Here is a 141,824-nt window from a genome sequence, read left to right as displayed (position 1 = left end):
AAACAGAGCAGCAGACACTCCACCAAGCCCGGGAAACTGAGCCACAAGAACAGGTTGGCACATCAGAGCACAGTCCCAGTGGAGCCTCCTGCAGCCCCCCTCAGTATCCCTTCTCCAGTTTTTCCTTCCCGAGGTCATGAGGTGAGCGCCGGCCACGCTCTCCTCTGTCAGTCCTTCTCGGCATCTCCTGGGCCTGGGCTCGGGGGTCTCTGGGGTGGGGTGGTGGGGGAACTGCTCAGATAAGCACACACACGTCTCCACAAGAACAGGCAGCAGTTGGCCTAAATCTACACCGAGAAAGCAGAGTTGAGCTCATGGCACCGGCCGAGAGCGAGCAGGGCTTTGGCTGGTACTGAAGCTCACAGCACATGCTGGGGCCGAGAGGGAGCTATCCCCATAGGCCAGGACAGCCAGCCAGGTTTCACGCATGCCTCACAGTGCTGCACAGAAATGATGGCGTGTGTGTGTGTGGGATGAGAGGTTATTACTTGACATATGGGTCACCATAGGGCCTGCAGAGACACAAGTGGGCTTCACAGAACAGGGAGCAGCCTGCCCCAGGTGTAAGTGAATATGGGTCCCCCTCTCAGGAGGCCCAGGTGGCTGGCACTCTTGAGATGATCCCTAACATCTGCCAGGCCAGTGCAGGTGGCAGACGTCTTCATGTGTCCCTGAACTAGCCCAAACCCACCGCTCAGGGGAGCCACCAGGCTGGCTTCCCTAGTCAGCAGGGTTTGGGGCTGGGGCTGGGCCTGGGTGTGGTCCTGCCATGGGGAGACACCTCTCCCCTCCCCATTTGGGGTCACACATGGTCATCTCGCTCACTTGGAAGGCTGATAGTGGTGGTCAGGGACCCTTGGGGATTGTGGGGGCCCAGGAGCTGGGTTTGGGCTGAGCGGGCCCCTCCTTGGCCCCGCTCCCCATGTGGGGTTACGTGGCTGCCCTGGCCTGGCCTCCCCCTGCCTCCAGGGCTCTGCTGCCCAAGAGGAGAGAGGGCCCTGGGCCTTCTGAGCCTATTAGCCCAAGGAGGACTTGGGGGGGCTCATCTCCCCAGCCCCATCCTTGTTTCCTGGCTCCTCCTGGATGGGCTTGAACTCCTCCTCGGGGGCCTCCTCGGTCTCCTGGTCTCCTGCCGGGGCAATGCCCTCTGGCTCAATGCCAGGACCTCCTGGGCCTGCCCCAGAAGCACAGCCCATCTGGGCCGGGTTGGGGCCCCTGGGGGCCTCTGAGGGTCCCACCTGACCTAGGCTGGCAGGGGCGGGAGCATTTTCATCATCCTGAATGGCAGGGGAGGCCTTGGTGGTCTCCTCACGGTCAGGGGCTGCCTTGGCAGCATCACGGGTGTCAGAAGCAGCCTGTCCAGGGTGGACTGTACCAGGAAATGCCTCATCGGCCTCTTCATTGGCCGGGACGGCCTCTGCAGTGTCTTCCTTGGAAAGGGCAGCTTCGGCGGTATCTTTGTTACCTGAGGAGGCCTTGGCTTCTTCTGCAGTGGCAGGGGTGCACTCGGTGATGACCTCGTTGGCTGAGCCACGCTGGGCAGCATCTTCACTGGCTAGGGCACCCTGGACAGCATCTTCAGTGGCTGGGGCACCCTGGGCAGAATCTTCCCGGCCTGGGGAGACCTCGGCAGCACCTTCACTGACTGGGGCAGCCTGGCCAGCATCTTCGCGGGTGGCCCAGGCAGCACCTTGACTGGGTGGGGCAGCCCGGGCAGCACCTTCGCGGGCCGGGGAAGCCCGGACAGCATCTTCACTGGCTGAGGAGACCGCGGCAACATATTCACAGGCTGGTGCAGCCTGGGAGACGACTAGGTCTCCAATGTCCACATGGGCCCCTTCTTCCACTTGGAACTGCTCACTTATACCTGGGGCGGCCTCCCATGCCTCAGTCTCCCGAATGAGCTGCAGCATCCCCAGGAAGCCAGGCGGTCTCCTCTCCAGGCGCATCCTCCTCAGCTTGTTCTGGAGCGTCTCGTTGGGGCGGGCCCGCATCAGCACCTGCCTGGCACGCAGCTGGTCTGCGATGGTGGCCTGGATGGCCCCCTTCACCATGGCCGCCTGCAGCAGGCCCTCCAGGCGCATCACGTAGTTAAAGAGAGTCTCCTGGGGCCTCTGGGCACAAGTCAGGAACTTCAGCCGTGCGGTCATCCGGGCGTCCTTGTTACCAAATGCTTGCACCAGTGCGGCCAGGCAGTCCTGTGCAGGGATGTCGGGATTTTCTTCCAGGAGGCTGCACATGAAATCCAGCGCGGGGCCACCCAAGCTCTCCACCAGCCTCCTCCTCCTCTCCGGTTCCGATATGTGGCGCCACAGGTACAGCATGTCGTTGGTATGGTCCAGCCAGCTCTCAAAAGAATCTTCTCCACAGCGTGGCTCTTCCGACCCAGAAAAGGGTCTCAGTTCCTGGTAGGCCATGCTGTCGAGCAGAGGCTGCAAGGTCTCCCGCCATTGCTGGGTCCAGCCTCCTGCCTCATCCATGGCTCTTGCCACACCTGCAGCCTCTTCCTCACCTGGAGCCTCTGCCTCACCTGCAGCTCCTGCCACAGTCACAGATCCTGCCACACCTGCAATTCCTGTGTCACCTGCTGCTCCCTCTTCATCTGATGCTCCTGCTTCATATTCAGCTCCTGCCTCCGCCGGGGCTCCTGCCTCCCCTGGGGCTCCTACCTCCCCCTCGGCTTCTTCTTCACCTGAAGCTCCCTCCTCACCTGCAGCTCCCTCCTCACCTGCAGCTCCCTCCTCACCTACAGCTTCTTCCTCACCTGCAGCTCTTGCCACATCAGCAACTTCCTCCTCACCTGAAGCTCCCTCCTCACCTGCACCTTCTTCCTCACCTGCGGCTCCTGCCGCACCTGGAGTTCCTGCCACATCTTCAGCTTCTGCCTCACCTCGGGATTTTGACATACCTGCAGCTCCTGCTGTATCTGCAGCCTCTTCCTCACCTGCAGCTCCCTGTTCACCTGCAGCTCCAGCCTCAACTGTAGCTCCCTCCTCACCTGCAGCTCCAGCCTCAGCTGTTGCTCCTGCCTCACCTGCAGCTCTCTCATCATCTGCAGCTCTCTCATCACCTGCAGCTCTCTCATCACCTGCTGCTCTCTCATCACCTGCGGCTTCTTCCTCACCTGCAGCTCTTGCCACATCAGCAACTTCCTCCTCACCTGCAGCTCCCTCCTCACCTGCAGCTCTCTCATCACCTGCGGGTTCTTCCTCACCTGCAGCTCTTGCCACATCAGCAACTTCCTCCTCACCTGCAGCTCCCTCCTCACCTGCACCTTCTTCCTCACCTGCGGCTCCTGCAGCAGCTGGAGTTCCTGCCACATCTTCAGCTTCTGCCTCACCTTGGGATTTTGACATACCTGCAGCTCCTGCTGTATCTGCAGCCTCTTCCTCACCTGCAGCTCCCTGTTCACCTGCATCTCCAGCCTCAACTGTAGCTCCCTCCTCACCTGCAGCTCCAGCCTCAGCTGTGGCTACTGCCTCACCTGCAGCTCTCTCATCACCTGCAGCTCTCTCATCATCTGCAGCTCTCTCATCACCTGTGGCTTCTTCCTCACCTGCAGCTCTTGCCACATCAGCAACTTCCTCCTCACCTGCAGCTCCCTCCTCACCTGCACCTTCTTCCTCACCTGCGGCTCCTACCTCACCTGTAGCTCCCTCCTCACCGGAGGCTCCCACCTCACCTGGGGCTCCCTCCTCACCTGGAGCTCTCTCCTCACCGGCGCCTCCTGCCTCACGTGAGGCTCCCACCTCACCTGGGGCTCCTTCCTCACCTGGGGCTCCTGCCTCACGTGGGGCTCCCTCCTCACCTGCCGCTCCCTCCTCATCTGCAGTTCCTTCCTCACCTTCACATCCTGTCTCACCTGCAGATCCTGCCTCACCTTCACATCCTTCCTCACCTTCACATCCTCCCTCACCTTCACATCCTCCCTCACCTGCAGCTCGCTCCTCACCTTCACATCCTGCCTCACCTTCACATCCTCCCTCACCTTCACATCCTCCCTCACCTTCACATCCTCCCTCACCTTCAGAGCCTTCCTCACCAGCATCCCCCTCCTCACCTGCAGCTCCCTCCTCACCTTCACATCCTGTCTCACCTGCAGATCCTGCCTCACATGGAGCTCCTTCCTCACCGGCAGCTCCTTCCTCACCTGGAGCTCCTGCCACATCTGCAGCTGCTGCGTCACCTGCCCTGCCAGGCACTGCTTGCCTCTGGGGCTGTGCAGGGACATTGAGTCTATCTTGTGACTCAGAATCAGGGGCCTGGGGCAGGAAGACCACATCCCAGGGTCCCCCCTTGCCCGGTATTTGTTGGGGGATCAAACTTCGATTTAAATACTCAGCAAACTCCACCAGGGCCACGCTGGTCCCCAGCTCCTTTCTGAAGACCTGGCCCAGCACTCGGTACCTGCCCAGGGGCCACAGGGCAGCCTGCACGGCCTCCTGGAATTCCTGGTCCTCGCAGTCGTCCGGGATGCCCAGGATGAGCAGGGAGCGCTGTGCGTTCATGCCTCTCCACTTGCACCAGTCCCGCAGGATCGCCAGTGCCATTGCCATTGCCATTGCTGAGGTCCTGCGGGTGGGGAGAAGCGACTGGACGGGAGTACACAGACTGTCGCAGTGTGGGCCTCGGCCTGTGGGTGCAACGGGGAGAGAGGCGTGTTTGTGCCACACAACGCACCCCACAGCCCCAGCCAGAGCCTCGTGCCCCTCACAGCGTGGCCTGCAGCACCTCCTCTCCCTGTTTGCTCTGTTTGACTTTAGGAAGCTTTTGTGATAATAAATTACATTTATTCACAAGATATAGGGCTAGTAGTATTTTTTATTTTTCTAGCAGCAGTTTTAGGGAAGTCGTCTGGTTCCCCAAGGAATTTGTCACCTTTTCCAATTTGGGGCACAAATTTTCCCATGATATTCCCTCCCTCTCTTCTGGATGTCCGTCTGATCTGCAGTGACAGCCCTCGTTCCCTCCCAACACGACCCAGGTGATTCGTGTCATCCCTGTCTTGTGCATCGCTCTTGCCGGGGCTCCATCCCTAGTTCTGTGCTGGGTAAGAGGAGCCTGGGGAGAGCTGTCTCTGTCCCTCTGCCCCGCTGTCTCTCACTGACCTCCTCTCTGGGCGCTGTCGTCTCTTCAGTGGGCCACTTTGGGTTCCCTCTGCTCTTCTCTTTCTAGCTTCCTTCAATGAGCCATCAGGGCACTGATTTCACCTCCTTCTCCTTTCCTAAGGTGAGCATGTAGAGCAGCACGTTTTCCTCCGATCGCTTCTTGAGCTGCCTCCCACTACTTTGGGGAAGTTGTACTTTTTTATTATGCACTTTGAAATCTTTTCTAAGTTCCTTTGTGATTTCTTCTTTGATCTATGGGTTTCCAAATATTTAGAGATGAGTTATCGTTATTAACATCAAATAAAATTCCCCTGTGATCAGAGAACTGATTCTGTAAAAGTGCAATCCTTTTAAATGGATGGAAACCTTCTTAAGGCCTGAAGTATGGTGTATCCCGCTGACGGTACAGAGCAGCCTTGGAGAGAAGCTATAGCTTCCGTGGAGGCCAAGGCCCTGCCCAGCCACATCTGCGATCCCTAGGCCACCCTCCACAGAGGCCACCTGGAACCTCTCAGATGCCACGTGCAGGGCGCCAGAGCCCCTCCCCGAACCCTCCCCCACTCCACTGGCCAGGGTGACACCTCCTGCAGATCACAGCTGCCCCAGCGCCCCCCAAACCATCATCTGCACCCCACGCAGCCAGGCTGCTCCTCTCCCGCACCCCCCACACCCTCAGCCGGCGGCCCTACCTTCCAGCCCACCCCCCGCCCCGCACCCGGGTGCCATCCTCCCCCGCCCTGCCGAGTGCCCTCCCATACTGCGACCCCGCTCAGCTGGGAGCACTCTGCTCCAGCCCCTGGAAGCAGGGCGCCCCCACGTGCTTGGACTTTAGCCTTCCTCTCTGGCCTCCCCACACCGGGGAGCCATCCCCTCCCCCGGCCTCCACACCTGCAGCCAGTCACCCTTCCCCGTGACCCCAGAAGCCAGGTGCACTCCGCGGTAGCCCCTCCATCAGCGCGCGTGCCCGCACCGGCTTAGACGGTCGGTGGCGGCCCCTCCGGCCTGCCCACGCTCTGGAGTCCTCCCCCTAGCGCCCACAGCCGGGAGCTCTCCCCTCCCGCGGCCCCCAGATGCAGAGCTGGTAGCCCGCCCTCTCACCTCCCCACACCCCGGGGCGGCGAGGGAGCGGAGCCCCCCTTCCTGCCCTGAGCAGCCAGCGGCGTCCGCCCTGCCCACCCCCTCTCACACGCACAGCGGGTCGCTCCCCTCCCGCCACCCGCACCCGGGAGTCCTCCTCCCATTGCCCCCTCCTCAGGCAGGAGCCCTCTCCCCAGCTGGGCGCCCTCCCCTCCGGCCTCCAGCACCGGGGAGCCCGCCCCTCCCACGCCCCCCACACACGCTGAGCCACTAGCCCCACCCTCCGGCCTCCGCACACCACAGCGCCCCCCCACCCGGCCTCCCCTCAGCCCCCACACCGGGGAACCCTGCCCTCAGCCCTCCCTTTGGCCGGGCGCCCTCCGCTCGCGCCCCCTCACTCACACCCCCAGAGTTAGCCCTCCCCTCAGCTCTCCCCTCACCAGGGAGCCCCCCTGCCCCCCGCAGCTGGGAGCCTTCCACTCCCGCAGCCCCCACACCCGCAGCCGGGAGCCCAGCCGCCCACTTCCACCCCCTGCCCGGGCGCTCAGGGGCCCCGACCCAGGACTCCAGGCGACCCCCGAGTCCAGGCCCAGCAAAGCCCTGCCCGTCTGCTCACTTTCGCCGACTCGGTGGACAGTTCCGCGGTCCCACTCAGAAGGGGCTGAAGACCTCGCCTCAGCCGCACAGCCAGGGACTGTGGGGCACGGCTCCCAGGCGCTCTGTGCCGAGGCCACGTGAGCTTCCCGCTTCTCCCAGAAGCCCCCGCCAGGCAGAGCGGACAGAAAGTTCTAGGCGGCTCTGTGCAGGGCAGATGTGCAGGGCAGATGATTGGCTCGGAAGAGCCGGAGGGGAGGGCGCTGAGTGGTAAAGGCTTCACGGCGTCATCGCAAGGCTTGGAGCGTCCGGAAGCAAAAAGCGCGGCTTGTGGACGTGCCACCAATGAAACAGCCTACCAACAAGGCAATGGACTTGCAAGAGTAACCTTGCACGTGGAGCACCCGTTGTGGCAAATTGGGCAAGTTTTCTTTATAGTTTGTTTTCTGTTGTGGCTGGTCATGTCGTAAAGATGTCTATATTTTTACTGATTTCTCATCTAGTTGTACCAGTTGCTGAGGCAGGAGTGTTAAAATCTCCAGCTAGAGTTGTGGAAATGTCTGTTTCTCCCTTTATCCTGTCAAATGTTATTTCATATAATTTAAAGCTCTGTCAGTGGACACAAACACATTTATGAAATCTGGGGGTTCCTGATTCATTGACCCTTACATCATTCTTCCCTTGATTCTCGGGTAATAGCCTTTGTCTTGAACTCTACTTTGTCCACTAGTAATACAGTGGTTCCTACTTCCTTATGCTTGCTCTTTCTATGGTATACCATTTTGCATCCTCTTACTATCAACTCATCTGAGTCTTTATTTTTCAATTGCAGCTCCTGTAGACAGCAAAAGCCTTGCTCTTTTCTTCATTCTGACAATCTCTGCCTTTTAATTGGAGTATTTAACCCATTAACATCAAGTGTGATTTTGGATTATGGCTGGATTTAGGTCTACCCTTTTACCATCTGTCTTAGTCTGTTCAGGCTACTATAAAAAAAAAAAAAACTCCATAGACTGGGTGGTATTTCATAAACAGCAAACATTTATTTCTCACAGTTCTGGAGGCCGAGGAGTCCAAAATCAAGGTACTGGTGGATTCTGTGTCTGGCGAGAGCCTGCTTCCTAGTTCAGAGACAGACATCTTCTCACCATGTCCTCACACGGCAGAAGTGGGCCAGGGAGCTAGCTCTCCAGGGTCTCTTTTATAAGGTCACTAATCCCATTCCTGAGGGCTCCACCCCCATGAACTGATCACCTCAAAGGCTCCACCTCCTAATACCATCACATTGTGGGGTACCACGTAATGTGTGAATTTGGGGGAGCACACAGACATTCAGAGTATAGCACTGTCTGTCCATCTCTTTTTCTTCCTGTGTTCCCCTTTTCCTGCCTGAGATAATCAAAAACGTTTTAAATTCCATTTTAACTTATTAATGCCTTTTTAGGCAATTATCACTTTGAATTGGTTTGTAGTGATTGCTCGAGAGATTATATTTCCTTAACTTTTCACTGTCCACTTGTGGTTAATATTGTACCACTTCACATAAGTGTAAGAACCTTTCCACCATACAGATTCATTCCCCATCTACCCCATCCTTTATGCTGTAGTCGCCATATGTATTACGCCTACAGATGTTACAAAACCTACAACACGCTATTAAAATTTTTATTTTAGAAAATAGTCATGTGTACTGTAAGAAAATTAAGAGCAAATAAGTATTCTTGAATATTTACCCACACATTTACCATTTCTGTGGTTCTTCGTCTCCACGCAAAGATCAAGGCTTCCCTCTACTATCATGTTTCTTCTGATTGAAAGACCTGCTTTGGCATTTCTTTTAGCGTAGGTCTGTTGATGAATTCTCTTAGCTTTCACAAATCTCAAAAGGTCCTTCTCTCCCCTTCATTCTTGAAGGATCTTTTCCCTGGTTAGAGACAGAGAGTTCTGGGTTGAAAGTTGTTTTCACTTATTGTTGTCGTTCAGCACTTTAAAATGCCCTTCCCCTGTCTTCTGGTTTCCATTCTTTCTGATGAGAATTCAGTGACTATTCTTGTCAATGTTCTGCTAGATGTAGTGCTTTGTCTAACTCGGACTGCCTGCAAGATTTTCTCTTTATACTTTGTTCAGTCGTTTGACTACACTGCCCCTACATGTGGCTTTTCTTTGTATTTACCCTCCTTGGGCTTCACAGAACTTCTTGAATCTGTAAATTACGTCTAGCTCCCAATTTTGAAAATGTCAGTCATTATTTCTTGAAGTAGTTTTTCTTCCCCATTCTCTCTTTTCTCCTGGGATCCCGGATACACATGTCTCGGACCTTTCTGTATTGTCACACAGCTCACTGAGGCTCTGTTCTTCTTCTTCTTTACTTTTTTTTAAAGGTTTTTCCTCTCAGTTTCTCAGAATGGATTATTTCTATTGATCTATCTTCCAAGTAATATGAAGCTTCTGAATATTCATAACTCTTAACAAACACCAATGTTAAAGGAAGGATGGAGTAACAGGAGCCAGAATAGGACTGTGTAAAGAGCTGCCAAGTTGCAAGAGCACGTGGCATCCCTGAGCCCCAGGCCAGGAGCACTTAATGCAGTGGGAGATCAGACAGCCACTGCAGAAACCTAGCCCGTCACGGTTCCTAGTTGCACACAGCAGCAGACTGGCCGATGGAAGCAGGAAGGGAATTAGTGAAGGATGGCGGGTGTCTCACGGGCATTTGGGAAGGGCTGGAGAGCCAGGCTTGGAGGCTTTGCAGAGAGGGACAAGGGTCTGAATCGCACCACTGTGCTGGACTGGTGAAGGCACCCCTGTGGCTCCCTCCCACGACTGGGCACAAACACCGTGGTTTGGAACAACAGTGTGGGACGCAAGTGCTGCCGTGAGAACCATGGCTGCCACAGCTCCTCGGAAAGCAGAGCTCACGGCCCCTGCTGCCACCCGCCCACCCAAGTGGAATCTGTGTGGCCCCTGCTTCTTCCCAGCTCTGGCCCCAGATTCAGTTGGCAGCAGGTGCATCTGAATGGTGGGGTAGGTCATCTGCCCACACCCTAGTTGTGAGGGAAGCTTGGAGAGCGCACACCTGGCATTTTCTGGTCTTCTTGTTGGAGGTGGGTTCAGCCTCATAGAGTGGCAGCTTCCCAGGACAGAAGGAATGAGCAGAGTCCGCCGGGCCCGCCTAAAAGGTCCAACACCTTCCCCCTGCCCTTAGCATGAAACTCGACTCCCCTCATCCCTCAACACTACCCCTTCATAGAGCACCACCTCCTCCCCCTCCCCCAGCTCTTGTGGGTCCTCCTTCATCGTGCATCTCACTAGCCTGGTCTTTTTCTTTTGCTTGAGAGCAAGTCTGCAGGTGGAGGTGGCATGGATATCTTTGTGCCCATTCTCCCAGAAACCCCACAAGTGTCTAGAGATTTACAGTTGCTCAGTAAGTGTTGTCATTGTTGTTCCATGGTGATATTTTCACATTTCAAGATACCTCAAATTAAAATACATTTCAGATTTTTTCAAAAACCCTATCAGTCCAATACTGGCTTTCTCATGAAGGATACTAGAGGCCTCTTGGGCATGACAGTTCTTTGTTGCATGGCCCCACTCCATGCATCTTCCACATTTAGCAGTCCTGAATCCTGGGCACTGGATGCCAGTGGTGCCTTCCCCACAGTTAAGGAGAAAACCAAGATCACTCCCACCCATTTTCAAAAGACCAATGGGACAGGACCATCCCAAGATGAGAACCAACAGAACCCCAAAACTTTATAATTCACCTATTAAATGGAAGAAAAGCCCTCATCATGTCCTAGTCTGCCAAAGTGCCTACGCTAGCCTCTCACTGGAGACGTCTCCCATGGGTGCTGAGCAGGAATCCTCTTATGGCCTCCCCACTCGACTCCCAACAGACCCTTCCCTCAATTGCCCACAGCAAAGGTGACGCTCAGCTGAAACATTCAATGAAATTTATTAAAGAGAACCATTTACTGAAACCATTAAAGAGAAGGGAATGACAAAACAGAGAGGAAGTTCTAATGACCACTACAGCCCGTAGGTCTTTGGGCCCCAACCCTCCTCCTGGGGTCCCAAATGAGGTGCCTCAGCTGCCCCCCATGCTGCAGCCCTCCTGCCATAGTCTCCCTTCCTGGGGGCAGCACGATCACCCTCTTGCCAGGATGCTGGATGCTGGCAATGTCCTCTCACTCCAGGCCATGTGGGCCACTACGGGGCCTATAGAGAGAAAAGTAGGGTTCCCAGAACAGGGAGCAGCCTGTCCCAGGGGTCGGTGAATAGGTGTCCCGCTCTCGGGAGGCTCAGGTGGCTGGCAACCTTGAGATGATACCTAACGTCACCCAGGCCAGTGCAGGTGGCAGCCGTTTTCAGGCGTCCCTCACCTAGGCTAGGGCTGCCACTCAGGGGATCTCCCAGGTTGGCTGCCGGAGTTGGCAGGGGTTGGGGCTGGGGCTGGGGCTGGGAGTGGTCCTGCCATGGGGGGACACCTCTCCCCTCCCCATTTGGGGTCACACATGGTCATCTCGCTCACTTGGAAGGGCTGATAGTGGTGGTCAGGGACCCTTGTGGATTGTGGGGGCCCATGAGCTTGGTTTGGGCTGAGCGGGCTACTCCCTTGGCCCTGCTCCCCATGTGGGGTGTGGTGGCTGCCCTGGCCTGGCCTCCCCCTGCCTCCAGGGCTCTGCTGCCCAAGAGGAGAGAGGGCCCTGGGCCTTCTGAGCCTATTAGCCCAAGGAGGACTTGGGGGGGCTCATCTCCCCAGCCCCGTGCTTTTTTCCCGGCTCCTCCTGGATGGGCTTGAGCCCCTCCTCAGGGGGCTCCTTGGCCTCCTGGTCTCCTGCCAGGGCAACGCCCTCTGGCTCACAACCAGGACCTCTGGGCCCACCCCAGAAGCACTGCCCATCTGGGCCGGGGTGGGTCCCTCGGGGGCCTCTGAGTGTCCTGTCTGACCTAGGCCCGCATGGGCAAGAGCATTTTCATCTTCCTGAATGGCAGGGGAGGGCTTGCTGTTCTCCTCACGGGCAGGGGCTGCCCTGGCAGCATCACGGGTGTCAGAAGCAGCCTCTCTAGGGTCGACTGTTCCAGGAACTGCCTCATCGGCCTCTTCATTGGCCGGGACAGTCTCGGCGGTGTCTTCCTTGGAAAGGGCAGCCTCGGCGGTATCTTCATTACCTGGGGAGGCCTTGGATTCTTCTGCAGCGGCAGGGGTGCCCTCGGTGATGACCTCATTGGCTGGGGCAGCCCGGGCAGCACCTTTGCAGGCTGTGGCAGACCGGGCAGTATCTTCATTACCCGTGGAGGCCTTGGGTTCCTGTACAGCGGCAGGGGTACCCTTGTTGATGACCTCGTTCACTGGGTCCGCCTGGGCAGCATCTTCACTGGCTGGGGCAGCCTGGGCATTGTCTTCAGTGGCTGGGGCATTCTGGGTAGCATCTTTGTGGGCTGAGGCACCCTGGGCAGCATCTTCACTGGCTAGGTCAGCCTGGGCAGCACATTCATTGAGTGGGACAGCCCGGGCAGCATCTTCACGTGCTGGGGCAGCCTGGGCAGCACCTTCTCTGGCTGGGGCAGCCCGGGCAGCATCTTCACTGGCTGGGGAGACCTCGGCACCATATTCATGGGCCGGGGCAGCCTGGGAGGCGGCTAGGTCTCCAGTGTCCACATGGGCCCCTTCTTCCACTTGGAACTGCTCACTTATACCTGGGGCGGCCTCCCACGCCTCAGTCTCCCGAATGAGCTGCAGCATCCCCAGGAAGCCAGGTGGTCTCCTCTCCAGATGCATCCTCCTCAGCTTGTTCTGGAGCGTCTCATTGGGGCGGGCCCACATCATCACCTGCCTGGCGCGCAGCTGGTCTGCAATGGCGGCCTAGATGGCCCCCTTCACCATGGCCGCCTGCAGCAGGCCCTCCAGGCGCATCACGTAGGCAAAGAGAGTCTCCTGGGGCCTCTGGGCACAAGTCAGGAACTTCAGCCGTGCCGTCATCCGGGCGTCCTTGTTACCAAACGCTTGCACCAGCACGGCCAGGCAGTCCTGTGCAGGGATGTCGGGATTTTCATCCAGGAGGCCGCACATGATATCCAGCGCGGGGCCACCCAAGCTCTCCACCAGCCTCCTCCTCCTCTCCCGTTCCGATATGTGGCGCCACAGGTACAGCATGTCATTGGCATGGTCCAGCCAGCTCTCAAAAGACTCTCTTCCACAGCGTGGCTCTTCTGACCCAGAAAAGGGTCTCAGTTCCTGGTAGGCCATGCTGTTGAGCAGAGGCTGCAAGGAATCCCGCCGTTGCTAGGTCCAGGCTTCTTCCTCACCTGAAGCTCCTGCCCCATCCTCAGCTCCTTCCTCACCTGCAGCTCTTGCCTCCTGTGGGGCTCCTGCCACACCCATAGGTCCAGACACACCTGCAGCCACCTCCTCACCTGGAGCTTCTGCCACATCTTCAGCTTTTGCCTCACCTGGGGAATTTGCCGTACCTGCAGATCCCGCCTCACCTACACATCCCGCCTTACCTCTAGCTGCTGCGTCGCCTGCCCTGCCAGGCACTGCTTGCCTCTGGGGCTGTGCAGGGAAATTGGGTCTATCTTGTGACTCAGAATCAGAGGCCTGGGCCAGGAAGATCACAGTCCAGGCACCTCTCTTGCTTGGTATTTGTTGGGGGACCAAACTTCGATTTAAATACTCAGCAAACTGGATCAGGGCCACGCTGATCCCCAGCTCCTTTCTGAAGACCTTGCCCAGCATTCGGTACCTGCCCAGGGGCCACAGGCCATCCCGCACGGCCTCCTGGAACTCCTGGTCCTTGCAGTCGTCCGGGATGGCCAGGATGAGCAGGGAGTGCTGTGCATTCAAGCCTTTCCAGCTTCACCAGTCCTGCAGCATCACCAGCGCCATCGCTGGGACCTGGGTGGAGGGAGCGCGATTGGACAGGGGTGCACAGACAGTCGCCATCTCTTCCTTGGTGGCCTGTGAGTGCCAAGCGGAGGGGGACGTTGGTTCCAGACAGCCCACCCCACCGCCCCCCTTGGCCGCTGCTTGGAGCTCTGCTCCCGCCACTTCGCCTCCTCCCACCCCCCACTGCTGCAGCAAGAGCTCCTCACTGCACCCCTCTCCTCTGCAGGGAGGCAACTCCTTTTTGCCTTTGTGGATGCCCCTGTTCTGGCCATAGCAGCCGGAGCCTCTCCCACCGTCATCCGCATCCCGGCAGCCCAGAGCCCTCCTCTCCCCAGACTCCCGCAGCTGGGAGCTCTCCCATCCTCTCTTTCCTAGCACCAGACCTAGAGCGCCGCAGCTCCCTACTCTGACCCCGGCAACCTGGACATCCCCTCTTGTGCCCCACTGAGTCGGGAGCCCCTGCCCCTTCCACTAGCACCTGCGGGTCTGCAGCTGGAGCCAGCCTCCTCGCTCGCAGCCAGGACCCCTCCCCTCCCCAGACCCCTGCAGCAGGGAGTCCCACCTCCCCTCCCCGACAGCACCCGACTGGGACCCCCCTCCCGCCCCCACTGTCTGCCAGGGTAGTGATCGGGCCACTACCCAGGGCACCTGCTGTGATCCTGGGGTCCTGACCGAGCTAAGCCTCTGGTCACCTGCTCACTTTCTCCGACTCTGTGGGCGCTGCCACGTGGGGAAACGCCACCTGCGGGCTGTGGAGCCGACTCTGGATGCCGCTTCAAGGCCCTGGAGCCCAAGATTCAGAAGAACGCACCTCAGCTGCTCAGCCCAGGGCTGCACCGCACAGGGGTCTCCCACGCCCTCTGTCCTAAGGCCACGTGGGGTTCCCAGAAGCCCAAGGTAGATGAGGGAGAAAGGTTGGGGTGTCTCAGTGCAGGGCAAATGGCTGGACCAGGAGAGCTTGTGAGGAGGTGTCAATGTTGCCATAGCAACGGGACCTGCCTGTTAAGGGCTTGATGTGGCAAGGCTTGGAGCCTCCAGAAGCAATAGGCACATCTGTTGGCCCTCCAGCAACAAAATGGCCTAGTGGGGGTGTGGGAAGGTAAGGAGGCTAAGCTAGCAGAGAGAAAACTGATGGTTGATGGTGGGGCTAGAAGATAGGAGTCAGTGGACAGTAGAGTGCTAGTGTTCCTAGTGTCACTCTGTGTTTACAGCTCACCTCATCATGCCAGGAGTCTCAACAACAGACACAGGCTGGCTATTCCCAACTCAGGAGCCTCATCATAGCGCCTTATGCTGCAAAGCCAGCCCTCTCCACTTAGGAAATCATCACATTGCAAAGAGTGTGGGCTTTGGAATCAGGCAAAGCTAGATTCACCTAGCAGCTGGGTGGCACTGCACAAATCGCTGAACATCTCTGTCCCTTATCTGTAAATGAGCAATAAGAACACTCTTCTTGCAGGGTAGTCATGGACATTTACCTTCCACTGGGCACACAGTAAGCCTTCAGTAATGGCCACAAGGGCACAGGAATAGAAAGATGTGGCAAGGCCAGCAGTGGTGTGGGTATTGGAGGCTCATTGTTGCAGCCAGCTCAGTGGTACCAAGCATGAACCTTGAGGAAAATTGGGACATGAAAGGAAACATTGGAACTGTTTTGCTGCGGAACACAAGGATTGACTGAGGTGACAGCATGTAACTCTCTACTTCTACAGGCTTTAGTCAAGAGAGGCTTCTGAGGAACTCAGTCAATCTCTACCATGTCTAGGACTGGGTGCCCATCTGGCCAGCAGCTTTGGAGCTTTCCCAAGAGTAGATCCTTAGCGTATCCTTGAGCACTGCTACACATGCACCACTTACAGTGGCAGTGGTGAGGAGCTGCCCTCACCTAGCTTCCCTAAGCACAGACATGAACAGTGGCGGCAGGAGAAGCAGAGAAAGAATACATCTGATGGTCCGTGTAAAATGTAGGTGAAGGATTTGCTCATGAACTCTTGTAGTAGATTGATTTTTAAAATGTCCCAAATTCTCCACCACTCCCTGTATCAACACCCTTTGCAATGACTTCAGAATTACCCCCATCACTGGGTAGAGTTTATTTCCCCACCTCTGGAATTTAGGCTGGTCTGGTGACTTGCTTTGGAAAACAGAATAAGAGAGAAGTGACAGGGTGCCAATTGCTATTGATCATGGGTCACATTTTCCTATTACTTCACATATTTTGGATTTTTTTTAATTGTATGCCAGGCATAATGTTAAAAAGAGCCATAGGGATTGAAGTACATATTTTCCCCAAAAGAGGGGACACCCTTTCCTCTGTCAGGCACTATAATTTCCCTGAGGGATATAACTTCAGTCCAGATTTGAGCTGGGTCATGGCTTGCGTGCAGTTTTAGTTAGTATCAGTTTAGTTAGTATCTGGTTCCAAATGCCTCCAAGGTGAGATCTGTCCTATGTGTATTACAAGCTGCTTCCTCGACTTGCTAGAGTCAAACAAGACTCTAGCATCTAAACGCCAGAAGACTACAGTGCTCTTGCTCTCTCACTTTCTTTCTCCTCTCTCTCTAGGGCAGAGAGTTTAATCTGCCTTATTACTTCTCTCACTATGTACTCAGAAAAAAAAACCTATTGGGAGAATCCATATTGGGAGAACTAGCTATGCATTTGGTGCTTCTACAGGTTTCAATCCGTCTATCCAGGCCACACAGTCATTACCAGATCCTTATCCCACCAATTTTTTAAACCCATGGCTAGCCCAATCTTCTCACTTCTAAGCCTGTTCTTGCCAGGAAGGACAATGGCCACTGGCATGTGCTTGTTTCTCTCTGGAATTTAGTTACTTTAGATGTCATTGCATCCAAAACTCTCAAATGTCCTTTAAAAATATGTGGCTGTTTTTGACCATCTGATTTTTTGTAGTTGCTAGAGTGGGATCAGTGGTCTGTCATGACCTACATCCTAACCAGAAGCCAGAACAAACCTACTCCAGGCCCATGAAGAAGGTACTTCTTGCTCTTGAGACATTTTAAATATCTCTTTTAACACTAGAACTGCTTAAAGTAGTAGGGGTATCCAGTGCATGTGACTTTTTAACACAAGAGGAAAGGTGACCTTAATGGATTTATAATTTCCCTGAGGTCCATTTCTGTAGAACTAAGGATATTGGTAATAGGGGCTTGCTTTTGCTCCCTGGCTATGCTAGTAAGAACTAGACATAATTATGCACAAGATTTGTCAATGGAAAAAATTGTGTAGACCTGGTCCTCTGGATATTTTTCTGACATTCATATTAGCTTATCACCTATTTGAGTGGTAAAAGTCTTCTTTTTCCCACTCCACCCTTCATATTTTAAATAATCTTCTCAAGTTTTTATGTAGAGTGCTGGAACAATGGGACATTGTGAAGCCAGATTTGGGAAACTTGTGTGTTCAATAACAAATGACTACTTTGTCCTAAAGCAAAAAAGAATTTTGTATCCGTATTTATTATCCTAATTGTTCACAATATATATCAGTCTTTCCTGGAGATACCACATGATGATAGACCTGCAACACTGGAGATATTTATGTTCACAAAAACATTTTGTGTCCTATCCTAGGATCATTTGGAGGAATTTTCTAGGGTGCCATCACAGCTTACATGGGATGCTTTGAGATGGCATATGGGAAAAAGTAACAGAAGCAACTAATAGAAATAGGGGACACAGTGGATAATGATATGATAACAAGTAAGTAGATGGTAGGAACTCAATATAGTGATATGGATGTTCACAGATTACACGTGGCAAATAAAAAATATACGCTCCTGAGAGCTAGGGCTTCACTGCACCAGCCCCCAAGAGGAAATGCCCTGTGGCTCTCTCTCCAGGGTGTGTGAGAAGGCAGCTCATTGGGCTGCTGGTCTTGCCCCTGCTGAGACCCTTGGCAAAAATGAAGCTCCTCCTGGGCTGATCAACGTAGAGCTGTTCCTCCAGGCTTCAGGCTGCCCAAAGAATATCTGCCATTGTACCCCATTGGCTGCTGCCATCAACACATACAGTGCCCTGCCTGGAGGACAGAGGAATTGGACATTTTCCTCCTCGTTCTTGATTGTGCCCTTTGATGCACAAAAGTTTAAAATTTTAAGTCCAATTAATCTATATTTTTTCCTTGGTTGCTTGTGCTTTTGCTGTAATATCTAAGAAACCATTGCCTAATTCAAGGTCACAAAGATTTATACCTATTTTTTTCTTCTGTTTTATAGTTTTAGCTCTTACATTTAGATATTTGATATATTTTGAGTTATTTTTTGTATAGGGTGTGAAATAGGAGTCCAAATTCATTATTTTACATGTGGATATCCAGCTGTCTCAGCACTATTTGTTGAAATGACTATTCTTTCCTCATAGAAGGTCTTGGTGCCATTGTCAAAAATCAAGTGACCGTAGATGGGTTTATTTATGGGTGCTAAATTCTATTCCATTGATCTGCATGCCTACCCTTATGCCAGTACCACACAGTCTTGATTATTACAGATTTGTATTAAGTTTAGAAATCAGAAAGTGTTGAGTTCTCTAACTTTGTTCTTTTATTTTTCAAGATTGTTTGAGCTATAAGAGGCCACTTGCAATTCCATATAAATTTTAGAATTCGCTTCTCCATTTCTGAAAAAAAAAAGACCATAGGGATTTTTATAGGGAATGCATTGAATCTGTTGATCAATTTGATCATATAAGATTATGTCATCTGCAAGTAGAGATAGTTTTATTTCTTCCTTTCCAATATGAATGCCTTTTATTTCGTTCTTGTGGCTAATTTCCCTGGCTAGAACCTCCAGAGCAATGTTGACTAGAGTGGTGAGAGCAAACATCCTTGTCTTATTCATAATATTATGGAAAAAGCTTTCAGTTTTTCACCATTAAGTATGAAGTAAGCTGTAGGTTTTCCCTAGATGCGCCATATCAGGTTGAGGAAGTTGCCTTCCACTTCTAGTTTTATTACAGTTTTTATCATGATGTAATATTGGATTTTGTCGAATGATTTTTCTGCATCTATTAAGATGATCATGAGGGTTTTTTTTTTTTTGCCTTTTTTCTATTTATATGGTGTATTACATTGATTGATTTTTGTATGTTGAACCAACCTTGCATTCCTGGGATAAATCACGGTTGGTCATGTATTATCCTTTTCATATTCTGCTGATTCAGTTTGTTAGTATTTTATTGAGGATACTTTCATCTATATTTATGAGAGGCATTGGCCTGTAGTTTTTTTTTTTAATTCAGATGTCTTTGTCCAGTTTTGGTATCAGGGTAGTAGTGGTCTCATAAAATGAGTTAGGAAGTATTCTCTCCTCTTCTATTTTTTGGAAGAGTTTGAGAAGGTTGTCATTTTAATTCTTCTTAAAGTGTTGTTAGAATTCACCAGCGAGGCCATCTGGTTCTGGGCTTTATTTTTGGGGGAAGTTTTTTGATTAGTCTTTTTATTTGTTATAATTCTATTCATATTTTTTATTTCTTCTTGAAACAGTTTCGGTAGTTTGTGTCTTTCTAGGAGTTTGTCAATTTCATCTAGTTTGTCTAATTTGTTGAAATACAATTGTTCACATATTCCCTGTACTCCTTTTTATTTCTGCAAGGTCAGTAGTAATGTCCCCTCTTCCATTCCTGATATTAGTAATTTGAGACTTCTTTATTTTTTCTTGGTCAGTCTCACTAAAGGGTGTCAATATTGTTGATTTTTTCAAAGAAACAACTTGAGGTTTTTTTGATTTTCTTCATTGGTTTTCTCCTCTCTATTTTATTTTTTTCCCCTCTAATTTTTATTATTTCCTTCTGTCTGGTATATTTGGGTTTAGTTTTCTCTTCTTTTTATAGTTTCTTGGGTGGAAGATCAGGTTATTATTTGAAATCTTTCTTCATTTTTAATGCATGTGTTTAGAGCTATAATTTCCCTCTGATCACTGCTTTGCTGCATCACATAAGTTTTGATATGTTGTGTTTCCATTTTCATTCAACTCACAGAATTTTGTAATTTCTCCATGATTTCTTCTTTGACCCATTTGTTATGTAGGACTGTGTATTTTTTAAAAAAAAATATTGAGAACTCCATTTTCTAGAGATATGGCTACTCATAGGGGCTGTATTTTATTTTATTTTATTTTTTCTGAGGAAGAGTAGCCCTGAGCTAACATCTGTCACCAATCCTCCTCTTTTTTCTGAGGAAGACTGGACCTGTGCTAACACCCGTGCCTATCTCCCTCCACTTTATATGGGACGCAGCCACAGCATGGCTTGACAAGCGGTGCATCGGTGCACGCCCGGGATCTGAACCGGCGAACCCTGGGCCACCACAGCGTAATGTGTGCGCTTAACCGCTGCGCCACCAGGCTGGCCCTAGGAGTGTGTTGTTTAATTTGCACATATTCGTGAATTTTCCACTTTTCCTTCTGTTATTGATTTCTAATTTCATTCCATTGTGGTCAAAGTGCATACTTTGTATGATTACAATACTTTTAAATGTATTGAGATATGTTTTATGACCAAACATATGGCCTATCCTAGAGAATTTTCCATGTGCATTTGAGAAGAATGTGTATTCTGCTCTTGTTGGGTGGAGTGTTTTATAGATGTCTATTAGATCTAGTTGATTTATAATGTTGTTCAAGTCTTCTACTTCCTTGCTGATCTTCTGTCTATTTTTTCTATCCATTATTGAAAGTGAAGTATTGAAGTCTCCATCTATATTTTTGGGAATTATTCCTTTCTTGCTTCAGTTCTGTCAATTTTTGCTTCATGTGTTTTGAGGCTCTGTTGTTAGGTGCATATATGTTTATAATTATGATATCTTCTTGATGGATTTACCCTTTTAGCATTGTAAAATGTCCTTTTTGTCTCTGGTAACAATTATTGTCTTAAAGGCTATTTTGTCTAATATTACTATAGCCATTATAGCTCCCATTTTGGTTAGTTTGCATGGCATATGTTTTTCCATCATTTTACTTTCAACCGATTTTTGTCTTTGTTTCTAAAGTGATTCTCTTATATACTGCATATAGTTGGATCATGTGTTTTTTAATCCATTCTGCCAATCTCTGCATTTTAATTGGAGACTTTAATCCATTTGTGTTTAATGTCATTGCTGATAAGGTAAGATTTACCTCTGTCATTTTGCTGTTTGTTTTCTAAATGTCTTATGTCTTTTTTTTTTTTCTGAGGAAGACTGGCCCTGAGCTAACATCTTCCTCTTTTTGGTGAGGAAGATCAGTCCTGAGCTAATATCTGTGCCCATCTTCCTCTATTTTGTATGTGGGATGCTGCCACAGCATGGCTTGATGAGCAGTGTGTCAGTCCACGCCTGGGATTTGAACCCGCGAACCCTGGGCCACCTAAGCGGAGCATGTGAACTTTACCTCTAGGCCACTGGGCTGGCCCCTCTTTTTTCTTTTTTAATTCCATCATTACTACCTTCTTTTATGTTAAGTAGATATTTTCTAATGTATTATTTTAATTCCTCTGTTGCTTCTTTTACTATATATTTTTGAGTTATTTTCTTTTTGGTTGCCCTGGGAATTGCCATTAACATCTTAATTTATAACAATCTAGTTTGGATTAAAACCAACTTAATTTCAATAGTATACAAAAACTTTGTTCCTATCAAGCTCCTTTACCCCCTCCTTTATGTTGTTATTGTCACAAATTGCATGTTATATATGTGTGCCCATCAACATAGATTTATAATTATTGCTTTATGCAGTTGTCTTTTAAATCAGATGTCATTTTTAAAAGGGCATTACAACCATAAAATACACTTATATTCTCTTATACTTACCTATACAGTTACCTTTACTGGTGCTCTTTATTTCTTTGTGTGGATTTGAGTTACTCTCTATTTCCTTTCATCTCAACCTGAAGGAATAAAAAGAATGCCTTTACTGCTTCTTGTCAGGCAGGTTTACTAGTGATGTACTCTCTTAGTTCTTGTTTATCTAAAAATGGCTTAATTTCTCCTTCATTTTCAAGGCAATACTTTGCTAGTTATAGAACTCTTGGTTGGCAGTGTTTTTCTTTCAGCACTTTGAATATGTTATCTCGCTGCCTTCTTCCCTTCATTGATTCTGATGAGAAAATATCTGTTAATCTTATTGAAGATCCCTTGAATATGATGAGTCCCTGCTCTCTTGCTGCATTCAAAATTCTCTCTTTGTCTTTGGAATTTGACAGTTTGATTATATATCTCAGTGTGGACTTAGTTTATTCTACTTGGAATTCATTGAGTTTCTTCCATGTGTAGATTATTATTTTTCATCATATTTGGGAAGTTTTCAGCCATTATTCCTTTGAATATTCTTTCTGCCTCTTTCTTTCATCTTCTTTGGGGACTCCCACTATGCATATGTTAGTATGCTTGATGGCATTTGCTATGGACTGAACGTTTGTGTCCTCTCAAAATTCATATATGTTGGTACTGGGAGGTAGGCCCTTTGGGAGGTAATTAGATTATGAAGGTGCAGCCTCATGAATGGAATTGGTGCCCTTATAAGAATAGACATGAGAGAGACGATCTCTCTCTTTCTTTCTCTCTGTCTCTGTCTCTCTCTTTGCCATGTGAGGTCACAGCCAGAAGATGGCCATTTGCAAACCAGGAAGAGAGTCCTCACCAGAACCTGACCATGCTGGTACCCTGACCTCAGACTCCCCAGCCTCTGTAACTGTGAGAAATACCTGTGGTTTAAGCCACTAAATCTATGGTATTCTGTTCTAGCAGCCTGGACTGACTGAGACAGCATCCTACAGGTGTCTAAGGCTCTGTTCATTTTTCTGCATTCTTTTTTCTTTTTGTTCATCAAACTTGATAATCTCATTTGACCTATATTCACATTTGCTGATCTTTCTTGCGCCTACTCAAATCTGCTTTTGAGTCCCTCTAGTGAAATTTTCCCTTCAGTTATTGTACTTTCCAACTGCAGAATTTCTATATGGTTCTTTTTTATAACTTTTATCTATTTATTATATTCTCTATTTGATGAAACATTATTCTTGTACTTTACTTTGTTCTCTAGACATGGTTTCCTTTTGCTCTTTGAATATATTTAAAAATAGCTGAGTAAGTCTTTGTCTAATAAGTCTAACATCTGGGGTTCCTCAGGGACAGTTTCTATTGATTCCTTTTTCTTCCTGTTTATGAACCATATTTTCTGTCTTCTTTTCAAGGCTCATAATTTTTATTGAAAACTGGAACTTTTGAATATTGTAATGTGGCAACTATGGAAATCAGATTCTCTTCTCTCACCAGGGTTTGTTGTTGCTGCTACTCATTGTAGTAGTAGTAGTTTGTTTAGTGACTTCTGAAGTAATTGTGTAATGTCTGTGTTCTTTGTCTTGTGTGCCATTGAAGTATCTGCTTAGTTAGCTTAGTGGTCAGCTAATGATTGGACAGAGATTTCCTTCAGTGCCTGGAACCAGTAAATCTCTCAGTCTTTGATCAGGGGTTCTGTATGCATGTTGGGACATGCCTTCAACACTCAGCCAGGCAGTTTACAACTCCACCTTAGCTTTCACTTCCTACTTGTGCAGAGCCTTAAGATCAGCCAGAGGTGAGAGCTTAACGCCTTATAAGGTCTTTCTTGAGCCTGCACTCAGCCCTATCAATGCTTGCGGACTCCTAGGTTCCCATGAATATGTCAGAGCTTTCCAAAGCCCCTACGGAAATCTGTGGTATAATAAGAAATATATATTTAGTCTTTGACCCCAGTTCCTAGAACAGCACTCCTAAAACCCCTGTAATTTCTGGAGTGATAGGAGTGTCTTCTGTTCTAATAAGGTGACTCTTGGTGAGCTTCTAGATAGGTCCAAGATGGGGCTGGTCGCCAGAAAGACCAAGCCTTGATTAGAAGCCTGGAACTTTAATGTTTTATTTTTTTATTTTTATTTTTTTATTGTGGTAACATTGGTTTATAACATATAAATTTCAGGTGTACATCATTATATTTCAATTTCTGTATAGATTACATCATGTTCACCACTAAAAGATTAATTACAGAAGCCTGGAACTTTTAGCCCCATCTCCCAACCTCCAGGGAGGGGAGAGGGGCTGGATATTGAGTTAATAATTGATCATGCCTATGAATGAAACCTCCATAAAAACCCCTAAATGATGGAGTTCAGAGAGATTCTGGGTTGGTGAACACATCCATATCCTAGGAGGGAGGCACTCCACTGAACAGAGGTTCCTGCACTCAGGATCCTTCTGGATCTTGCTCTATGTATCTCATAATCTGGCTGTTCATTTCTATTTTATAATAAACTGATAAATATAAATTAATTGTTTACCTGAGTTTTGTGAGCCATTCAAACAATTTGTCAAACCTGAAGAGGAGGGGTGAAAAATCCTGACTTTTTAGCCAAGTCGAACAGAAATGTGGGTAACCTGAGGTCCCAATACTTGTGACTGGTATCTGATATGCAAGAAGTCTTGTGGGACTGAACCCTTAAACCTGTGAAGTCTGGTGCTAACTGTGGGTAGTTAGTGTCAGAATTTATTTGAACTGTAGGACACTTATTTGGTGTCTAAATTGGTTGGTTTCAGGAGGGAAAAAACTCTCGATATCTTATTCCTCAGCTTTTCCTTTTGAGCTTTTTGGTTGACCTATTGTTTGTCCTAGTTGTTATCTACTGACTCAGGAAGCTATGTTAAAACACTTGCAAGTAAATGTTTTCAACAGACATCCCAATGGAAAGATTTTAGCACTGATGACCTCCAAGTCGGATCAAAAAAGACAAGCCTTTTAAGTGGGATCTTTCGGGGAACCACCAGACCGGTCAAATAATGACAGTTCTTTGGGGCTGAGATTTTAAAGAACTCTAACTCCATTCTTTCCCCTCTGATACCAGCAATATGAGTTGTTATTTTTCAAGGCATCCACTGATGGGGGAGTATAGGGGATGGGGCTAAGGCAAATTAAAACACCACAAAGTTCACTCTTGCTATTGAGATTCAGCCATTATTTTGAATAAATATACTCTTTGTTGGTACAAGCCTTTGGTTAATTTTCAGAGTTCTGAAAAAGTTAATTCTGACAATTTTTTCCAGTTTTCTCATTGCCTTTATGGATGGGCAAATTTTGTAGGTCCTTACTTCACCACTTTAGCTAACATCTTCATGCCATTTTTCTCTCTTTCTGCTGACACCCAAGAGCATGGAAACTGGATGCTTTCCTGCAGTGGCTTTCCAGAGTCCATTCTTCAGCTCTCTGAATACTGAGAGTGATGACTGCTTGGTTTGGCTTTTCTTGTTTCTGGTTCGCAGCTAATTGTCTCCATTCACGAGCCTCGCACAATAATCAGGATCTGAAAAAAGGTTTTTCTCTTACAGGGAGGAGTAAACATGGCTAGAATGAACTGAGTGAGGGAGAATTTGGATGAAAGAGTGGCATGATAGAATAGTAGATCAAAGAATATTTTACCCTGAGGGCAGCCTATTCTAAGGAAGGGTTGTATATTGGCTCAGGCTGAGACTGGAAAAAAAGTTCAGGAGCCTGGGGGGAGGAGAGACACTTAACCAAACTTTGTCTAACAAGCATTTTGTTCTGATCGATCAGTGGGGACAAAACAGTTTAGTGAATAATTTATGAGGCAAAGAATGGGAATTTGGAGAGTCTGTGTCTGGTCATGTCATAGATAAACAAGAGGGGCATCCCTGAGTCTTATCTAAGTCCTATGGGGAAAGGGGGTTCTTTGCAGCAAACCATTTCTCAGAGCACAAAGGGGGGGGGCATATTTCTTAACTTTTGCTGTTTTCCAGAATAACAGTGCTCAGGTAAAATTCAAGAGTTTCTGTCTCCCCTTTTGTTCAAGAAATAGTGTCCTGATGGCTCTTATTGTTGTTGCTTTTGCAAAATCATCTGAACCATCTGCTGAGAGGTGGTGGCAAAGGTCAGTGGTTTTAGGCTCCCACAGATCAGGCACCTTAAAAAAGGGATGACTAAAATGAAAGAGAGAAATATTAATGTAAAGTTTGTGTTAAAGTCTAAGGGGACAGTGGATGAAAATCTTTCAATTATGCAGCACTACTTGTCAAATTTTTTGATGCTTCTTTGTGACATTGTCTGCAGTCTTGGTTATGTCTCATAAGAGACCTGCATGATGCAAGCATTTTGCTAGATTTCCCTAGTGGCCCAGAGAGTGGCTTGGCCAGAGAGAAATCTAGCCCATGTAGGGTCCATTCTGGTGAGAAGTCCGAGATTTATATCAAATCTTCAGGTTTACCTCGCAATGCTTTGGTTTCTGGAAGGAAAGTCCAGCTTCAAGGCAACCTAGAGTCCAGATAAGGATCTGGGCAGTCAGGTTTTAGGTCTCAGTGATGCCAGGTGAAAAAAAGAAGGAAAAACATTGGAAACATTATTTTGAAAGGTCGTAGCCAGATATTGAAGGAAATTGGAAAAACTGAAGGTTTGGTAAGGGTTGACAATTTGTACAAGGTGACAGAATCCAGACCAGTTTATAGGTAGGTAACAAAACCATCAGTTACTTGCAGTTTACAAAGAGGTGCAAAGTAGCTGAAGGATAATGAACAGGAACAGAATTGGACAAACCACAATAGTGTGCTATAGCTTTCTATTGAAACATAAAATTTCTCTCTACAGTCACCCTCCTTTCAATCAAAGGTTATTCTTGATCACAAAATAAGTCTGATTTCATTATATTTGGCCTAACTATTTATATAGGTGAAGCAAGAACAGTAATTTACCATCTAGGCCTTTTTAAAAAACAGTTTATTGAGATATAAATTCACATGCCATACAATTCACCCATTTAAAGTATACAATTCAATGGGTTTTGGTATATTACATTATTAATTTTTAAAATTATGGTAAAATACATATAACATAAAATTTGCAATTTTGACCATTTTAAGTATATGATCCAGTGGCATTAATTACATTCACAGTGTAGTATCAGATAGGATTTTTAAAGTGTTCTTTGCTGGAATATTTATAAGGATTCTCAGATTGGACGTTTAAAAGCCTCTCAAGGCTAGGAAGCTAAGCCAAGAACTCACCACCAGATTTCACTTGCGGTACCTATATATGGGTGAGTCCTCTCTTCTTGAGGTCCTCAAAATATCCTAAGGTTCCTAGCCTTGCCAGGAAGTGACCTTTCTTACCCACTTGTAAGGCTGGGAACCGTGTAAGCTAGTTATCAAGCTGGTTTTCCCAAGAGGGTTTTGTAAGTAAGCATTGGCTCCATAAAGTCAACTTTAGCTGCTTATTAATAAAAGTGTCTGGTCACATATGGCTCTATGGACATCATTATCAAATATGGCATTCCAGTGAAAACCTTGGTTATATCAAATAAAAACAAATCTGGACTTAGGGAGAGACTTTGACTTGAAAGGGAGAATGCTCTCATCTCAGAAATCTGCAAGCATCTCAAAATCAAGCAGAAAAAGGCTTTTCTTTTATAGGGTAAGGAGGAGCAAGAAGAGATGAGCAGACTCTTTTAAGGAAAGATTCTGGAAAAGCAAGGAGAAATGACCACCGGGGCCTGACAGGAAAAGTGTCTATCTTTGGTCAGCCGATTCTCAAAATAAGCTGATGAGGCAAATGTTCTGCATCTTTATGTTGTTCAGGCTGGGGAACAAGCAGAGTTCAGGGGTCAGTAGGAAGGAGAGAAACTTGCCTATGGTTTGGTCAAGGCGAAACAGAAAGCAAGGAATGGGTAATTGTGAACACTTGATCAGTCCCTGTTGTCGTTTAAGACAGACAAAATGCGTCCTTAAACAATATTAGGGATGAGATAAGAGTCACTGCGAGGTTAAGGTTGGTCCAAATATTTTTCATGGGTGGACTGGCCTTCATGTTCTTGTTGTTCATGAAAGACTAGTTGTATCATCTGTTGAGAGTGCTGTTGGACTGACAGCTGTTGGGGGTCTTCAGCATTGAATGACAGATATACCTAGGAAAATAATAAAAAGAGTAGTTATTAAAAGTTTAATAAGGGAGCAAAACCAAGACTTGAGTTCTAGAGGGGATCAGTCAAGAAGATTCCTAGACGTTGGGCCTGAAGCATCTTGATGGTGGAGTGGCAAATTTCTCAGATTGTCAGAATATTTTTGGTGATAGCGTGGGCATCAGAGAGGTTTTGGGGAACAAGTGCACAGCAATCACTTCAGACTACTGCACAAGTGCTCCCTCAAGAAACCAGAATCATCACGGGCCGTTCTGGTGGCATAGTGGTTAAATTCGTGAGCTCTACTTCGGCGGCATGGGATTTGCAGGTTTGGATCCTGGGCGCGGACCTACACACCACTCATCAACCCAGGCTGTGGCGGCGTCCCACATACAAAATAGAGGAAGATGGGCAAGGATGTTAGCTCAGGGCCAATCTTCCTCAGCGAAAAGAGGAATATTGGCAACAGGTGTTAGCTCAAGGCCACTCTTCCTCACACACACACACAAAAAAAGAAACCAGAATCATGTCCAATGCCAGACAATTTTAGAGGACCGTTTGTTGGAGTTTCTGGAATTCTCTGGTGATGATGTTGGCGGTTTCAGTAAGATTGTCAACAGTCACAGTCATTTCCTGGAGCAGAGCCTGTAAAATGGGAGAGTTCTGGCAAACTTCCTGAGTGGCCCACACAGCAGCAGCTCCAAGCACGAAGGTTACCCATAACTTGATTTACTGCAGCAGTCAAGTCTTTTAGATTTCCTCCCAATCTCTTACCTTTTTATTCTAAACCTTATTGACAACCTGGAGAGAAAGGAAGGTCACAGCCTCCTTCTGGGGCTGGAATTCTGTGCCTAGACTTGTAACTATAACACATTTTTGTAGACCTTTGGAATCATCTAGTGCCTGGAAAGACGTAATAGAGTGGTTAAGGTGAGAAAAGAAGGTAGTCTAGGGACTAATAAGGTTATCTTGATAACAGGTTCCAGTCCAAGGAATATGTAGTCTTGCCATCCATGGTAATAGGGTACTTATTTGCATTGGCGGCAAGGTAGATATTATTGCAAATACTTAAGCCCATGAAAAGAACCTTGGTTATGTTACAGTGGAAGCATAGATTGCCCTTTTTGAAATATTTATATTAATAACATTTTACCCATACAAATCTGATCTAGAGAAGGCTAAGCATTTTTAAAAATTTGACAGTACTTCCATTCAATTTATAATATTAAATAAATCTAATTATTTTGGCACTTCTCTTTTTAAGATGAAAGAAAAAAATCCGTTGTAATTTTCCAGGGACGCTCTGGGAGATCCAAACACTTTGAGATCAAGAAGGCACCAATTAGAATTTGATTTTAGGAAGGCAAAATGCCAAAAGTTGTCAGGAAGTTTGAACACTTTGTTAAATAGGATCATGTGTCAGTGAGAAACACTGCTTGGCTATCCATTTAACCAAAGTGACAATAAAATATTTTAAAAGTAAACATGAGATAACATGGTTTTAAAAAACACATGAACTCTTTTGGGAGTAAGAAGACTTGGTTCTCTCAAGTAAATAAGAATATGATAAAGTCAACATAAAGCACAGGTAATTATTCTGATAAAGCACAGAATCTGTGCCTTCTAAGGTAGATTACTCAGAAGGTAAGGAACAATCTTAAAATCTACTATTAAGAGCAGACCATTAATCGAAGAAAATTTTGTCATTTTAACAGAGAGAAAACCAAATTCCAGTTTTGTATCTGTATACTATTTGATGCTAAAGCTGTTTCTTAAAAAAAAATCTTGTAAACAAACTCATCAAATTTTGGCCATGAGTAATAAAATTCCTTTTCCATGAATCTTCTATAACTTCTTGTATCCATTCAGATTTTGTACTATATTTTCCTCATTCTCATTTTTGAACAACCAGTCATTTTACTTTAGGAAAAAATTACTCTCTTTTTCATTAACACAACCATATTTTGGATACCTTACAAACAATGTTATTTCACTTTGCCATTATTGCTTCTAGCAGTTTCATTTACACATATCAATTATAATTTTTAACCACTAGTAACTTTCACTTTACAGAGAAAGCTAGGAAGTAGATAATTGTGAACAATCTGTCATATACCAGCATTTTGTGGCAGACTAGCAAAGATTATGAATATACATTTCATAATATTTATAGATATATACTCCCTTACAATACAATTTCTCAGTGTACCAAAAAAGAACACATTTATTAACAGACTCAAATATATTTTTCCTCTCTGTATCATATAAAAATAATAAAAAAGTATAGAAATTTAAGCTTATGCCTAGTAATTAATGTTTCAACATTTTATCTTACTTAGAGATGATCTAGATATTTAGTGAATATCTGTTACTTAATTTACCATAAGTCTCAGGCTGTAAGTTACCTCAAAAAATTGGAAACTATTTTTAACCATACATGTTATAACATACAATTATCATTGAAATAAAAGTTGTCAGAATAATGACTCAATTTGAATAAATTCAGATTTTTTGTTAATCTGAAATATCTAGTAGATATAATATTAATTTATTTGACTGGTAAACCCATAAAAGTTTAGGAAGAACATATCCAGGTAAAATAAAAATGAATGCTTCTATATGCTTAATACTGATAACTGAGGGACAGCTGGTTTTATTAAACCAACAATATTAAACTCTTCTTCTTTGCCAGAGCATTACCTTAATTATGGAATTTGAATTATTAAAACATTTTGGTTAGGTTCTACATTCCTAGGAGTTTTAAAAATATTTCCTTTATACAAGCACTTATTTACCCCTAAGCCAATTAAAATAGAGCTCCCTAGGAATTTTATAAGTTAATTTGGTAATACTGTCTAGAGGTAGGAAAATATCACATATCCATACATACATACATAAACATACAAACAGATGTAAATAGAGATCTTGTAGGCTTAATTCTAAGATTTTCAGCCATGAGCCAAGTAACAGAAATGCAGAACTCACTGTTTCATATAAAAAAATGATGGCTCTTTTCTATGCCCCACCTTTACATTTTTACCAGGATTATGTTTCTGGCAGATGGGGAAAATTGTGGCTAGCTGCTCAATATGAGGACTAAAGCATGCCACCAATATTTGTAGAGGAGACATTTTCAGATTTTTTAGCCCTGCTGTGTAATCTCATGGAGGCCGTGGACTAAATTTTGGGTGAGGGACAGAAGAAACATCAAGTGGTCATTAGGGTGTCTCCAAAGCTGAGTAAATAAAATATCTGGAGTGTTTCCAATTATTTTTTCAGCCTCAGGTAGTTGCTTTGGGGTTCCTGAGCCCCTGGAGAGCCCCTGATGGGGGCAGGGGCCTAAAGGTCTAGTGACTCTAGGCAGTTGAGGGGCTGGAGTTGGAAGGGAAAGGTCTGGCAGAGGTGGATAAAAAGATGAGGAAAGTAGGGTTTTGGAAGGATCCAGGTGAGCTGAAGGGAAGGTGGAAGGAGGACCAGGGATGAGAGGAAGGGAGAAATCTTAGATGAGCCAGTTTGGGGAGATCCCAAGTTTCCCAAAGAGTTCCATTGAAGTTCTAAATTGCCTTTGGTAATTTTTTTTCAATTTTGGAGATATTTAACTGAATTAGTTTTGCAATATTGAAGCATGTTGTGAGCAGGAAAGAGGAAGGATGTCTGATAGAGTAAATGACCCATGAGATTAACAGATAGTTAAACCACAGAGAAAAAAACTTTTAAAGGACCAGGAAATAGTCCTGATCGTTTAAGTTCCCACACTCTTCTGGTCTGAGAGCCAAGGGAACACCCCACACAATCCCCAGGCACAGAAGCCTAAGGACCCCCACCCACGATCCCTGGAGTCAGAAAGCCAAGGGAACTCTCCCATGGGATCTCTGAGTTTATAGAGCTGAGGGAAACCCCCAACCCCGAGAGAGAGCTGAGGGATAACTTCTATGAAGTCTCTGGATTCAAAGCACCAAGGGAGCCTCCGCCTCCCCTTGAGCCCCCTCCCCAAACTCGGGGTTCAGTGAGCCAAAGGAAACCCCCTTCAACCTCCTGGGAGGGAGATCCAGGGAATCCTCCCCCAACCCATGCAATACCTAGAGTCTGAAAGAGTAAAAGTAACTCCTTACTACCACGTCAGAAAGGACAACAGTCCAGTCACTGGATTAGATGAGGATGTGTTGTTTCCAGACCAAATGTGGGCCCCTTTTTGGCGAGTTAAATCAAACTGCACCAGAAGTAGTTGTCTCACAAAGCAGAAATTTTATTTGCAGCATGTAGCAAAGAAAATGGAGACTATGGGGAATATATTCACAAAGCTGTAGCTTCCCAAGCACAGGGAGGTGGGCATCTTTATTTGGAGTAGGGAGTGAATATTCAAAGGGAAGTTTCATCATCGCATGTAGAGGTGGGCATAAGCTTGCACATGTGTGGTTTGAAATTGTGCTTCTACATACACCGCATGACCTAAAAATGGCTGCTTTGCCCCTCCTAGAGTAGGGGAATTTACAATGTTAATGAGGGCAGGTTATTTTAGTACAACTCTCTGCCTGTCTGTGCAGGTGCCAGTCTTGTGGTTGTGGTCTGGCCCGGTATGGTCCAGTTCAGAGTGGCTGGGTCCAGGGTGGTTGTTGCTTAGAGCTTCTTCCTGGAACATTGCTGAAAACCGCATAAACTCAAGGCCCTAAGGTGTTAGATAAAGGAGCACCTGCACCTTGCAAGAAAACAAGAGAATGAGGTCAAACACAAAGATTAGAGCTTAGACAGGACAAGAGAAGCGGGTTAGGGTCCATGTCTGGTGAGAGTGTGACTCACCACAGTGGATCCCGATTTCCCAGCCAGCAAAGGACACAAAGGGTCCGAGGAAGCCCACATGAACACCTGGTGAAGACAGCCCTCCATCTGAGTCACTGCGCCATTCACTGTCAAATAAAAACAAATCCTGGGGCAGGCCAGGTGGTGCAAGTGGTTAAGTGTGCACACTCCACTGTGGTGGCCCAGGGTTTGCCAGTTCGGATCCCGGGCACACACCAACGCACTGCTTGGCAAGCCATGTTGTGGCGGCGTCCCATATAAAGTGGAGGAAGATGGGCATGGATGTTAGCCCAGGGCCAGTCTTCCTCAGCAAAAAGAGGAGGATTGGCATGGATGTTAGCTCAGGGCTGGTCTTCCCCACACACACACACACAAAAAAACAAAAACCCTGACTTCGTAAAGGGAGACTTTACTTGAAAGGATTATTGCAAAAGAGAGAACACACCAGACAGAGGATCTGTGAGCGTCTCCAGGGCTAGAAAATGAGAGGCTTCCTTTTAAAGGAAGAAGTGAGGATGATGGGAGAGTAGATCAGAGAAGGTTTGACCTGAGGCCAGCCTGTTCTTAGAAGAGCTGTTCATGTTGTCTGCTGGCTCAGGCTGAGGGTGGGCCAAAGTTCAGGGATCCACAGGAAGGAGAGGAGCTAAACCCAACTTTGGTTAACAAGCATCTGGTTCTGATTGATTAGTGGAAATGAGCAGTTCAGCTTATCATTTAGGAGGCAAAGAAGGGGACTTTGAAGGGTCCTTGTTTGGCCTTGTCATAGGTGATCAAGAGGGGCATTTCTGAGTCTTATCTATGTCATATGGGGAAGGGAGGTTGTATTAGTTTGCTAGGGCTGCCATAACAGGGTACCACAGACTGGGTGGCTTAAACAATGGAAATGTATTGTCTCACAATGTTGGAGGCCAGAAGACTGACATCAAGATAGGCTTGGTTCCTTCTAAGGACAATGAGATAAGAATCTGTTCCAGGCCTCTCTCCTTGGCTTGTACATAGTATCTTCTCTCTGTATCTCTTCACATTGTCTTTCCTCTATGCGTGTCTATCTCTGTGCCCAAATTTCCCCTTTTTATAAGAACAACAGTCACATTGGATTAGAGCCTACTAATGACCTCACTTTAACTTGATCATCTCTGTAAAGGCCCTGTCTCCAAATATGATCATATTCTGAGGCACTGGGGGTTAGGAATTCAACATATGAATTTTGATAGGGGTACAATTCAGCCCATAACAGTGGTTCTTTGCAGTGTCATTTTCCGGAACACAAAAGGATGGGGGATTTCTTAACCATTGCTATTTTCCAAGATCATAGGACTCAAGTGCAGTTCAACATTGTCGGCAGGCAACTGGGGCTAGGAACAGGGCAGCCAGAGGTGCTGGCGGCCACAGTGCTCCCAGGAAGGTCTCCCGTGTGGAGGGTCAGCGGGCTCGGGAGGCAGGCCCTGCTCCAGGCTCCACGAGGAAGGGTGGGGTCTAGAAGAGGATGGTGGCCTTGCGAGGGGCTGCACCCCAAATGACGGGGGCTTCGGGCAGGGAAAAGCTCAGAGGGCAGAGCAGGCTTCCTGGCATGGGGCCAGCCAGGCTGGGGAGAAATGTGGGGGGCACAGCTCGGGGGGCCCCAGCAGCAAGAGACCTTGGGCCATCCCCAAGGTCCTGGGGAAGCGGCTGACAGTCACCTGGGCTTTGAACCCTGCCCTACCGGCCCTAGATGAAGGAGCCAGGGGCCTGGGCAGTGGGGAGTCCCCACTGAACAGGCAAAGGAGAAAGGGAGATGAGGCGGCGGGAGGAAAAGCGCACACTTGTCTCTTTTCAAATTTTCTCGCTACGTCGGGGGGAGTGGACAAAAGTCTGGGAAGAGGTGGACTCCAGGGGCCCTTCTCTTCTGTGCCAGCCCCAGAGGGAGGAAGGCTGATTCCCAGGGCCCGTCTTGGGCCAGCCTGCCCGGTGGGCCCTCCCCCGGCTCCCCTCAACGGGTGGGGCGGGAAAGCGGCTGCCCCACACAGTCCCGGGGGGATTCCAAACCCACTGCCACCCAACTCACGCACACACACACCCTCTCACACACGTCCAGCGACACACACTCCCACTCACTCATGCACTCACATGCTCTCACACTCACACACTCTTGCACACTCCCACTCATTCACACACATTCACTTGCACTCACACACACCTTCAACGACACAAACGTACACTCACGCTCCCCCATATGTGCACTCACACCTGCCTGGGGACCCGCACGCACAGGTACACTGAATGAGGGAGAGACAAGGGATCAGTCCCTCTCCCATCCCCTCTCCTCTTGTCCTGCCTCTAAATCGTGAGGGGCTGGTGGAAAGTGGTCAGTTGCCATGGCCCTGCCGAGACACACGGGACAGACAGACGAACCTGGGACATCTGAAGGAGGCAGGGAGAGCAGAGCCCATCTGTGGGCCTCACCCCAATCCTGCAGTACCCCCTGATGGGACATGTGCAATGTCCCTGCAACACGGGGCCAAGCCCATTGGGCCAAAGAGGCTGCAGGCATGGCCCCCATGATCTCCTTCCCGACACTCCCTTGCGACCCCCTCTCCATTGCCCTCTGTGCCCAGCATCTCCAGGGGCCCCTCCATCCCTGCAGCCCCGCTGTCTGCAGCTCTTGCCACACAGCCCAGGGCTCCCCAGATGCTGGGTTCCTGCAGGCTGGTTAGACAGCTTTAGGCCCAGGCCTCAGCTGCCTGCAAGGTCCTCGCCCTGGCTCATCAGCTGCTTTGGGGACTGTGTCCTTCTTCTGTACCGTGTGGGTGGTCAGAGGCTCCGACCCTTCAGAATGGCTGGAGGACGTCAGTGGGCACTGACTGAGCGAGCCCTCGAGGGCCCCTCACCATTTCCGGGTCAACAGTACCATCTCGTCCCCTCTCTGCACATTCGTTCTGTCTCCCAAAGACTCTGAATCGGTTAGACGGCTGGTGGCTGGCTGCCCTCAAATTGTGGTGGGCTCACCAGTCCCCTGAGGTGAGAGAGCAGAGCCCAGGAGGGTTGAGGGAGGTGGTTCCTGGCTCCTCACACCTGATGACAGACCCCTCTGAGCACTGCCCCACCAGCCACGGCACGCAGAGAGGGGGTCTCGACGATCAGCAGTGTCCTCCGTCCTGGGTGGGTGCCCTCCTCCGGTGGCACCCAGGGCTCCGTGGGCGGCAGGGACCCAGAGCCGCCCTCCAGGCAGGAAGGGGCCACTCCCCAGGTCCTGTCTGCAGCCTCCCACTCACGGCCACTGCCTCCTGCCTGCTCCCAGGACACAGCACTGGTGCCCCGAGGAGCTGGATGGAGGGCAGTGGGACAGGGAGGCAGTGCCCGAGACCTTTGGGGGGTCGCCCTGCCCAGGACTCAGAGTGGAGGGCAGCTCTCCCTGCCTTCCCTCCCCTGCACCCAGGGCACGAGGGTTGTGGAAACCCTGCCTGGCCCACCCTGCGTCCCTCGGCCATCACATACCCCCAGGTCCACAAACGTCCCTCAGTGGCTAGACAGAGGCTGGCCACTTGTCGGCTGACAGGGGTAGGCTGATGACAGGTTGGTGGGCAAACACCCCCGACCCCGGAATCCTGCACCCAGTTCCTGGCAGGGGCGTCTGACCTCACGCCCAGGCCCTTCTGTGACCAGCTGGTCTCTGGGATTGCACATGTGACCTCTCTGACCCATCTGGGCGCCCTGAGCCCCTACGGCATTGCCAGGGATGCTGGAGCCTTAGACCCTGCCTGTTGTCCCTCCCCCTCCCTTCAACGTCTGACCTACTTATTCCTGGGGGCACACCGAGTTTCCTAGGGACCCAACCAGCCACTGCCCATGCCCACAAGTTCCTGTCACCCGGCTCCGACCAGCCCAGGGGACCACACAGCACCTCTGGGACCCTGCCTTGATCATATCCCAAGGCCGACTCGGGTACCAGGCCACTGTTGACCCCCCACCCACACCCTCAGCAGACCCTTCCCTCAAATGTCCACAGCAAAGGTGACACTCAGCTGAAACAGTCAATGAAATTTATTAAAGAGAACCATTTACTGAAACCATTGAAGAGAAGTGAATGACAACACAGAGAGGAACTTGTAACAGCCGCTACAGCCCACAGGTCTCGGGCCCCCCACCATCCCGGGGTCCCTAACAGGTGCATCAGCTGCCCCCCAGGCTCCGGCCCTCCCGCCATAGTCTCCCTTCCTGGGGGCGCCAGGATCAGCCTCTTGCCAGGACGATGGATGCTGGCGATGTCCTCTCACTCCAGGGCACACCCTCCGCCTCTGGCTGACATGCTGGGGCAGGGCCCTGCCCTATGGCCCACACAGGACAGTCACAGGACGCTGGAAAACATGGCAGGGGACACTCCACCAAGCCCAGGAAACTGAGCCACAAGAACAACAGGTTGGCACATCAGAGCACAGTCCCAGTGGAGCCTCCCGCAGCCTCCTCCGTGTCCCTGCTCCAGTTCTTCCTTCCCGAGGTCACAGGGTGAGCGCCGGCAGAGCCCTCCTCTGTCCATCCTTCCCGGCATCTCCTGGACCTGGGCTCGGGGGTCTCTGGGGTGGGGTGGTGGGGGAACTGCTCAGATAAGCACACACACATCTCCACAAGAACAAGCAGCGGTTGGCCTGAATCTACACCGAGAAAGCAGAGTTGAGCTCACGGCACTGGACGAGGGCGACCAGGGCCGTGGCTGGCACTGAAGCTCACAGCACGTGCTGGGGCTGAGAGAGGGCTGTCCCGGTAGGCCAGGACACCCAGCCCAGGTTCACGCACGCCTCACAGCGCTGCACAGAAATGATAGCGTGTGTTGGGAGCAGGGTCTGGGAGGGGATTACTTGTCACCTGGCTCACCAGAGGGCCTACAGAGACAAAACTGGGCTTCCCAGAACTGGTTGGTGAATAGGGGTCCCACTCTCAGGAAGCCCGGGTGGCTGGCACTCTGGAGATGACTCCTAATGTTTCTCGGGCCAGTGCGGGTGGCAGACGTCTTCAGGTGCCCCTCACTTCGGCTGGGGTCCACCGCTCTGGTGAGCTCTCAGACTGGCTGCCTGAGTTGGCAGGGGCTGGGGCTGGCCTTAGCATCAGCAGCTGCTGAGTTGTGGTTCGCCAGGCCAGTCTCAGGTTCCGTTGCCTGCTCTCTCCAGGTCTCCAGTGGCCTTGTACAAATACCAGAACAGAACAACACCCCCCCACCAAGTCCTCCATTCTCCTCTTCCTCATCTTCATCTTCCTTCATTTCACCCTCCTCCTCGTCCACCTCTTCCTCCTCCTCCTCTGCCTTTCCCTTCTCCTCTACCTTTCCCTCCTCCTCCTCATCTACCTCCTCCTCCTCCTGCTTTGGACCAAAAGTTTATCTGCACACCCACTCACACCAAAGCCAGCTTTGGGGTACAGGCCCACCAGATACCCAGCACCCCTGCCTGCCAGGCTGAGCCGAAGCTCTCTCCTGGGAATCTTCTCACAGTCTTTGCTCTCCTTGCCCCCATAGCCCTTCCAGGCTGTAGGAGGAGAAGACTGCCTGCAGGCTGGCACCAGGCTCCCAGGGCCTTTGGGTCTCCTGTCCTCACTTGTGCAGGGGCTCAAGGGTGCTGCCTTCCTGGGGGTCCCCTAGAGCAGTGTAGATGATCCTGAAGACCGGCTGGACCCTGCGGCCTCCCCTCTGGGGCATTACGTCCCTGCTGCGCAGCTCTTCCTCACTGGCACTGGCCCCTTCTGTCAGGGGCGGCCCCGGGGAAGGCTCCTCCGGGGCCCATGTGGCTTGGGAGCCGGTTGGCATTCTTAACTCAGAGCCCACAGGGTGGGCGTTTGGGGGTGGCCAGATATCAAGGTCGATGCCAGAACCCCCAACTGCACCTTCGTCAGCCTCTGCCACATTGGGGTCTCCACCAGTGGCTGGAGTGCCCCATGTGCTAGATGCAGTGGATTTTTGCTTACATTGCCGGCACCTGCCTGAGCCGAGTTCGGCTTGGTGGATGGAGTTTCCTCCAGCTGGTGAAGGGCAAGGGAGCTCGGCCTGGGCCTGGCTGCCCTGTCCCTCTGCCCTACTCAAGTTCCCTGCTGTTTGTGTGTGCTGCCTCTTCCCCTTCTTAAAATCTTTCTGCTGCTTGCCAGGGGAAGGGGCGCCTGCATCTCTTGAGCCTATGTTTCCTAGGGCTCTGTGTGGCTCATGGCCCCAGCCCCTGTCTCGTTTCCCGACTCTTCTGCTGCAAGCTGAGGACTCTGCTTTGCTAGAGGCTGGTTCTGGGCCCTAGGACACGCTGCCTGGCTGTGGCCTTCCTGTCCACTACCGTAGCAGCACGGCAGTCGCCTGCGCTTCAATGATGGGACCGCCCCTTCCGGAAAGGTCTGGGCGCTGCTCTCACTAAACGGCCCTGCCTGCACAATGGCCTGAGGCATGGGGACAGTGGCTTCTACTACTACTTGTCTGCCAGAGGCCCTGTGGCCCCTTCCTACTTGCCTCTCCTTCTCCTTCGTCACTGCCATGGTAGTCTCCCACTCCTCTTCATCTCGGATGAGCTTCACTAACTCCAGAAAAGTGGGAGGACATCCTCGCTGATCCAGGAGCTCGAGCTTGCCCCGGAGGGTGGTGGCCATGGAGGCCCGAGCTAGGATGTGTTTCAGGCGGATCATGTCTGTGCTGTGCATCGACATGGAGCTGTGCTGCACAGCTCTCTGCAGCAGGGGCTCCAACCGTAGCAAGAACACAGAAATTTTCTCGCCAGACTTCTGAAAGGTCTGGAGGAACTTAAACTGTGAGGTTCTCCAGTCCTCTTTAGTCCCAAAGATCTCCTTCAGGGCGTCCAGGCACTGCTCCACAGTCATAGAGTCATTGTTGGCCTGGAGCACTCGCATGATTGACAGGGCAGAGCCACGTAAGCTCTCCAGCAAACGCGCCTCTTCTCCACCTCAGACACTTGCAATATCTGCATCATCTCAGTGACCTGTTCCAGCCAGTCTTCAAAGTTCTCTTCACCTGGGCCTGGGAAAGTGCTTCCCGAAAACACTTTCAGTTTTCGGTACCACATGCTTTGTTTCAGAGGCTGCAAGTGTGGTGGTTTGACTTGGGCCAAGCCCTCTGGCTCCATGTTCTCAGTGGGAGTGCTATACCCCAGGGTTCTGGCCACATCTACCATTCTCCGGCCCTCATCTTTCAGGAAGTAGTTCAGTCTACTGATAAATTCGTCATCTGGGTTACGGGATTTTACCACCACTTCCCAGGCACCTCCCTTTCCTAGTATCTGACTAGGTATCATAGCATAATTAACGGTGTCAGCCAATTCGATCAAGACTGCCTTAGCATTGTCTTCTCTTCTGAACATTCTGCCCAGCACCCTGTAAGCGCACAGGGGCTGTAAGCCTGCCTTCACGGTCTCTTTAATTTCAGCCTCAGTACACTCCACAGGGATCCCCACGATCAGCAGGGCCTTCCTGGGGTCCAGGTCCATCCCCTTGCACCAATCCTCTAACAGTGTCACGGCCATTGCTCCCACTTTCTATGGACTAATCTAATACTAGGGGCAGTAATCAGCTCACAGAGTTTGACCAGGACTCAAATAATTCTGAGCTGATGCCAAGTACGAAGGCAGAAGCGTCCCAGGTTTCCACAGGCTGTAATACAAATAGGGTGAGTGCATCATTAATGCCCGCTCCCCACCCCCACCACGAGCCCCTCCTCTGCCCCCATGTCTGCTCACAGGGATTCAGTCCCTGCTTTTTAGGGCTCTCCCTGTCACTTAGTGGAGGGTAGAGTGTGGAGGAGTCTCCCCAGGCCAAACTCCCCCCACCTCATCCCCTCCCTGCTGACCTCCTCTTGCTGTGGGTTCCTCCTCAAAGTCTGAGGACTCTGCTGCGTGTGCTGCAGGTGCCTGTGGTGAAAAGGCCAGCATCAGGAGGCGGGGCCTGACACCTGGGGACACTGACAAAGCCCTCCAAGCAGGGGAGACAGGAGAATGTCACACTCCCCAGATCAGGGCCATCCAGGCCCAGGACACCTGGCACCCTCTTTGCTGGGGCAAAGGCTGGAGGAAGGAGATCCGAAGTTCCCCTCTTTCCTAGAAAATGCTTGACAGATGAGAAAGATGGCTGGAGCTCTGTGCAATGCAATGAAACTAGTGGGTGTGTAATGTATGTGAGGAGCTGCGGTGTTGCCATGGGTACCGAGAATAGCATGAACCATGGGTTTCTTTGGCAGAGAGGTGTCATGTGGTAAGGTTAAGGCCCTTGAGGAGCAACAGGTGATGTCACTGGCCTCCAACCAATGAAATATCCTAGAAATAAGATGGGGAGGAGGGGATGTGGAGGGCGGGCAGTAAGAATCAAGGGCTGGAAAACAAGAGCTTATGGTTTCAAATTGTGTAGAAGCTGGAACCAGGTGCAGAAAAGGGACCCAGAAAGGGTCTCCAGTGCCACACTGCAGGAGACAGAAAACTCTCACCCTAGGTGTGACCCTACCCAGTAGAGCCTGTAAACCTTGGCAGGAAGCCCCTTTCCTCCTTCTCTTTGCCAGGGTTACAGAGGCCCCTCCCAACATAGACCCACCTCGCAACTGCTCACCACGCTGAGGACACCCTGTTGGCAGCGCAGACGCTGGGATTCCACTGACACTCAACGCTTGGCTTGCCCTCTAGCTCTGTCCACAGCCAGGCAGTTCCTGGCCCCAGGGTGATGAGTACTACTCCACTGGATCTGTTCAAGGCAAGGCACAGGTGTTCTGCTATGGTTCTGCCCCACGGGCCCCTGCTTCGGCTGTGCCAATTCTGAGTCTGCACAGGTATCCACAAATACCCTGGTGCAGGGATGGAAGAAACTGCTCAACTGGGGTCCATTGCTACAGCAGAAAGGATCCTACAGTAAGATTGTGTGTGTCTGTCTGTCCCCCACCTGCGCTCAATTCCACCCCCACTCAAGCCCTGCCTCCCACTGCCAAATCCCACCCCTTCCCAAGCCTTGCGCCCACCCAAGCCCCTGTCCCACCCCTCCGAGGCCCTGCCCCCACCAATTATCACTCCTTCCCAAGCCCCGCCCCAACTCAAGCCATACCCCCGCCTAAGCCCAGCCCTTGACGCCAAGCCCCACCTCCACTGGAGCTCAACCCCTGCCCCCATCCAAGTCTTACCGCTGCCACCCAAGCCCACCCCTCCCAAACCCCGCCCCCACCAAAGCCCCCCCCCTCTGAAGCCCTGCCCCCACCAAATCTCACTCCTTCCCAAGCCCCGCCCCCACTCGAGCCCCACCCCCACCTAAACCCAGCGCTTGACACCAAGCCCCACCTCCACTGAAGCTCAACCCCTGCCCCCATCCAAGTACTACCGCTGCCACCCAAGCCCCACCCCTCCCAAACCCCGCCCCCACCAAAGCCCAACCCCTCTGAAGCCCTGCCCCCACCAAATTTCACTCCTTCCCAAGCCCCGCCCCCACTCGAGCCCCACCCCCACCTAAACCCAGCCCCAGACGCCAAGCCCCACCCCCAATGAAGCTCAATCCCTGCCCCCACCCTAGCCCCACTCCACCCAAGCCCCACCCCTCCCAAACCCCGCCCCCACCAAAGCCCCACCCCTATGAAGCCATGCCCCCACCAAATCTCACTCCTTCCCAAGCCCCGCCCCCACTAGAGCCCCGCCCCCACTCGAGCCCCACCCCCACCTAAGCCCAGCCCCAGACGCCAAGCCCCACCCCCACTGAAGCTCAATCCCTGCCCCCACCCCAGCCCCGCTCCACACATGTCCCACCCCTCTGAAGCCCTGCCCCCACCAAATCTCACTCCTTCCCAAGCCCTGCCCCCACCCAAGCCCCATCCCCGCCTAAGCCCAGCCCCTGACTCCAAGCCGCACCCCCCACTGAAGCTCAATCCCTGCCCCCACCCAAATGCTGCCACTGCCACCCATGTCCCACCCCTCCCAAGCCCTGCTCCCATCAAATCCCACCCCTTCCTAAGTACCATCCCCCACTCATACCCCACCCCCACTCAAGCCCTGCCCCCACCGAGGCCCCACCCCCATCTAAGCCCAACCCCTGATGCCAAACCTCACCCCCACCAGAGCACAAGCCCTGCCCCCACTCAAGTCCTACCCCAAGCCCTACCCCCATCCATGCCCAACTGCTGTGTCCAAGCCTACCACCCTCATTGCCCTGTGCTCCCCACTTCCACCCTAAGCCCGCCTTCCTAATGCCCGCACCCTTTCACACACCCCCTACCTCAAACACCTCCCATTCCAGAGCAGGAATACATCTGGTCAGTAGAAGTTGGCAGAGGCCGGAAGAGGAAGGGCTGAGGCCACCTTCCCTACAGGGGAAGGCCCAGAGCCGCTTGTCGTGACTGCAATGGCTCTGGGCAGGGTTAGGTGTGGAATAGTTTCCCCTGCAGTTCCCAATGCCTCAAAATGGCAGGGAGCCGGCGGGGTGCCAGGCCTGATCTAGTGGGATCCCACTTCCAGGGGAAACCTATAGCCACTGGCCCCTGGGACACTAAGGAAGATGGCAAAGGTTTTTGGGGGGATCCTCTTCAGTTTGGGTTGCTCTCTGTGTCCCGGGCCCCATGCAGTACCCGCTGGAGATGCCTCCAGGCCAGAGCGCCCGAGCACCACAGCCACCACGAGTCTGTTGCCGCTGCTGCCGCGGTGCAGACTGGGCCGGGAGCTGGTGGTGGGAAGAGGTTGTCGGGTGACAAACCCCCCGCGGAGCTGCACACGGCCCGCTCACAGCTGCGCCCTGGCAGCGTGGCACCCACCTCCCCCCTCAAAGGGGGCCCCACTCCTTGCCCCTGTCCCTGCTGCACCTAGAGGGACAGAGAGTTCAACTCGACTTGAGGGCAGCTTATATGGCAGAGCTGGACCAAGTCCGGCCTCCGATTAGCTCAAAGGAGACCGCCAGGCCTGCCACGTGCCACACCAGGCCCAGCTGCCATTGCGGCTCCTGTTGTGCGTGTCTCTTCCCCATTGGACAGGACCTGTGTCATGACAATCATCAGTTGCGCTCCCTATTTGAATATTTCTAGCAGTCAGCGCAGGGCCGGGTGCAAAAGTAAAGCCCCAGTGGGGGCTTACTAAAGGAAAGCCCTGATCCCTGTTAATTTTTTATTTGGCTGTGTTCTAGCAGAGGACTGCAAAAATATAGCTGCTTCCTGCATTTCACAAGGGAGTGGAAATTTTTAGCGTTTAGCAAGACACCGAGAACTATCAAAGGATTACATTCTCCCATTATTCTCTTGACTGCATGACCAAGTATTACCCACCTAGTACCCAAACTGCTTCCCGCCCTTTTCCGAAGGAGGTTTCTTCCACAGAGGGAGGACGGGAATGATTGCCCTGGGGCCCTAACCACCCTAAAGCGCTGTTCCAGAAAAAGACATGGATGAGGAACAGGTAGCACCCTGGAAGGTGTGCACAAATCCCCAGGAGATCTTGATAAAAATGCAGGTTCTGAGTCAGGATGACTGGGGTGTGAATCAGATTCAGCGTTTCTCGAAACCCGCGTGACTCCGAAAGCTCTGTGACTCCGATGCTGCAGAGCCCTGACTATGGTTTGAGTACCAGGGCTCTGAAACCTGTAATTACTTTCCAGGACCAGAAATTGTGGGCCTTTGAAGACAGAATAGATTTCTTTTGCTTTATCTGGGATACAAACAACAAGCTTTTCTATAATGTTTTAATAAAAATATTAAAAACATGGTCCCACCCGATGGCGTAGTGGTTAAGTTTGCGTGCTCTGCTTTGGTGGCCGGAGGTTCGTGGGTTCAGATCCTGGCGAGGACCTGTGTACCACTTGTCAAGCTGTGCTGTGGCAGCGTCCCATATGGAAAATAGAGACGGATGGGCACAGATGTTAGCTCAGGGCTAATCTTCCTCAGCAAAAAGAGGAGGATTGGGAATAGATGTTAGCTCAGGGCCAATCTTCCTCACAAAAAAACAAAAATAAAAAACTTAAAAGCAAACAAAATTTTAAATTAAAGGCAGATGATTCCTGTCTGAGAAGGTAAACACAGACCTCGCTACGCCTTACTTAATAAGAATATACTATGGAGAGTCTGTTAAACGGGTCTCCTTCCCGTGCCAAGAAAAAGCGATTACCTGGTGCTGTTTGAGTCACAGACCCCAGGTAGGACATTTTACCTGAGGGCTCTCACAATACCCCTCCACTGTGGCTCCGTGAAGCCACTACTCAGCCTCCTGGTATTACAGGGATCATAAGGTATCACAAAGGGCCATGGAAAGTGGTTTTCTGGCTCTGCGATCCTGGAAAACAGTGAAGGTTAAGAAAGAACCCTGGGGGCCAGCCCCATGGCGTAGCAGTTAAGTGCGCGCGCTCCGCTGCTGGCGGCCCAGGTTCAGATCCCAAGAGCGGACCGATGCACCGCTTGTCAGGCCATGCTGTGGCAGCGTCCCACATAAACTGGAGGAAGATCAGCACGGATGTTAGCCCAGGGCCAGTCTTCCTCAGCAAAAAGAGGAGGATTGGCATGGATGTTAGCTCAGTACTGATCTTCCTCACAAAAAAAAAAAAAAAGAAAGAACCCTGAGGAGCCGGCCAGGTGGCATAGTGGTTGAGTTCACATGCTCTGCCTTGGTGGCCCGGGTTCACAGGTTCGGATCCCGGGCGGCCGTATGCACTGCTCATCAAGCCACGCTGTGACAGGCGTCCCATGTATAAAGTAGAGGGAGATGGGCATAGATGTTAGCCCAGGGCCGATCTTCCTCAGCAAAACGAGGAGGATTGGCAACGGATATTAGCTCAGGGCTAATCTTCCTCACCAAAAACAAACAAACAAAAAAGACCCCTGAAAACATATCACACTATACTAGTTTTAGGTGTACAACATAATGATTCAATATTTGTATATACTGCAAAATGATCATCATGGTAAGTCTAGTTAACATCCATCATCACACATAGTTACAAATTTCTTTTCTTGTGATGAGAACTTTTAAGATCTATTCTCTTAGCAACTTTCAAATATGCAATACAGAATTATTAACTACAGTCTCCATGCTGTACATTACATCCTCAGGACTTATGTGTTTTATATGTATGTTTTTGTGTGTATGTATGTGTATGTAATATTTCCTACCTCTGATGGCATTACCAAATTAGATTATAAAATCCCTTCAAGGAGCACAATTATTATTGGTTTAGAAATAATTAAGTGCTTTTATAAATAGAATACTCAAAATTCTCAGGAATTAATGAAAGTGAACTTATTCTGACAACTTTATTTCAACAGTAATTATGTTTCATATATAATTATGTTTCAGCCCGAAAGATACTTTCCAAGATCTTTTGATAACTTAAAACCTTAGAGTCACACTAAATTAAATATACAAGGTATGCGGGATGTGTTTATGTTAAGGAAAAAGAGTAATTTTGTCCTAAAGTAAAATGACTGGTTGTTCAGAGTGAGAAAGATGAAAGTATAGGACAAAACCTGAATGGATAGTTGGAAAATTGTAAAAGGTTCACAGAAAAGGAATTTTACTTCCTGTGGTCAAAGCTGGCCAAACTTAAATGGGTTTATTTATGAGATTTTTTTAAATGAGCTGTAATATCAAATAGGACACTGATGCAAAACTAGAATTTGTTTTTCTCTGTCAAAATGGAAAAATTTTCTTAGGTTATTGGTCTGCTCTTAATAAGAGGTAGTGAAAAGTTTTTCTTTATTTTTTGAGTAATGTGCCTAGAAAGCAAAGATTTTGTGTCTTCTTAGAATAATTTTCTTTGCTTTATGTTGACTTTATCATGTCCTTAATTACTTGAGAAGCTTTTCTCACTTTTGACAGAACTAAGGTTCTTTACAATTGCATTACCTCCTGTATTAACTTTTAAAATATTTTGTCACTTTGGTGACAAAGCATTCAAACCTCCTGACAACTTTGATATTTTGCCTTCGTAAACTCAAATCCTAAGTGATATAATCTTGATCTAAAATCTTTTTTGAGTTTTCCCGGAGGGAACCTTGGAAAATCACAAAGGATCTTTCACCTTGTAAAAACAGAGGTGCTAGAAATAATTAGGTTTATTTGATATATCGAGTTGCATGGGAGGCTTTGTCAAATCAGAAGAGATGCCTAACCTTCCCTAGGTTAAATTTGTGTGGGTAAAATGTTATTAATATAAATATTTCAGAAACTCTATGGGCCGGCCCAGTGGCGCAGTGGTTAAGTGTGCGTGCTCCGCTTCCACAGCCCGGGGTTCACAGGTTCCAATCCCGGGCATGCACGGACGCACTGCTTGTCAAGCCATGCTGCAGCTGCGTCCCATATAAAGTGGAGGAAGATGGGCACAGATGTTTGCTCAGGGCCAATCTTCCTCAGCAAAAAAGAGGAGGATTGGCATTGGATGTTAGCTCAGGGCTGATCTTCCTCACCAAAAAAAAAAAAAAAATTCTATGAAGATCCTAGAGATGTGCCAGTGCCCTCGCTGTCCATGGTATGTCCTGGTGCCGCTTTGCCTGATTTTAAACAATATAGTATTTTCAGTCATAATTCTAGTTATCTTTTAAAATGTTGCATGCCACAGAAATGACTAAATTTCCTACTCAATTGCATTATTTTTGTAATGAACTCACATCAAATCTTTCACCATGGGCATTTTAAGTCTTTTGCCATGCACAAGTAGTTTTTTGGTTTACACTGAGGCTTTCCTGAAAGCACTTGCAATCAGCTACAGGCCAGAATGATTATCTTAAAGAAAAAGGGACTGACTCAGACCCCCAAGGAAAGGACTACACTGGGTGCTCTGGGGCACAGACTTTTGATGGCATTGCTTCAATAACTTTGAGATCCTACTACTGGACTGAGCCAGAATTACCAGAACTCTAGTGAAGAAGCTGATGGGTTCATGAGACTGTTAACCCAAGACTGAGCAGAACAAGAATCAATTACATAGGAGTGAATGAACTCATGAAGGATGATTATGGGTTTTGTTTACAATATTGCTGATGCTTTACTGTTCTATTTTCTGGATATAAGGAGCTCCTTTCTCATTTCTCTTAAACTATCCATAACTCATAATTTAGTAGACTATATTTTTAATTTTTTTTGAAGATCTAATTGGCTTTATTAAACGATTCATGAATCAGGCAGCATTTCATCTAGCAACTTGAAGGGCATTCCTGACTATACTTTTTTTTTTTTTAAGTGAAGAAATCCCTTTTTTTTTTTTTGCTGGGAAAGATTCGCCCTCAACTAACATCTGTTGCCAATCTTCCTCTCTTTCTTTTTTCCTTCCCCAAAGCCCCAGCACATAGGTTTATATTCTAGCTGTAAGTCCTTCTAGTTCTTCTTTGTGAGCCACCACCACAGCATGGCAACTGACAGATGAGTAGTGTGGTTCTGCAACCGGGAACTGCACCCGAGCTGCCAAAGTGGAGCACCCCAAACTTTAACCGTTAGGCCATCAGGGATGTCTCCAGACTACACTTTTATAAACAGAAATTAAACATTTACCTTTTTCTCCCTGCCCAATCCCTCCAGAATTCAGAAATTCTTTTTGAGCATTCTTATTTTCACGGCAATACTATTATTTGCCTAAGTTCAATAAGAACCTGCCCTCCTTGTTAACAGGGTATAATTGGAAACACTGGTTATACAACCAAGGCTTCAGCTAGAATGTCATCTTTGAGAATGATGCTCATAGAATCAGATATGACCTGACAATTTTAAGTAACTAAGCTTCAGTTTATGAAGCCAATTCTTACAAAACCCTCTTGGGATAAGCCTGATACCTGGCTTACAGAGTTCCCAGCCTTACAAGTGAGTAAGGAAGGTCACTTCCTGGCAGGTCCAGGAAACTTAGGATATTTGGGGGGCCTCAAGAAGAGAGGAATTCACCAAAATATATAGGAACTGTGGGTGAAGTCTGGTGGTGAGTTTTTGGCTTGGCTTCCTAACCTTGAGAGGCTTTTAAAAGTCCAATCTGAAATTCCACATAAAAACTTTCCAAGTGAAGCAAACTTTAAAAGGCCTGTATGATTATTTACCATTCTTGCTGCACCAGTGCAAATAATCAGGCAAAATCTAATGAGGCCAGGTATTTCTGGTCCTGTTCATTGTCTTTGAACTATTTTGCACCTCTTTGTAAACTTCATAGTTTCATCACCTATCTGTAAATTGAAATGAACCCTGTGATCTTGCACACAATGTCAACCCTTAACAAATTTTCAGTTTTGAATTCCTTCAGTGTCTGGAAGGAATTGATATTCCTTCAATATCAGTTTCAGTATTGAATTTCCTTCACTACGTGACTATAACCCTCCAAACTAACATTTCTCAATTTTCTCCCTCTCTCCTGATTTGGCATCACTGAGACCTAAAACCTGACTGCCCAGATCCTTATGGAGACTCTAGATTTCCTTGAAGCTGGCCTTCCCTCCCAGAATCTGAAGAAGCACTGAGAGTTAAAGACCAATGACTTGATCTATACCTCAGAGGACTTATCACCCCAGCACACCATGTAGGAGCCAAAGTTCTCTGGTAAAAGTCACTAACTAGGTTAGTAAGGAAGTTCATGAAGGCCTTTATATGAGAGGCATCCCTCTTTTAAGACGCCTGCCACTAAAATAAATGCCCTGTGCCATCACCTCTCAACAGATGGTTCAGCTGATTTTGCAGGAGTGCTGCCTCTAGGAGTCTTCAGGAGACTATTTCTTAGACCCTGCTTTGTCCCACTCAGATCAATGACCCCTCTAGGCTGTTCAGTGATGAATGAATGCTGTTTGTCTTGAACAAAAGGAGAAACTGACAACGTTGAATTTTACCTGAGCCCTGTGATCCTGGAAAGCAGCAAAGAAACCCCCCACTTTGTGTTCTGGGAAATGGCTTACTGCAAAGAAGCCCCCTTCCCCATAGGACTTAGATCAGACTCAAGGGTGCCTCTGTTGTCTTCCTACGACAAGGCCAGACAGACCCTCCTAATTCCCATCCTTTGCCTCATAAATGATTAGCTAAATTGTTTTGTACCCACTGATAAATTGGAACAAAAGTCTTGTTAATCAAACTTTGGTTCTACTTCTCTCCTTCCTCCAGGACTCAGAACTGTGGCCTACCCCCAGCCTAAGCCAGCAGACAACCACTCCTGAGACTGGGCCAGCCTCAGGGGGAAATATTTGCTGATCTACTGTGTGATCATGCCACCCTTTTACCCCACATCCCCACATTTGATTCTTTCTGGCCTTGCTTACTCCTCTTTATAAAGGAAGAAACTCTTTTTGCCTAACTCTTTTTTGCCTAACTCTTCAGATGCTTGCAGAGCTTATGGTCACAGCATTCTGCCTATTGCAAAAGCCCCCCTCTGCCTATTGCAATAGTCTCTTTTCCCCTTATAATAATTCTTCTGAATAAAAGTCTGTCCTTACTAAGTCTATATTTGTTTTTTATTTGACAATACTTAACATACAATAAAACACACCCATTTTAAGTGTACAGTCTGATGAGTTTTGACAAATGTATATATCTGTATCATCACCATGCCAATCAAAATTCAGAATGTTTCCATTACTCCATCAAAGAGTGCATACTGTGTTATTCCACTTATATAAAGCTCTTAAAAATACAAACTAATCCAAGTGACAATAAGCAGATCAGTGGCTACAGGATAGAAGGATTACAAAGAGACATGAGGAAAGTTTTGAGGGTTATATGTATGTTCACTATCTTAACAGGGTGATGGATTTACAGATGTATGCATGTGTCAAAACTAATAAAAATGTACACTTTAAATATGTTCAGTTTCTTGTGTGTTAAATATATCTCAATAAAGTTGTTAAAAATATGAATGTGCAGACAGTATTCACAGAAAAATGGCCAGTAGCAATCTCTCATAGCCAGAGGAAACTTTAGAGACTCACACATTCCCAAACAGAGAGTAGGTGCAGAAGGCACCCAGAGGAGGAAATCATGCTGATCACATTATGAAGAGTGCAGACAGAAGTTGTTCCTGGGCAGTGGGGAGTGGGGCAGGGATGGGGGGGGTGGTTGTGCATCACAGGCAGCATTCACGGGCAGAGCCTAGTGTTCAGAGGACATTCAGAGGGAAAGAAATCCCACAGATGTCATTAGATAATGGGCCTGGCACACAAGGTGCTCCTTGGGTGACAGTGCTGTGCAGAAGGTGTTTAAAAACAGATGTACGGTGAGTTGGGTCTGGAGAAGGGGTCTTTCACGGTCCAGATGTTATGGTAGGAAACATTCACAGGCAGGGTGGAGACAGCATTCACAGGGGCGCCCATCGGGAAAGCGGTACCACTCTTCCCCAAGCAGGAAGGGTTGAGAACAGGGAATCAGCAGCTTACACAACCAGTAGAAGGCAGAAGCAGTAAAGGTCAGGGCTGCTGCCACTGGTACCCAAGGAGGAAGCCCCCAATGATTCCAGCTGCCTGCAGGACTGTCGTGGATGATTCTCCAGAAGTTTCCCAGAAGCCCCTTGGAAAAAAAACCCACATATACCCTGTTTTTGCCACCCCATAGTGCCCAGTGCTGTTGCCAGAGAATAAGGACTTCTTCTCTTCTGCTTTCCAAATCTAGTACGAGCACCTCTCAGAGTACTCAAGTACCTGGAGAATCAAGCCCAGAAGCACTCTGATGAGGGATTCTGGGACATGTAGTTCTCAGGATTCTCCCTCATATCGAGGAGAGAATGTACAAAAGAGAAGGAATGCTGCCTAGTTGCTAACTGCCAATCCAGCATGGTCCACCTCTTTGACCACTCATCATCCTTAATAGTCTTCTATCCATATTTTTCTTCCAAATGCTAACGATAGTGACACTATGCTTCTGTTTAGCATGATGCAACCATCCCTCATACAGGTGAATACACCCTCACCTTCTTCAAAAAGGGGGGATCGAAAGTCCCATTAGACACACTCCCATTCCCTGGAAGATGCCTATTCCTCTTCTAGTTCTGTCACAATCACACTTTGAAATACTGTAATCTATATACTAAAAGATTAAGCACCACTCACACAATTTAAACACAGGATTAGGAAATGGGAGAAAGAAAAAAATGCTTTAGTAGATTCAAACATATAATAACAAAGCAAGACAAAATATGCATAGCTTCTATAACTCTTATTTCTGCAGCTGGCCATGAGGTTGTATTCGGTATTTCATAACTTGGCTTCTTTCACTAGTATTTCAAGCTCCCTATGATCTCATCCAGTTGGTTGTGGTTGTTTACCTGTAAGGGAGATACAAACCTCATTCATGACCAATCTGAGCCCTTAGTGGTCCTGCCTGCATGAATCGCTATAGTTTTCCATTAACATATTATTGGATGTGGGAACACTAAGAGACACTCCCAGAGGATTGATCTTCTGGGTTCCAGACATGGTCCCTCCTGCCCCCACTGTGTAGCAGCAACCCTATTTCCCCTTGATAATCAGGAGCAATCAGCCAGCCAGCAGAATAACCCTCTTCTTTGTTGGTTCAGTGGCATGAGGGGTCCCAAATGCCCAGGTGGCAGTCTCAACTTCCAATTCAATGGAACCAGTGTTGAGTGCCCTGGTGGAAGCTTTCCTCCCTTGGGACTTTCATGGGGAGATGTGCAGAGAAGTGTCACAAGAGGAATGTGTTCTGTGGAGATTCACAGGTGGAAGATATTCATAAGCACAGTCCTGAGGGGACACTACATGGGGGGGTGTGGGTTGGGGGCCCTCACAGGTGTGGATCTGTGGGGGAGGAGGAGAAAGAATAGAGGAGGCTAAGTACTGGGATCAACCTACTTGGTGGGAACCTGATCTGCTAAGTGACTTTTCAAAATAACACTACCCTATTTTTATTTTAGGTCTTTGTGTCACATACTGTCCCCAACAGAGAGTCCTAGAAATATCTGGTCAGAAGCTACTGCTGCAGTCCTTGTCTTTTGAAGTCGTAAAACCTCTCTGTTCTTTTCCCAACTGTACTCATGTAGCCAAGATAGTGGCTGTGGTTGGGTGAGGACGTAGCTACAGGGACAGTAGCTCAATAGCTCTTGAACACTGGGTCCCAAGGTCCCTGCGCAGTAGTGGAGGGATTTCTCTGTCATATCTTCTATCTTTGGACTGACTTCTTGATCATCCTTTTTTGTCCCTGGGCTGGATCAAGACATAGATGGCATGCGAATTGTATTTTTGGATACAAACTCAGAAGCATGGATCACTGGATAAGCAGAATGACAATTCAACAGGATTCTAACAGCCTGGGGCACTGGCCTTAATAAGCAAGATCAGTCTTGCCTATTGGTACACATCTGGAGGAATGGTTTCAGGTATGTGGGGGGGGCACCTTTGAGGAGGGTGTTTGAGAGAGGTGCATTCAGAATTACTGTTCAAGAAAATTTGATGAGACCAGGAGTGTTTAAATGGGAGAAGAGTTGATGGAGGGAGAATCCAATAAGCATCTTCATCTATTTTAGGTGCTGGTATATAAGAGAGGGATTATAGATTACCAGCGGGCAACACTTAAAGGAAAACAGATTCTAACTCAACTGGAGAATGCATTTTCTAAAACTGGGCCTATCTACAGACAGAATGGGCTTGTATGGGATTGAGCTCCTGGTCACTGCAAGTGTGCAATAAGGACTAGGTGGTCATCTGTCTGCAATGGTAACGAAAGGGAGGACGGACTCAAAAGAATAAAATATTCTTCAAAATATTCTTCATTAAGATCTGACAAATCTAGAATTCCACACTCCCTGTGCATGCATAGTTTCTCGATCTTGCTATTTTTTTCTCTTTAGATTTGATACTTCTGAAAGTATTTATTTGCTTTTGTAGAGAGAATGGCTTCAGGTAATAGGAGAAAATAAATCACACAGCCAGGTACACCAAGTTATTACACTTAAAAAAGGAAACCTTAACACATATAATATCTTAACATTTATTATAATTGTGTACATTAATGTGGGTTAAGCAAGTATGATTAAACACACTAGGCAATTAAAAAGCAAAAGTGTGATGCAACCACCCCTTTTCCTTAAGTCTGCAGAATTCTGTGCCTTTTTAGCCATTGAGAGAGGCTGTTTTGGATTGAAATCAATATTGATCTCGCAAGCTTTCTATCAATATCTTGCATGTTGGTTCTAAAACTCCCTTAAAGGCAGAGTGTATCTTGAAGGTGGGGAAGCCAGCCTATCTTGGACCTTTTTATCCTGCACTCCATCAGCGGGGCCTGTAGTACCAAGACTCACGGATGGCACCTCCTGCCCAAAAAGTGACATTTCTTTTCTTTTCATTCATTCATTCAGCACCTATGTGTCAGTGCCTACCATGGGCCAAGGGCTAGTCTTGAGGAACACCAGCTCACGTTCAGTGTCAGTACACGGCATGTTGTACCACTTTTTCCCTCCAAAGCAAATCTGATGCATCTCTTTGCAAATAAATGGATCCTCCCTGATCATTTGACAAGAAGAACAAGCCTACCAGTCAATGTGCATAGGACTCTGAAATGGGAGAGATGGAGAGATATTTTATAATTAAATCAAGAGAAGAGGCTCTCATTTTTCATCAGGAAAACTCTCAGGTTGTTCCTCCTCTCGGGGAGCCTACACAGCGATGCTGGTCCCAAAGGTAGAGAAGCCCAGTTGAAGTTGAGCAGAGCGTCAGCTGACCACACGAATGGGCCTGCACCTGTCCAGCCAGCAACAGGTTTCCACATTCTGAGTACGTGGGGCCCCAGTAGTTGCTGCTAGCTTGGGACAGAGTCTGGACTGGAATATAGGAGGTCACTGAAGGTGCTGTGCTCAGATTGGCTAGCCCACTAGAGCTTTCCCTGGATTGACAAGCTCCTCTTTGGGAAGGTCTGTGAGTCAAATCTCTTGCCAGCTGTGAGCATCTCAGTTCAGAAGCGGTTTCAGGGAAAGGGGAGGAGAGAGAAGGGGGGCAGTTTGGTCCTTCTGGTACTTCACAGGGCGACCCAGGATGGCCAGACGAGGAGTGATTTCACACCTTCTCCTCTTTGTAAGAGTGTGCCTCAGGAGAGGCCTGAGGGGGTGGTGTTACCTGGTAGGATAGGTAACCTCAGCACAGTGTTTGACACATACTCAGCACTGAATCAGTGCTCGCTGTTGTGGTTACTGTTAGAAGGGAGAGACAGCAATGGTTCTGCACAATGCAATGACCATCTCTCATATATGAGCCTCAATATCCTCATCTGTAAACTGGGGACAAGAATACCCTCTGCACAAGATTAGTATGGGGATTAACATCATCACTTTGTGATAATGCCTGGTATGTAGAAAGGCCTCAAGAAATGTTAGCTGCTTTTCTCCCTTCTTAATCCTGCAGGAGTCTATATACCCTAAAACCTACTTTAGAGGATTTCTGCATAAAGCTTAGGGATCAGGAATTGAGGGCAAAGGTATCAATCACCTACCAAGATTCAGACACAGATGTCCCTTTGGTCAGTAGCCTCCTAAGAATCACATCCTATAGAATTTAAACCTAATTCTGTAAACTTTCTAATACATGACTACATGCCTGTGGGACAAAACTCAACTATAGTGAAAGGTGGGTAGAAAGAGGTAATTAAAATATGCTATAGAACTCAATAAAAAGCAACTAACTACTTTTAAAAGTGTATGGAAAGTTTAAAATATATATATGGCAAATAGACAAGCCAAACATTAGCCTATGCCAATTTCTAGCATTCAATGTCTGCAATTTACCCACCAGGGATCATCAACAGTCTTCAACCTGGCCCTCAGAAGCTTCAGGGGGTCTCCTTCTGCTCTCAAGTCCCAAAGGTACACTCAGAGCTGTAGACCAGAATGGGATGTGCTCTCTGTCCCAAGAGTCACAACACACTGAACCCCATGCTCTTGCCCATGCCTATCATACCAGGAGGCCACCTGTCTTAGGGAAGCCAAGATGGAATTCTTGTTCAATCCTTTCTGCTTGAGCCTGAAATGAGATCATGGATGTGAAGTGATTTCTAAGCTATAAAAAGTTACACACACAAATAAGGAACATAGCATCATTAAGATATACTACTGGCTGTAAGCAAGTTCAACTTGAGAAGGGCAAAAGCATGAAGAAATCAAATGGGGAGGGATGAAGTTAGGAAACTTGGGGCAACTCAGGACAGCCAAATTTGTCCAGGAGTCAGCAGCTTCTTCTCAGCCTGGGGGAGCTAAAAGAAAATAGAAGTAGCCATGAGATTGGAAATACACATCCAATCCAATGACCAGTCAGAGGCGCTTGGGGTGGCTGACCACTCCAGGCATCAGGAGTAACAGTCCAAGTCAATGCATCTTCTGGAGAGGAGTTGGAAGAGGCTTGTAGCTGGTAGAGAACCTTGTTGCTACCCATTCCTATTGCCTTCAAGGGAGGTATTCTCCTCTGTGCTTCTAGCTGAGGAGGTGCTAAGCAGGAGGGACTGCCAGGATCTGGAAAGGCAACGTCCTATTAGCACCGGGCCCCACGCAGCTCAGACAGTGGGGTTAATTCCACCGGCTTTTAGCAGGCAAACCTGTCTTCAGGCAGTGCTGACAATGTGGCCCAGAGGCTACCCAAGCAGCCCTTCCTGGTTGGGCCAGCCCCAGGACAGCACCATCCACTCCCACACATGCCCGCTTATCCTGGCCTTTGCCTGCTGCTGGCCCTCAGCTGTATCTCGTTTAAGTCAACACTTTGGCTGTCGAGTCCTGATCTGGTGCTATATGAGCAATGGTGGAGGTGGTCCAAGGCACTGTAGCAGAGATCCCTGGACCTGAATCCGAAGTCCTAGGTTGAGGTCCTGACTCTGCCATCCACTAGCTAGGGGTTTCCCCAGACTCTTTCCCTTTCTAGGTCTTTACTTCCCTGTCCCCAAATGAGGTTAACAACACAGGCTTGGCTGGCATCCCAGGGCAGCTGGAGGGCTCAGCTGAGGTGCTGCATGGATGGCACTTCTTGAAAGGAAGAGACTATGACCCCTGCAAATTGGAAGTATCCCCAGGGAGAGTCTTTATCTGTGCCACCTGAGACTTCAAAGTATCATAAGGCATAGGGACATGAAGACTTTGAGCCCCCTGAACCTACAGGCTAAGAGAGATAGCAGTGTCCTGATCGAGACTCAGGGAGAGACCAGGGCACATTTCTTTCCCCTAATAAGTTTCCTGGCTGCTTGGCCCTTGGGGTGCCAGCACCCACCTAGAAGAGCTTCTCATAGCATTTCTCACAGTGGATGGTGTCACGGTGAATGAAGATCTGATCCAGGAGTTCACCCATTGGTTTACTGCAAATCCCACACTGAAAGAGAAAGCAAGCTAGAGGTCAACACACAAATAAAGCAACATCAACGAGTGGAGTAGGGAAGGGGTGCCTGACCAAGGTGAGCAGGCAGACAGTGAGCTGGCAGCACATCCTGGACCTTGAAGTAGACAATAAAAAAAATGGCAGAAAATGGAGACAAAACTCAAACGAAAAAAAAAAAAATCACAAAAACTAGCAGGCAGCACGATCACATAGTGGTTAGGAGCCCAGGTTTCAGAACTGGGCTGGAGTTTGAGCCCTAAATCCACACTACTTATTAGCTGTGTGAGGTTGGGCAAGTTACTGAGGCTTTCTGCGCCTCCATTTCCTCAGCTATAAAAGTGGCACACCGGCAGGCCATCAGGAACATTTAGTGAGATAGCCCAAGGTAGAGCCCTCAGCCCTCTATATTATGTTTCTGTCATTTTAGTCACTGTGGACCAGGACTTGAACCTCAACTTAGCCAACTGATGGTGCTGATCCATTTAGGGGGTCACCTCTGTGAACACAGAAAAAAAAATCAACAATCTGGGCTTGCCTCACACTGTGGAGAACAGGGCCCCTCACGGGTTGTTATGATGCTGTGGCCATGGGTGTCCTCTCTTTTTTCCTAAATGTAACCACACAAACTAGTATTTTAAAATGTTATGTCAACTTAATAGAGGTAAGCAAAACCTACAATTAAGGGTATTGACAAACTAGTTTGTACAAATGAAGGAGAGCAAGGGGATGACCTTTCCTGGGAGGCAGCAGAGTGTGGCTGGGATAACATGGGCTCTGATGTCGGAGCCGGGATTGTGACCCTCAGTTCTGAGAAGCTCTGTGATCCTAGAGGAATGACACCCTCTCCACTTCTGTGATCCTGGCCAACCTTCCAAGAATCCCCCAAGAATATCAAGGCCTCACTATTTTGCCACAACTCCAATTTCCAAAGCCCTTATGTGAACCCTGACTGGGCAAGTTTAAGATCTCTGCCCCTCCATGCCTCTTCCTCCCACACCACACCCTCCTGATTTCCTACTCCTATCTCATCTGCATGCACCATGGAGAGCTGCTCCACGGCCAGGTGCAGCTGCCTTTGCTCATGTTTAGCCACCTGGAAAATATCTGTGTGCCCCTCTGCCCCCGACTCGAGGCCCGCCTCCCTCACAAAGCCTTCCTGGGGACTTGGGCCCACTCCAACTGCCCCCTCCCCCAACACCTAGCGTCAAGAGTTGCTTAGGTCTCATGCTCCCGTATTTTTGCTCTATGTTCAACAGCAGTGCCCTGTAATTAAGTATATAACCAAAAGTTGACAAAATCTTCTAGGGGTTTTCATGTAAGTCCAGGAATCAGGAAAACAAAATGTTCTTTGCCAAACCACATGTCATGATCTTTAGGTTGAAAAATATAATCCTACTTGGAATCCATGGAACACAATTGGCCCTCAAATTATCCCTCCTGCCCCCTTCTTTTGTTTTTTTCTTCAGTGAGGAAGATTGGCCCTGAGCTAACATCTGTGCCCATCTTCCTCTATTTTATACGTGGGAGGTTGCCACAGCATGGCTTAATAAGCGGTGCGTAGGTCCGCACCCAGGATCTGAACCTGCGAACCGCGGGCTGCCAAAGCGGAGCACTCGAACCCAACCACTACACCACCAGGCTGGCCCCCATCTCCTGCTCCCTTCTTACTGCAAACTACTGCTGCTCTCCAGGCCAAGCCCCTGTCAATGATTTTCACATCTGGATTATTCTCTCTCCTTCCACCACTACTCCTGTACTATCCTGAATACATTCTGGATCCACACAGATGGAGGAGCTCCCCACCACCTGGTCTTTTGTTCCTTTCCTCCAATGTTCTGGGCCCCCTCTCTACATCAGCCACTGCTCTGGCTAGACTGTACGTGGGGTCCCTGGACCAGCAGCTTCAGTATTGCCTGGGAATTTGTTAGAGAGGCCAATTCTTAGGTCCCACCCAGACCTACTGAGTCAGAAACTTGGCTGGGGCCCAGCGTTCTGTGTCTTAACAAGCCTCCAGGGGATGTTGATGCATGCTCAAGTGTGAGATCTGTTGCCCTAGACCTTGTCACTACCAATAAGTGCACTGCATCCTAAATCTGCAAGTCACATGTCCCACTCTTTGACTCCTACATCCTCCAGCTTACTTGGACAGGTTCCTATCACCACTGGGACCCTCAATACGTGGACCAGCACACCATCTCACTGTTATTGTTCTCTTGCACACAGCCTCAATCTTGCCAACTCACCCAGCAAAATCTCCACCCTGGTAAATGCAACTCCCCCTGCTTCTATCCTGCCAGAGCCTGGCACGGGAACCACACAGGACCACACTGTCTGGACTTGGCAGGAATTCATGAGCCCTCATCTCAAGTGGGCTCTGCACAGCCTGAGAATTGACCATTGAATTTTGCAGCAACCATTGACAGGGGGACCACTGCAGTCTTCTAAGAAACTGTGTCACTTGGGGCACCACACTCTCCATTACTTTTCAGCCGCCTCTGTAGACTCTCTCCTCTTCCCAATCTCTAAATGCCAGAAAGCCACAGGGCTCAGCCCTGGGCCCTCCTATTCACACCCAAGGTGAGTTCGACAGCTCAGGGATGGCTCAGCAAAAATGTATGCCCCGCGGACTCCCAGCCCTGGCCTTTCCCTGGAAGGCAAATTTACACATCCAAATGACTATGTGACCTCCCGCATAGCTCTCCCGGAGGCATCTTCAGTTGTTCCTGGCTCCAGCTTCCCTCTTGAATATCTGCTGGCCTTTAGTCCTTCTCATTGCAGTAAATGGCACCAACATCCTTTCAACTAATGGCTTGGGCCCCAAACTGGAATTTCCTTTGACTCCTCTCACTCTCTCACACTCTACAACCTGCCGGCTCTATTTTCAAACAGCATCCCCAATCCAGCCACCATCTCGTCATCTCCACTGCCAACTCTCTCATCAAGTGACTGTTTTCCCTAGTTTGATCTACTGCAACAGTTTTCTCTGGTCTCTCTTTTTCCATTCCTGCTCTACTAGTCTCTCCTGCATCTAGCAGCCAGAGGGATCCTTTAAAAAGCATGAATCAGACCTTGTCACTTCCCGACCCAAAGCCTGTAGTAGGTTCCAATTGCATTTAGAATAAAATCCAAAGTCTCTCTGTGTCCTCCAAGGCCTACATGATCCAGCCCCCAGCTATCTCTGTGACCTTAACCTTCTACCACCTACCTCTCACTCATGCCATTCCAGCCATGCAAGCTAAAATACTCCATGCTCCTGCCCCAAGCCCTTTTCGCTTGTTGGCCCTATGCTGGGAATAGTTTTTCCCCAGAAGACCACTTCTGTCTCCCCTACAGTACTAAGCGCATAGAATTGCCAGCACTCATTTACTTCCTTGGACTTGGGAGCTCATTCAGCTCCCAGATCTGCAAAGTCTCTGAGATGGAGCATAATCATACAGAGATCAAGTCTTTTCCACACTCTCTGAATCCATAAGACTCTCTAGCTCTGGAAAATGTTCTCAGCAGCACCACCCCTCTTCCTTACCTTAAAGCAATAGTCATGGCAGCAGATGCCAAGATGTTCTAGGGTAATCTTTGGGCAATCTCGGATCTCCCTGTTGCAGTAAGTACAGATCCCTCCAGTTCTGTGAAATGAAAAACAAGAACTTGGCGGTCAGGTTGGCATGCAGACTACTGATGTGATGCAGCCAGGTCCTCTGGTTTGACACAGCCAGGCCTAGGTTTGCTGCCAGGATTCCCAGCCTGCCATCTTTTCCTGTGGTATGCAATTGGCCACATAGCCCTGGACCAGCCCAGGCCTCAGCCCACTATAGACTCTTGCATTGTTTCCAGAAACTGATCATGTATCTTCACCCTACTCACTATCATATGTGAGGAGACTGATGTGATTCTTATTCCAGGCAGCTTACCTCTCCCTGCCCCCCTGCCAGCATATCAGTTTGGGAGACTGCTCCCTTCTAGAACAGGAAGACCCATGTCTTCTCCTACAGGAGACATGTCCTTGTATGCCCTACCTGGCCCCCTGTCTTGATGGCCTTTCTCTTCACGCCTGGGACCACTGAGCCCTGCCTCTCGGACCCTACACTCCTGGACTCACCCTGCCCCTATGGTACTGCAGAAACTTTCACAAAGTTAGTCTGGCTATAGAACCTGCTAGGATCTCAGGTTGAAGTTCTAGATACCAACTTCTCGGTTGAGTATCTCCCCAATTCCAGGATCCCTGCTTTTGCTCCTAAGCCTCCCCTGCTTTTCCTCCTCAGACAGAAATGCTGAAAGTGCCTGCCTGCCCCGACCCTTCAGGCCTAAATTGGGGTTGCCTTCTTCCAGAGATTTGGGTCTGCTTCTGACAGGAGCCAGGAGCAGTGCTACTAACCTAGAGCCACTCTGGCTCATTTCCAGGGCCCAGAATTGCCATGGATGTCTCGAGTTTCGTCCCTCCATCCTGCTGATGGCCCAGAGCTCAGTCTCTTGACACTGTTGCTAAAGACTCCTGCCCTTGTCACAGCCCTGTTCCTCCTGCATGTTTGACCACCACCAGCTCCAGTCCACAGGCAGTAGAAACACCCCTGACCTGGGTTTTAGTCCTGGCTCTGCAATTAACTCACTGTGTGACTTAAGGCACATTATTTATTCCTTCCAGAGCTGTTTCCTTCACTGTGACTTGAATGAACTACAACTCTAAGACTCCTTTCTCTCCTATTCCAAGAATTTAAAAACAGGGCTTCTTTATCATTAAGACCATCCTGTGACTACTGTCATTTAGTGACAGGTTTTGAAACTGCTGAATGAGCCATTCTCTGCACCTGCATTCATTCCAAATGAATGGCTCTTCCTGGCTCTTTTCTGAATTCTCGATGATAGCAACCCACTTTTCTTCATTTTCCACCCACCACTCTCTTTTGTAGTTTTTTCTCCTTCTGGTCAGATTTTCAGGTTCATTAAGTGATCAATTAGGTTCTAATCCCAAGGGTCTCTCCTGCGGACACAAGCCTCCTGGGCTTTCAGACACCACCATCTACCTTCTCAGAGGCCTTTGTGTTTGCCTTCTGATCTTAGCTGGGTTTAAAGGCTTTAGTTGCCACAAGTGTGACATCCCAATAAGGGAAGCACCACCCTACGCAGTGGTGTGACAGATCTGCAAGTGGATCAGCTGCCAGACCACTCCCTGGTAAGGCAGCAAACTTACCTCTCAGAGTATGGGATGCTGTCATATGGGGGTTTCTTCTCCATGTTGAATGAGTCCTCAATTCTGCTGATGCTGCAGGGAGTGTGAGGGGGGAGAAGAGGGCAGAAGATGGGAGCCAGATCACTACCATAGTCATGAGTGGGGAATGCTTTTCTGATTAACACTGTGCCCACAAGCTCTGACACGAATCTGCATGGCCAACCATCATCTGTTATGCTAAATGGCAGAGGAAGCTTTGAACTTGGTGCCAAGGAGGCATAATTCTTTTGGAGCAGAGCCCTTGCATGGGGGGAAAAGAAGATCTGCCATGGTGAGGAAGATGACAAGCGAGGGGTAGGATTCTCAAGGCTGTGTATACCAGGAAGACGCCCAGTTTCACTGACCAATGGGAAAGGAGCAGGGCTTTTCTCCCCACATATGTGTCTGGGTTATAATGTGACAGTCACCAGGAGACCACTCACAGTAGAAATCAGGCACTAGTGATGGGAACAAAAAAAACGAAGGAAACATTCCAACATAATACCTGGGCTTGGGTTACAGGGTAGGATTAGGGTTGAGGTTGTCTCCTTTTTGCATCTTAATTTTTCATAATATGACTTTTTATAATAAAAATTAATATATATATATATATATATATATATATACATATTTTAACTATTGGCAGGGAAGGGCGACTAGCTACAAGCCCTGGGATACACTTTAGTGAAGCTGTCATTCTCACTAGAGCCATGTGGTGACCCCAGGAGGTAGTTAAGAAAACTGTTGCTCAGAGGTGAAGTGATCTGCCTGAGGTCATGCTCAGAGTAAGGGGTGAAATAGAATTTCAGCCCAGGTTCTGATCTCTTCTGAGTATTAAGCTTATCTCTAAGCCTCCTGGAAGGTAAAGCAAAAGGGGAAAACACACTGGACTACACAATTTTCCCTATACAATAAAGAAAGTCTACTGTTTTTTCATAAGATGTAATAGTTTGACTAAATATTAAATTCAATTTTAAAATAAATCTGTCAAAATGTATAAATTAAATTTAACAGAGTGGTGAGACTGGGAGAAGAAAAACCAGGAGATGGACAGAGTTCAGTCAAGTGACACTCAGAGAGGCAAAAGCTAGATGGCAAAGACAGCTCCCTCGGGGTGATGGAAGTTTTTCATACTTTACTTTTAATCTCAAAACCTCCGTGAACAAAGCTATAGAGACAGAAAATAGGTCAGTGGCCAAGGGCTGTGGCTAGCGGAGTGGAGGGCTGTTAATGGGTATGAGGTTTCCTTTTGGGGTGATGAAAATGTTCTGTATTTGGATTGTGGTGATGGCTACACAACACTGTGAATTTACTAAAAACCACTGGATTATATGCTTTAAAGAGTGAATTTTATGACACGTGAATTATATCTCAATAAAGCTGTTGAGAAAAATCACCCTAAGGAATTACAGATGAAGAAACTGAGGCTCAGAAAGGTTGAGCATCCTGTCCAAAATGACCCAATCAATGGGGTCTGAGCTGGGGCTTGAACTTGACCCCTACACCCATGCGCATCATTCCACAGCATCCTCACCCTAGCAGTGGGAATGACATGTCATAAAAAACATTCCCAGGGGGTCACTGTGTCAGTATGGGTTAGTTTTTAACTGAGCTGCCATGGAGGTACCCATCTGTATGGCATCAGGAAGCAAGTAGATGAAGAGCCGATGAATGAAAAGTTATGCTTATCTCAGGACCTGCAGTTAATGTGTTCAAATGAGGCAATGTGGCATGCTGGAAAGAGCGTGAGAGCTGAAGAGAGAAGCCCTGTGTTCTGGAACAGGATGGAATTAACTAAGGGCCCCACCAGCTCTGTAAAGAGTGATGCTCTCAGGATTTCTCAAAAGAAAACTTGTAGTCTACTAAGAAACAAAGGCAGAAAGGGATGAAATAGGGTGCAAGATGAAGTAACAATAAAGGGGGAACGCAAAGGCCCTGAGTTAGGTAGAACAGCTGGAAATGCGTAAACCATGTCCGTGGGCAATCACATCGTTCATCCATTTGATAGATGATTACACAGAAGCTACTCTGGGCCAAACCCTGGATGAGGTACTTGGAGTGCAGGAATGAGGACGACACAGGGCCTGGCAGAATTGGGGACTTGCTCTTACCTGTGTGGGGACACTGGCTTCCCGGAGGATACCTCGCTAGCATTCACGTACTCCTTCATGAAGAGAATCCCTTTGCTGTAGGAGCAGAGTAGAACAGAAAGAGGTATACTGGAAGATTCCAGGGGACTGGGCGTGACCCCAAGGAGGGATCCAGGGCTAGAAGGACCTCCATCTGGTTTGAAGGAAGTGAAGGATCTCCTGGGAAGGCCTGGGGGCACAGGTGCTGGTTAGCTCCAGCCACTTCCAGGCAAAGAAAGCGGCAAAGGGGAGCTGCTGGACAGCTAAGCCCACTGTGGACTCGGGCTGAAATCAAAGCCTGTGGGTTCAGCTTGCTGCATGCGGATCTGAGAGCCCTATAAAGAAGCTCCCTGCAGCCAATGGCAATATGCTGTCCTCCTCCATGTGGATCTCAATACTGTGGGGGGCACGCCCTGCCCCTGCCCCAGACTTCAGTGCAGTGGACTTTGCATCCTCATCTTGGACCGTGTTTTCTTTCCCTTCCACGCAGGGCCAGGAGAGCCTCTAAGCCTCAATCCTACCGTGTCAGTCCTTGCTGCTCTGTGAGAATCTCCATCAGCAATCTAACCTCTCTCTTCTCACTTCTGGAATTCTAGAGCCCTAGAAGTCAACTCACCCCGAACAGGCCCCTGGCAACACTGGAAACAACGTCTGCCTCATGTTGGGCTCACTACAACCCCAAATTTGACCCCATTTCCATGCTGTGCACTGCAGCCTGCTGGCTTGATGTCAGCAGAGGCCCCTCTGATCTCCCCGCCACACATACACACCCCTCACTCAGCCTCCCTACAACGGCTCCCTTCCTGCACTCTAAGATTGCGGGTGGCGCCAGGAGTGCAGATGAGACAGTAGGTATGCACCTCTCCTCACAACAGGTAACGAGAGAGAGACAGACACAGGCTCTGGCCTCAAAGGGCTTTCTTTGGCCTTCCCAGGCATGTTCACCAAGAGATATTACCCAGGTTCTAGGAATGGCAGAGCCCTAGAAAGTGCCTCCTCAGCTTCTCATTGGGATAGGGAGGGTATATGATGGGACTCTGTCCAGGCCCACAAGTAGGAGTTGATACTGGGGGGACTCGGACTGTGCTAGGCCGTGCCTTGACCAATGGGCTGCTGGGAGTTAGGGGAGGCACTAGAACTAACGTCAGGGAAGTGACATGGGACAAAAACCTTTAGTTGTAGGGAGGAAAGAGCCCAGCAAACATCTCCCAGGTAGTCCCTTCTTACCTGGTTGAGCTGGAGTCTGGTTCACTCGGGGAGGCTGGGATATAAACGTGAGGCTGCTCAGCAGCAGCAGTGACGGTGACAGTGACCACACAGCTTGAGGGGTTTCTCACCCTGAAAAAAGTGGAGGGAGGGGCGAGTGGGTCACCACTGAGAGCTGATACCTTCCAAGGTTAGACAGAGTTTGGGGGGCTTAATCCCGAGACTGCCACTTCAAGGAGTTGAAAAGAATGTCAATGACTTTCAAACAACCCTTGCAAATCATAGCTTTCGCTCTTTGAGGCTCCTGAGATCCATGGGTGGAACTACTCACTTTACAGATGAGAAAATCAAGGCTGGGTGACCCAGGTCACACTGTGAGTCAGTGACAAGACCCCAATCTTCCAGTATCTGCCCAGAACTTCCTACTGCAGCCAAGGGCCTTGGCCTGTGACTCACTTGGTTCAAGGAGAGCCACGGAGCTATGGGGGACTTAACAGACACAGCCCAGCTCACCTCCTCATTGGATGGGACAGCCCCTTCCTAGGATCAGCACCTCCTCCATCCTCCAGAACACTCTCTGGAGGATACAAGGCCAAAGGAGAGAGGGACAAATGAATTCAGGCATCACGAAGGAACAGACTTGGTGCACCTCATTCTGGAAGGCACAAGCCATGAGCAGAAGCAGGAAACTGACAGGTATAATGGTTTTCCTGAATCTCCAACCCTCAGTTGCAACACACAGCCCTTGGCCTGGAATCCAACCTCCTACCCAGTTCTCAAGGCCTTTCTCTGGCCAGGCCCTTACTTGCTCTCACTCTGCCTGCTGCCAGGCCACCAGTCCCATACCCAAAGCTGCAATTCAGGGCATTCTGTTGGGCATCACCACTGATCCCTCCCCATTTGTGCCATCCACCTCATGTCTTCCCACTCTCCAGTGGCCTCAGGCCAGCTCTATGGGTGCACACTCCAAAGTGCTACTGCTCAGATAATGCTCTGGATGTGGCTGCCTCCACCTGTCCTAGGGTCTGGGGTATAATCTCCTTGCCAGAGAATCCCGTGGCCAGAACCTGAACTACTTTAAGATTGGGGAGGAGGAGAACAATCATGATCTAGCACCTGCCTAGCTCCCCAGCCTCATCTTCTCAAACTATGTCACATGTACCTGAAGCTCTAGCCATACTGACCAACCTCTCTTGTACCTTTGCATATAACACCACCTTCTCCTCCAGGAAGCCCTTTCAGAGTACCTGCCCAGGCTGGGTGAGGTACCTCACCTCAATGCACCCAGTCACCCTGTGCCTATTCCTATGTCACTCTATGACACAGGAACACACCATGGAGACTGGAGAAAGTGGACTGGCTAGGAGGGGAGGCCCCACAGTAACCTGGAAAGACAGATGGGGGATAAAATACAGAGCCAGAGAGTGAGGATTGACTACAAGAGGAAGGAAATAGCATGCTCTTCTGATTGAACAACTTGCAAGTGCCTGGCATCCTCTGATCCACACCCAACACAATAGTTGAGGGGACAGCAGGGCTGAGAGAGGAAGGTAAAAAAATCCCATGGGGATACCTCCAGGACTGCAATGTGAGCAATGGGAGACCTCCAACAAAAGAGCTCCCTATCCCTCATCGGGTAACATTTCACCACCCTTGTGTAGCCTCCTCCCCTAGCCTACAAGGTCTAGCCCTGGCCCCACCCACTTGGTCTCCTATCCCTTCCTCACTTCACTTCCCACCCTCCAGCCACAGGGCCCTTCTTTCAGTTCCTTCTCCTGGACTCCCTCTCCCATCATGGCTTCCGTACATGCTGCTCCCTCTGCCCACATTGCATCTTCCCAGCTTCTTTACCAGGCTAGCTCCTCCTTATGCATCAGGTCTCAACTTAGCGGTCCCCTCCTCAGCAGAAAAGCTTTCCCTGACCATCCTAGCTACAACACCCCCTACCCTGGCCTCCCTCCATCAGAGCACCCAGTTTCCTTCTTTTCTGGGCTTATCACAAATGGAGAAGCAGCTGATAAAGGACGGTGATTAGCAGTACAGGCTCTGGGCTCTGACTGTTTGGGTTCTAATCCCTGTTAGATCACTGTCTGGCTGGATGACTGTTGGCAAGCTACTTAACCTCTGTCTGCCTCAGTTTCTCATCTGTATAACAGAGACAATAATAGTACCTCCCCCCTAGGGTTGGTGTGAGAATTAAGTGAGTACACATAAAGCACAAGAGCAGTGCCTGCACATTCTTAGCACATAGCAAATGCTAATGGTTATCACTACAGTGTTACTGCTGTTGTGTTCATTCACTGGTACACTGGGTGCTCCCTGAGGGCAGGCGGATGGGTGGACAGGACCCTGGCCATCTTGTTCAATGTGTTTATGACTGCTACCTACAACTGGCGCACAGGAGGCACTTACCTATTATCTCTAGGCCGTGGCCCGTGGGTCTTGGTTATTTCCAAACTCATGGTCACTTTGGGTAAAGACATCTGGGGAGCAAAGGGAGCACCCAAATGCTGCCATGCAAAACCATCGTGGTGGTGGTGGCAGTGGAAAAATTCATCCAACATCCTTAATTTCTGGCAGAGAGTCCCATCCACACCAGAGCACGTGTGCCTCAGAGACTTTCGATCTCCAAGAATGGCAAAAGCACATCATATCCCTTTCCTCACCCAGGTCTTCAAGTTCCAAATGGCTGCCAGACAACATGGTTCTCTGTGCACCTTCTCTGTGCCAGGCTTGGTCTAACAGATTTAGTGCTGTGGCTCCAAATTGAAGCCTGTGGCAACCCAACCCTGGGATACTCCATGCTGGTCAGCTTCCCACTGGCTCCTAGCCAGTCACATCTGTAGAGGGCAGCAGGCATGCCCACTGTGTTAGGGTCTGTTCTGGGTCATGGGCCCTGACAAAACTCTGGCTTGGACAGGCAGGAGCCCGGCCCGGCACAGCACAGTCCTTACCTGCTGGCCTGGCTGTCCAGTTCCATAAACTGCTCGGGTCTTCTGGGGCTGCTCTGCCACTCGGAGGTGCTGGGGTCTGCAGGCTGTTGGATGGCTGCAGCTGGGTCTCCCTCGTCACTTCTCAGGGTTTTGGGCCTCTCCTGCCAGGCCTCTCCCACCTTGGCAGCCACAATCTTCTCCTCAGACCCAGCCAAGGCACTGAGGAAGAATGAGCACCCTTATGGAGTGAGTGCTGTGGGACCAGTCCTTGCTCATCCAGTGCACACTGATGTCACCTTCTGTGGCTATAGCACGCTCCTTTTCTGGAGGGTGGGGCAGAGAGGAGCGCGGTATGGCCTCCACCTTGGGGAGAGTCTGTTTTGTCCTAGGGAGGGCTCCAGAACCGCTGCTCCCTTCCCACCAGCAAAGGCAGTCGCCTTCCCCATCCCAGTCTATCTGTCCTGCCTAAAAAGCCCCAAACCATCCTGTCTTCTCCCCAGGCCACGGTGCTCAGAAGACCTGTACACACAGCCAGGCCCAGCAGGGACTCAGCTCTCTGGGAAGGGGCTTATCCCCGAGGTTGCCCTGGCGGGCCGGGTGGGGGCGACAGAGAGGTAACAGGACTGTCACGCTCGCTAGATTCTCAAACAGGCTGGTGATCCCACAATGGAGGAGGGTCATGAAAACCCAAATCCTGGCCAGGCCAGAGATGTGCGGCCCAGCCCATTTGTGATCCTCGCGCACCATCTGGCGGCCGGCGTGGGCAAGGCTGCAGAATAATCCCTGCCAAAGGTGATCTCGCCCACGGCAGCCATTTTCCTTATTGATGGTCGCATTTCCCGGCGGGCACCGCGGCCTCACCTTGCGGCTGCAGGAAATGGCGGCGCGCGCAGGCGCACAAACACGAGCCACACGCTCGCCGAGTCGCGTTGGATCCCGCTGCACGCACGCGTGGGCGTACACATATTGCTGTGGCCGCTTTGTTTTCGCAGCGAGGCCCTTGTTGTCTTCTTTATTGATAAGTAGTCAAAGCTATTATTACGAGGCAATAGCATTTTCATCCCTTTTTTACACATGAAAAGGCTGGAGTGAGGGTCCGCTTGCAGCTCATAAATAGCAGTCAGTATGGAACTTTAACCCCTTCCCTGCGGCTCAATTTGATCACGTAATCGCCTCTAAACTAAGCATCACTAAATCTGGGACGGAGGTAGGGTGGAAGCAGATGCAAGGGCTCACACTTAAACATCCGGTTTAAAACAAAAGGGCCTTAACGTCAGCCACCACCATCTCCACCCCCACCCCCCTGCTTCTCTTCCCCCTCCAACAGCCAAACTTCTTGAAAGAGCTGTCTACACTAACTCTTGTCACTTATTCGTTCCCTTCTTCCTGTCAACTCTCCACGAAAGCTACTATTGCTTCCCAATATCCCAAACTATCTGTTCTGCAGGACCCCAGCAGCACAGACCTTCCTTCCTCCATGTGTCTAGGACCAGTAAGTGGTCCTTTAGGTCCCTGCTCCCATTGGGGGCTCTCCAGGATTTGAGGGATCCCAAAAACAACCATCTGAGGCTAAAACAAAGTAATTGGAAACGCTCTGGATATTTTATCCAGGTAGATGGGCTTTGGAGACACCACGATGGCTGTTTGGTTGCTCCTTGGTCCCTCACTCAAAATTTAGTCTACAGTCTCCAAAAGATCACATATCAGGGCAAAAAAAAATTCTTAAAAGCCTCCTCTACAAATATTAGTAGGAAGCTTTAGCCTTCATGTTGAGCAGGTAACCTCAACTTGTCCCATCCGCCAGAAACACAATTCTGATAAAAATATAAAGTGGGGCAAGGAGGAGAGCCAACTGTTTATATAAACCAGTGAGTTTTGTATTTCTGTTTTACCTGACTCATGGCTGAAAATTTAGAATTAAAGCCATAAGATCTCTATTCCTGTCTGTATGTTTATGTATGTATGTATGTAATATATGTGTAATATTTTCTTACCTTTGGATAGTATTACCAAATTAACTTTCAAAATCCCTTATCCTCCATTCCAATTGACTTAGAGATAAATAAGCACTTATATACATTAAATATTCCTAAAACTCTCATAAATTAAAGAAACAATTTCTAATACTTTGAATGTAAAAAAGAAAAATTATTCTTATAAAAACTAACCTGAATATTTTAAAAATTCTAGTTCAAAGAATTTAGATAAATCTTTGGCAAACAAGACTAATTTTATATTGTTTAATAAAAACAGTGATGTCTTGAGAGTTTTCAACATTACATAGAATAGAAGCATATATTTTTATTCGTCTTGGGTATATTCTTCCTAAACCTAAACAGGTTTACTAGTTGAATAAGCTAGTATTATATCTACTAGATATTTAAGCTTATAAAAGTATAAATTTGTTTTTAACCAAACTGAGTCATTATTCTGACAAACTATTTCAACAGTAATTATGTTTTATAATATGTCAGCTTAAAGACAGTTTCCAAGATCCTTTTGGTAATTTAAAACCTTAGACTTATGCTAAATTAACTAATAGATATTCATTAAATACCTAGATCATTTCTAAGATAAAATACTAAAACATTAGTTATTAAGCCTAATTTTAAATTTATATACTTTTTGCTTCTTATTTTTTATAGTACAGAGAAGCTGAATTTGGATCTGTTAATAAATGTGTTCATTTGTCCGCATTGAAAAACTATACTATAAAAAAGTAGATAACTATAAAATTTTATGATATATATATTCATAAGCTTTACTAGTCTGCTACAAAATTCTGGCATATGATAGTTCAAAATGATCTACATCCTAGTCTTCTCTGTAAAACAGAAGTTACTAATAGTTAAAAATTGTAATCAATATATATAAATGAGACTACTAAAAGTGATAATGGCAAAGGGGAACAACTTTGTATGCAAAGTATGCAAAAATGTTTGTGTTAAGGAAAAAGAGAATAATTTTGTCCTAAATTTAAATAACTAGTGGTTCCAAAAAATATGTAAGATGAAATGTAAATGGATATTTTAAAAATTCTAAAACATTCACAGAAAAGAAATTTTATTTGTCGTGGTGAAAACTGACTAAAAACTGACTAAAATTTTATAAATGAGACCATTTATAAGATTTTCAAAAAAGAGCTCTAGTATCAAATATTATACTGACGCAGAACTAAAATTTGCCTTTCTCTCTGTTAAAATAAAATTTTCTTCGATCATTGGTCTGCTCTTAATAAAAGGTTACAAATGGTCTTTATTTCCTCCTGAGTAATCTGTCTAAAAGGCAAAGCTTTTATGTCTTATCAGCCTAATGTCCTATCCCTTATGTTGACTTTATCATGTCCTCAATTATTTTTTAAAAGGCTTTTTAATTTTAAAGAAGCTAAGAGGCTCTATAATCATGTTACCTTCTGTGTCTAATTTTTTTGTCACTTTGATTCAATAGATAACTAAGTATTATTTCCCAGTATCCCATAATCTTATTTAATCAAATGTTCAAACCTCCTGATAACATTTGACATTTTGCCTTCCCCAAATAAAATATGATATATCTTTTACACCTAAAACTGACACTGGCATTTCCCAGAGGGCCCAAAGAACTTATCTGTTCTTTCATCTTGTAATAAGAGAGGTGCTAAAAATAATTAGGTTTATTTAATATTGTATAAATTGCAGGGGAAGCATTGTCAAATCTAAAAAACAATAATGCCGAGCCTTTCCTAAATTAAAATTTAATGGGTAAAATGTTAATTATATAAATATTTCAGAAATTATATAAAATTCCTAGAGATTTGTCAGTACCCTTGAAACAGAGGAAGAAGGAGTTCAAGTTTCCCTGAATTAGGATGAAACTGCGCCTGTACTCACAAGGTTAACGTGGGAAACAAAGTAACCAAAGTTTCTGAGCTTGCCTTTCAGAACAGCAGGAGGACCTCTGATAAGATAGTAGCTTGGGACAGCCCTCCACCTGACTAAGCATCACACAGGAGCATTGAGAAGCTAAAATGACCGACTGTAAGCTTCGCCTGTCATAAGAAATCTGAAAGACAGTCACCCGTGCGCAGAGGACTCTTAGAACTTCACCCCCAAGGCCACATGCTCCCCTCCCAGTCTTATTCTCACAATGTGCTTTGGAAAAACACTTAGAACTGCATGTAGGCAAACTAATCTGTGACCGGTAGAAAGAATAACTTGTTAGCAGCAAATTTATGTCCTCTGCCCAAACTGTTCCTTCTGTCCCAGATAAAGAAGTAACTGAGGTTTTTTAGATTCCTCAGGAATGTTGCATTCCACAGATCTGCTGCACAGAAAGTGCCCAACATTCTGCGGTCATCGCCTGACATTTGAGCCCTCTCCCCAATCAGTTCCCCTTTAAGATGGGTTTTTTAGGATGATAGTCCACCGTCTTCCGATATGCTAGCTTATCGCTTATTCAAGTTCTTTCTCCACCACTGCCTGCTTGGCCTTTTATCTTGCCGCGAGCAGATGGAGCCCTTGCTCAGTATCACCCTCACTGCCCATGATATGCTTCTATTTCTCAGAGTCCTGGTGCTGGCTTGCCTGATATTAGACAACAACAGCACAGTGTTGTCAGTCATAATTTCAATTATTTTTAAATGTTAACTTAGTTGCAATTTTACTTTTTAAAATTTAAATCCAGTGTATTCTAGGCTAGTGGTTTTCTATTTGAAATTCATATCAGTTACCTATGGAATTTTCTTAATATATGGATGTTCAGGACCTTTTCTTCATTGGCAATTTGGTTTCATTCCACTCCTAAATCTCATAGTTTTAAATATGTTCTTACTACCATATGTGTGTTCTCTCATTGGCTTGAAGGTTTCCCTTTTAAAAGGGCCATTGCCACTACTGTTGCTAAACTTTTATTTATTTATTTATTTATTTATTTATTGTGAGGAAGATCAGCCCTGAGCTAACATCCATGCTAATCCTCCTCTTTTTGCTGAGGAAGACCGGCTCTGAGCTAACATCTATTGCCAATCCTCCTCCTTTTTTTTTTCTGCAAAGCCACAGTAGATAGTTGTATGTCATCGTTGCACATCCTTCTAGTTGCTGTATGTGGGATGCGGCCTCAGCATGGCTGGAGAAGCAGTGCGTCGGTGCGCACCCAGGATCCGAACCCAGGCCACCAGTAGCGGAGTGTGCGCACTTAACCGCTATGTTGCTAAACTTTTGTTAGAACAAGTATCCCCACGTGGGGAATTCTGGCTCTTGCAAATGACTGAGGAATCCATTTCACCAGTTAAGTCATCCAAGAAATCCAGCAAGTTCTTCCTCTTACCCCAAATTATATTGTCCTTGTCCTCAGTCATCTGAAATGACAGAGCTAATGGACTACAAAACTTAAACCTTGCTAAACCGATGGAAAAACTCAATTTACCATGGCCTAATGTTTTACCTGATCCTCTCCTGCTGGGTCACACCAACTGTCCCCATGTGAAATGATAACCAGCCCACATGTGAGAATTCCCTATTCTGTCTGGGTTCTTGAAGATTCTAACTTGGTCAATTCAGACATTCTAAAATACTAACAAGGATTTTTCCTATCCTCCATCGACTCTCCCTCACAATTCTGCTGTTATTGTTGCCTACATCCTTACAGTTCTTACTCTGCCTCCCTCTGCGCTTCCTAGAATCCTGGGCTAGTCAAGTCTCCCCCACTAGCAGAGTGCACCAACTGGCCTTCCTCCTGGCACATGCCCAGTGGCTGAGGGACTGCTTGCTACTTGGGACTATTAGCAGTAAGTGGTCCTTAATCCCTTGGCTCACAGACTCCAAAATTCACACTCACAGATTGCTGATGAACATAGTCTACTGAGATGCCATGCCAGTGACTGGACCCAAAGACTGGAAATAGAGAACCCAGCCAGGTCTGGGAAGGGGATTTGTCCACAGCCACACCCCAGCACGCTCCAGGAGGTGGACTACTTAGGAGGAAGAGAGAAAAGGAGTTTCCAGGGTGTTGCTGCCCACCTCAGAAACACAGCACACTCAGCCTTCCCTCCTGTCTCAGAGACAGAGCCTTCTCCTTCCTGCACAAGGCTCTAGAACCTCCCACCCCGCAGCTCCCACCGTGACCTCAGTGACCCTTCACCTTCAGGTTTGCTCACTCTCTCTCTCTTTTTTTTTTTTTTGGTGAGGAAGAGTGGCCCTGAGCTAACATCTGTGCCCATCTTTCTCTATTTTGTATGTGGGACACCGCCACAGTGTGGCTTGATGAGCGGTGTGTAGGTCTGTGCCTGGGATCCGAACCTGCGAACCCCGGGCTGACAAAGTGGAGCGTGAACTTAACCACTATGCCACCGGGCTGGCCTTGCTCACTCTCTTTTTGAACAGCAAACTCTCCTTACCTGGCATATAAGCACACACTCTAGAAGGCCCTCCCCATCATCTCGTAGCTGTTTATCCACTCACCCCTCTCACATCCATCACTTCATGGGCAACTTTTTAGAAAGAGTTGTGCACGTCCACCAATTGTACTTCCTCACCCCCCACTCCGTCCTCAATCCACCATAATCCAACCATAGCCTTTCTGCTCCACCAACCTGCCCCCTCAAGGTAGCCACCCCCTGAGCTCCTCTTCCTCTACAAGACCCTTCAGTATTATTTTCCAGAATTCCGACCCATCTGCCTTTGTTTCTTATTTTTCCTTTTTTCATTTTATATACTCCATTAGAGTTTTAGGGGCCAATAATTAATACCTCCCTTTTTTTCTTTCTGAGACAAAAGAAGAGCAGAAAATGGAGATAAATGTCAGCTGATAAAGCAGACGGCTTTACATGAAGAGCCCAAAAGGAAGGCTCCCCTTGCATCTCCAAAGCACAGGCACTTACTCACCCAGCCACGGGCCTGGCTGGACAACTGACCCTGGGAGCTTGTGGAGAGAAGCAGAGAATTCAGGGGAACCTTCTAGGCTGTACATCTGAAGTCATCTGCTTCCAAAGACAGGGGGAATTAGGGGCCAAGTGGGGTCCATGCAGTTCCTTTTCCCAACTTGGCAACCAAATAAGCCATTCTTCCCCAAGAGAAGAGGAGGAGGGAGGCCAATAGTATAAACAAGAGAGCAGGGAAACGGCACCCCCCCGCTCAACTGGCATTCTCCAGGCAACCTCATCCACTCTCTAGCCCTGGTCGAATTTTCACTCAACTCCAGGCCTGTTTACTCAAAAGCCTACTAGACATTGTTGCCCGGATTCCCTACAGGCACTTCACATTCAGCATGACCCAAATGACCTTACCATATCTCTACCCAGCAGCCCTCAACCTCCTTGCGAGCCCTCAGCTAGTTCCTGACACACTTTGGGGCCATCACCATTCACCCAGTTGCCCAACCCTGAAATCTTAAGAGCAGCCTTGGCTACCACTTTCCCTCACCTTTACCATTAGTAAGGCAACAAGACTTGTAGCCGTCACCTCTCCCTTGGCTGAGCAAACAGTCTCCTAACTGGTCTCCTGCCCTGTCTTACTGTATACCCCCTGGCCTGATCCTCCACACAGCAGCTGGAGGGAATCTCCCTAGAAGTTATGTCTGGTCGTCACACTCTCCTGTGTGAAAACTCTCAGTGGCCCCTGGGGTCCTCAGAAGCTGGGTCACACTCCTCAGCCTAGGAGCAGGTGCCTGCCCAGTCCCCTCTCAACATTTCCTACCAAGCCACCAATTAACCCTTCCTTCACTGCAGTCACCCTGACTCCATATTTCCTTCATGGTGTGTCTGTGTGGCAAAATATTCCAGCTTCAACCTCATCTCACCTGTAAAGAAAACCTCTCCTGACACTACCCTCTACTCAAAAAGAAACCCCATCGCTTCCTTCTTCACCTATGGGTTGCACTTCTTACACCCCCTCTTGCTGGATGGAATGCTGAGTGGTATAGGAAGCCACATGCTGTGGCAGGAAGTCCAAAGTTGTTTGCTCAGTATCTTTGGTCTGGGCCCTTACGGGGCCTGGGTCAAGGATGGGCAGAGGGGTCAAGGACGAGTTGGATATTCTTAAATAAGAAAATGTCTTATCTAATAGGTAAGCCTGGCCTTAAAAATAGCCTCCTACCTAAATAATTATGGAACCTCTATGGTCTAAGAATCCCAGTATCGTGAGGGTAGATGGACATTTTTATTTTATCCCTGCAAAAGGAGCCACAGATACCATCTCCTGTCTCTTTGGGCAGTGAGGATCTCAGCTCTCCCCTTCTAGAATTTCTGTCCTGTGCGAGAAACCATTTGCTTGGATCTGCAGAAGTGGTAAGTGCTTTCATTTGCTCTCCCTGAAATCTCCGAGTAATACAAGCCTGCTGCGTTTTAACGATCTGTAGACATGTCTGTGCTGTATAGGGCATGCAGCATGGCAGGCCAGATGCTGTCAGGAGAGCCTTGACTTGAACACCTCACATGCACACCATACAGTTACCTCCAGTCACAGTCACACTTGCCTTCTCATTCATAAACACTGACACACACCAACACATGACCGATCACAATCCCTCTGCCACCCTCGCTGCCTCTGTCACCCTCTCTAATACCTGCTCACTCATGCTCTCTTCCTCTCATCCTGACCTCTCTCTCTCTCTCTGCTTCACCCTGTTGCACTCTCTCACTTTTTCTCTCTCTGTCATTCTCTGACACCACCATTTTATACACACAAACAGCCTTCACCCTACCTGGGACCCCCAACTGCAGTGCACCTATACTCTGGGAGACCTCCTTCCTGCTCTACAAGTCAGGAATTAGCCAGGGCTTCTTACCTCTGGTGACAGACACATGCTCCCATCGCAGGCCCCATCCCAGCTCCTTGCACCACAGGAAGCCCCTTGACACTGCTCCATGCCCAGGGAGTCACCATCCTAACCCCACTCATGACACAGAAACATGAATACCCAGGTGTACGATGTGTCCACTGGCATGGACATGGGGTGAAAGAGGGTCCCACCTGGGTCATGGGCCCTGACAAAACTCTGGCTTGGGCAGGCAGGAGCCTGGCCCATCACAGCACAGTCCTTACCTGCTGGCCTGGCTGTTCAGTTCCGTAAACTGCTCAGGTCTTCTGTGGCTGCTCTGCAACTCGGAGGTGCTGGGGTCTGCAGGCTGTTGGATGGCTGCAGCTGGGTCTCCCTCGTCACTTCTTGGGGTTTTGGGCCTCTCCTGCCAGGCCTCTCCCACCTTGGCAGCCACAATCTTCTCCTCAGAACCAGTCAAGGCACTGAGGAAGAATGAGCACCCTTATGGAGTGAGTGCTGTGGGACCAGTCCTTGCTCATCCAGTGCACACTGATGTCACCTTCTGTGGCTATAGCACGCTCCTTTTCTGGAGGGTGGGGCAGAGAGGAGCGTGGTATGGCCCTCACCTTGGGGAGAGTCTGTCTTCTCCTAGGGAGGGCTCCAGAACCGCTGCTCCCTTCCCTCTAGCAAAGGCAGTCCCCACATGTGCTAGATGAAGCCTGAGCCTCCAATGCTTTTGCCACACCCTGAATCCAACAAGGAGGGAATGGCTTCCCAGCTGTCCCAGGCCTTGAGCTCTTTGGGAAGTCTTCCTTCCTCCCTGGCCTGCCATCTCCATACCCACCCTGAGGTGCTTCTCACTGCTGGTGCCTCCTCCAGAACCTCTATCCTATGTGATGGTGATGGTGATGGCCTGGCAGCCTCAGGAAACAAAGTTGTCATATGCCCACTAGGCCAGAAGCAAAGACTGAGTCAGGTTATTGACAGCATAAGCCCAGCCATTTTCATTCCAGAAAATGAAAATCTAGCTCATCATCTCCTTGATTCTGGCTCTTCCTGAACTCAACCCTCCCAGCATCAGCAGCCTTCCTCCAATTGCTGGTGGGTCTATCCCAGGACAAGAAGCCCACACCACCAGCTACCTCTATCCCTGGGACTCTTTATTCATGGAAGTTAATCCCATAGTAGTCAGTCTCCCTGCCTTCAAGCTGAAATAACAAGAGGAGCAATGACCAAACTTTTCGGAGAGTATGTCCTGAAAGCACTGTGATTCTTCAGGCTCAGGGGGAAGGAACCAAAATCCTGCAGCAGGGACAACAAGGCGATCACCGCCTCCAGCTGCATCTGGCAGATCTGCAGGCAAGGGGGTGCTGTGCCTCATTGTGCCACTTCTACCCTGATGGTCTGCTGCAGCCCAGCCAGATACCAAAAGTGGTCTGCTCAGATAATGCCAGCCCCATAGCCAGCAGGATGCCCCAATACACCCACCTCACTTCTGCCTGTGACATATATACTTGAGCTAAAGACAAACCTAGACGGCCTAAAGAGCTTGTTTCCCAACTCTGGGAGCCCTGCGCTAGCTTTACCATGGACTTAATCAGAATCCTGTCCCATCCCATGTCCTCTATAGAATTACAGTAATAGAGGTTATCCTCACCAAGTTTGTGAATAAAGCCAAGATTCTCTGCAAAGAGCAATTTAGGGACCCACTGCAATACAGAGACAAGTGATTGAATAAGGCTCCTTCACTCTAGGCCTTAGAGCAGTCATTTCAATTATAGGAGGTGTAACCCATCAGACCTATCAAAAGGAAATCTTACTAAAACAGTCACAGGAAGCCTTGCTGATCAATTTAACATCCCAGAGATCTTCCAAGCTCCTAATGAATTGCCTGGAAGTCAAGTTTTCAGAGACAGGCAAGGTAACACTTCTGACTGTAACTAGATCAAAGATCCAGTAGCATACTACAGCTACTTCCAATTTTCAACAAATCACACTCTCTACATGGAAGACAACACCCCCTTCCATTCTTGCACTACCTCAACTAGACTCCACTCGTTGACAATGGTTGTCCACAGCGAATAAATGTGCTTCAAGTTCACCTGTTCCTCGTGCAGACAGAACATAAACCCCCAAATCCCAGACTTGCAACATAAGAAAGAGGAAAACAGCATATGTTTTAGATGTAAAGTCTAATAAAAGTTTAGTGGGGAGGGGATGACCTACTCTGTTATCTCACTAAATGAAATCATGCCAATAAAGCTAGTAAAGGGGAGCAGAGGCCAGCTTTGCAAGTGTCCTTGAATAGTTCTGGTGGGAGGAGGTATTCCTCTGGGGTGGCTTTATTTAGCTTGAGATTTTTATAAAAGAAGAGTTTCACATTCATATAGTACTTTGTGCTAGGAAATGTCCTACACGCATGTATACCATTATTCTACAGGTAAGGAAAATGACAGCACACAGGAGATGAGTAAGACACCCAAGGCCACACAGCAAGTGGCAGAGCTTAGATTTGAACCCAAGTCCATGTTCTTAATCACCATACTATATACCACCTCTTCCTGTACGTGTGATGAAGGAAGAAAAAGTTAAAAGTAAGGCAGGGTTCCTCAAGTTTGGGACACTTCGACTGCTCTGCAGGATCTCCCGGCCCAGCCCCCACACCCTTCTTCACCCAACTCTTAGGAACTAAGCCCTTCTCCACGGAGCCCCAGAACCCGGACAGGCAGGTCCGCCCGGGGGTCCCTCGCGGTTGGAGGGCTCGGTGTCCACAGGCCCTGCCCTCGGGCAGCTCTGAAGACCAGTGTCCAGACACGACTGAGGCCAGGGTACCCTGCCCAACAGGCTCGGGCCTCAGGAGCCCCTTTTGGCTCCTTGCGAGCACCCAGCTCCCTTCCTCTCTCCCGCCTGCGTCTGGACTATGGCGATGGTCCAAACGCGGTCAGGGGGCCTGCTTCACCCCAAGGCCAGTGGGCCCAGCAGGGGAAGGACAGCAGGAGCCTGGAGCGGCCAGAAATGAGCAGCCTGGCCAATTTGTGATCCTCGAACGCCATCTGGCGGCCGGCGCGGGCACGGCCGCAGGAGAAGAGGCGCTGAGGCCACGCTCACGCGGATCAGCCATTTCGTTCTGTAAACGGTCGCATTTCCCGACACGCACTGCGACCCCAGCTCGCGGCTGCAGGAAATGGCGGCGCGCGCAGGCGCACACACACCGGACGCAAGTGCGCACGAGCCCGGGGTACGCACACGCAGGCGCATACAGGCCGGTCTCACACCCGACTAGGCGCAAACGCGGCGAGGTGCGCGCGAGTCGGGGGCGCACGGGAGCAGGCGCGCGCGCACGCGCACGCGCACATGTTCTGCGCCAGATGCCCAGATCCCTGGAAGACAAAAGGAATCTGTCCTACCCCTCTTTCTTCCCAATCCAGAGTCTCCGTGAAAGATCCAGCACAGGGTTTGTCAACCTCGCCCTTCATGCCATTTTGGACTGCATAACTCTGTGTTGGGGGCTTGTCCTGTGCAGTGTAGGACCTTGGGCAGCATCCCTGGTCTCCACCATTTGCCAGTAGCACCCTCCTCCCAGTTGTGACAATCAACAGTGTTTCCAGACATTGCCAAGTGACTCCTAGGGGGTGAGGAGATGGGAGAGATGCCCCTGGTTCAGAACCACTACCCTAGAACAATGGTTACCAACCTAGACTGGACATGAGAATAAACTGGGAGTTTAAAAAAAGACATTGATAGTGGAGGCTCACCCCAGAACAATTAAATATAAATCTCTGCGTGGGGCTCAAGAAGCTTTTTTTTTTAACACTTCTCCAGGTGATTCTCAAGTGCAGCCAGATGACAGTGAAACACTGTGATCAAGAAGGTTTGTATTGATTTTGCAAATTTTTTTTTTTTAGTGAGGAAGATTAGCCCTGAGCTAACATCTGTTGCCAATTCTCCTCTTTTTCCTGAGGAAGATTGGCCCTGAGCTAACATCTGAGCCCATCTTCCTCTATTTTTTTTTATATGTGGGACGCTGCCGCAGCACATCGATAAGCGGTGTGCACGTCTGCGCCCAGGATCCAAACCCGCAAACCCTGGGCTGCTAAAGCAAAGCATGCGAACTTAACCACTACGCCACCCGGCCAGCCCCGATTTTGCAAACTTTTAAACATCTGAGGAAAGTAGTTCTAAGCCTGGGCTTTAGGGTTTGCCAGATCTGGGCTCTATTCCTAGCTCTTCTCCTCACAGGAGCCCTCCAGTTTCCTCTACTGTCAAATTGAATAATAAGCCAAATCATTCCCCAGGTTTCAGGAATATTAGATGAGATCACGGAGACAGCATGCTTTACACGTTAACCAGCTGAGAGTTACTGGTTCTGGGTCTTGAGAATAGGCTCCAAAGGACAAATTTCATAAACTAGCTTTTTAAAGTTTTTCTTAGAACCTCTTGTGTCTGGACTCAGTTCTGCCACTTGTAAGCCCTTGGACAAGTCACTTAACCTTTCTATGCCTCAGTTTCCCCATATTATCCATTTCACAGAGTTGCTGGGAAGATTGTAGAGCACCTAGCAGAGTGCACTATAGGTGTCAGTTGTTTTCACTCTGTTAAAATTGTCAGTACAATTTGAAACAAAAAAGTCCATTGCCCACCCCAACCTTCAGCAGCCCAGTTTAAGTGCAGGTGACAAATGTGAAAAAGTAGCTGCAATGTGGTGTGAAAATGCAAAAATGCACTCACCTTTTAAACACCTCAATCAGACCATGTTCTTCTTTGGCTTAAAACTTGAAATAAGATTCAACGTCCTTATCATGGCTTACCAAGGCCCTCCTCCATCTCTGGTCCCCCTCACCAGCTAGGCTCCAGCCATTCTATCCTTTGGAACATGCTAAGCGCATTCCCACCACAGGGCTTTTAGGTTTGCTGTTTCCTACCTGCAACCTTTTCCTCCTTGCTCTTCCTAGAGTTGGTTCCTTCTCCTTAGGGGAACTTGCCTGAGTCGCCCACCTCCACCCATCTAAGTAGTAGCCCTCCTCACCGCCATCACTCTCTATCTCAGCACCCTGGCTATTTCTTTCAGAGCACTGTTCTTTCCAGGAGGCACAGAGACCTGGGTCCCTGGCCTTTGTTCTTCACTGTAATTAGGTGAAAACCTCACAGGAGCGTGGGGAGGGCTGTATGAGACACTGAGTATAAGGCTGTGCACACAGTAGATGCCTCAAAGCTAAGTAGCTGTTGTGATCATTAACAATATGTCATGTTAAAGGCCAATCAGTCCCTGCCTACGTTGACAAGCCTCCTGTTCCACCACTTCCCCACAAGGACCCTCAGGAAACACCAGGTTGTTTGGAGTCCTTTGTATATCCTATTGCTTTTGCTTGGAGGACTCCTAGTCACCTTTCAAGATTCGGCTCAAAAGCCACCTGCCCCACAAAGCTGTCCTGGATACCCGCTTCCCCTGCCCTAGCAATGATGGGATGTTCCAGTCTGGGTGGGGCATTGCCCCCCATCAGCCACGTCTGATTTGTGTATTCCAGCCAGCAGCACAGGACAGGTGCCGTCCAAGTGGTTGCTGACTGAAAGAGAGGATGCCTTCCTGATTATGGAGGACTTCCTGGCTGGAGGCAACAAGGAGTAGTGGAAGGCTCCATGGCCCCAGAGGCAGAGGCCAGAGGGTTCAAAATGGGGCTTTGGCCCTTTCCATGTGCCTCAGGCCAGCTCACAGGCCTCGCTGGCCTCACCTTCCCAGCCAGAGGCTAATGCACACCTCAGCTGCCTCTCTCTACTGCAGAAGCTCAGCAGCTTCTGGCTGATGCCTTACCCCTTTGGGTCTGCTTTCATGTCCTCCAGGTCTGCTGGGCTGTCACTCTTCCTGTCAGCCAGGACAGCAGAGGCCAAAGTGGCACCAGAGCTGAGGGAGGAACCACACATGTCCACTGAGGCCTCAGACCTAAGGAGACTGGGGTCCTACACATTCCCCTTCCCAGCTGCCTTCTCGCAGGAAAGGGAGACCTACATCTGTCAGTAAAGTTTGGCCTCTCAGTCCTACCATTAGTGTGGCACAGATGCCACTGTGTGTGATAACATCTTGTGAGCCCTGGCTGTGTCCTTAGCACACTGAGCTCAAGACCAAGCACTGGCCCTGACCAGCTCAGGGTCCCTAGAGAAGTCTCCTGGTTTGGGGTTCTAATACCCTTGCTTGACCTCTACCTCCTGAGGCTCAGTGGGAGTCCAGAAAGAGCATTCCTTACTACACGCTCCACACACTCACAGCAAAATGGCCCTCCCACTGCACCTTTGTGCCCCTGGAGACATGTGCCCTCCCCAGCTGCCTCCACTTGCTCCCTGGGACTGAGCCCTCTAGTGCCAACTGGCTGTCCCTGGGATTCCTCCCCCTAGCTCCTGCTTGTTGGGCTGGGCTTCAGTCGCTACAGGAGAGGTTCACTGAGATCTCCTGGCAGGGTGTCTTCCCAAGCTCTGACTCCTGATGCCCTCCCCCCTGCCACCTCAGCTTGAGTCCTTGTGGATAGGTGCTGGGCTGTCTGGGTCCCCTGACTTATCACCTGTTCCACCTCCCCCTCTTCCCCTCCCAGCCTTCCCTCTCCTGCAGTGATCAGCTGATGTGAAGGTGGCATGGAGCTGAGAAGTGCGAGGGGGATCCTGGGGCGCTGGAGCCAAGGCTGAACCCTGAATGCTGTCTGGTAATGGCATTGGTCACCCGGCAGTCACCCCACCCTTACCTGGTGGCTGCTGGTCCAGGCTTGCAAAGCTGAGAGTTGGCACCATGCACGTTCTGATCATCCGGGAGAGGGGTGAAGCCAGCAGCTGAGCATAGCCTGTGGAAGGAGGCGAAGCCTGGTCTGGGTTCAGGAACTGGTGTCTGTATGTCTACTCCCTCACAAGAGGATGGTTTCTGTCCCTGACGGATGCTTGGGGCACAATATTCACTTATATCCCATGGCTGCCCAACACTGGGTCAGTGTGGTCTAGTGGTTAAGTGAATGCTCCCTGGAGGCACATTGCCCAGATTCAAATCATGGCTTTGCTACCTCCCAGCTGTGTGACCTTGGGCACATCACCTGACCTCTTTGGGCCTCAGTTTGATCATCAGTGAAATGGGGGTGATAATTGTGTCTGCCTCACAAGCTTCCTGAGAAGAGCAAATGAGTTAATAGATGCCAAATACTTTTAATAATAATAATGATGATGATGATGATGATGATGATGCTTGTGCCCTAGTACCTGCTAAAGTGTTCCTGTTATTATTACTGGGCCCTGTGGCCCTTTGCCATCCATCTGTATCCATCAACTTGATACCAGTTGAGTTGGTGCTCTCTTACCCAGCCTTCCCAGGGGGAGGCCATATTCTCCATTTATGCCAGTTGTACTTGTAACCATAATTGCTAAATTCAATTATTAAGCAAACTCATGAAAATGAATGGAAAGTGGTTGTTTTTTCCAAGAGAAACAACCTTTTCTATGGAAAAACAATATAGGCAAGTTTCTCAAAAATCATTATCAAAATAAGTATACATAAGACAACGTAAAAGGCTGAGTTAAAAATCATAAAAGCTAGAAGATTCTTCAGATTATTTTGCAAGTTAATTTGAGGTTTGACTTCACTATAAGAAACTGAAAGTGGAAAGCAAAGACTTCATTTTATGAGAGTGCATAGGCAAGAAGGATGATCTGGATGAATATTCAAAGATGAAGCAGTCAAGAGCCAGACTCAATCACATTGGACCAGAAGTCTTCCACAACAGCCACCAGCGAATTGAGTCAAGCTGCACGACTGTGCTGGCCAGCACGCAGTGACGCAGCCTGCAGGTGTTGGGCTCTCGCACAGTCCTCCCCTCTAGTGGCCTGTCCTCACACCTGCTGAGGCACAGCCGTGAGAGGCTGGGGCCTGCTGTCCCCTTCCTGTATTGGCTTGTGCTCCTGGATTTGGAAGTTGGGACTCTGGGTCCAGGCATCAGCTGCAAAGTACTAAACTGAGTGAGGGCAAGGGGCCCCCCATAGGCTTGGGGAAGCAGGGGAAGCTGGGAGGGCCAGTCGGGAAAGCTGTCAGCAGGGGTTCCTCCTTGGGATTCCTTCCTTGGCCAGACTGCTGGAGGGCAGAGATGCTGGGTGGCAGCATGTGCTCACGGGTCTCTGCAGACCCTGGATTTGCCATTCCTCTCTGGCCATCTGCTCTGAACCATGAGGACTCTAGCACAGCTTAGAGTGGAACTATCTGTGCCAACATCTGCATGCCTAGCCTTTGTCCCCAAGGATGACTCATGCTTGGTTTGGAACCACTTGGGGACAGGTGGGACCTTGCCACTCCCAAATCACCTGAAAAAGTGGCCCCTGACTCCACCCAGATCCAGGAACTCAGAGCCTAGCTGGACACACTTATCTCCTAGCTTGTCTCACTTGGTCTGCTACCTTTCCTCTCACTGAACCTCAAAGCAGAGCTGGCCGGGGAGGAGGGTGAGGCAGGAAAAGGAGGTTTTGGGGCTTCTGGAAGGGAATGGAGAAAGCAGGGAAGAAGGACTTCCTTCTAGCTTGTCTTCAGAGCTCAGCCAAGAAGAAGAAGGCACCAATTCATCCGTCATTCGGTCATTCACTTGTTAGTTTGTTCCTTCATTCATTCCCCACACTTTCATCCTACCTGCCTGCAGCCCACTTGGGCGAGGGCTGGGCCTCCAGCTGTGAGTGGCCCTTTATGCCAGCTCTGGAGGAGCTGAGAGCCAATGGCATAGGGTAAGAGAAGGAGCAAGATTGAAGCATAGGTAATTCCCACAAATGGAAAGCCCAGGGACAAGGATGTGGTGGGGGCAGAAGTGCTGGAGATGGCAGAAGCAGTAGACAGGACTACAGGCAATGACCAGTGCTCTGCCCCCAGCAGCCCAAACAGTTTTGGCAGCTTGACCCTGGGCTGTCACCAGGGACATGAGAGAATCAACACCTTGGGGCCACCTGCCTCCCGCAAGCAGCTCACCCTCCTCTCCCAGAGCTGATATGTGCTCCAACCAAGCATTCAGGTGGAGAGCCCGAGGCTCCAGATCCCACATTTCCATCACTTGACTGTGAACTTGACCTGTTATGGGAAAAGAAGCATTTTCTGACTCTGATTGGGTTTTGATCTAATCTAACTTAGATGTCCTAAGAGCAGCCCTCAAGGACCAGAAGCCCAGGCCCTCAGCTGCCACCAAGCACTCCTCCGATTGGAGCCAAGCCAACATCAGCAAGTATTTTTGCTTTTCTTCCAAACCTGATGGGCTGGACTCAAGAGTGGAGCTAAGAAACAGAGCAAGGTGGCAACTCGGGAGGAGGTTGGCATGATGGGGGGCCAATGGCCAACAGAACAAGGGGCAAGGCATTTGGGGCCACTAATAAACCATAGAGCCCAGGGCAGGACAAGGCTTCCCCAGCCATCCTGGAGCCCTCTCCCTCATTCCCAGGGCTGAGTGCCAACTGGGGGTTGGGGCTCCACACTGAAAAGACAGTGGCAGGCAGACAAGGCTGTAAGCTCTTATCCATTACTGGCTACCGGCTTCCCATTGAGGAAATGCCCAACTCTCAGCCGCGGCTCACCACACCCTGGCTTAGGTGGTCATGGGGTGGCTGGGCACAACCATCCCGTCTGGACTTATAATCCCCCACTATGGCTCCACCTCCCATCCTTGTGTCCCCTCCATGTTTCCCTTTGTACACAGGTCATCCTGGAAGTCCCTGCTAGATGCTCTCCTGGGGCCCACACATCCTTTGGTTGCTGACTTCCCCAAACTGCCAGCTTGGCAGCCTTGCCTCCCCTGGCCACGGGCAGAGCTGATTTCAATGGAGTAAAACCACAGTGAGGCTGGGCCAAGAGTTTTGTCCTCCTCTGCAACTGGCTCCCTGAGGGATATTGGCAGGAGACTGTCCCTCTCCAGGCCTCATGCATTCCTTCATTCATTCTTTCAACAGATATTCATTGAGGACGTGCACTGCCACAGGCACTGGGGACACAGCGGGGAATGGGACAGTCCTGGTCCCAGCTTTATCCATTGACCTTGGATCAGGGGCCACATGGCCACCATTTCCCTGCACTGAGTTACCTTTCAGGGTCTGGTTCAGGGCTCTTAAAGGCCTCATCACCAGCCAAGTCTCTGTCGGGCTCTCTGGGGCTGAGGACCTCCTTATCTTTGGAGCCCGGGGAAGACCTATGGAGGAAAGAAACATAAGTTAATCACCCAGCAGCCACACACACTCAGGTGGGGGCACTTACCTCATCCCCAAATGCCAGATGTCTCCAAGGAGTTTAAAATCTGATATTGCAGGATTGGCCAGTTCTCAAAATCTCATGACTAATAGCTACTAACTAATTAGTATTAGCTAATGCTACTAATGGCTAATAACACTACTGTTGATTGAGGGTCAGACCCCATTCTCATGACTCTGCATGCATTAACTCTCCACATCAACCCCAGGACATGGGCACTGTTATTATCTATGCCCACTTTCCAGATGAGCAAACTGAGGCACAGAGAGCCCGAGTGACTTGCCCCAAGTTCCAGAGGTAACAAGGGGAAGAGCTGGGATTTGAACTCAAGCATTCTGGTTTCAGAGTTCTGGAATGTAATCCTCCGTGGCGTAAGACTGATCCTAATTTCCTAATTCAACCTCCCTCGGTTCTCTTAGGTCATCAGGGAGCCCCATGGTGTCAAACCCAATGGAGACACTCCCATGATTATTACCATTCAAGACCACTGACCCAGTGGGCCACTCCCGCATTCTCTCCCCGGTCCGTCCATCAAGACTCTGTGACACCACCTCCTATCTCCCTTGCCACACCTTCCCAGTCTCCTTCGCCTTTTTCTCCGCTTCTGCCTTTTAAATGTTGGTGTTCCCAGTGTTCTTCTCCATCTGCATGCTCCACCACCTTGGCCACCTCCTCTGCTTCCAGGGCATCAACTGCCACACTCGAGCCAACGACCTCTGCTTGTTCCCACCTCTCCTCTGTGCTCCTGACCCATACCCCCATTGCCTCCCGGACTGGCCCTCAGGCAGCTCACACTCAACATGGCCAGAACTGACCACCCTCCCCCAGCTGCCCTCAGGGGCATGACCAGGCAGCTGACACCACTACACTGTGGTCTGTGCCCAGCTTGCCAGCCCCTCTCTCCTCAATTCCCTCAACATTGTACCCCATGTAAACATCAACATTGAGCCCCATTATTTCAGCTCTCATCTGTCTGCATATAACATGGAAATCTCTTGAGCCGTGACATCTCTCCCAAACCTCAACCACAAAACCTTTAAATGCCTCCTGGTAATTTGCACTTGGATGCCTACAAATAAACTCATCATATATTCATGTGAAAAATACTAAGTATTTATATCACCCTTCCCTGCCCCCTCCCTCCGGTCCTCACTAGTGTAGTGAGTTAGGGAACAAAAGGTGCAGAGTGGGAGTCAGGTAGCCTGGGTAGGAGTCCTGGATCTGCCTGCTCTTGGCTGTGCAATTTTAAGCAAGTTACTTAACCATTCAGGGTCTCAGTTTCCTCATCTGCAGAAGGGACCTTGTGGGTTTTGGAAGCAGGGGGACACAGCAGGGACCTTCCTCGGAGGCAGCCTGGCTTCCTCCAGCATCTCTCGGGTCACTTTGCCCCCATTTCTCAGAGACTAGTCACCTTAAGGAAACCAACAAAGTAGCTTCCAATGTTGCCTTATTAAAGACACCGTCACACTGTATGATTCTTCATCATTCCAGCAACAAATGCTCCTGCACTCCTGTTCTGGGCTAGGCCCTGTGCTGGAGCCCAAAAGGAATGTAGGGAACAGCTTAGCCACAGCCCCTGCCCTGCAGGCGCTCAGAGTTCTTGGGGCAGAGCAATCTATGAGTGGACAACTGTGATTCTGTGTGGAAGATTCGCTGGTGGAGGTATGAACACAGCACTGTGTGAGCTCAGCCAGGAAAACCCTTCACAGACGGCTGCCTCAGAAAGAAATGCAGGAGAGAGAGGTGCCCCAGAGGGGATATATCTGAGGTGGGACTGAAAAATGCAGAAGGGAAAGGGCATCCCAGGCAGAGCCTACAGCCTGCACAGACGAATGGTACTGCGGGACAGACGGAGGCCCGGGAGGTTGGAGTGGAGGATCCAGGGAGGGAGGGTATATGAGGGGATCCCAGTGGGGAAGGGCTTTGCCAGGCAAGATGGCAAGTTCAGGCTGCAAAGCCTGAATGGGAGGGCGGTGGGGGGGGGTCATTGCAGGGTTTTCCCCAGGGGGCTGGCATGACTACTTCTGCCGTTTAGAAATGTCACCCAGGTAGAGATATGGAGGAGGGTTTGGGGACGGGGCAATAGGAGAAGGTTGCAGATAGCTGGGCAAGTGATGGTGGAGGGCCAGACCCGGGTGTGGTGTGGGGCGGGGAGTAGCAACAGAAATATCTCTAAAATACAATGGAGGGCTCAGTGCCTGACTAGGGCAGAGGTATAGAGAGGGAAGAGCCGAGGAGCAGAGTAAAGGAACCTAGAGATCCATCAGGACTCATCTTGGATGTAACTTCTTCCAGGAAGCCTTCCCAACCGTCCCAACCCCATGCTAGTGAGAGGCCCCTGCTCGGAGCTCCCACTGCCCCAAGGATTATCTTGGGCACACACTCTGGCCTCCCTCCCCACACTGTGGGCTTCACGAGGCAGGGTCCCAGTCTGGCTGCTTCACCGCTGCCTTGCAGGCCCTGGCACAGATGTCAGGTGTGCAGCAGGGGCTCAGTAAATGTTAGTTGAGTGAATAGCTAAATAAGCAGGAGATGGAGTGCTGCAGAAAGGCAGGGAGGCGTTCCTCCCTCAGCCTGTCCTGCACAGATCTCCCTTTGCCCCAACCCCAGCTTCCCTGGGGCTCAGCTCCCAGACCCCCGAATCCTGCCTGCCTGTTACCTGGCTGTCTGCCCCCTACCTCAGGGCAGGGACTGGGCCTGCCGTGCTCCCTGCTGGTCACGGCCCCCCTGTCCCTCGCCCTACACGGCATCAGGACGATGGCACCGTGAGCTGTCGAGGCTGACCCAGTGACCTCACTCAGTTCCTGGTGGCCCTCTCACACAAGCAGGGAAACTGCCCCAGTAGCCTCAGGGGCCTCTGCAGACCCCGTGTCCCCACCCAGAACGGCTGTCTGGTCCCATCCTCAGAGCTCGGCTGGGCTGAACCATCACTTCCCAGGTGGTTCCTGGCACACTGCACTGTCAGCATCTCAGTCCTGGCCTCACTCGTGTCTGCATCTGCCTCCCTCACCAGGCAGACAGTCAGCAACTCTGGCCAGGGAGTTGTCACCACTGGGTCCTCAGGGCTGGGTCTGGCCTCACATGGACCAAGCGCTCGCTCCCCAAGAGTCGTAGAGTGAAAGAATAAGATAAGAGCAGAGAAACCAGGTCAACCATGTCTCCCACCCACCAGCCCCCAGCCTCATCATTTGCATCCCAGCCCTGCTGACCCGGCCTCTAGAATGGTGTGGAAGGAGCCCAGACAGCAGCAGGGCCCCCATACCTCATTTCTTCCAAGTCTGGGGCCACGAGGAAGAGTCCCCCCACAAAGCGTCATGATCTGCAGGCCAACAATCTCCTTGCCTCTTGTGCTGCAGCCAAAGGAGAGAGCCGGAGAGCTGCTGGAAAGGAAACCCTCCCCCTTCCCCACCTGTGGGGATGGTCCAAGGGTGTTCTCCCTCAGGAGCTCCCTGGCTAGTGCAGCAGGACACTCACACCATTGCTTGGTTTTGTTTTTTGTTTTTTTTTTTTTTTGCTTTTGTCTCCTCTTGGGCCTTGAGCCTTCTTTGTGCTGCAGTTGAGCTTGAGCCACTGACCTCCAGGCCTCAGAGGAAGGGGAATGAAGGACCCCTTAGCTAATCTCCCACCCTCAAGCCCAGCCCCCTTCAGGTACAGCAAGGGGCCTTCTGGGTGGAAATGGGACTGCCCAGCCCCGACACACTGTCTGTAGCTGTCGCCAACCACTTGCAGAGGCGAGCCCTGCCTGTGGTCCCACTGCAGTGTCCAAAGTGGCTATTTGTGAGGCCAGTGGGAATTCTGAGTTCGTAGGCTCATGGGGACTGATGATGAACAAGAAGCCAAGAAACCTACAGACCAAATTTGGAGTTGAGAGCCAGTGGTAGGAGGATGTTGGAGAATCTGGGGGTGAGGGCATGTGACCAGGTGCCCGTGAACTGGAGCCCATGGAGGATCAGACATTCTCAGTGCTCAGAGGGCCTCTTTGAGGGTTCCTGTGCTCAAAGCCTGGCCCGAGGGTGACCACACACATCCCGCCAAGTCCGGCATATTTTTTGGCTCCACTGCAGGGCCTGACACTCAGCAGGTTCAGGCTGTGGTGATGGCCAGGGCTGGAGAGAATCTAGAGCTCACTGGCTTTATGGGGGTACCCTTCATCCCAAACCAGACCTCCCCAGGCCCGTAGAGTGAGGCCTAAGCCATCTTTCAAGACCCAGCCCAGATCACAATACAGCCACTCCATCCTTCCTTCAGTTGCCCCTGGGCACTGAGCTGGGCCCTGGGGTAGAGATCAGGATGGGCCCCAGGCCTGCTCTAGTGAATCTCCCAGCCCAGTGAGGGGCAGGATGGGGGCAGAGTGGCATGGGTGCTGACTCTACAAAGCTGTAGGACCATACACTAATCCTGTCCCACGGGTACCCAAGCAGCTTTGTGGAGGTGTAGCCCAGACCAGGCCAGCTGGAGGGAGAGGGAGGAGGAGGAGGTGGAGGCTGGCAGGGGTCTTAAATGCCGAGACCAGATCTGGTGTGGCAAAGGGAAGGGGCTTGAAGCGGAGGGTGAGGGGCTTGACATGATCAGACTGGCACTGTAAAGAGGCCACTCCAGGGTCCCAGGAGGAAGAGAGATTGGAGGGGCCAGGGTGAAGGTGGGAGGTGGGTAGTACCTGCTTTGATTGAGCCCAGGTGGCCTTGCTGCTCTCAGTCACCTTGGGGTTGACCCTGGCTTCTGACTCCAACGTAGACCAGGAGCCCGTGGAAGGCCAGGTCAGTGGGCTGCTCATCTCGGTCTCTCCTGGGACCTGGCTGAGACCTGATGCACTAGAGATGACCAGAGGGAAATGGAAGGGCTGCCAGGGACTGGGCCTGTCCCCACATGAAAGCAGCTCTGCTCTCCACCTGACTGCTCCCGTGATAACGATGATGACAGCATAAGGCCCCTGGCCGCTGGCCCTACTCTGCCCCATCTAAAGCACTTGGGGATATCACAGGCAAGTAAAACATACTTTCTCACTGGCGTTTCTTGTTACATCAGAGGAAAAAGGAACAATCGTTGCCCCAGCCTGCCCAAACTCGCACCTCTCTCTCAATGCCTTCCTCCTCCTTGTCATCCCCCTGAGCAATTCCTTCTTAAAGACCTAGCTCAAATGGAACCTCATCCAGGGGGGCTGTTGTGGATTGCATTGTGTCCCCCAAAAGATATGTTGAAGCCCTAACCTCCTGTACCTGTGAATGTGGCTTTATTTGGAAATAGGGTCATTGCAGATATGATTAGTTAAGATGAGGTCGTACTGAAGTAGGGTGGGTCCTGATCCAAAATGGCTGGCATCCTTATAAAAAGGGGACATTTGGACACAGACACACAGAGGGAAGACAGCTATGTGAAGACAGAGGCAGAGATTAGAGTGATAGATCTACAAGCTAAGAAATGCCAAGGATTGCTGGAATTACCAGAAGCTAAGATGAACGCCTGGAACAGATCCCCCCAGAGCCTTAGGAGGGAGCGCACAGCCCTGCTGACACCTTGATTTAGGACTTCTGGCCTCCAGAACTGTGAGATGATACATTTCTGTTGTTTAATCCACCCAGTTTCTGGTACCTTGTTATGGCCACCCCAGCAAATTCATACAGGGGCCTTCCAGCCTCTCCCCCTCTGCAGCCCCCCACCAGCCCTGCCACCTCTCCAGACCCCCAATCACAGATAGTTCTAGTCCAATCTGAAGTTCTCAGCTAAGCTGAGAGCTTCTAGAGTCCAGGAACACTCATCCAGTGTGGCCCCAGCTGCCTGTGGGAACGCCAGTGACAGTGGCCTGTGCCAAAGAGTGTATGACTCATCCCGCTAAACCAAGGAGAGTGGCAGGGGAGGGAGGAGGGATACCTTCTTCTCTTGTGCCCACAGCCACGTGTCCCTCAGAGGCCAGCAGGTGGCAATATTGGTCTCTTTCTTCACGTGAAGAGGGCCCTGCAAATCAGCAAGCCTGTAGTGGGGAACACTGGATGATACCAGCACCCAGGCACTGTGTGAAGGACTTTATATGCATTATCCCACTTAGTATTTGGGACAGCCTCAGGAGGGAGGTATCACTACTCCCTATTTTACACATGAGGACCCTGAGGCACCGAGAGGTGAAGTGACTTGCTCAAGGTCACACAGCCAGTATAGGGCAATGCCAGGGTTCTGCCTTGTGCCAGAAGCTGTGCTTTTACTCACTGCTCTCCAGCTACTCTGCCAGGCAGCATGCTGGGCACAGCATACAGGCCTTGCCCTGGTCAGGTGAGGCAGAGAGCCAAGGAAGCTTGACCAGTGCTGGGATGGAGGCAGCAGCCAGGCCTGGGGGCCCTCAAGCAGGCAAGCTTCTCTGGTAGAGGGTATCCCAGTGAGCTCAGTTTTAAAGGTGGGCAGGAGTTGTCCCACAACAAGAGGGGAAACATGAGATGAACCCAAGAAACCAGGCCCCAGGGTGCATGGAGGGAGAGTCCCTCCCACTGGTGAGCAGTGTCGGGTTGGAGTTGACGGTGGAGACAAGTAGCTCAGATGTGGACGCTTACAGCTGAGGGGCCTCTGGGACACCCAGGCAGGTCTGGAGTCTGGAGCAGGATTGGAGTTCCAGTGGAAGGAAGGAGGAAGCTGCTGAAGAGCCCTGAGGACACAGCCTGTGTGCATCCTTGTGCACTCTTTCTGGCCCACAATTTCAGCCCTCCCTGAAGTCCCTACAGAGTTTAGCACCTAAGACAGGGTTGCCCCTCCTGGTTGGCCTGCTGCATGAGACAAGGAGCTGACCTTCAGGCTTGAGCCAAGGGGGACGGGGCAGGGGCAGGCTTGGGAAGGGGGCAGCTCCGGCAGGGCCAAGCCTGGGGACAAGGCTGTGATATTCTCCTGTTCCACTCTGCCATAAACCAGCTTTTTCTGAGGTGCTGCGTGACCCAGGGTTTGGTTGAGTCACCATCCCCCCCCACCATGGGGCTGGGCTCCTTCAAGGGCACAGCCAGACCTGGATTTCTCAGAGAGCCAGGCAGACAGGAACTGGGCATGGGGAACTGATGGTGGCTGCCTGACCCAGTGAGGAAGGCTGCCCAGGACCAGCCAGCAGCTCACCTGGAAGCTGCCTGGTGAGTTCCAGCTATTTTGGGACTGCAGAATCTGAGAGAAGCAGCACTGTGAGAAGCATCCTGCTGAGCCTCCCTGACAGCCCCTACCGCACACTTCTGATGAGGGCACTCCTTCCTTCCCACTGCAGGTGCCCCATTGTGAGACATCTCTGGTATCTGGAACATTTCATAATCTGGTCCCAGTTCTGTTTCCTGGGGCCTCACAGGCAAGTCTGATCTCGGACCTCTGGCCTCCAGAACTGTGACACAATACATTTCTGTTGCTTGAGCCACCAGTTTGGAGTACTTGTTATGGCAGCCGGAGCAGACTAAGACAGCCACCTTGTTATGACAGCCACATGATGAGTATAAAATATCCCCCCAAATTTTCTGGAATAAATGTTAAAATCCCTCTCATTGCACAACCTAATTCTCCTCCTATGTCCTCTTTTAAAAAGCATCTGAAACTATTCATTCCTTTTTTTTTTTTTAAAGGGAAATAAGGAGAAATCAGAGATGTATACTGTTTTGGGCTGAATTATGTCCCCTCCAAAATTCATGTTGAAGCCCCAACCCCCAGGACCTCAGAACATGATCTTATTCGGAAATAGGGTTGTTGCAGATGTAACTAGTTAAATGAGGTCATAATGGAGTATAGTGGGGCCCTAATCTAATCTGACTGGTGTCCTTATAAGAAGAGGAGATGAGGACACAGACACGCACAGAGGGAAGACCGTGTGAGGACACAGGGAGAAGATGGGCATCTACAAGCCAAGGAGAGAGGCCTCAGAAGAAGTCAACCCGGGCTCACACCTTGATCTCAGACTTCTAGTCTCCAGAACTGGGAGAAAATACACTTCTGTTGTTTAAGCCATCCAGTCTGTGGTCACTTGTTATGGCAGCCCCCATATCCCAGATATCACTGAGTCCCATCATTGCTGCTTTGTGAAGGGCTCTCAAATCTTTCCATTTGTTCAAAATTTCTTACAGACAAAAGTTCAGACAAACAAGGAGGATCAAGGGAGGGAGGGAGTGAAGAGGAGGGGCATCCCAGGCAGAGAGGCCCCGGCCACCTCCTCCCCAGCCCAGCAGTCCTGCTGCTCTGGCCATGGCCTGGGTCTGGCCTCGCACTCCTGGCTCCCTCTGGGCAGAGAAGTTCTGCAGCCTCGCTCTTCTCCACCAGTCTGTGCTGCAGCAGGCAGTCCTGTCTCCCTCCTGGCATGGAGGAGGTGGCCCTGAGGACCGTGGTCACATACAAATGGTTGTGGGGCTTGAGTTGGGGAGGGGAGTAGGGGGCTTGAAGTGACATTACAAGAGCCAGAACAGCCCCCAGAGCCCCCTGAAAGTGACCTGTAGGGTCAGCTGCTCTGCCCCTCTGTCCTTGAGGTCTTCCAAGAGTGTCAGAGGCACAGCTCTTAGCAGATCTGGATTAGGCAAAGCTCCCAATCCAGGCAGGTGCTTTAAACAGTGACAACAGGGTGGTGACGCTCTCGGCAGGACTCAGCACAATTCAGCACAAAGTACAAGGAGGTATTGATTGTTCTTCATCCGCAGACAAGAGAGCACCATTATCTGCCCAGACACTCAGGGCTCAGAAATCAGGGCAATTCAGGGCCCCATCCAGAGTGAGATCACCAGCACTCAGCCTGCCCCTCCCCTGTCACTCTACTGCCAGACTCTCCCACCTGACCGGCTTATAGGCCAGAGCCAGTTGTCGGCACCCACCTGGGCTCCCAGCTCCCAGGCTAGGTAGACTCGGTGTGCGCTCAATCTACATCGCCCGAGACACTTTGGCTCTGCCTCCGTCCACACTGGCAAAGAAGACAGCTGTGAGCAGCGCTGGGGACTGTGAGTCCCCGTCCCTGGCAGGAGGCGGAGCACAGCATTGGCAGGTTGAATTCGGCCAACTTACAGGACAGCTGTGAACAGGCCTAAGAATGGCAGGGCTGGTGCCCCGGCAGCAGGCCATCTCCAACCCTGCAGTTGGTACTTTTTCTCAGGATGCTGTGGCCACCACTGGGCTCAGTGGTCAAGGGTTAAAGTGACACAGATAAACACTAAACAGACAAGAGCGACCCGCTCTTTCCCTGGAGGCCAGGTTATTTTTCTCCTTGCAGCCCTAGGACATCCAGCCAGACAGGCCCTTACTGATTTCTGTGCCCCATTCTGTCACTGGGCACATGGAGACACTGACCCTGAGGCCATGCACAGATGAGTGACTGATTACCTGCTCGATCCAGGAGTAGATCTTGCCAGAGCAGGTGGGTCTTGGCTCTTCTCAGAAGGCCCATCCTCATCCAGAACCTCAACCCTTTGGGCAAGAACAGAAACAGATGACTGTCCCGGGGTGCTCACGGCCTGCTCAGCTGCCCTGGAGCTTGCTCCCTCTGAAGGACATGCTTTCTTTCAGTGGAGTCTATGGCCATGAGGTAGCCCAGGCTGGGGGCCCAGCAACTCCAGCTTGGGATAAGGACAGCATACTGGATTGAATAGGGTCCTCCCAAAATTCATGTGCCCCTGGAACCTGGGAATGGGACGTTATTTGAAAATAGGGTCTTTGCAGATGTGATTAGTTAAGATGAGGTTGTACTGGAGTAGGGTGGGCCCTAAATCCAATGACCAGTGTCATTATAAGAAAAGGGAAATTTGGACACAGACACATAGATAAAAGAAAGGTCATGTGACGGTAGAAGCAGAGATGGAGTGATGCGTCTACAAGCTAAGGAACGCAAGGACTGCCGGCCACCACCCAAGGCTGGGAGAGAGGTCTGGGACAGCTTCTCCCTCAGAGGCCTCAGAAGGAACTAATCCTGCCCACACCTTGACCTTGGACTTCTGGCCTCCAGAATTGGGAGACAATACGTTTCTGGGGTTTATGCCCTGCAGTTTGCGGTACTTTGTTATAGCAGCCCCAGGAACCTAATATAGCCAGTAAGAGCACACCATTATCTGTCACTTCCTTCATGCTGCCCCCACCCTCTGCTGGCTGTATTCCAGTCAGCCTTTCTGATCTTCCCACCTCTGGGCCTTTGCACCAGCTGGGCCCTCTGCCTGGAACACTAAGCATGCTAGCTCCTTCCTGTTTTTCAGTCCTCAGCTCGCTATGCCACATCATGAATGCCTTCTTTGTCTATCCAACAGAATATCCCTAAATCCAACTTTTTAGAAGTTTCTTTCCTGTCCTCCCCAAATGTTCTCCTCTCCCAGAAGATGTCCTGTCTCAACTAATGGTGACACCCCTCCCTCACTCAGCTAGAATGTCCTAATGTCCTGATCATTCCCTGTTGAACCCTGTTCACCCTTTAGGGCCCATCTCCAATGTCATGGTTACTTCCAAGGGCCTGGCCAGGCAGGGGCTCCCAATGACAAGCGTCTGGGCCCCAGCCCAGTGATCCTTCCTGCCAAGGCATTGTCCAGCCCATCCCCAGTAGGGTGGGAGGGAGGGCAAGGAAACAACTCCTTTGTACCCCGGTAGCTACTTTTGCTTCAAAACCTCAGAGGCCTTTGGAAACACTACAGCTCCATCTTGGATCAGGGGTCTAGCCCTGTTAGCCATTGGCAAATGGCTTTCTGGCCACAAGCTGTGTTCTCTCTGCCAGGCTCCTGCCTATACAGAACTGGCTACCAGGGCCACATGTGCCACCACAGGCACCCAGATGCTCACCTGGCCTCTTGACAGAAGATACCACCCCCTCACAACTACCCCTGCTCAGGGACAGCGGCCCTATCCCACCCCAAGCATGCTCTCCCCAGTGCCCACACCCCACCCCTGCTGACAGGAGGCCTTCTCTGTGGCCAGCAACAGGCTTCCAAGGCTTCCCCTGCTGACACTTACCTCTTTGCAATGAATGGGGCCTGTGTCTCCTGGGCAGGGCTGCTAGAAAGGAGACAGAAAGGCGACGTGTTGGGCAGAACCCGTGGACAGGTGACATGATGACTACTCTGCCTCAGAGGGTCCTGGGCCTCTCTCTTATTCCCAACACCTTGCCTGCCCTGATAGCAGCAGTCAGACCTCTCAGTTTTCCAGAAAGTACATGTGAGAATCCCAGAAGGTCCGGCTGGGAGGGCCCTCTCAACCCACCCCTCACCAGCCAGAGGAAGACGGGAGCCCTGAGGGGAAGGGAACTGTCCCAGAGCATGAAGCAACTCACCTGGGGCTCTTCTTGGCCGCTGACAGGACGTAGGAGTGCTCCCGGGAAGCTGTCTTCCTCACCACACTGCTTGCAGCCTCTGACCTGGGGTGGCACAGGGAGGGGGCATCTGATGGCGTAGGGTGGGACTCGCTCTGCCAGCCGAGCCTGGCAGGGACTCAGGATGGCTCAGGGCCACCCCAGGGAGGCAAGGGGGCGAAGCCTGATTAGTGTCTGCTCTGAGGACAATTCAAAGGAAACGCAGAGACCAAGGGAAGGGCTGCGGGGCCAGCCCTGCACTGGCTGCTGCCAATCCACACTGCCTCATTGACTCCTTACTATCCAGGAAGGTAAGGGCCAGTATCACCCATGATTTCCAGCTGAGAAAACTGAGGCATGAGGAGCTTTAGTGACTTGCCTGAGACCACACCCCCAGCCAGTGGCAGAGCAGGCAGTCAATGCCCGGCAGCCTGGCTCTGGAGATCCTGGCTCATCCTCTGCACCTCCCAGGCCCGGGGCCCCCTGCCCTTAGGATTGCCCATCTGCTGGGCCTTCCACACGGGGGCTTTGCTGTGTTTCCTAAGCCATAGAGGGGCCAGCAGATGTTGGGACTGGGGGCAGGCTGAGCCCAAGGGGGCTTCATTTCCTCAGGGCCCCACTGTGGGGCGAGGGGCATTGTCACCTCTGGAGCCTGGCCCTGCCCCCCAGGCACACACAGCATACACAGAGGGCTCCTCCAATTTGCTCAGGACCCTTTTTAACAAACTGATCTAAAGTCCTGAAGCACCTCCCTCCCCACCCTCTGTCCACCCACAGATGAGGCTTCCCCTAGACCCTTGTGACCTAGGTTCTGCCCCATAGAAGGTTCATAAGAGGGTCCCCTGAGGTGGCCCAGCACTGCATGGGTGCTTCTGGGACTCAAAGAATGACACCTGTTGCCGGCAGCCACTCCTCCAGCAAACACGCCAGTGCTGATGTATTCTATATGTTGTGCATTTCGTCACCCCCACTGGCACAATTTCTATTTCACTGGTCTGTGGAGACCTGAGACCCTGCCCTGCCCATGGGATGCCCGGCAGGCGCTGTTACCTCCGTTTCTGCTCATCAGAAGAGAAGGGCACCTCCTCCTCTTCAGCGGCCCCTGATGCTGAGCTGCGCCTGATGTTGTAGGGTGCCCTGGGGGAGGGGGAGGGTTTGAGGACGCTGGCGGTTATGGCCCCTCCTCCCCCTACCTCTGCCTCTGCTACTTGTCATAGGCTGCTACTCTCAGCAGCTTAGCTTCCTGACTTATAACAATAACACACATTGGCATCGCTGCCATTTCTTCCTCCTCGAGAACCAGCCTTCCTCTCTCTCCTTGTTCCAACCCTAACTGTCCCCCAAGACCCAGTTCAAGCCTCACCCCTTCTCCAGAAAGATTCCCTAGCTGCTCTGTGTCACTGGATGATGGTGACAAGGAACAAGCAATATAAAAGTGTAGGGCTCCAGGGAACTGTGGACACAACCAACACCTCTGTCCAGAGCCCCTCTCCATGGGCATGCAGGAGGAGGCCTTTGAAAGGGGTCAAAGGGGGAGCTCCAGAGGGAACCCCAAAGATTTATATCCAAGAAGCAGCTCAGATTTAGGCACAAAATGCCTATAACTGATAGGCTGTCAGGGCCAGCAGCAGGCTTAGGATCATCAGGCCCCAGCCCAGCTGGCCCAGCCCAGAGGGTACAGAGCCATGCCCAAGAAACACAGCCATGACGCTTTCTCCAGACCCACCAGCCCCTTCTACAAGCTTCTTACAGCCCCTGCTTTGCCTTCGATCAGAAGTGCAATGTGCACAGCTGTCCAACTTTCTGGGGCTTGTCATCCTCTGGTAGGCTCCCGGCCACAGTGGCAACTGGCAGGGATGTCAGGCCAGCAGGACTTGCACTGCCAGGCCATGCTCAGAGGCAAGCAGCCAGATGCCCTCAGCGGGCCTGGTGTTTGGGCTCGTCCCTTGGAGGAGGGAACTGAGCTGAGTCTGTGACTGCATACTTACAGCTTCTTGTAATCCTCAGTGGTCATCTTGTAGCCAGAGGAGGAGGGGTGGGGAGGCCTAGCGGGAGCTGCTCTCACCAGACCTGCAGTGCTGGAGAGGCAAGGAGATTCCATATGCCCACCTGCAAGCCCCTTCTTGCTTCCAGATTTGCCCACAAGGCCCAGCAGGTACGTGGCAGGTGGATGAGGGGGCGCTAGTGGCCTTTCCTCTTTGCTCTCAGCCTTGCCCGACACCTGGAACATCTGCACCACCCTGAGCAGGGCAGCCTCCTACCATAGGCAGACCCAGGCCTTCCTGATGGACCCCAGCTGCAGCCTGACGCCAAGGTGCCGGGAGAAAGCAGACTAAAGCACGCAGCTTGGCACAGTCAGTCAGCAGGTCAAGGCTGTGAGCCCCTCCCAGCTTCCTCCCTGCACCTCTGCTCCAGTGACCAGGGCTACTCAGGACTGGCCTAAGGGCCAGGGCACCAGTAGTTGCCCAGGGTCTCCCAGAGGCCTGGCTGCTGGGAGACCAGAGTGCCCTAACGGAGCACGCATCTGCCTGGGGGCTTTCGGCTCCTGCATTGCTCTCCAGGGCCCTGCCCTACGTAGGAAGAGAGTTGCCACCCACCACCCCTCAGTGACAGGAAGAGTGCTCTCTGTGCCGTGAGCTTGGCCAGTGCTGCGCAGACAAACCTTTTCGGAGCTCTGTTGGCCTTGGGGAAGTGCTGCTGGGGCTGGGATGAGCTGTCTATGGGCTTGGTGAACACTCCCCTAAAAGAGAGCCCAGAAGAAGCAGCCCGGTGAGCTCCCCTGGGAGAAGCCAGGGGCTGGTGTGGGCAGGTGTGGGGAAGCAGGCAGGGTCCTGTTGTCACCTACCGGATGATATAGCCAGTGGGAGCTCTTGTGCTCGGAGGCCTGCCAAGGGAAAAGAAGGGATGAAGTGAAACGAGGCCTCGCTGGAGGGCCCAGGCTACCCTACTTTCTCCTGCTCCCAGTGACAGCAAAGCGGGTTGGCTAGTGGGTGTCCCAGTGTGGTCAGAGCAAGGGGCGCAAGAGCAGCTAGCCGGGCTGCCAGTTCTGCTCTGCCTGTCTCCCTCATGCTCCTCAGGAAAACTACCCGTGGCTGATTCTTCTGGGGCCAGCCTGGCCCGGCTCTTGCTCACAGCAGGTGCCCAGGAAGGTGTGTTCCATGGCTTGACATTTGCTGCAGAGGTGTCCCCTCCAAAGTCTGGCTTCTCCCTGTCCTGTGAGGCTCCAGCACTCCTCTGAGCAAGAGCTCTTCTGGAATTGCTGACAGCCTCCCAGCCTCTACTCTCAGAGCTGATCCAGCTCAGGCTGGAGGCTCCATGGTCAGAGGCCTGGGGCTGAGGCCATGGCCTGCTCCCTGCCCCCCACAGCCTCCTCCAGGAAGGTTCATGAGGGCCCAAGGGGCAGAGCCCAGGCATGAGCCAACCAAGGCCAACCGCCCCTCCCTTCCCACTCTTCTGGGGACTCCCTCCTCCAGCTCCTGGGACACCCAAATCCCAAGTCTTGATGGAATTTTGGAGAGCATAGCCAGGGCTTGGTCAGTGGCTGGAAAACATTAGGCTCCATATGCTAGATGCCTCCTGCTTGGGAGCCACCAAGCAACCGAGAGGGCTCTGAGGACTTGCAGGGGACGGGGGGACAGCCAAGAGCTGACAGTGCGGGGCAGCCATGGCCGTGAGTTCCGGGCTCAGGGGTAGGAGACAAGGACTTGGCAGATGGCCCTTCTGTCCAGGAATAGAGGAGCTTGGGGGCCTCACGCAGGCAGGCAAGAAGGGCAGCGCAGAGCCTCAGTGTTCTCCATCCCCACAGAGCCTGTCCTTAACAGTGGACAGCCTCCTGGAGGTGGCCAAGTTGCAGGAACACTTGGGGTAGGACCTGGGAAAGGAAGGTCACTTATCCCTCTTCTAGCCACACAAGCACTTGTGACTGAAATACCTATGGCCTGAGGAGGCTGGGCCATGGCTCCTGGCTGGCTCTCAACCCTTTCTGGGAGACATGAGAGCCAAGGTTTATGTATACTTCCAGGCACTCCTGCTCTGGGCCCTGAGTCACAGCATCCCAGAATGTGCTTTCCAAATTCACCCCCAAACCAAAGCCCACAGTGAGAACTGCATCCCCCCTAAAGTAAACAAGCCCCCCAACGTGTAGACTCTCTTTGAACTGTCCTCAGGCCCTTGCCAACCTTGCCAACTGCAGCTCTCGGAACCCGCCACTCTCTTTCTTGTTCGTCTCTCTACTTGGCTCATGCCCCTGCTCCCTGCCAGGATGTCAGTCCCCTGAGGAGAGGGCTGTGTCCTTTGTGTCCAGCACAGGACGTGGCAGGTAGTGGGCACTGAGTCACTGAGGGATGATGCGCAAGGCCATAGTTACTGGAGGCAGCCCCTGTGCTAGGAGTGAACTTGGTCCCTCCTTTCCTGCTGCTGCCACTGCTTCTACTATCACCTGAGGAAGGCTCGGGCCCTGTGCTCACTGCCAGCTGCCAGCTGCCGGCTGTCTGGAGCAAGAATCAAGCCTGCACTTTGAGGTCCCCATCCCCTTACTCCTCAGCAGCAGTTCCTCCAGATACAGGCCGGAGGTGCTCGTGCTTCAGAGCCTCTCTGGACACCACTATGCAAAAGTCCTTGAAATAGAGAGGGGATGGGCTGTTCCCCTCAGCCAGCTGTCAAAATTTGTCATCCTGAATTGGGAGACAGTTGGAGCAAACGTGTGAGTCTCCCCTGGCACGCTGATTACCAAGTGCACTCAGCAAGCAGGGTACCTACAGGAGGGAGTCATGTGTGACTCTGAAGCCACCCAAAGCACCTCAAAGACATGGTCTCACTCTCTGCATGGGGAGTCTCAACGACAATTTCGATCCCAGTTGACAGCTGGAGCCATGGAGGCCCAGCAGGGAAGGCAGTCAGCCCCGAGGCCACACAGCAAGGCCCGCGACCTGGATCCTGTGAATCCTGCTTCCCCTTCCCAAGAGAGAGCAAAGCGGGAAAAGCCCATCCTCCCTGTGGATTTCAGATGACTCACTGCAGACCCTGATATACCTTCTCGGCTCAGGCTCCCTCCCCCTTCCCTGAGGACTTCAGCAAGAGGCCCGCCCACCAGCCATCTGGGCACCACCTCTTACCTGGCAGCTGATGACAAAGATGTGGCACTGCTCCGGCCAGAGGGCAGCTCGCTGGGGAAAGAGGGGTCCCAAAAGAGTGGCTCTCAAGCTCCCTGCCATCTGCCACCCTGCAGCCTCCACCCTAGAGGCTGTCTGCGGGGCCCCAAGGCAGGTGAGGTGGGGCGCAGTATATGCACACCAGGAACTTGGCCCACCGTTGCCGTCTCCCCTTCTCCTTCTCCAGCCAGCCTCTACACCCCACAGACATGTGCCGCACCTGGGGCTTTCCCACCTTGTGACTTTGGTCAAGTCTCACCCTCTCCTGGATTGCTTTCTCATGCTCTGCCCTCCCCAGCTGGCCTGAGGCCACATGGCCTGGCTCAACTCTGAATGGTGGAAGCCCCTCAGCATCTCCAGGTATGGACAGGCCCCCGTGGATCACAACCCCGTCCCCACCCCATTGCTGCCAGTCCTCCTGGCCTCGTGGACTTACAGGGTGCGACTCTCTGATTCATCCTGCTTGGTGATCCAGCTCTTGTCCCCCTTCAGCGTGGTTCGCACCTTCATCTGCTTGAGGACATTATTGCGTTCCTCCTCCCCCGGTGGGAGAGGCTTCCCTGGAGGGGGCAAGACCAGACAGCCTCAGAAAGGACGCCCAGCTACAGGATCCTGGGGCCTCCTTTCCAGCCCTCCCAATATGCCGTTCTCACTCTGCTGCCCAGGCAGTGCTTGTGGCCCTTGCAGGGCAGGCCTGGAAGAAGGCAGCCACGTGCCGAGCCTGGCACAAGAGGGAGCCCAGGCCTCACCTTTGGTGCTGCCTCCGAGAGCTGAGATGCTCATGGCGTTTGCTCTGCAGATCCCTTCTCAGTTGATTCAAGAGGGCTCCTGGGGGCAAAGGCAAGCACATGGCTTGTCACTTCATGCATTTATAATGGTTTGCGGGTCACCACGTGGTCCCTGGCACACCAAGACCATCCAGACTGTCTGTTTGGGCATCGGGAAGCAAGAGTTGGTGGAATCCTGGGTGGTGAGCAGAGGCCAGGGAGCAAGCACTCGCAGGATGTGCTGCTACTGGATGGCACACCTCCCCTTTCTGCCCAGGGCCACTCTCCTGGGGAACACGGCCTGCGCTGCCAAGGGATGTCTGTTCAAGAGATGGCCGAGAAGGGCAGACCATAAGCCCTCCTAGAGAACTCTGATGGCTGGACTGCGGGCCCTGGTGAGTGTGGGGGAGAGAGTGGCAGCAGGGGAGCCTCCAAAGTGCCATGCAGACAGACAGCATGCTCCCTTGGGGCCAGCATGGTGCACTCAGGAGGGACTGGGGTAGGGCAGAGGCTGGGGGACCAAAAGCTTTGGGGTTAGCCCATCTTTCTTACTCCTTAGTAGCTGTCTGACAGACCTTGGGCCAGTTAGCTAACCTCTCTGGGCTGCCTCAGTGCCCTCATTTGTAAAATAGGAGTTAAAAAAATCTACCCATCAGGACTGCTGTGAAGACAGAATGCACCAATGTTCTTGCAAGTGCTCAGAACCACCTGGCACAGCAAAGATCGCAGGGCAGTTGGATAGGAGCCAAGCAGCAGTGACTCTCAACCTGCCCTCACTGGGAGAGGGGACTGTCGCTGGTCCTCAATCAGGAAAGCACAGCCTGGGAGTGTGCAGGCCTGTGTGGTTCAGAGCTTGGCTCCATCTCCAGTGGGGAAAGCCTGGAGCCCCACTGCCAACTCCTAGTGACCCTCAGGGACCGCACAAGGGTGGGCATCTAGGAAGCGAGGGACAGTCTGTGCTCTGCTTTCTCTTCCTTTCTCTGCCTTCTCGCCCTGCTCTCCCTCCTGGCCTCCTCACTGCCCTCGAGCCAGATGCTGCCCTCCTGTGGCCAGTGAGGGGTGGGCCGTGGTGTTAGTGAGGTCTCTGAGGCCTTCACAGCACCATGAAGTCTGTTTGCCCCAGGAGGGGCGGGCGTGAGGAAGCTGGCTCTCCAGGCTGCAGGGAGACGGAAGGCCCATGTCGTGGGTCTAGTTGCAGCCCTGAACCACCACAGCCAGCCCCTTGGGCGTCAAGCGAGGCGCTGGAGGGTGAGGGGAGTGGGCACAACAGGGAGCAGGGGCCTGGGATCTGCCGGTACAGTCCTGAGGCAGAGCAGCCTCCCTCTTAGGGGCCTGCCACTCTCTGGGCCCCTCCAGGGCCAGGCCCTGAGCAACCAGGCCTTGCTGCTGACTGGCAAGGCCTGGACATGTTTCCGTGGAGCTCAGGGGCACACTAAAACAGGCAGGACAGGGGGCCAAGATCAAAGCAAATTTGCCACGTCAGCAAGAACTTTCCCATAAACTGCACTGAACGAGCAGCCCAGGAGGCCCAAGCCTGCTGTGTGCCAGGAACAGCACCTCATCACCAGGAATGGAAGGCCCACATGCCCAGCCCCTGCACCAAGGCTGCCACATCAGAGTTCATTCCACAGGTGATCCTCAGACTGTACAGGCCCAACTGTCCTGTCCCAGCAGCCCATGAAGTGGTCCAACCGGGCAGGTCACACAGACAGAGTCTCCACCTGAGATCTTGGTCCCTCGGCCTCCTGGTGCTGCTGAGTGACTGGGAGACCTTGGGCGAGTCCCTCACCTCCTCTGGGCCTCAGCTCAAGACCTTCTACTACTTGGGCTTTAGGTTCCTTCAGGAACTCATCCGTTTCCCTTGACAAACCTGTTGGCCACGTTGCCTAGAAGTTTTCTGTCAAATCAGAACCAAATAAGCCACTTCCAAAATTATGACAGACTTACTCACATGCAGAATGACAGAGACAGAGGGACCATTGGCAACTCCCAGGCCAAAGGGGCAGAGACACACACAAGAGCCCACAGCAAGGGAGGGCGCAGTTGGCATGGAACCCCATGCTGCCTCATTTCTTTAGTGTCAGAAGACTCAGGGCTTACGTTCTACCTCACCAGGCAAAGACCAGGAATGCCGATGCTTCATCTCAAAAATCAAATGTCTTTTTTTGATGGGACAATTAATCTGAAAGAATCAGGCAGAAGTATCTTCCCAGGGACTGAAGAGGAAGGCAGCTCTTTGGGACAAGGAGCCTTTCAAGTGATGAGTCCCAGCCAGACTGATGGACACGTGAGATTTGAATCTATGTCCCAGCTAGACACCTGGCTTCTTCCTCCATTCTACCACTCCCTCCTCTCCCCCCACACCCACATCCCCGTTTCAGGCCACAGTCACTTCTGACCTCCTCTCTGGTCCACCTGCTTTCATCTGTGCCTCCTTCCAGCAGCACTCATCGGCCCCTAATCCCACTTGGCCCACATCAGCCCTGGCTTCTCACTCAGCTTCCGCCAGCTCTGCACTGTCTCTAAGACTGGGGGCAAACTCCCCAGTGCCCTGATGCAGCCACTTTTCTCACCAACCCCCTCAATGTCAACACTGTGCTCCAAGTAGATCATGTGCCTCAGCATCCCTGGAAGGTGGCCTTTGCTTATGCTGGCCCCTGGGATGCCCTCCAACTCCTCCTACTGAGCTAAGCCCTGCCTCTCCCTCAGGGCCTTGCCTGTCCTGCCTGCCCCTACTCCTCCTGGGGTCTACCTTCATCTGACCTCAGCACTTTGGTACTGTTAACCCAAGTCTTCCCAGACAAGACCTGCCCCCTCCATCAGCCTCAGTGAGGACAGAGCCCAGGTACCCCCCTAGCACCCCCAGCACACAGCCCACATTGACTACCTCTGCTGCTGGGCTGGAGGCTGGCAGGGGCCATGCTTCTGATTTACCAAACATTGCCACCCCTCCTTGGGCCCAGTTCTCCTCTCAGACCCACCAACCTTCCCCTCACCTGACCCTTCTCAGAGAGCAGGGCAGAATGGCCACCCAGTCAACGGGCAGCCAGGAAAACCCTCAGTGCAGACAGGAGCAGCTTTGGAGAATGGAAGGCAGACCACTCGGGATGGCGTTTCCTGGGCAGACCTCACACACTGTTGGTGGGCATGTCAACTGGGGCATCTTTTTAGAGGACAAGTCTCCATGTGTATCAGAAGGCTTAAAGAGGGCAAGCCTTTTGATCAAGCAGTTCCCCTCGCAGCAATCTCCCCTAGGGAGAGAACTGGGTAAGTAGAACAAAGTGTACAAGAGGGGCATTATGCCAGTGCTGAGTGTGATGGCGAAAATTTGGCAATAATCTAAATTCCCAACAGTTGTATTTAAACATATTATGATCTATCACCATCCAAGCAAATACTATGCAGCCATTATCAATGATATTGATGGATACAATATTTAACAAGCCTTCACGTATATGGTTTCCATATATCATTAAATGAAGGCAGCTTTTAAAACAAGATGTGCAGGATGGTGCCATTTACTTAAAATATATTTACATAAAAATGCACAGAGAAACATCTGAAAGGATATATATACTCAAGTCTTTTGCTCCTCTGTATATTTCTAATTTTCCTATCATGAACACGTATTGCCTGTGGGATGAAGTGTAAACAATGGTTTAACCAAATGAAATGGGAGCTGAGGCTGATGAATAGCTAATGACGGGCCTCAAAAGTTGATGCCAGGTGAGCAGTGCTAAGGAGGGACAGAGAAGGGAGGAGAGTGAATGGATGCAGCAGCCCCGGGAATTCTTTCCCTTCTGCTGGCCAGCCAGGTGGACACCCCAGGGGCCAGGGGGATGCCTTGGGCCTATAGGGATCTGCTGTGCCGCGCTGTGCGTTGCCGCTCCCAGGCACACACGGCCTCCTCCAGGAGCCTCCATGCTCTTTGCCCGCAAGCTTAGGGTGGGAGGGAGAGCAGGCAGTGTGTTTTGGGTCTGATCTCAGACAGGAGGTCATAGCGGCAGCTGCCTTGGCGGCATGATGCAGGCAGAGGCACCCCCGGGAGCAGGAGGCCGGCTTCTGCTCTAAAACGCAAGGGGCACAGTAGGGACAGAAGGCTGTACTTTGCACACGTGGGCACTGAAGGCCCCGCTCCCTCCCCCTGCTTGGGGAGAGCAGAACTCGGGCCAGGTGGGGAAGATTTCCCCACACACAGCCGGCCTGGCTGACTGTAGCCTCGGCCCTGACCTTCCATGGGGCCCCGGGACGTGGGTTGCCAGCAGGACACCAAGGCCGGCGCCCAGTCCAGGTGTCAGGACGCACAAGCCTGGCAGCAGGTCTGCAACCCATGGGCAGTAAGTATACCATCATCCCCACTTCATCGAGAGCAAAGCAAACCCTCCGGAGCCCAGGAGGCCAGGCAACTACTGGCCCCAGGCCAGACATCCAACACCTCCAGAGGGTGGCCGGCACAGCCAGAATCTGAGCCCCGGCTGTGCAGTAGTCCTGCTGACCCCACACACGACACCATGTGAGTGCTCTTCGGAGCAAAGGGCCGGGGTCCAGGTGGCCCAGGCACACCACCACCAGCACCTGTCTGCTTCTTCCAAAGCTGAGCAGTTGGCCCCACCAGCCGACTAGCACTGGCTGGAGGAGGGGACTCCCGGACTCGGGCCAGCCATACACAGAGTGCCTGCCTGGCTGCTACCGTCCAGCCACTACCGACTCCAAGCACCTGACCCCAGAACCCCTTCCGAGGAGGGCAGCCCACACCCCTGCAGGCCCCAGACTCACTATCCCCTCTTTGAACAACACCCTAAGATCTCTCATGCTCCAGGGCTGGCACCTGAGATGCAAGATGCAGACAAAATTCAAGAAGTCAAGGAAAGAGAGAAACTTCCCTGGGGCCCCTGCGCCTCCTCACTCACCCCACAGAGAAGGTGGAGAGCCACCACAGAGAGGTGAGATGGACACAGGATCGCTGGAATGTTTCATCTCCAGCCACCTTTGAAACTGGGGCAGGAGACCTCCTGCCTGCCCAGGCCTTCCAGTCTTCCTCTTCCTCTGGGCACATGGGCTTCTTCCAAACCCTCCTAGAACCCCCTGGCCCACGAGCCCTGCCATTTAGAAGAGCCATCCAAACTGGCTTCCACTCACATCTCTTCTCCTTGTCCCTAAGTGGCCTCACATGATTGTGACATTATCCCACTCTCTGAGCCTAGATCTCCTCTTCTGTTAATTGTTGCCGAGCCACCAAGCCTGTGGACCCGTCTGCTGGGTCTCTTTCTGGCAGGACACCCCTAAGCCAGAGCATGTACCTCTCCCTGGAATTTGGCACCAGCTCTTTTCCATCTCATGGCTTTGGTGTCTTGATGATGGTGGGTGTCCTCTCCTCCCAAATGGCCCATGTGAGCACAATTCTAGTTAGGACAGCCACTCTGTGCAGCTTTTCAGTACTATGGCCCCTGTTTCTACCTTGATAGGGAAAAGTCTTCTGGTTCCTTAGAAATTGCCATATCACCCTGCTTAGGCACTTGGCCTTGGCTACCAAAGGAATGAGTGGCTTATCTGCCACCTTCCACCTGAGCTGTACCTCATGGCACACCCCTGGAGCCTCACTAGATGTGGCCCCACACTCCGACTACACCAGCCTGTCTCAGGGCAGTTCATGACCAAGTCCAAGTCCAAGTTCTGAGCCAGCCACCCTCCTGGCCCTTCACCCCTTTCTTTCTCCCTCTTACATTAGCCTACAGATGTCTCTTGGGGCAGGCAGGGGGAGTGTCCCTGGAAGGGCTGGGTGGAGGAGAGGGTGTCAGGCCCTCCCTGATACAGATGGCCTCCAAATGCCAATAGGCATGCTGCCTCTGCACTTTCCTCCCAGCTGCAGCAGCCTCTCAAGGCTGCCCAGCAGCCTCCCATGGAAGGGGCCTCTGGCCCTGACTGGATAGAGAGAAGAGAGTATCCAATAAGGGGGTGCAAGGGGCCTGTTTTCCCCCAGCCACAGCAAGCCTGGTGTCATCAGAGGCCTTCAGGGAGTGGAGTTAGAGCAGATACGTGCAGGAGCTGATGCAGGCAGATTAGTGGGAGGGAGGGAGCTGGGGAAGTCGGCAGACAGTGACGCAAATGCTTGGCTGATGCGTGAAGAGACAGAGATGGAGAGAGAAGCAGCAGGAGGAGGGGGTGCCCCATCCCCCACGAGGACATGCTCTGCCTCTAAGATGAGAAGACTAACTCGGAGAAGGTTTCTTAGAATTGCCACCCTGCTTGAGTCCCCATGTGTGGATACCCCCTTTCCCAAGCAGGCCTCTGTGTCTTTGCCCTTGCAGCTACCTCCTTGCCGAATGGCCTTGAGCTTCGGCCCAAGAGGCATCGCCCAGAGGAGCCCTCAAGTCCCACATCCCCTTGGCTCAGGGATACAGCCTGGTCCCATTCTTGGTCACACTGCACCAAAAAGGTCTCCATTTTCCACTAGCCTGAAAGGAAAAGGGAACCACAGGAGAGGAGGAAGGTGTAGAGGTGCAGAGCTCACCTCAGGCAGAGACCGCAGCAGGCACAGTCATGGGTACAACCATGGAGGGGCATCTGCCCTGGTGGCCCTCTCTGGCCCCTGAGTGTCACCCCATCCTGGGGCCCTCACTCTGGTGCTGCCACCCCCACACCAGCCTGCCCCAGGATTGGAGTGCCCTTCCCCAGCTGCCTCTGCCACAGCTGGGATAGGCTGGATTCTTCTGGACAACTGGATGAACCCCAAGGAGGGGCAAGGCAGCTGGGCCTGAGAACACAGGAAGCCTGGCCCTCGGTCCCGCTGGGCCCACCCCAGCCCCCAGGCCCCCAGTCTGGGATCTTTGTGGCAAAGCCTTGTGTGAAAGGAGACAGCAGGCTGAGCAACTGCCCTTATCCCGCCCTGGGTGGCAGGGGAATGGGGATTGATGGATGCCAGGCAGGGAACTCCTAAGTAAAGTGGGAGGGAAGAGGAACAAAGCACCTTTAGCCTTGCCTTCCAGGAGCACTGAATGTTGTTGCACACAAAGGAGCCACAGCCAGAGGGCACGGGTGTTGGGGCTTGTCTGAGTGTATGTGCTGGGCGCTGGCCACTGTGAGCAAGTGTGACTGGGCGGGCCTCTGGCGGAGGAGCAGAGGGCAGGGCCTCCTTCCCAGAGGTGAGCTGTGACACGTGTACAGACCCCTTGGCCCACAGGGATCACACGCAGTTCTGTCTCTTGGAAGCAGAGCCCACAGCTTGGCTCTGGGTGGACCCCTCAGGTGGGGGTCAGGAGCTGGCGTGAGGAAGCAGTGGGACACGGCAAGAGGGCACAGCCCAGAGCACTGCCCAGTGACCAAATACAGATGTGGCAAGTGACGAGGCCTTGGGCGGCTAGTGCAAGGGCCGGTTGCTGGGCCAACCTCAGGCTACATTTTAGTAAGGCTCTGTCTGTGAGCATTTTCATGGAGCTCTGGGGCAGGGAGCCCTAACAGAGGCAGAGCCCCAGAATATGGCCTCCCTCAATCACTTCATCAGAAATGTAAGTGCTCCCATTTGGGTAATGAGAGAAGACTTGAGGTGATGAAAAGGCCCCTGTCTCCCAGCAACTTGTTCCTAAGATGGGTGCAGCCAGCCAGTTCTGATGCTTCAGCTAGGTGCTGCCAGGGGGTCTCAGAGAAGACAGCTGGCCTGGCGGGAAGAAGACTCCTTTGTCCCATGGGGCCTTGGCTACCCACCATTGGGTGAGGGTTTCAGTCACTCAACCATGGAAAAACAAAGCCTGCAAGGGGGACCTCAGCTGTCACACCTGCCCACTCTGGCCCTCCTATAATAGCCTGAGTTGGGCTCTACAACCCTGAGGCTCCAAGCAGCCAGAGCCTGACCAGAGCTCCCTAGCTTCCCTGACCACAGTCCCTCCATGCCTCCCTTCTGGCCCAACTCAACCTGGGGCCTGCCATCACCAGCGACAAAGGATTGGGAGAAAGGCAGTGAGGGTACCTCAGCACGACCCTCCCAGACTGTGCCCCTCCTCACCTGTCTGATAGCTCGATTCGCTGCAAGACTTGCCCTGGCAATGGGGGGTGGATGGGCATGGGGGTGAGACTCCTGCCCATTCTCACTGTAAATATTCCCTTTGGACAAAGAGCCTCCAGTGGCCCCAGCATTGGGGAAAGGACTCAAAAAAAAGACCCCATGCCTTAGAGCCACCTTCTGGAATAGACACCCGGGTCCTTTTTGGGTGTGTTTCAAGCAAATGCATTTGAGCATCAAGGTAAGTGTCCTCCCTTGTGTGTACATGCCCATGAGAGGCCCCTCTCAAGCTCCTTCAGGATAATGAGCTATCCCAGGATGAGGGTTACCAGGGGAAGGGTGACACTGAGGTAGTCAAAGCCTGCCTGCTGGAGAGCCCCACCTGCTACCCAAAAGGCAGCAGGTGCCTTCTCCCAGCCTGTCCTTCCTTAGAGAGCTTCCCTCTGCAGCCAGCCTGGCAGCCCACTGAGCGTGAAGGGGGCAGCAGAAACCAAAGCTGAGAAGGCGATGGGAGACAGTGCTTGTTCAGAAGGCCTCAGAGATGAGCTAGCTGGGCCCATCATCTATCATTTCACAGGAGGGACACACTGGTGCTGTCAGAGACATGGAGGACTTCATCAAGGCCATTAAGCCACTCATCCATGCTGTGTCTTCCACCTTAGGTGCAAAAGAAAGAGCACTAGACAAAGAGTCCAAGTCCTAGCTCTGTTAGAACAAGTCACTGGGCATGTCACTTAATCTCTCTGGCTGAAGATGAAGCCCCATTCTCAAAGCTCCAGGACCCCTGCACCTGGTCATGGGGGGAAGGTGTGGGATTCAGTGCAGCCCCTCTGCTCATCACCAGGGCCACAGGACCCCATGCAGTGCGGTTTTCGGAGCCTCCCTCCCTGTGCTGTCCTCCCTCTGGAACATCCGCCGGAGGGCAACATAGAGAGAGCCCAGCATCATAGGGAGAGCCCAGGCTGTGGGAAGGTAGGAGCCTGCATAGGGAGCTGCAGCAGGAAGTACAGGATGAGCTGGCATGCACTCCACGTGCCGGGCTGAGAAACACCTGGCTCAGAGAGGAAAGAAGGAGGCAGGGCTGAGGCCCCAGGCAGGAGGCTTGGCATGCTAAAAGTCAGGGAGCTCGACCTCCACCTCCTGCTCAGGTGCCCTCATCCAGTCCTTTCTCAAGGCATGCACTTGGCCGACTTCCTAAGTTTGAACCCAGGCTGACCTGATTTCCCAGGCCAAAAGGGCTGGAAAGATCAAATGTCCCATCTTATGAAGCAGCCTCCTGGGGCCAGGTCTTGTGAATGAGGACATCCTGATTCCCGGTCTCAGCAGCTGGCAAGAGGACAGTCAGCAGACAGGTTGCTCTCCTCCAGGGAGGGGTGGAGCAGGCGCTGCTGCTGCTGCTCCAGGGGTTCCAGGGATTCAGAGGGTCTCAGCAGCAGTCTAGGGGGAAGGGGCCTTTCAGAGGCCTGCCAGAGGGATGGCTGAGCAGTTGGGGCACATCTGAGCCCCCAAGTCTGCTGTTCAGCATGCAGCTCCCAGGAGCCGTGGCCAGCTCCTTTCACTGAGCAAAGCGCCTGAGCTGCCAGTGATGCTCCAGTCTCCAGGGGCTCCCACTTGGAGGCCAATGGGAAAGCAGGAAGGAGGCGCACCCCGTGGAAAAAAGAGCTGGGGGAGACTTGGGTTGTAGAGGGAAAAAATGTAATATAGAAAAAGACCACATGGCGGGGGGCAGTATTTGTAAATGTAAATGACATTTACAGGTAAATGACTTCTGCATGAAAGTCTAGAATTTCACCTTCCCCCATCCCACCCCCAACATCCCACAATCTAGATTTCTCCGCGTCAGTGCTGGAGTGGCCCTGGGAGGCAGACGTCTGAGGTGGGCCAGCTCCCTCTCAAGGTGCCAAAGTGAGCCACGGCCACTGCTGAGGAGCTGGGACTCCTCCGGGCTCTCCTGCACCCCTTTTCTAGCTCTCCGGAGGCTAGATACAAGTGACTGCTTGGGATAACTGAGCAATTTCAAAGGTGACTTGGCCTTAAGGGCCACTGAGAGCTTCTGGGCAGGGTCCTCTGATATGTCTCTGTGGAGGCCAGGGGGCTGGGCAGGGCCAACATGCTGGGGACAGCAGGACCCATGAGCCCTCACCCCAAACAGGATCCCTTGCCAGAGCCACCTACATGAGCTATTCCCATTGTTCTCAGGGCCTCCGCCTCCCTGCTATAGCACGAGAAGGGACCCAGAGGAACCCTGGGGCCCTCCTGTGGGGCCTGGGCTAGCTCTGTCCCCCACCCCCTGGAACTCCTGTTGTCTCTGCAGCCTGGGAACCAAGGCGGTCTGAAGCCCCTCCTAGTGTGACAGAGATGCTATCCCCACCTGCACACAGACAGCCCAGGGGTTTGAAAGGGACGGAGGAGTCATGGAGCCCACCTCCACCCCAACCAATTCTCCCCCTCAATGAATACCCCTGTACCCTCACTGCTGCCATTCATTCAGCCTTTGCCAAAGCAGGCCCATGACAGGGAAGAACCCCATTTGCCCCTGACTATCATTGGCCAAAGCTAATTCTTTTTGTCCTAGTTACAGGTGATCACAAGTGAGCTCAAGAAGAACGAAACTACCCAGGCTCCTTTCCCCACCCAATACCACCCACCCCAGTGGGCCTCTCCCCTCCCAGGACCACTTTCTCACCTTCCTGTCCACGCCAGACCCAGAGTCCCCTGAGCTCTAGCCCTACCTCTTATCACTGTCCCCGTTTTTGGACAAGAATATGGAGACTCAGGGAGGAGAAAGCACTTGCCCAAGGCCACATTTTCATTTATTCAACAAGTCTTTACAGAAAGTTGACGCCAGGCTGGGTGCTGGGCAGACAGACAGACAGACAGGAGCCTAGAGCAGCCCTGTAAGGCACTGATGGAGCCCTGCGTTTCCCAAGGAGGGACCCTTGGCTCGGGCCCTTGGGAAATAACGAAAGAGGGAGTAGGAGCTTGTCAGGTAGAAGGGGTGAGGCAAGACCTGTTTTGGGTTTTTTTTTTTTTTTCAGTCAAAACCAGGCACTGCCTGATCTAAGCATTTTCAGGGATGGCCGTTCTTTTGATTGGAATCCTTGTGCCTGCTCTCTCCATAGCAACACTTTGCCACATCAAGGTCTCTGGCAAACTGACCTAGTCATCAGAAAGTGGCGTGCTGAGCCAACAATCACAGGGACCAGCCCAAGGAGGCCAGACCCAGTGCCTGAGGTGTTCCCACAGCGGCAACCGGCAGCACCATGAGGCCTGCCCACCACTGGCCTCAGAGGCCAGGTCTCCTCTTCGACCCAGGGTGTGGCCACAGAGCTCTGCAGCCATCTCAGCAGCCACCACCAGTGGCCCCAGTTCCTGGCTCCTTCTTGAAATGGGAAGTGAGCATGCTCCACATGGGAAAGGCCTAGACAGCGTTTCCAAAAGTGGCCTCTGGATCCCCAGGGACGTGTGCTTAAACTGCAGATTCCTGCCTCCTCACACTAGAGTTTGAGAATGACACCCATAGGGCCTCTTGTCCTTCAATTCTCCAGTCCCTTCTCCACCCAGACCTGCCCCTCCCACCCCCCCACCCTTGCCCTTCTCAGTTCTCAGTCATCTCTGCCCCAGCTCCCAACACGGGCAAGTAATCAGAAAACACGAATGAATCCATACGTGTGTATCTAAGAGATAAGGTAACTTGGCTCCATTCCTAATCCTCAAATGAGTCTTGAGTGAGTTCCTCTCTGTGCCTCAGTTTCCCTTTGGAAAAATGAACCAGCCCTGCAAACCTCCTGACCTCCACAGCTACTCCTTCGTGGAAGATTACTATCACACAGTGCTCCCCCTTCCCGAGGAAAACGATCAGAAATGTTAACAGTGGGGAATCCAGAGGTGGCTTTGAGGGAGTTCTTTGTACCATTCTTACAACATCTTTGTGAGTTTTAAATTAATCCAAGATAAAAAGTTAAAAATAGGGGCCGGCCCCGTGGTGTAGTGGTTAAGTGCATGTACTCTGCTGCTGGCGGCTCAGGGTTCGGATTCTGGGCGCGCGCCGACGCACCGCTTGTCAGGCCATGCTGTGGTGGCGTCCCATATAAAAAATAGTGGAGGAAGATGGGCACGGATGTTAGCCCAGGGCCAGTCTTCCTCAGCAAAAAGAGGAGGACTGGCATGGATGTTAGCTCAGGGCTGATCTTCCTCATAAAAAAAAAAATATATATATATATATATATAAAGTTAAAAATAAAAATAGTGAAAATTTAAAGAGAAAGCAAATTGGATTTTAGTAGGTATCCAGAAATGACCTAAGAATTAAGTGTTCTGCGGCAAATCACTTAACTATGGGTAGACACCATATGCATCATCAGCACAGACTAGCAGTGATTTTTAAACTGTTTTTCCTCAGGTGGAGAGCCCACACCCCTCCCAACCTGGTCCCACCTCAGCGCTGGCCACTATGGCTCCTGGAGGAGGACACTGGTCCTGGCTCAACTGACGTCCCTGACAGAGCACCACCTCTGTGCCAGGCGCCAGCTACTTGCAGCTATGCCACAGGTGTTCCTGGCTGCAGCCACCCCTCTGTACAGGTGATCAAGTCCTCCAGAGGTTGTGTGATGTGCTCAGGTTTGCACAACTAGACAGTGGCTGAACCGAGGTTTGAACCCAGTCTAACCTCTGAGTTACAGTAGGCTGTAGAGGCACCTCCCTGTCCCACCACACACCCTACTCTGCTTCACAAGCCCCTGCCAGATCTCTGAACCCTGAAAGTAATGATGCCAACCTTTCCTGAGCATCACGCGGGCATGTGGGTCTCCTGGGTGCGCTGCCCTTGTCCTGGCATCAGCCAGCTCTTTGCGGGCACAGTGGGAATGAATGCAGATCCCAGTGGATCCCAACCATAGGGGCCCAAAGGTCCAGGGTGCCATGTGGGTTGCTGCTCTCCTCTTCCCCTGCCATGGTCCTGTCCCATGCCAGGAGGGCCTGGCAGTGCGGGCAGCCTCAGGGTTCAGGAGGCAGAAAGCAAGCTGGTGTTATGCACGAGCTGGCACCTTATAGACTGTGGCTTGAAGCAAGATCCAAACCAAAGGGATAGGTTACCCATGGAGGCTGAATGGCAAAGGAAGAAGGTGGGCTTCCAGCTTCCAGAATGCATTGAACCCAATTTGGGAGTTTTCTTGACACGAGACTGAGGACAGTTCAGGGACCAGGTGCCCATGCCGACCGCGGCCAGGTCCTGGGCCCACTGCTGGGGGCCTGGAGTCTCTCCCTGCTAGATCTCAGGAGGCTACAGGAGCACTAGACAGAAACAAACGCAGGAGCACAAGGCAGGCTGAAGGAGGCTGAGGTGAAGCGCTGGCTGCTCCTGGGGTCACTGCCCTCAGATGGGGAGCTCTGTCTGGAATCTGGCCTCAAATTGAGGAGGAAGTGAGGTGGACAATCTCGATGCAAGTGGCAGCTCCTTACTGAGTGGCCTATCTGTCTCCCCAACTAGACTGTGACTCCTTGGGGCAAGGCCTGCATCTGATTTCTCTCCAGGCCCCCACTGCCCAGCTCTGGGTGGAACATACGGGGGCTTAAGAAGAACCGGCTTTTGTCTTTTGGGAACAAGGGGGAGGCTAGACTCAAGCAGCCCCAACGGATGTGCGGACCTTGACCTGGCAGCTGCTGAGCTTCTCCTCCCGCTTCCAAGCCCTCCTTCTCCAGGAAGCCTTCCCTAAGCCTCCCAACCAGGGCTGCTCCCCTGCTCCAGGCTCACACAGCCCCTTGTGCTTACTCCACTCAGAGCCACAGCACCCAATATGGTCATGGGCCACCTCTCTCGCTGACCTGTGATGTCCAGAAGGTGGAAATGAACAGATCTGGAGCACCTGCTGTAAGCCTGGCCCTGCGATGGCTACCTTCCATCAGCTCCTCACAGCTGAGTATAGAGCCTCCAGCCAGGCCAGGGCTTTCGAAGGCCAGGCCAGAAAGTCACAAGGGCTGGGGCTGGGAATCGATGGAAGGAGGGGGTAGGGCTGGTGAAGTGTATCTGCTCCTTCCCATCCCAGGGTGGCCCAGGGGTGATGAGGCCAACAGCTGGCCCCTGATCTGTGCATCTATGTCCTGGCCTCTTGCTTCTAAGTGGTGGGCAGGGCCTCTGAGCTGCCTCTGATTTTTCAGATGAGGCAGTGGAGGCCCTGGGAAGGCAGGATCCCCAGCCTTCCCTCAAAGCTCCATGTGAGCTGCTGAGGAGAAAGCAGGAACCCAGACCACTCCCCACTGTCCAGGCCTATCAGCCCATGGGACCCTGCCCCCATCCCCAGCTGGGTAACCACGACCAGAAGTTTGAAGGGCCATGAGACGAAGGCAAGACTGGGTCCTGGTGTCAGAGGCCTTGACCATTGCTGAGTAGGGTGCAAGGGGCTCTCTCTCTCAGAGCTCACAGAGTGTAGTCCTGAGATGTGGCTGCATCATCTTCCACAATGTCAAGGCTAAGTGCAAACGGCTCAGTGAGAACACAATTCCTACCGCACCTCAGATGTCCCTGGGTGGGAGGCGGCCTGGCATGTCACCCCCTTGGACCAATGGAGCTGCCCAGGTGTCTCCAGCTTGAAAGCAGCCGAGCAGGCAGAGGAGCTGAGCTCTCAGGTGAGGTATCAGTCTGCCTTTCCAAAGAGGACAAGGATCTTGGCTCCCCTGCCCTCATCAGAACAATCCAGCTACAGAGGGCTCACTGCATGCAGATCCCATCCATCGATAACATCCAGTGACACTTGATTTGGCACCTTCTGTCTGAGGAGCTACCTTCCTGGTGGCCCACCAGGAGACCACCCTGTGCCCAGCACATGCTCATCACAAGCAACCTGCAAACCTCCTGCTTGGGGCCCCAGGATGAGCCAGCCTCTGGGTCTCAGTTTTCTCGTCTATAACATGGACACGGGTTGAACTAGCTGATCTGAGATTCCCCAATTCTTGCTGCCTGCAATCAACTTTCAGAGCACCCTGGCCCCAGGCCATTTACTAACAATCAAACTCTCTTCCAGAAAGAGTAAGGATGGAGGCACCAAGCCAGCCTTCTCTGCCTCTCCCTGTTGGTCTCTTAGCTCACAGTGAAAACCAGAAAACCAAGTGCACTGCCTTCCCGGTGGAAGCCCAGGAAGGATGCTTGGAGTGGATAAGGATTTTGGATGGAGAAACTGAGACTCCGAGTTGTCCTGGTCACACGGCTGGGCACGGGCCAGTCCAGCCCCCACCCTCCCTCACCCCCCGCCCCGCTGCCTCGGTGCCCCCGCTGCCTCTCCGCCGGGCCGCGCCGACGGCGACGCGACAGCCCTACCTGGCACAGATGCCCGGCTCGTGGGGCGGGCAGAGGGTTGGGTGGGCGGGTGCGGAGTGCGGGCTCCCTCGGGTGGGCAGCGCCTGGCCGGGACTGCCAGCTCGGGGCGCGGGGCGCGGCGGGGAGCACGCAGGGCAGCGAGGAGGCGAGGACTGGTCTCCACCCACAGGAGAACAAACAGGTTTTCTTGGGCGCCCGCAGCCTCGCCCCTCGCCCCTCCCCTCGGCCGGCCCCCTTCCTCTGCCCTCTCCTGGGGTAGGTAGATGCGCCTGGCACATTCCGCACATTCTCCCGCCAGTGTCCTCGGCCCGCCTGCCCTTTCCCGGCTCCGCCCCGCAGGGCTGCTGGAGAAATCAATGCCGGGGCTCCCCGCGCCGAGCCCAGAGCGAGCTCCAGAAGCCTCTGCTGCGGTGGAAAACTTCCAGGCAAATTCCTCCGGGCTCGCGGCCCCGGGCCGGGAGGCCTCCGCCACGTGAAGGGCCCCGGCTGCCTAGCTGTGCCCCTGCCCGCGCCCGCCCGACGCGATCTGGCCCCCGCTCGGAGCCAATGACTTCCACAGACGCTGCGGGTTAATTCTGTCGAGAACTACTGTTCCTAGATCCATTTTACAGATGGAGATCCCAGACAGGGGTGGGGAGGAGGGAGGGGTGCTGGCGGCTGAGATCATGCAGGAAGTCCCGGAGGCTAGGAAGAAGGAGAAGAAAACGAGGGAGCCCGCTCCCTGGCCGCTGGAAGGCCATCGGGGCGGACTTAAGAGTTCCCAAGGCACAGCAGTGAGCAACCTGTCAGCAAGCTGGGCCACCTCACTGGCTCGGCGGGGAGACACATCCAGACCCCAAGGGCCGGTGCAGTTTGATGTGTCATTCATTCGTGCTTTTGAGTACTTACGTCATTCAGTCATGCTTACTGAGTACTTGCTAAGTGCAAGGCACTGAGCTAGGGGCTAGGATGGAGGAAGCATCAAAAGAAGCCCTAACTCTGCCTGTGGGGCCAGGGGAAGCCTCCCAGGTGAGGGATGGTTAAGCCAGTTCCAGAGATGGTAACAGGTCCTCCTTCATCAAGTCCTGCCAAGTCTATGTCCCAAAGGGCCCTTCATTCCATTCACTTCTCTCCACGCCCACTGCCACCAGCTATTTTTTGTACCTGGGCCACAGGACCGGCCTCCTGCTGATTTCCCTGCCTCTGGTCTCACCTTCCTTCCCATCCAGCCTCTGCACGGAAATCAGTTTAATAGTTTACACGGTGCTGCCTTGCTTGCAGCTCTTCAATGGTGTCCCATTGCTCTCAAGATAAAAGCCAGACTCTTTAAGGGAGCCCACGGATCAGCTGCAACCACCTCTCTCAGCAGGGCCAGCCACTCTCTCTCGGTTCACTACATTGCAGCCTCTCTGGCCTCTTTCTGCCTTCTGAATACACCACAAGTCCTGTCTCCTTGGGGCATTTGCTCCTGGCACTCAGACTCCCTAAAATGTCCTTTGTCCCCTTGCCTGGCTGGTGAACTGTTAGTTATCCTTCAAAACTTCGCTCAAGCGTCCGTCCATCCTCTCCTGATTGCACGGGCCACCCAGGCAAGTGGATCACTTCCGTCTGCGTGCTCCCCCAGTTCTCTGTGATGGCATCGATCCAGCACAGCGGCCGTCGCCATTTCTTGTTCTAGACAGTGAGCTCCGGGAGGGCATGGAGACCAGCACAGAGGAGCCAAGGGGATTGAGGGGGGATTAAGACTCTGGAAGCTGTCCTTGTCCTTCTCTTCCTGGACTTTGTCAGGTAGAGAGGAAGTGACCCTGTGTCTGCATGAATATGTGTGGTGTAGAGGGGGAGGTTGGGTACAAAGTCACTTCAGTTCATCTCCGTCTCTTGCCCACAAGCATTTTTCTGCTTCCAGTCTGGTGGCCAGCATCTAATGCCTTCTGGTGACACTGCTGGTGGCCATGAATTTGCCTTGGCATCCTGACTCCTAAACATACTTACTATATGACCTAGGGTGTGTTACACCCCATCTCTGGGCCCCCTTCAAGCCCTTCGAGAGTCCCTAGGTTAAAGAGGTAGACTGTAGAGGACACAGTGATGGATTAAATGTAAGGGTGAGGAAGAGGGTGGCCCTTCCCTTCCAAGGCCATCAGTGGGAAAAGGCAAGCTCACTCCCGAGCCCTAAGTCTGGGTAGGCCAGCTAGAGAGCACAGGCAAGAGTGGGGTCCAGAGCTCTTCCCACGCCCTAGGTGATTCAGCCCTTGCCCAGGCCAGATCCACCACAACAGAGCCAGCCAAAGGGACCAGCCTTTCCTCGACTCCTCCCTCCTTGCCAGGCTGCCAGGTCCTGCAGCTGAGCTCGCCTACAAACGGGTTTGACTCGAATGGTAACTGCCCTGCCCTACCTTGCCCTGCCCAGCTGTTCACTGCCCCAACAGAACCTACCCCCCCGTCAGGGCCACCCCCAGCCACCTCAGCCAGGCTTCAAGGCCCCTGCCAACTTCATCAGCCTCTTCTTTGACTCCTTGCCCTCAGGCACCTGAACCCAGACACACCAAGTGCTCTCATACCACAGGGCCCCTGCACAAGATGTCCCTTTGGTGGTGACCTTCCTACCCACTCTCAGTCACAACATTGACTCCTTCATAAACTTCTCTTTGGCTTAGAACTTGATGGCCAAAACCCCTGTGGCTGCTGGCTGCCCCCAGATTGGCCTCTAACCCTGCCTGGCCTGAGCTTGGCCCCATCCCTCCCTACTTTCAGCTCTTCTTGTGCCTTGGCGCCTATCTCCAGCTCCAAGACTGGCCAGCCCCCAGGCACTGGCAGAGTCCTCCTGAAGGCCCCCAGTCTCCCCACCGACAAGCAGGCCCTCAGCAAGGCTCTGCTCAGAGGATGCAGGTGTTGCCTCTAAGTAGGGAGATAAGAGGCCTAGAAGGTAGAGGCAGGAGTGGGCAGGTGGTGACCCCCTATGCCAAGGGGGGCCATAGTCCATGAGTAGGCAATGGAGACAGAGTCTCTGGGAGGCCAGGTTGAAGCAAGCAGATGAGTAGGTGGGCAGGTGTCTGTTTGGAAAGAATTGGCCAGCAGGGCTCCTAAGCTCCAGGGAGGCCCCATTGTGATCTCCAGCGCTGGGAACAGAATTCAGGCAAGTCAGTCTAGCCAAAGAGTTCCCAGGCGAGGGAGGGGGACAATGGGTGTGCCCTGAAAGCTGTCAGGCCCCAAAACCAATCCAGGCAGAGTGTCCCCACACTGGAGGGGACCGAAGGTGAACAACTGACCCAAACTCTGCCATTGTGCAAATGGAGAAACAGAGGCCCAGAGAGGGATAGCATCTAGCCAGGGCCACACAGCCAGTCTGAGGCAGAGATGGGACCAAACTCAGGGCTCCAGTTGCTCTGGATGTAGCCCCTGCCAGGCCGAGGTGCTCAGATTCACATGTGGGGAGGGCTGGGCTCCTATTTGCACCCTAATCCTCTCCTCCCGTCCCTCCTTCCAGGGCCCCACCCTGCCGCCTCATCCTCCTAAGCTCTTTAACCAGTTTCCACTTGCTAGGTGACTCTGCTGGCTCCAAGCAGGGTGGGTCCCCTGGGGGCAGGGGTCCCCAGGCATGGCTGCATCCACAGTGGCCCCTACGGAGCCCCAAACCTGCAGGGCCAGGAATCTGAGTCTGTAACCAGCTTTCCAGGTTGCTGGGAGCTGGTCCAACCCCTAAGCACATGGGGTGAGACCCCGCCTGCCTGGTCTTGCCTTTGGGAGCCCCCGACCCACCCTCAGCCCACGCTCCTGACTAAGGGGCTGGTCCCCCTCCCTGGTGCACACACATACTGTCATTCACCAAATGCCCCCTTTGGGCTTCCTGTCCCCCGCTGCAATGCCACCCCTGCCCCACTCAGGGACCAGTCAGACCCAGTCCTGGCTTGGAGAAGCTCCCAGTCTGGTAGGGAAGACAGACCACTTCAGCTCCAAGGGATAGAATCCATGCTTGGGGATTTCTTGCTCTGTGGACAGTGGCCCCACTGGGAGCAGGGAGGTCATGCAGGCAGGCCTCTCCCCGGCCACGGTGACATCTCCCACCCCAGCAGCCTGGACTCCTCGCTGCCTTTTGAATCTACTACTTTGAATAAGCCCAGAAAACATTCGGCCATCAGTCTCGGCCTGTGTGACCTGATACCCCAGAACGCAGACAGCCTTTTGTCTCGGGCTCTGAAGCAGCCCCAGGCCAGGCCTCCAGAGCACGAGTGCATGAGCCGAGCCAAGGCCTCGCTGGCAGATAATCCCCACATGCCCTGAAGAATGGCTTTTTGCTGCTTTAAGAATCATCCGCAGATTGGAAAAAGAATGTTCTAATTGGAAAACCTCCCCGCCATGGTTTTCCGGAGTTTTAGTACAGTTGGCCAGCAAGGAAGCTCCTGGGATGAGGAGGAAGGGAAGTCATGAGGAGGAAACAGTGAGATCCCTGCCCAGCACCCCTCATCCCCCAAGCTCAGCGGCTCCCGGCAAGAGGCCACGATGAGGGTCCGGGCCTGTCAGCAGCCTGGGGGATCCGGAGGCTGTCTGGCCCTGCTGGGAGCCCCTTCCCTGAGCCAGGCCCAAGCCCCACCCTCCAGAGGTCCCGCTGCTGCCCCAGAAGCAGCCCAGGCTCCTGGGACTGATGCCCAGTGGACGTTGTGAACACAGACCCAGAAGAGGAAAGATGTGGAAGACACCACCTGCTCAAGAAACAGGAAGGCCAGAGTTGGTGTTGGGGTCTGTGTGGCACCCCCAGGCCTGACTGGGAGCGCGGGCTGCACCAAAAACTGACTTCTGAACAGCTCGATCTGTCCGGCAACTGAGGGAGCTCCCATGCAGGGGCCCTGCTAGGGTCGGTCTGGCTAAACCACTGGCTGGGGTAGCCGAGGCCACAGCAACCTGAGAATCTGTCCAGCTCCAAGAGCTGCTAATTTGTTCCTTTGGGTTAAGCCTCGCCCTTGTGCTTGGGCAATGTCCACCTGAGAAGAGGCAACACAGGGGATCCCGGAAACTCCTGCAGGATATATGCCTCTCTATTAGTCTTTTCCAGAAACCTCCCCAGGTGTTTAGCTGCCTTGATTTCCTCAAGGAGAGCAGCCTTTGAAAGATTGGAGGAGAGAACACTTTGGAGGCTGCCTCCTTGTCCATCTGAGCAGGACCAAGGAGCTGCTGGCCAAAGCCTCCCTTGGTGGAAACTCAAGTCTCAGCACAGAGGGAAGGGGCTGGCTCTCACCACAAGGGATCAGAGCAGCCTGGATTGGGGGGTGCACCTGTCCCCTGTCCATTCCACTTGGCCCCAGTAACCTGTATTGGGGACTATGAACTCAACCAAATGGCGCTAGGCTCCACCCCTCCCTTTCCTCTCCCATCTGCCCCCATTGCGACCTTGAGGACTGCAGCTCCCTAACCAGCACATATCTCTAGAGCTCTACTGGCCATTACAGTTGCCACTGGTCACATGTGGCTATTAAAATTTAAATGAATTACAATTAAGTAAGATTGAACATTCATTTCCTCAGTCACAATAGCCACATTTCAAGTGCTCAATAATCCCATGGGGCCAGTGGCTCCTGTCGTGACAGCACAGATAGAGAACATGTCTCTCATCGCAAAAAGTTCGATTGGACAGTGCCACTCTAGCTGCTCCACTTCTCCTTAGAGGAAAGCTCTCCACTTCCTCCTTAACTGAAGCCAGGCTACCTCCACTTAGCAAGGTGCCCCTGCAGCCCCACCCAGGGAAGGCTCTTCCTTCTCCCACACCTCACCTACCTCTGGATAGACTACTCTGCCCTCGGATGAAAACCTCTCCTCCTTTGAGGCTCCATCCAACGTTCAGGCAAGTCTTTGCACTGGGCTCATTATTCTTTTCCACCCAGACCTCACTGGATGTGAGAAAGTGTTTAGGATGACGGGGCAGGATAGCAACGAGGTGGAGGAGTGAGTGTGTGACTTCAGCATCCATGCCTGTGGATCATCCATCCCTAACCTTCAGGCCTCCCTGTTCTTTGACCTTGACATCTCCAAAGACCCTGTCAACTCCACTGCAGCCACCTCCTTCCACAAGCACAGCCTGCATCCTGTCATCACCTCCAGAATCTCTATTGCAGGCCTTCCACTTTCTGACCCCTACCTCCTCTCTTTCTTGTGGGCTTGTAGAACTACTTGCTGATGAAAGAAAGCAACAACTGTCTTTCCAGCTCATGGGGACCTCCCATCCATTGACTCCTCTACTTTCTTCCCATCCATTAGCCCTTTTCTCTCTTCACTTTCCTCCCTAACTAGCTTAGCGTCAATGGTCCATCACTTGAACAGCTTTCTTGTCAATATCTTAATCTTCTTCCTTGCTCCACTGTCCCTCTGTCACCTCCACCTGACACAGCATCAAACCTGGACAAATCTAAACATCTGTTTTCTTCATGCCTGCCCCAAGGTGATGAAGGTGTTGGCAAAGGTCACACAACTGTGCAAAATGGTGCCAATATAAATTCCTGGATCCCACCCATTCTCACCTTCACAAGGACTGCTCTCTTTGTAATTATGCCTTTCTCTTCTGTGTCATAAGAATGTCCATTTCATTTGGAGCATTCTCATCAACATTTAAAAAAAGAAGAATCTCACTTGACCCCACTCCCACCTCTGGTTAGTGTCCCATTTCTCTGCTCCTCTATTGAGCAAAACTCCATGAAAAAGTTGTCTAGACTCACTGTCTCTACTTCTTCTCCTCCCATTCTCTCATAAACCCATTCCCATTAGGATTTCAACCCTACCAGTTCATTAAAATCATTCTTGTTAAGGTTACCAATGATCTCCATGTTGCCAAAGCTGGTGCTCACACCTTTGCCCTCACTTAACCTCTTAACCACAGTTAATCACTCCTTCATTCTGGAAAAACACACTTCTCTTGGCTTCCCTGACACTCCACTTATCTGAAGGTATTGAAGATTAGGAGCACAGACTCTGGAACCAGACTGTCTTGGTCCAAATCCTGGCTGTGTCAATTAATAGCGGTGTCACCTTGGGCAAGTTATTCATCCTCTCTGGGTTTTCATTTCTCATCTGTACAATAGAGGTGAGAATACCCTGGCGTTATTGTGAAGGTTACATGGGATAGCACATAGAAATACTAAGAATGGAGAAATGCCCAATGAAATCACACGGATGTTGATGGGGTTCAGGACACACTACCCCAAACATGGCACCTTGAATATTTTAAGATGAAGGAGTTTGAGAAAACGGTAGAAGCAGGAAGGTCTCTGCGACCTCCCCCATCCTTCTCCCCTGAAGCAGGTCATAAGACCCTCATGTTAGAGGTTCCCTCCTCACACCCAGAGGAAAGGAGCATCCTTATCTCCAAGATACGGGGACACCAAGAAGAATCCAAGCAAATAGGCCTTTCTAAGTTTGCCCCAGTTTACTACACTTAGTTCAAACTCTTTGTCCAATCATATCTTTCCACGACTTTCCATTCTTCATCAAACTTAGTATAAAAACACTCAGGTTTAACCATATTTTTGGGTCTTCATTTCCTTATGAAGGCTCCTGTGTCACATAAAACTTATATTAAATAAATGTGTATGCTTTTCCCCTGTTAATCTGTCTTTGTCAGTGTAATTTTCAGACCTACCCAGAGACCCTAAGAGGGTTAAGGAAATATTTTTCCTCCTTTACAATGTCTAAGGGTCAACTCAAACTAAACATGCTCAAACAAAGCTTTTGTTTCCTACCCCACACCCTCCAAACCTCTCTTCTCTAGGTCTTCCTTGTCTCCATCAGTGGCATCTCCCAGATGTGCAGGCCAAAGGCCTAGATGGCTAACTTGATTTTCTTTCCTTCTCTCATCTCCCGCATCCAATCAATCAGCCAGTCCTGATTGCAGCTCAACCTCCAAAATATACCCAGAGCCTGACCAGCTCTGCCTGCTTCCACTGCTACCACCATCCTAGTCCAAGCCAGCATCCTTGCTCACTCCCTGCTCTCCCGGCTTCCACTCTTGTCCCATGAACCAGCCAGAGCCATATCCCCCTGTGCTCTCAGTCTGAGTGATAAGAAGACTCCATTCTCCTGGTTGTCCAAACTGGAAACTAAGGTGCCATCCGAGACTTCTCTTTCTCTCTCCCGCTCCAGGTGTCGTTTCTGCTGTGGCTTCAGCCTCTTTTCCCAAATCTCAGGCTCCAAGCTCTCGTCACACTGAAGCCATATTGGACTTTTTGAGGATCCCCACATAAGCCATGTTCTCTGTATCCAAACCTTAGTATCAACTGAGGTCCCCTGCCCTGGTTAACTCCTACTACGCTCACACCTCTAGCAGGAAATCGTCCCTAACCACCAAGACCCAGTTGAGTGTCACTTTCGAGCTGCCCTTCTGCCCCAGGACTCATGAACCTGCAGAGTCACTGTCTCCTGTCTCTCTCCTCCCTTCCTCCTGGATATAGGAAACACATCTCATGCTCACCCACTCACCCAAGCACCTGGTACTGTGCCTGAGTGGGCACACAAGAAATATTTGCCAAATGAATGAAGGAAGGGATAAAAGTTAATTTCAAATGCAATGTATGATCAAGGTGGCATTTCAAATCAGCAGATTAAAAGCGTGTCATTCAATAGATGATGTTGGAGCAACTGGCCATGCAGAAAAACAAGCTGGATTTCTTACCTCACACTCCACATTGAAATAAACTCCAGATGGCTCAGAAATTTAAAGTAAAAAAAATGAAACCATAAAAGTACTAGAAGGAATCCTGGGGTGGGGACAGCCTTTCTAAGTACGTCATGAAAACCAGAAACCATGAAAGAAAAGACAGAGAAATTAAAAACTTCTGTATGGCAAAACCCATCATAACTGTCGTTAGACAAAAGACAAACGAGGATGAGTTATTTGTACAAATATGAAAGCAAAAGGCTTACTCTTCCTAAAATAAAAAAGGGCTTCTTTCAAAGCAAGCAATAGGAAAATGGGTCCATTAACATAAGAATGAAATGCAAATGCAGTCAACTATTCCCACCTCTCTCTCAAATATGTAAAAGTTAAATGGATCTGCGAAAGCCTGGGTTACCCAGGGTGTGGGAAAGGGGCCCTACGGATGTGGGTATTAGTTGTTGTCATCTTTCTGGGATGGTGATCTAGAAATATGTAACAAAACAAATGATGAAGACTCCCTTTGACCCAGCAACACCAACATTTAAACATTCTTTTTATTACCTGATTGTATATACGTATATTATACAAAATGTGATGCATCTAAGCATCTACCCACCTGACAGCACCATTATCCTCACCTTCTGCCTTCTGTCCTGGTACTTGGGATGACCTGTCCTGGCTTGGGATGAAAGGCCAACTTCTCTGCTTGTGCCCCTGATCCCATCTCCTGCCACCTACTCAGGGACATCCTGCTAACATTTCTCCTTTCTCCTGGGTCATCAATTATTTCCCCTTGGCTGGATCATTCTGATCAGCATGCAAACACACTGTAATTCCTTCCACCATAAAAAAGCTTTTACTTGATCATGTCTTCCCCTCCAGCTACTCTCCATTTATTTCTCCTTCTCTCCTTCTCAGTAACAATCCTGGACAGAATTATCTACACTCCCTGTCTCTGATTCTTCTTCTTTCCTCCTATCTCACTCCCAGCACTCCACAGAAATGGCTTTTGTCAAGACCACCATGCTCTCCATGTTGCTAAATCCAATGGTCAGTTTTCAGTTCTCTTTTGATTGGACGTGTCAGCAGCATTTGACACAGGAAACACTCCATCTGGAAACACTTTTCTCTTCACTTCCAGGACACTTTGCTCTCCTGGTTTCCTTCCTACCTCACTGGCTCCTTTTAAGTCTCTTTTGGCCCCTTCTCATTGTCCCCACCCTGTCCAACCTCTTAACTTTGGGGAACTCTTCTCTACAGTACTCTTTTCAGTGGTGATTTCTATCCATCTCGTGTCTTTAAGCACCATCTGAAGGCTGCTGACTCCCAAATGTACATCTCCAACTCAGGTTTTTCCCCTGAGTTCCAGATTCCTATATCCCAAGGCTTATTCAATATCTCCACTTGCATAGTGTCAGGGAAGAGGGAGAATCCCCTTCTGCCATTTCCCTTAAGGTTCTTCTGGCTGGCCAAATAACTAAAAGACAGGTTAGCTGGAGAAAATAATACCAAGTTTAATAACATGTATACATGGGAGAAACCACGGAAACTGAGTTTCTCAACACAATAGCAGAGATTCTCATCTTAAATACCTTCAGCTAAAGACAAAGGAGGATGTTGGGGGTGGGTGGTGTTTTGGATTTCAGAGGGGAAGAAGACAATTTACATGAAGAGGGAAATATAAATATTTGTCAGACAACGCTTTGCAGGGCCACCTATAGAGAATGTGACCGGAGAGACAGGAATTATAGTAATCAAGAGTATGTAGATTTAAGTCTTCTTCTTCCGTCCTGATAAGAGTTTTCACAGATAAGGTCATCCGCCCCTCTTCCCAGTACACAGAGGGAGATACCTTTACAAATGTAAATATTTGGTAAACAGAACTTTGAAAAGAATGGGCTTAGCAAGGACCCTGCCAGTCTGTCAATACCCAGAGTTAAATTCCTTTAGGCAGTTAGTGGGGGAGGTCAAATGTCCGTCGGAGAAAATAATCAAAGTAATGAGATATATTTCAGGGTGGTCAATTTTGATCTCCCACAATAGCTATTAGGCAGTGCACTTGGTGTCACAAACCAAACTCCTTATTAGCCCTTCCAAACCCCTTCTTCTCACGGCTGTCCCCCCCAAAGTTGATAGCCATGCTATCCTTCTAGTGCCTTGAGCCAAAAACCTTGGTGTGATCCTTGACTCCTCACTTTCACTTCTCACATCCAATCCATCAGGAAATCCTTCAACCCCACCTTCCCAATAGATCCAGAAATACAGCCACTTCTCCCCACCTCCACCATTTGGTGAGTTTCTAGTTGTTTTGCTGTTAAGAACAATGCTGCTCTGAACGTTCTTGTACATATCTCTCAACCATACTGGTGAGAGATTCTCTAGATACATGGTTCTCAAACTTTGGTGGGCATCAGAATCCCCTTGGAGGGCTTGTTAAAACTCAGAGTGCTGGACCTCACCGCTAGAGTTCCCAATTTGGCTCAGAATGTATTTGCATTTCTAACAAGATCCCCGGTGATGCTGATGCTACCGGTGGGGAAATCACACTTGGAGATCCACAATTCTGGGGAATATTATACCCAGGAGTGAACATGCTGGGTCATAGGATATAGCCTGTGTGACCTGACAGCAGAAAGAACATCAACTTCCCTTCCTATCAGCAATGCGTGAGAGCGCCCAGTGCTCCACATCCTTGCCAACACTTGATGTTGTCAGACGTGTTACTGTTGCCAATGCAGTGGATACAAAGAGTTAGCTCACTGCAGTTCTGAGTTGTAATACTGGCACTTATCCTTAGGTGGCAAATGCATTGGGTGGCTGGGAAGGAACATAAGGACAAGTATGCTCATTGCAACATTGTTTATGATATTAAATATCCAGTAACAACCTAGTTTTCCATCAGTAGGTATGTTCAAATTTTATAACAGGATAATATGTGGCTGATCAAGATGATGATTTATAGGTGTCTAGTTGTGGACATGGAAAATACCTATAATACAATGTTGAACATGAGGGGAAAAGCAGTTTACATACGATACGTGACAGCATGTATAGTGTGACTTCATTTCTGTAGAATTGTCTGAAGGCATTGAGAAACATCTTGGAGAATGTTAATACTTGTCATCTCTAGGAGATGGGTTTTGAGCTGCCTTTACTTACTTTTTTTGTAATTTCTGTAATGTTTGATTTTTAAAAAATGTGCATATCTCTTTTTTCTTTAAAAAGGTGATTAAAAAAATACCTTCTTATATTTCTGCTTGTATATGCTAGAAAGTATCTGGAAAGTTTCACATGAAAGTGATCAGAGTGGCTGTTTCTAGGCAGTGGGTTTGTGTGGGCCGAGTGGGAAGGTACTTTGAGTTTTCTCTTTATTCCATTCTGTACTCTTTGAATTTTTATGACAGTGTATTACTTTCATAATAAAAAAAAACACTAATAAAAACAAAAAAAGAAAAAAGAGCTATTCTTAACACCCAAGCCAGCCCTGCCAGCCCACGTGGCTGCTGGCCCAGCCCAGCCCACCTAGCTATGCTTGAGGCCCCAGAGACTTCACAAGAAGCCCAATCAGGTCATGCCACAGCTCCTCTGGCCAGGGAGCTTTGGAACTGTGGAGCCAGGGCTAGTTGTTGGGCTGCCTAGGAGAGAGTTCCTCCTGCTTCTAGGTGCTGCCTTGAGCCAAAAGCAATGTGTCACCCCTATAAAGCCTGTGGCTGTGGGCTCCCCAACCCTCTTTGCTGGAAGGAGAGGCCAGCCCCCAAGAGAGGCCCGAGAGAAACCATTAACACAGACATGGAGCTGTCAGAGGTGGGAAGGCTCCAAGAGTCAACAACCTGTCTTTCTAATGAAGCAATTTTAAGTCTGTAAAAGTCAGAGCTAGGAAGAAATAAAGTCGACAAATCAGAAAGGTGTAGTGACGGTGAATGTGAACTCATCTACAGCGCACTTGTACAGAAGAATCAGGGGTCCCTCCCAAATTGACAAAGAACTAATTTGACCTAAAACAAACAAAGATTTCACACAGCAGGGACTGGATGTACAATGGAATTGTCTACAGTTGTAGTTTCTCAAAGGCCACCAGAAGGGGATGTTTCTTCCTCAAAGTAGTCCCTCTGAGCTATTGGCAACTGCCACGTCAACACACGTAGCTCAGTCCCTTCACGGAGCACATCATGTGGTCATCATGTGGTTTTCCACTGTCTGCCCCACAGCCTGTGAGTTTCTAGAAGCTCTAGAAACTGGCTCCCATTCTTCCCTCGCCTCTTCACCACGGGCCTGGCGCTTGGCACACACTGTGGGCTCAGTAAGTGCTAGGCCAATAGCATGGGATCGTCCCCAGTAGAGAAAGAAAATGGCGATGCCATTTTGCAAATGCCCATGTTTCAAAACTCAAGGTCCTCCCCCAGGGAGTGGCTTGGAGAAGGTGACACTCTCTCGAATATATTTCTCTTTAATAAAACAGCCACACAAAACAAAAACTGAAACCCAGTGGTGGGACTTCACAGCACCCCGCCGACCCCGGACAGCAGGCAGAACCAGCCTTTAGCTGTCCTTGCACGATTACTGCATTTGGCCACTCTTAACGTTTGTTTGGGGATAATATTTATTCACAAGTAGGAGCCCAGTAAATACTTCATGTGTTTTTAAAACAAGTTAAATTGTGCTTTTTAAAATTACAGTTTAAAAATTATATATACTTCCTCTAAAATACCAAAATTGTATAGGATTGTATGAAGTTCCCCCAGAAGTACTCCCTGAGCCCCACCCTTTGCCCTTCTCCCTGTGATACAGGACAGAAGGAAATGACCTCCGGAGGCAGGTTTCCATCCGGAGGTGGCCCTCACATATGTCCTGAGTGCCTGCCTTGAGCCAGTCCCCAGGCCCAGGTGGCTCTGTCTGATAGGGGAGACAAAAATGCCTAAGAAGGTTAACAAGTCACTGAGTCTTGAGGCGAGAACTGGTGCCAGAGGGCGGAAGAGCCACTGGGATGGGGTGGGAGCCAGTAGAGAGAAGGCAGAGGGCTGTTGGGGGAAAATTTAAAGAGATGGTCCTTGGAAGGGTAGACTGGAGGAGAGTCAATCACAGGGGATTTCCAAGGAAAGAGGAGGCAGAGGTGGAAGGGGAAACCATGTCTTCCTTTGGGGGCTGAGAGCTCCTTCAGGTCACAGGTCTTGGCCCCTGGCTACGCCCACGGGGGACACAGGCTGCTCTGTCAATGTTTGCAAAAGAGGGAGAGAGGGAGAGAGGGAAGGAAGGAGGAAATCTGTCAGTGAAACACCACCATCTGATCAAGGTTTGCTGCAGTTTATTCCCTACCTGTAAAAGTTGGACTCACAGTAGTTTTTTCAAGACAAATAAGTCTTTATTCCTTTATACTAGTTCCCCAGGGAAAAAGGCAGGGGAGGGAGAAAGGGTCAGCGTGTGCTTCAAAATAATGGAAGAAAGAGATGAGAATCTCAAATGCCATAAACCAACCCTAAACTGGGACAGGATGTTGGGGGGGCTCCTGCCCCAGGAGCTTGAGAAGGAGGGGAAGGGATCAGGAAAATGGCAAGGGCGGCCCATCCCTATGATGTCAAGACTACACAGAAAGCTAAGGAAACATGGAGTCACATTCATCCGTCTCCTATTAGCTCATCTTGTGGCCACCTTGATGTAGGTTTCTTGCACCAGAAGAAACGTTCATATGTGGCTGGGATATACTTTCATCTCCCCTTTCCCTGGTCCCCACTCCCAGCTTTGACAAGGGAGGCTCCCCACCAGCCCTCTCCTCCCTTGGTTTGGTGGGTGCTAAACTGTTTGGCCCATCCACAAAGAGAAGGGTAGGTGTTTGGTGTGCATTAAAGCAAGGAGTGGGCTTAGCCCAGAGGGAGTTTGGGCTAGGAATGAGAGAGAGGATGCCTGCTTGCTTCAGTTACTTGCACAGAGCTCTTATTCAGGAATTAGAGAAGTCACGTGAAATAATTGAGGAAGAGAATAGGGTAGGAATCTTATCTTCAGGACTGCACATCCTGAGGGGCAGGTAATAAAATTGGTTTGGGAGATAGTGAGACTGAGGGGCCCATGCAACAACCAAGTGGAGAAGACAAGCTGACACCAAGATATTATGGGGCTGGGCCTCAGAGGGACTCTCTAGGGTGGAGGCCAACTGTGTGGGGACAGAGGGCAAGGCATCACCTAGGCAGTATGGGAAGAGTGGAGTGTGCATAGAATGATAAGGAAGGGGAGGGAGGAGCCCTGCTCAGCTACACTGAAAGGGATCCCCCATGAGGAAGGAGCCTGAGGAGAAGGAGTCAGAGATCAGGCATCAGCAGTCACATTTGTCAAGACTCATCCAGAAGCAAGGAGTGAAAACCTATTCAAGCCAGCCTGAGCAGGGAGGGAGTGAGCATGGCCGAGGGCGATTGAAATGCCCACTGGGTTTGACCTGCTTGCTCCCAAAATGGCACCAGAGGCCATTCGCAAACGATTCATCCCCATTAAGAGCCAGACACTATTCTAGCCCCCCGCTAAAAACACAAGGCATTAAGTGCTCTCACAGTCACCAACAGTCATGGCCAGATACCTTCCACCAGGATGTACAAAAGGTGGCAATACAGGCCTTGCCACTGCCACCAGCCACTGCCTCAGCCCCTCCCTAGTCCCACTCCTCTCCCAACCAGGGGAGAAAAGAGAGCAGGGGCTGGCTTGCCCAAGGCAGGACCCTGACAGTGGAGAGGCCCCCAAAGAACCTTCAAAAGAGCTCCCAACTCCCCCATGAAAGAGCCAGAGTCCCTTAATCTTCCCGAAGAGGGCACAGTTACAGGAGGGCCTCAGAGCAGCCCCTTCGCCTTCTACCCAGAGCAGCCAGGGTCTCAGGGACGCTGCACTGGGCTGGGGCAGGGGTTAAGTTGAGTCTGAGATTGATGTTTTAGTCTTCTCTGAGTTTCAACAGCCAAGAGAGAAAAGAAACTTCTAAAACCTGCCCAAGATTTTTGGTTGAAGGGAGTGATTAGCTGTACACCAGTAGCTGACATTTATTTAACACTTTTTATGTTGGGCACTGTGCCAAGCACTTTACTTGAATCATCTCATTCCATCCTCACAGCATCCCTAAGAGGTAAATACTCTGGTTATCCCCATTTTACAGATGAGGAGACTGAGGCCCAAGGTAACGCAGCTAGCGAGTGGTGAAGCTGCGCTGTCTCACTCCAAAGCCTGGACTCCTAAGTTCCACATCTGTTGCCCCACTGGGTTCAGACTGCTCAATTAGCTAGTTACATGCAGAATCAGGAATCTGGAGGCATTTGTGGGAGCCATGCAATTCACAGCAATAGTGAAGCTAATATTTATTGAAGGGTTACTATGTGCCAGGCATGATGCTAAGTGCCTCTGTTAGTAGGTGTCTTGGGAATATCCTCTTTGGGGTCTCGGCCCTCCTTCTTTCTGCCACTTTGTAAGGAGGCTTTCTTCCTTTGATCAAAATTAAATTATTGTAATCCTGCAGGCTTTAAATATAAGAGAGGCTGATGCAAACTGCTGCTTATGCCAGAGTTTAAACATCTGTGCAAAGCGCCGCATTTGAAAGAAAGCATGTGATTGGCTTTTAGCAGTATATTTCTAGAAAGATCAGAGGGTGACTTGCATTTGGGCAGCCTGACATTGAATATCTGGCTGCTTGCAAGGAGAGGGAGGACTACACTTCATCAGCCAACCCCCCCCACCAGGAAATGCCCCATGGCTGTCTTTGGTGATGGGGCCCTGCTGAGCCCCTTGGCAGAGGTATTGCTTCTCCTGGGACTGAGCAAGGCAGAGCTGGTGTCCTGGACCCCAGGCTGCCCAAAGAATATCCACCCTCATTCCCCACTGGCTGCTGTCGTCAAAACATTCGGCACCCTGCGTTGAGGGCAGAGGAGCTGCGACCCTTTCCTCCCCTTTAGGCTAGGATGCCTGTGGTCCAGATGAGGACACTGAAGCTCAGAGTGAAGAGGTCATTTGCCCAAGGCCATGCAGCTGAGGAGTGGCTGAGCCTCGACAGCAATTCAAGGCAGGCAGAGCCCTTTAGGAAAGTATGTCTGCTGAGTCCCACTAACTTGCCCCAAGGAGACACAGCTGCCTGGCTCTGAAAGCCCTAGCAGGGACAGTACACATATGTGGATGCCGCCCACCCTCATGGGTGGGGTGCTGAGGGACTTTATGGTTGACAGTTTCTACTTCCCTTGTCAGGCTGGAGGTCAAAGCTTATCTTGAGAGGACCCTTTCTCAAGCTGTGGGGCAAGAGGGGCTGGGATACCCTTTGAAACATAATTCAGGCTCCACTCCCAGAACTCCTAAGTTTTAGCTTAGAGAAGAGGTTTGACAATTCCCCCCCCTTTTTTTTTTGAGGAACATTGGCCTTGTGCTAACATCTGTTGCCAATCTTCTTCTTTTTTTTTTTCCTTTTTTCTCCCCAAAGCCCCAGTACATAGTTGTATATCCTAGCTTTAGCTCCTGGTTGCTGTATGTGGGACGCCACCTCAGCATGGCCCGATGAGCGGTGAGTAGGTCCGCACCCAGGATCCGAACCGGCAAACCCCCGGTCACCAAAGCGGAATGCGCGAATTTAACCACTACATCACTGGGCCGGTCCCCCTGACAATTCACATTTTTAACAAATGTCCCTGGAGACTCAGGTGTGCTCCAAAGATTGAGGACTGCGGCTCGGCTCTCTCCAGTGAGGCGTGCAGGGTGGGGAGGGGAGTTTCAGGAGACTAATGCAAGGGCGGAGCCAAAACAGTTGTGGGGCCAGGAGCCTTCCTCAACCCGGTTTCTCAGCCTTGGGTCCTGAGGCACGAAGGCGTCAAGTATACCAAGGATATGAAGGTAACTGAAGGATGTGCACATTGATTTAAAATGCATTTCATTCGAAAGTTTGACTGTTGGTGTGCTACTGTTTTCAAGTTGAATTTCATCATTTATATTAATATGAGTTGGCCCTGCAAGACATAGTTCTCAATTCCACCCCTGTGCCAACACCCTTGGTTGTGATATAACATACTTTGACTATGGCCACTTGGCTAATACTCTGTTGAGTTGTTTTTTGGCTAATACTCTGTTGAGTTTTGTTTTTTTTTTTTTTTTTGCATTTATGCTCATAAGTTGGATTGGTCTGTCATTTTTCTTTTCCATTCTGTTCTGATCAGGGAGCCTTCCTTCTTTACCTAGTCTCTGGAAAGTATTGTTTTTGTAAGACTGGAATCTTTTCCTTGACTGGTTGGTAGAATTCACTACTGAAACCATCCGGGCCTGGGAGTTTTGTTCAGCAGGAGGTGTAGCAGTCAGGGTTCAACCAGAGAAGCAGAATCTGTAGGATATATATAAAGAGATTGGCTGCCAGGAATTGCATTACTTATGGTGGGGTCTGGCTAGGAAGCCTGAAATCTGTAGGGCTGAAACTTTCCGGCTGGAGCTGATGCTGCCATCCGCAGGAGAAATTCCTTCATCAAGGAAGCCTCAGCTCTGTTCTTAATGCCTTTCAACAAATTGAATCAGGGTCACCCAGATTTTCCAGGATAATCTCCCTTAAAGTCAATTGATTATGGGCTTTAATCACATCTATAAAAGACTTTCACACAATACTTAGGAAAGTGTTTGAGTAACTGAGGACTGTAGCCTAGTCAAGTTGGCATGTAAAATTGACCATCATTTGCCGCGGGGATGGGGGAGTTTTTAATTGCTGATTCAATTTTTAAAGGGTCATAAGACTATTTGGACTTTTCTGAGTTGCATTTTTTTTCTATGAATTTGTATTTTATTTCAAAATTTCTGTTTTTGCTCATAACTTCCTCTTATTATCTGTTTAAAGTCCATAGCATTTTGTAGTGATGGCCTCTTCTTCATTCTGTGCTTTCTCTCTTTTTTCTAGATTAATCTCAGCAGAGTTTTGTTAATTTTATTAGTCTTTTCAAAGAATAAATTTTGATTTTGTCAACGCTTTCTATTGCATTTTTTCTTTTTCATTCATTTCTGTCCTTATCTTCATTCTTTCTCTCTTTGGGTTTATTTTGCTCTTCTTTTTCTAATTTCTTGAGAGAGATACTTAGCTCATGAATTTTAGCCTTTTCTCTTTTTTAACCACACATATTTGTGGCTAAAATTTCCCTCTAAGCATGACCTTAACTATATCCCACAAATTTTGATATGTAGTATTTTCCTTATTAATATACTCAAAATATTTTCAACTTTCAATTATGATTTTTTGATCTATAGTTATTTAGAAGCATGTTGCTTAATTTTCAAACATACCAAGATTTTCCAGCTATCTTTTTGTTGTCAATTTGTAGCTTAATCACATTGTTATCAGAAGGCATACTCTATATGATTTCAATCCTGTTCCCTGTAGATATTTTTTGTTTTTCATTCATTTCCTTAAACATAATACAGTCATGTGCCACATAATGAGGTTTCAGTCAAGTACAGACCACATATATGACAGTGGTCCCCTAAGATGAGTACCATAGAGCCTAGGTGCATAGTAGGCTGTACTATCTAGGGTTGTGTAAGTACACTCTGTGATGTTCACACAATGACAGAATTGCCTAAAGATGCATTTCTCAGAACATATTCCCGTCGCTAAGCAATGCATGACTGTAAATGTAGCTCTTTTATAGTATGTATCTGATGAGGAATGGTATTTGGGGAGCACCTGTCACAGGTGAGCCTAGGAAGGTGGTTGAGAGTTGAGCTGTGGAGGATACTGAATGTCTCACTATGGAACTAGGACATGTTATTAAAGGTCAGTATTGCCTACCCTTTAGTTATTTCGTGCTATCTTCACCAATTTTTGCCATATCCAAGTACCACATGTACAATTATTTACTTAAAATGTGTTATTTAAATTGACTAACTCTTTCAAACTCACATAGAGTTACATAAAAGGTAAATGTTATATTACCATTATAAATGGAAAACTAGTATCATTTGTCCTAAATATAAGGTAACCGTAAAAAGAAACATTACAACAAAAAGGAAATAATATGACATATTATCTACAATATTGTTCCCCGATGAATGCTTAAAGGCTGAGGCCTGCTCTCTTATTGTTAAAATAGAAGATTCACCAAGTGTTTGAGGATCTGATGAAACACTAGCACCACAGCGCAGGGCAGAAGGAAAAGGATGGGCTTTCCAATAAATATTATCTGTAACATGACATTCAACACACCTTTCTCATCATTTTGCAATCATCATTGCAAGAATCATCAATGGATGCTAAATCTAGGGCAGGGGGCAAGTTTCCTGAAAATTATTTGCATGGTCTTGAAGTGTTTCCTGCAGATCGCTTATTAGTTGTAAGAGGAAAAATGTTAACTATACAGGGGAGAAATTGGCTATCGCTTTGACTAGGTGATCAAAGTTAACATCATTTAGCTGATACCTTACAAAGACACAACATCACTTAATTGGGTACCCATATGGAAAAAAATGTCTATGGATCTCTACTGCACATTATACAAAAAAATTAGTTCCAGACTGACTGCAGATCTAAATGTGAAAGGTACAACAACACAGCTTTTCGAGGAAAAACATAGGAGAATATCTTTGTGAACTTGGGGTAGTCAAAGATTTCTTAAACATGACACAAAAAGTGCTAAGTATAAAATAAAAATTTGATAAATTGAACTACATGAAAATGAGGAGCTTCTGTTGTTCATCAAAGCACACTGTTAAAAAAGGAAAGGGCACCCCAAATATGGAAGGAAATCTTCACAATACAGAAATCCAACAAAATACTCATCCAGAAAACATCAAATAAACAAATAAGCAACTCCTATAAATCAACAAGAAAGATTGACGACCCAATAGGAAAACAGACAAATGGTTCAACATATGAGAAGGTGCTCAGTCTTGTTAGTTCTCAGGAAAATGCAAATTAAAACCATGAGATCTAAAATTAAAAAGACAGGAAATATCAAGTGTTGGCAAGGATGTAGGGCAACTAGAACACTCATAAATTGCTGGAGGGAGGGTAAATTGTACAACCACTTTGGAAAACTGACCTTATCTATTAAAGCTGAATATGTGTGTTCTCTGACCCAGCAATCCCAGTTTCAGGTATTGTTTATGAATTGAATTGTATCCCTCCAAAATTCCTATACTGAAGTCTTCACCCCTCATACCTCAGAATGTGACTGTATTTGGAGCTAGGGTCTTTATAGGGGAAATTAAATAAAAATGAGGTCAGTAGAGTGGGGCCTATTACACTATGACTTCTTATAAGAAGAGTAGATGAGGACATGGACACACACAGAGGGACGACCATGTGAGAAGATGGCCATCTATAAGCCAAGGAGAGAGGCCTCAGAAGGAACCAACCCTGCCCACCCTTGATCGTGGACTTCTAGTCTCCAGAACTGTGAGACAAGAAATTTCTGTTGTTTAAACCATCCAGTCTGTAGGACTTTGTCATGGCAGCCTGAGCAGACTAACACAGGTATACACTCAACACACTTGCATATACATGCTCAACACAAGGCATATCCATAGCAGCACTATTTGTCAGTCCAAAGTGACCCCAATGCCCATCAGAGTAGGAAGAAGTAAGCCGTGGTATCTCCACCCACTGTGAATCTCCACAGCGGTGAGACTGAACTACAGCTACAAACATGTAGAAGAGGCTCTCAAACATAAGGTTGTGGGCGAGAAGCCAGACATGTAGGAGCACCTGCTGGGTGGCTATCTAAAATATAAAAATGGCCAAAGCTAGCCTCTGCTGCTAGATGTCAGAATAGTAGTTATCCTTATTTATTTTTTTCCCTCATAATCTGAAGAATTGGAGGAGAATTGAGGAGGGATGGCCTTCCTTTCTTTGTTATTGGACAATGATGGCCTTTGTACCACCAAAGGAGTTCCAGCCCACCCGCTGGGACATGCAGGTGAGGGCAGCAGGCAGCCTTTGCCTGGCGTTCAGCAGGGAGTGGCAAAAACAGACCTGCCTGGTGCACAGAGCCGCTGGCCGCTGGGTGGGGGAGGAAGGGGAGCCCACATGGAATCAGGGAGACCTGGGACAGGGCTGGTGCTGTCATCCAGGTTAATCAATGGCAGAGTCGAAGGCAGGACTCCAACCCCGGTCCTCTGACTCCATGCACCACAGCGTGCCCACTGCTGCAGACCCTGGTGCAGTGGAGACAGCCCCAGTCCTGCCCCTCCCTGCCATGCCCTGTGGGCCTTGGTCTGAGTCTCTCCCCACTCTGACTCGGGGCAGGCTCCTTTCTCCAGGCCTTGCAAGCAGCTTCTTGCCCAGCTCAAGTACTGCTCACCCACTGGGGTCCTGAACATAAAGGGCAGAGGGATTTTTCTTGGTTCTACAAGGTAGGGGGTACACCAGCTCTGAGGGTCACAGAGCCCCAAGAGGGTCATTCTGTGGAATATTTGAAAGTACATCTGAGTTTTTGTAGGCTTTTGTTTAGAACGGCCAGTAAGACTATATAAGTCATGTGGGGCAGCGCAGGGGTGTGTGGTTCTCACACACACACGCTTAACCACAGAAACTGTTTGTGCTGTGCATGCTTAATTCGCCAAGAGTGTCCACAGCTGGCCCTTTTCTGAAGGCCTTGGAGCTGAGGGAGTAGAGGGGCCTCCTGACCGCTGTTCTGTGGGACGGTTGTGCAATGCACAACATGTTACCACAAGACGAGGCTCATAGCCCAGCAGTCACCAGAATTCACTTGTGGCTAGATCTGGGCACAGAATGGA

At 50.4% G+C, this 141,824-nt stretch overlaps 4 protein-coding genes across 14 annotated transcripts; all 4 read right to left on the bottom strand.

Annotated features, from left to right (window-relative positions):
• Nucleotides 1-1,016: 1,016 nt before the first annotated feature.
• LOC131400404 (paraneoplastic antigen Ma6E-like) lies at nucleotides 1,017-5,199 on the bottom strand. The gene is made up of 5 exons (XM_058535137.1): nucleotides 5,109-5,199; nucleotides 4,043-4,633; nucleotides 3,593-3,880; nucleotides 2,891-3,034; nucleotides 1,017-2,464 (listed from the first exon to the last, which is right to left on the bottom strand). Exons 2-5 carry the CDS (start codon nucleotides 4,560-4,562, stop codon nucleotides 1,017-1,019), a joined length of 2,400 nt encoding a protein of 799 aa, XP_058391120.1. The 5' UTR covers nucleotides 4,563-4,633; nucleotides 5,109-5,199.
• A 6,304-nt stretch (nucleotides 5,200-11,503) lies between these two features.
• On the bottom strand, nucleotides 11,504-13,668 carry LOC131400403 (paraneoplastic antigen Ma6E-like). The gene is given in 4 exon segments (XM_058535136.1): nucleotides 11,504-11,616; nucleotides 11,661-11,841; nucleotides 12,352-13,009; nucleotides 13,526-13,668. Coding segments are annotated over 4 exon segments (1,095 nt in total).
• A 23,999-nt stretch (nucleotides 13,669-37,667) lies between these two features.
• Nucleotides 37,668-41,204, bottom strand: LOC131400178 (paraneoplastic antigen-like protein 5). The gene is given in 4 exon segments (XM_058534917.1): nucleotides 37,668-39,280; nucleotides 39,283-39,995; nucleotides 40,192-40,252; nucleotides 40,926-41,204. Coding segments are annotated over 2 exon segments (1,341 nt in total). The 5' UTR covers nucleotides 39,869-39,995; nucleotides 40,192-40,252; nucleotides 40,926-41,204; the 3' UTR covers nucleotides 37,668-38,525.
• Nucleotides 41,205-53,043: 11,839 nt separating this feature from the next.
• Nucleotides 53,044-119,599, bottom strand: ZNF185 (zinc finger protein 185 with LIM domain). 11 transcript variants are annotated; one of them, XM_058534909.1, is made up of 23 exons: nucleotides 119,498-119,599; nucleotides 104,172-104,250; nucleotides 103,859-103,982; nucleotides 103,387-103,437; nucleotides 101,118-101,156; nucleotides 100,935-101,012; nucleotides 100,261-100,350; nucleotides 99,323-99,409; nucleotides 98,255-98,338; nucleotides 97,939-97,980; nucleotides 96,331-96,414; nucleotides 86,861-86,965; nucleotides 85,762-85,860; nucleotides 83,519-83,614; nucleotides 82,600-82,689; nucleotides 77,075-77,272; nucleotides 68,079-68,276; nucleotides 65,146-65,256; nucleotides 63,901-63,975; nucleotides 61,772-61,843; nucleotides 60,110-60,209; nucleotides 56,482-56,580; nucleotides 53,044-55,736 (listed from the first exon to the last, which is right to left on the bottom strand). In XM_058534909.1, exons 2-22 carry the CDS (start codon nucleotides 104,203-104,205, stop codon nucleotides 56,482-56,484), a joined length of 1,956 nt encoding a protein of 651 aa, XP_058390892.1. In that variant the 5' UTR covers nucleotides 104,206-104,250; nucleotides 119,498-119,599; the 3' UTR covers nucleotides 53,044-55,736. The 11 variants fall into 11 exon arrangements, with proteins under 11 accessions (XP_058390892.1, XP_058390885.1, XP_058390884.1 ...); XM_058534901.1 differs by lacking the exon at nucleotides 85,762-85,860 and having other exon boundaries at nucleotides 53,047-55,736; nucleotides 97,939-97,977; XM_058534899.1 differs by lacking the exon at nucleotides 85,762-85,860 and having other exon boundaries at nucleotides 53,048-55,736.
• Between the last annotated feature and the right edge of the window lie 22,225 nt (nucleotides 119,600-141,824).

Source organism: Diceros bicornis, chromosome X, assembly GCF_020826845.1.
Source record: "Diceros bicornis minor isolate mBicDic1 chromosome X, mDicBic1.mat.cur, whole genome shotgun sequence".
Lineage (NCBI taxonomy): Eukaryota > Metazoa > Chordata > Mammalia > Perissodactyla > Rhinocerotidae > Diceros > Diceros bicornis.
Note: the sequence above shows the minus strand (reverse complement) of the source record. Positions and strands in the feature narration are given on the sequence as shown.

Bases quoted from the DNA above. Each gene is read 5' to 3' on its own strand.
- LOC131400404 (XM_058535137.1), bottom strand. From the start codon at position 4,562: ATGGCAATGGCAATGGCACTGGCGATCCTGCGGGACTGGTGCAAGTGG. The intron at 3,881-4,042 runs GTGAGGAAGGCT...AAGGATGTGAAG, and splicing joins AGGTGAGGAGGGGGATGCTG to GTGAGGCAGGATCTGCAGGT. The intron at 3,035-3,592 runs GTGAGGAGGAAG...AGAGAGCTGCAG, and splicing joins AGGTGAGGAGGGAGCTGCAG to GTGAGGCAGGAGCAACAGCT.
- ZNF185 (XM_058534909.1), bottom strand. From the start codon at position 104,205: ATGAGCATCTCAGCTCTCGGAGGCAGCACCAAAG. The intron at 98,339-99,322 runs GTAACAGCGCCT...GTGCCACCCCAG, and splicing joins TCTGATGAGCAGAAACGGAG to GTCAGAGGCTGCAAGCAGTG. The intron at 77,273-82,599 runs GTAAGGCATCAG...ATTCTTCCTCAG, and splicing joins ATGAAAGCAGACCCAAAGGG to TGCCTTGACTGGTTCTGAGG.